Source organism: Gavia stellata, chromosome Z, assembly GCF_030936135.1.
Source record: "Gavia stellata isolate bGavSte3 chromosome Z, bGavSte3.hap2, whole genome shotgun sequence".
NCBI lineage: Eukaryota > Metazoa > Chordata > Aves > Gaviiformes > Gaviidae > Gavia > Gavia stellata.
The window spans coordinates 35,410,045-35,554,223 of NC_082637.1; the positions used below are offsets into that span (position 1 = coordinate 35,410,045).

The following is a 144,179-nucleotide window of genomic DNA, read 5'->3' on the forward strand; positions in this document are numbered from 1 at the left end:
TGCAAATATAAATTTAATTCCTAAGTTACCTCCAGCAATTATTCCGCACTCATCTGATTGTCTGTCCTGCTCCCTCTTAAGAGAAGCTTCTTCACCCCTTACTAAACGAGTGGACTTCCACTTCCATTGTTTCTGTTTAATTATAGGGGCAACTGGTATAGCTGAGGGCTGGTTCTCTGGTTTAGCCATAGTGTCTGTTGGTATGTTTTCGGATCCAGAGACCCTTTCTTCTTGAGGGTGCTAAATAGTATTGAGCAGTGTTTGGTAGATACTGGCCAGGGCCGAGCACAGTGCTTTAAGTTGTGCCTCTTTGGAATAGCTGGGGCATCTTTTTTTCAAACATTCTACCACTTCATCGGATCCTGCGCTTGTTCAGGAGTGAAGTTCCAGACCAATGGAGGGGAAAAGCTTTCTAGGTACCTGCCCATATTCTCCCACATATCTTGCCACCCACAACCACACTGCTGCAGGGCCTGGGTCATATTCCTAAATAGATTGTTAACCTTGGAAAAAACTGAAACAATATTCCTAAGAAATACCAAGAGAAGTATTTTGACTACCCAAGGATGTTGAAGATACTGAAAAGTTATTGTAATAAGGGGGAAAACATCACATAATATAGTGAAGGTGCCATTCTGTATTTCCTCTACAAAAAAACCTCTCAGAGGAAGAAGTATAATTGATTGTCTCCATGAGATGGTACCGAAGTACAGTAATGGCTTCAGTACAGAGCCCAAATACCAGATTAAACTCAAGGCCAGTGTTTTAATAATTAATCTCCCAGGAAAAACATCGCTAAGCTTTACAGAGCACAACAAACTGCAAAGCCAACACCAATCTTTAACACGTACAGCAAAAAAAAGAACATGACACAGATCAGATAAATTAATATCTAGAACAGATGAATCAATAGAGTGACCAGCAACTGTTAACAGATGTAACTCCCTTCTAATATGCTCTGGTCAAATCTGTTATTATCTCAAACCCTTCATGTCCCACACTGGGTACCAAAAAGGACTGTGGTTTAACCCTGGCCAACAGCTAAACACCACATAGAAACTCGCTCACTTCCCCCTCCTGCAGTGGGAGAGGGGAAGAATTGAAAGGGTAAAAGTGAGAAACAAATTTGTGGGTTGAGATAACAACAGTTTAATAATTAAAAGGAAATAATAATGATAATTTTTAAAAATTGGAAGGAGAAGAGCAAAGAAATAGCAAAAAGAGAGGAAAATAACCCCAAGAAAGACAAGTGATGCAAACGAAAGCAATTGCTTGCTGCGAACAGACCGGTGCCCAACCAGTCCCCCAGCAGAGGTCCTCCTGCAAACCTCCTGCCCAGTTTTATTGCAGAGCATGCCTCTTTCATAGTCACTGTCCTTAAAAGCAAATGGCTTCTCCCTTCATTTGGTATAGAAAGCATGTTGAAGTTGTGAGGCAAACTTAGCTGGGTATAGCATAACTATGATATCATGTGTGATGTATCACGTATGCCCTAGGCATAATCTGTAAAATAGAACAAAGCTCTTACCACTGTCTTCTTTTGCAACTGTAAGATGCATAAAACAATATGCAAGATCATTACTAATGTCCCTGTGGTCTTTTGTGGTCCACTGAGAATTATGTTTTTTCTGTTTCTCCTGGAGAATCAGTATGCAAAAGCAAATGCTTTGGATGCAAAAGCACTTCTCAACACTTTGCTGACAATGATTTTTTAACTAGCTACCCCACCAGTTTATATAGGAAAGATATATTTTAAATGCACACATGAAATTTAATTTATGTTCCAGACCTACAATTTAAAGGGCCAAGTATAACAGAGCAGATGGATAGAGGAATGGAATGAAGAGGACTTAATATGAACATGAGTTGCAAAAGGCCAAATACATTATGACATATAAAACTCTCCTTAGGAATATAAATGTCACAACATTCACATGACATATGAGTGAACATGGCTTTCTTCCCTCAGAACACAGTAGAGGATGAAAATGAATGTCACTGAAAGCAAAAAAGTACAAGAAAAATCTGTCTGTTCCTTAAAGGGAGGTAACTGGAGGGGCCTTGAATAACACAGTTTAGAATGAAACACATCTGGTCTTTACAAAAATGTGTAATGAACGCTGAAAAAAAAATTGTCTGTTCTTGACACTACTGTACATCACCCATCTTGAAAGCTGTACACTATAGAATAAGTTATGTAGAATTATTTTAGCACTCTGTCAGTATGTAGTCATCTAAGATTCATTATTTCCCTCATGGGGATGTTATGATGTTGTATTAGCTCCCACCTACAAATTTTCTTAAAAATATGTAGCAAAAATATGTCACAGTAATAGAAAGTATTATTTTAAAATGAGTTAGAATTTTGTGTACCACAGAAGTCTACTCCAAAGAATTTTTATCATCTCTATTTCTTATTACTGTGAAGCCAGGATGTATTTTACAATAGACAAGTCAATCTATATCATAATAATTAAATAAATATTCATTGTATCCACAGAATCACAGAATCACAGAATCATTAACAAGACCTGTAAGATCATCAAGTCCAACCATCAACTAACACCACCATGCCCATTAAACCATGTCTGACAATGCCTCGTCCACACATTCCTTGAACACCTCCAATGACGGTGACTCCACCACTTCCCTGGGCAGTTTATTCCAGTGTCTCACCACGCTCTCAGTGAAGAAATTTTTCCTAATATCCAGCCTGAACCTCCCCTGGCACAACTTGAGGCCATTTCCTCTTGTCCTGTCGCTAGTTACTTGGGAGAAGAGACCAACACCCACCTCTCTGCAACCCCCTTTCAGGTAGTTGTAGAGAGTGATAAGGTCTCTCCTCAGTCTCCTCTTCTTCAGGCTGAACAACCCCAGTTCCCTCAGCCGCTCCTCATAAGACTTGTGCTCCAGACCCCTCACCAGCTCTGTTGCTCTTCTCTGGACACGCTCCAGCACCTCCATGTCCTTCTTGTAGGGAGGGGCCCAAAACTGAACACAGCATTCGAGGTGCAGCCTCACCAGTGCCCAGTAGAGGGGCACGATCACTTCCGTGGTCCTGCTGGCCACATTATTTCTGATACAGGCCAGGATGCCGTTGGCCTTCTTGGCCACCTGGGCACACTGCTGGCTCATCTTCAGCCAGCTGTCAACCAGCACCCCCAGGTCCTTTTCTGCAGGGGAGCTTTCCAGCCACTCGTCCCCAGGCCTGTAGCGTTGCATGGGGTTGTTGTGACCCAAGTGCAAGACCCGGCACTTGGCCTTGTTGAACCTCATACAATTGGCCTCGGCCCATCCATCCAGCCTGTCCAGATCCCTCTGCAGAGCCTTCCGACCCTCAAGCAGTTCAACACTCCCTCCCACCTTGGTGTCATCTGCAAAGTTGCTGAGGGAGCACTCGATCCCCTCATCCAGATCATCAATAAAGATATTAAACAAGACCGGCCCCAAAACTGAGCCCTGGGGGACTCCGCTTGTGACCGGCCGCTGACTGGGTATCACTCCATTCACCACGACTCTCTGGGCTTGGCTGTCCAGCCGGTTTTTTACCCAGCAAAGAGTGCACCTCTCTAAGCCATGATTTGCCAGCTTCTCCAGGAGAAAACTGTGGGAGACAGTGTCTAAGGCTTTACTGAAGTCCGGGTAGACAACATCCACAGCCTTTCCCTCATCCACTAGGTGGGCCACCTGGTCATAGGAGGAGATCAGGTTGGTCAAGCAGGACCTGCCTTTCATGAACCTGTGCTGGCTGGGCCTGATCCCTTGGTTGTCCTGCACGTGCCCTGTGAGCACCCTCAAGATGAACCTCTCCATAATCTTCCCCAGCACCGAGGTCAGGCTGACAGGCCTGTAGTTCCCTGGATCCTCCTTCCAGCCCTTCTCGTAGATGGGCATCACGTTGGCAAGCCTCCAGTCGTCTGGGACCCCCCCTGTCAACCAGGACTGTTGATAAATGATGGAGAGCGGCTTGGCAAGCTCCTCCGCCAGCTCCCTCAGCACCCTTGGGTGGATGCCATCAGGCCCCATAGGCTTGTGAGCGTCCAGGTGGCATAGCAGGTGGTTAACCGCTTCCTCCTGGAATATGGCGAGTTTATTTTGCTCTCCATCCTTGTCTTCCAGCTCAGGGAGTTGAATACCCTGAGGATACCTGGTGTGGCTGTTAAAGACTGAGGCAAAGAAGGCATTAAGTACCTCAGCCTTTTCCTCATCCTTGGTGACAACGTTCCCCCCTGCATCCACTAAAAGGTGGAGATTCTCCTTGGCTCTCTTTTTGTTGTTAATGTATTTATAAAAGCATTTTGTGTTATACCTTATGACCATGAGGGTGTTACGCCAAATTACATTTTATTTATTACTATCGTATTTTCTTTCATTCTCTGGCTTTCAATGCAGAAAGGTCTAACAGAAAAAAAACCAAGATATTCTTTTACTGGGGAATTTTTATTAGACAGTTTAGAATTATGATATACGGACATTTTATAATACTAGGGATTTTTAATTTGGAAATACAACATTGACTTTTCCAGCAAACTGAATCACATTTTACAGCTTGATAGTTCTAAGAAAGTGACTGATCATTTCCAAATTTTATTGCATATCTTACTAAATAGAACTGCTGTGTTAATTTGAAGAAGGAATATACAAATATTCTGTCTTAGTGGATTCTTACAGTTTTAGTGAGATATTATACAGTAAACCAGTTCTTTCCAATTAAAAGGTAAACTGTGGCTTTACTGTAAGAAACATAAGTAGAGCAATGCAAGAGTAGTTCTTAGATAGCTTTTTTCCCTGAAACAGCCTAAATCTTGGCTCCTGACAAGGTGTAAGAGAGAGAGATTCTTGACCCAGGCCTCTTCCCAGCCCAGCATACCTCTGTGATCTGCCTACTCTCTGCACAGAAAGAAAACTATTCTTCTGCAAGAACTGCATTTGCTGCCCTTGCTATTAATTAAAGAACCTTACTGTTCAGATTAAGACTTTGTAGCAGAATGAGTGCCTGACCATACTTGGGTAGGCATATCAGGACTACGTGAGGACATACACTGCCATGAGAACTGTACAATCTAGCTGTCACGTTGGACATGGGCTAACAGTTTCAATACATACCCAAAGCTAGTACAGATCTCTTGTCTTTATTTTTATTGTGATTTGTACTGTCCAGAGCAAAGATTTTGGAAGTGGTTTTACTCATGCTGTGTTGGCATTTATTTCGCAATCTCAGACTAATTCAGAGGTAGCAGCCACGTTGCTAACTCTAGTTAATATTGGGCTGGGATGGGAAAGACTAATTTTAAGGTTTGGATTTTGACCAGAGATAATCAGGACATGGAATTTATCTATCACCAGAATCTGCAAAATATCAAAATATTTTTCTTATATCTGAAAGTATAAACACTCCTAACATTTTATTCTTCTCTAATCTTACAATTACACTTTTTCCTGAACTGAGGGCACAGAGTCTGGTGCAGCAAAAAGATTTATTTCAACGACTCTTTCAAATCACTTTATGAAGGGATTTTAATAAGGCTTATGATTTTTAAGTGGCTATCTTATGCACTGTTACAGGGCATTTATTAGCAAAATGCATAAAACTAATAAATTCAGAATTAATCAGGCTAAAAAAAGAATACAGGTTATTGCTAAAAGTGTATGCTTTATTAAGGAAATAGCATTAATAAACAAGTGCCACAGAAGCAAAAATAGCAATTACTCCAAGACTGTAATTTGTAGAGGAAGTATTTCAAGTTTCCATACGTAAGTCAGCCTAGTCTATTTTGAACATACTCTTATTGCAATGGGGTGATTCCACAATCACAATTTTCAGTACCAAGTGAAATTCATCACCATACAAAAATAATGCACCTTCTGATTATATGTCACTGTAGAACAACAAATGCTTCCTACCGATATTATACTTGAACAATATCAAGAGATTAAAAACTGTGCAGGAATATCAGCAAATTACTCCAATGTGAAGGTTGTAAAATGCAAACTTAGTACAATTTTTTTGTGACAGTTAAAGGTACATCAGAGCATGAAACTTATGAAAGTTTCATATAATTTCAAATTTGTTTTAAAAATTATAATAAAGAAAACTCTGAAGCCAACTGTTAACGTCCATTTCTCCTTGAACTAGTCAAAAGGAGTTTTCTTGTGTTACACAAGCATACGTCTTCACTGAGGTTAAAGGAATTGCATACATTTCACTTACAGTGAGTTAGTATTTAAGAGATGACACATTCTAATCACGTTTTCCCAATTACAAAGAATGTGTTATAATTCAAAAGACAAAAAGCATTGTTTTCAATGGAACATTACTCTTAAAGCAACCACTAACAGCTAATGGACAAAGAAATAAAATAAAAAGAGGTGTACAAAGCTATGTTCAAAGTATTAAAATACTGAAAGATTTATACTTTACGTGATTGTACTTTTATACATTTTTATACTTACCTATTCTGTTCAACAACTTCCTAGCCTCTACTGAAGTTTCTTCCATTTATATGCCTTTCTTTCTCGTATTCAGGGATTTATTCCCTTTAGTTTCAAAGTGCCCCGAATTCACAATTCCTGTTTTGGGGACTGTTGAAAAGCAAGACATCTTAGAAAAAAACAAAGATGAGAGAAAAAATGACCAAATTAAAAGAAAAATACACAGGCAACCTATTAATGAAGAACTACAATAATTCTGTGCAAGTTTCACTACTGAATTTCTCAGCTAAAGTCCCTCTCCAAAATAAACCCAGAATAAGCTCTAAAAAGATAATTCTATAGTATTTTCCTGACTCCATGCTCCTCTTCTCCTCAAAAAATTGCTCAGAATAGAATAAAAATCAATACTGTAACATCTGCATTGAAATGGTACGGGCATCTGAAAGTGAAATTGTATGCCACCCAGAGAGAATGACCTAGGCAACAATCCTCCAGTCAATTCATAACTAATTTGCTGAAGCAACTGTTTTTTAACAGTTACTGTCCATGATTGTACATGATCTATTTGCAATGAGAAAGGAATGTGGGAGGTGGAGGCATGTTAAAACTTCACCTGCAGGATTAGAGGTAGCAAGGAACAGAAGAGGAAGGGACTCCAGACACCTACTAGCCCCAGGCCAGTGCTTAACAAACTCCAGAAAACTGACAGAAAGGCCAAGGCCCTTAAGAAATAAGACACTTTCACAGTGCTGTGTAGAACAGCAGAAAATATAGCATATGGAGAACAAAAAAATCCTCACTTCAACTTTAAAGACAGTATGACATGATCCACGAAATTTATGGGATCCACAAGGGAGACTGATGCCAGGCATTTAAGTTGAAGGTCACCTGCCAGATGTGCCAGGTGCACCTGAAGCTACACAGCTTGAGACCTTACACATAATTAGACAGTGGCTGCAAGACCCAAGGTACAAGAGGGCATCCTACTGTGAGACAACATGATCACACGGTTAACTCACCACCCAAACTGACATGATGGCAGGAAACTGTACAGAGACCTCTTCCTTCTCAACATATGCCAGGGTAACTAAACTACTAAAAACTTGTGAGACTTGTAGGGCTCTGCTTGTAGGGCTGTCACACCTGCAAAACTGGAGACCACTGTGACTCTGAAAAGCACAGAATTGAATTGCATTAAACACCGTGTCCCTCATCCTGACTGTAAGAGCAGCACAAAGGATTCACAATACCTAGGAGAGTCCCTGTCAAAGCACATCCATTTTACACGCACCTTGATCTGCTACAATGGCATGCAAACACCTAACAAGGACCTGAAACTCTTCATACAAAACCCATTGTACAACATGGACTAGAATAGGCCCTGTTCACAAGTTTTTCACCCTCAGACTCTGTATGATGAAACCACATAAGCAGAGACTCAGACGGCCTCATCCAGAGGCCCATCTATTTACTACAATTTTTAAAGGATGCTGTGGCCCTCCAACAAAGCAAGCCCTCCCCAGCTGCCCTCTGATGACAAGGCAGGCCCTCCGTCTACCCTCTGAGGCAATAAGAGACACAAACAACGAAGAGGCAAAGCTAAGAACCTAGATTATAAGTAAACTGTGCTGTTCACAGGACAAAAAAGAAGATGCTCCACTGCATGACGGACATGAACTGGAGGGTCAGTCCACCTACTTTCTTATATTCTCTTTCCTGCTATCTTCTTCTTCTATGTATTTGAAATTGCTAGAAACCAAAGGATATATAGATGCAAACAGCCAAGAATACCTTGACCTAACTCTCAGCTCAAATCTCTTACCCTAATCATTCTTTAACCTTAATCATCCCACTATTATTGAGAACTAGCAAAATCCTCTGTAGCACTTAGATTCTTGTTATGGTTTAACCATGGTAGGCAGCTAAGCACCACACAGCTGCTAGCTCATCCCCACCCCCTGCAGTGGGATGGGGGAGAGAATCATAAGGGTAGAAGTGCAAAAACTCATGGCTTGAGATAGAGACAGTTTAATAATTAAGAAAAAAAGGTTAAAAAAATAGAAAAAGAGAGAAAAAAGAAAAGTGAGAAAAACAAGTGATGCAAAATGAAACAATTGCTCACCACCAACTGACCGACGCCCAGCCAGTCCCTGAGCAACGGCAGCCCCCACTAACATCTACCCGCCTCCAGTTTTATTGCTGTGCACAAAGTCATATGGTATGGGATATCCCTTTGGTCATTTGGGGTCAGCTGTCCCGGCTGTGTCCCCTCCCAATGTCTTGTGCACCCCCAGCTTACTTGCTGGTGGGGCAGTGTGAGAAGCAGAAAAGTTCTTAATGTTGCATAACCACTGCTCAGCAATAACTAGAAAATCCCTGTGTTATCAACACTGCTTTCATCACAAATCTAAAACATAGCCCCATGCAAACTACTGTGAAGAAATTTAACTCTAACCCAGCCAAAACCAGTACAGTCCTTAATCAGCAGAATCTAATTTCTGTCCCCTTATCTGAGTCTGTGTAAATGTATACAATGAAATAAATTTGAGCACACTATGGTTTAAACTCAGTTAATAACACCAGATACTTCTTTTAGTCCCATAAAAGGGACCTGGTTACAGGCATCTTCATTACAGAGTTATGCAGTCCTGTTTTCAGGGGATCAAGAACTGGAAAAAATTACTCATCCTGGTTCATTACATGGTGGCCAAGAAATAAAAACAAGCAAAAGAGTGTCATATTATGACAACAGAATTATTATTGCCAACACTTTCTTATAGTGTTTTCAGACTCCAGACTGCCTTGCTGAGGCAGTTCAGAACAGCACCCCAGCATGCTGATTTCCAGAAAGTCTCTGTGTTTTTTCCCCTGTAATGATGCCATGTAGCCACTTCCTTCCTTACATGCAAATGTTTGAGGTGACTCTATTTAAGCCCAGTTTTGCTGATTATGTGTTCCTTTTTTTTCACATCACCCCAGGCCCTTTGCTTGCCAACCTTGTCCATCACTCCCTCACAGGGCTGCTGGTAACTCTCCCTTCCCCATCGTTGCTGGTTTAGAGCCCTTCTTGTCAAGTCAGACAATTTGAGTTGACTGCTCTGCTCAGGAACAGAACAGCAGCAGAATCCAGCCAGTGTGGCTCATCCAGTAGAGGCCACCCTCCTTCTGCACTACCTGAAGTATGCTGTCACTAGCACCACCACCAGTGGGGACCAGCTGCCACCACCTCATGTAACAGTTGGCAGTACTAAAGAGGGCAAAGAAGAGAGAGAAACCATGATCAGATCCTGGGTTTTAGCAGACATTCAGAGTCTTGATGCCATTCTCCTCTTTCAGTGAGAGGTGGCAGGAGGGGATGAAATGTTTGGTTTGCTTTTACTTCCACATTTGATTGTCTAATAATGGAAGCAAAGAGGTCTGGCATTCCAAATACCACATACACGAGATCGTGTGCTGTAGCTAGGTGAAAATCAAATATCTTTATGTAACAGAGACGACGCTCTTCAGAGGTATATATAGGGAAACGAAGAAGACGGGACGTCTGGCCAGTACTTGCTGACATTTGCTATATTAGTGTCTGCTGCTGTTCAAGAAGGCTCTAGAAGTGATCGCAGTCACTGCTGCTGTGTCCAGGGACAACACATAACTTCCTGACACCCTTTCTCATTGCAGGGTTTCAAAGGCACTGGACTAAGTAGTCTCTAAAAGATGTGAAAGAATGAAGAAGAACTATTTAAAAACAATACTAAGTTCCTCTTTGGTGAAGTGACTGCTGAAAGTTTTGACAGAAAGACCTCCTAGTTCTCATGCTCACAAAGCAACCACATTGCTTTGCTGGGCTTTTCTGTGCAGTATCCATTCTCTGAATGCCATGTTTTGCTGTTACTGGGTGAAGTATCCTATAGATAGTCACTGCCTTGACCCCACAAATTTGAGTCATGTTGGTGCTGCATGAACTGCAAAATCTGGAGGCCTTATCACATTTGGATATCTGCTTCAGATACCTGCTTTGGATAAAATCCTCATGATGGGGCAAGATGTGCAACATCCTCACTGCTCCTTTCTTCTACTGAGCACTCCTGCTGAAGTGAGCACTAGCAACTGAGCATGTTCTATGATCATATTCGAAGATTATTTCTTTTACATTTTTTCAATCTATAGATGTCAGGAAACAAAGTACCAATTCAGACTGCAAATCTCTTGTAAACTTCCAAAGCCCTAAGGAGCTTAGTCTTCCATGTAGACTTCTTTGCATACAATACATCCGCACTTAAAAGAGAAAAGGAACATTGTTAGGGAAAAAAAAAAAAAAAGAAAAAGCAATATCCATGCTAATAAACAAGACAATCAACATACAAAAAGCCCAAATATTAACCACTGTTGAGATACTGAACCAGCATTTGTAGTGTATGGTCTTAGGAAAATATATTAATTGCAGTAAACAGTTAAAAAGAGGACTGGAACAATAAAAAATTAGCTTGCTCCCTTCCTTCCTTCCTTCCTCCTTCCTTCCTTCCTTCTTTCCCTCCTTCATTTCTTCCTTTCCTCCCTTCTTCCTTCCTTTCTTTCTTCTTTCCTGCCTCTCTCCCTCCTCCCCTCCCTCTCTTTCTTCCTCCCTTCCTTTCTTCTCTCTCACCCTTGTTTCCCTTCTTCCTTTCCTTCCTTTCCTTCCTTCCTGCTTTCCTGTAGTATAGCAGCTCCCACAGGCAACAAACCCTGTGTGCAAACTCATACTTGATTAGAAGATCAATAGGTGTTTAACTTCTGTGAGTGAACAGCACAGAAAATAAAGACTGAAAAAAAGCAAAAACGATGTTACACTCAGTAGCACCAGTCCATAAGGACCTCTTAATAGGAAGCAAAGCTTCAGAAAAAAGTCATGAAATAACGTTTCACATTATTTCACAACCTCTATCAGCAACAATTTCACCTATGCCCTTACACTTAAGGATAAGAAGGTATACATATGATCCAAGTTTTTGATTATTTTTTGAATTTGCTTGTCAACATTTGACCTAAAAAACCCAAATACTTTCAAGTCAGACTTTCTCTGTTAGAACCTTTTTCCAATTATTAACAACCTGGGTTTTTTTTCCCTAAGATTTCTATTAAGAATAGAAATGATTTAAATAAATTATGCTTATATCTAGGTCTACATTTAGTAACAGTGTAAGATAAACTATTTCCATTATATAAAATTCATTCTTTATATAAAAAATAGTCAAAAATTATTTTATGCGTAAGCAAGGTCATAAAATTTTAAGCTTTGTGACGCCACGGTAGACCAACTAATGAAGGCTATTTGGCTTTCCTTTTAACTTTCTACATAATTGCTCTTATTTTTCCATTGCAGAATATCTTTATTGTGTAAAACATTATCATTTATTCACTTACAGTTTGTACAAAAGTAGAACTTTAACATCTTTAGCTGATGATCTCCATATGATATGAGACAAACACAGTATGTCCTTTATTCACATAGCAACTCATGATATATTCTCACAGAGTGATTCTGTATTACTTTGTGTCACTTGATCGGTCACTCAGCAAATTGGGGTTGCTAATGTCATCAGCAGAGACCTTTCATTGCTGTTCACCAACTCCAACTTCATTGCCAAAATTCTTATCTATCTCCTTTCATTGTTTATCAACAGTTTGCAGAACTCTTTTTTTTTTTTCTTTCTTTTTTCCTTTTTTTTTAATCTTTGGGACAACTGCAATTTGAATCAGTTTCTCTAAGTTGGCAAGAATAATTTTTAAACAAAGCAGAGCTATATTTCTTCAGCATCGTGGCCTTCTGTAGGATTTTTTTTATTTGACAAGTGTCAGTTAAGACCAATCACTTATTTTTGTCTTTAACCCATGCTCCACCACATGTAGCTCTGTGGGTCTGTTTTCCACAGATGTGTGCCCATGGCTACATCCTATTTGGAATGCTTTTGACAATGGACATTTTTTTGTTGGAAAACTACTGTCTCCTTGAGGTGGAAACATTTCATGAAAACACATCAATTCCAACATAGCTTTTGACAAGAAGCTTTCCTGACCAAAATTTTTACAGTCAGAGAGACTTGAATTGAGAAAGTGATGGCTTTGTATGATTGCAGACTTTTAAAATTTTTCAGCTTCTCAAAAGCAGCCAATAATTCTGGCACCTCACAGAATCATTCCTGTAACAATCTCAGAACGAGATGCACATTTGAATGGATGTCTTCCACCATCAGTCACAGACAAAGCAGTCTAGAGTTGGAGAACGTATTTAACTTATTGCCAACCAACACAAACCTTCAATCACCAACTCAGGAAGTGTGAAAAGCAAAACATGAACATAAACATTTACACAAACACGTAAATACCTATCTCCTCCTCATTTATAATACTTTCCACATTTGCACTGCAGATTATGCCTCCAGCTTAAGTGACAGGCAGCTAAGGCAGTGAGGCTGTGTGCCTGATGGGTCCTTTTACCCTTGGTCAGGGTCTCATGCCCCTTTGATTCCTCACGAGTGTCGTTCCCCCAGCATGGATCATCCACAGGCCTGTTGGGGATGTCTTGCCCAGGCATAGGTCACCCATGGACACTGTCCCTCAGGGATGACCTGTTGAAAAGTTAGTTAGTATTGATGCTGTCTGTGCATCTTTTTTTCCTATTCAAAGTTTATCTTTAAATTTCAGCCACAGGGCCATGATATGTCTTCATGTACTAAATTAAGGATCCTGTGTAGCTAATTTTGGGTTGTTGTCACCATCCAATTAAATGGTTCCATGAAAAAATGGCTAATAAAAGTTGTTTAGTTTACCTTTACAAGGCATGTTTTCTTTACCAGAACATTGTTACAGGTTTTTCTGATTCCTTTCTTCATGAAATCTGGCAATAGTACAAAAAAAAAAAAAAGGTTAAAAAACAACAGTTTTTTTTTAATACTGTGTTTTTAGCCCATATTATCCAGTCCCTAAATCCCTCTTATTTCATCCATGTATAGTCAACAGCTTTTTTTAATACAAAGCTGTGCTCCCAGAACTTTACATAGTTAAGACAATGCTACCTTCCTCCATGACATAATCTTGATGATACAAATTTCATTAAAATGCAATTGCTCCTAGCTTTCATAACCAACCATGTGTCAGTGATCTGCTTTGTTGTATAGCATTTTGTCTATCTTTGGATCAGCCCTGTTGTCAGGGAATAACTTATTTTATTCTAGACATTTGGGTGAAAAAGCCTGATATCAGCTTGGAAGATGTACTCAAATAACATACTTGCAGATGAAGAACAAAAGCTGATGTATCTAGTAATTTGGCCAGTTTTAAGCAAAGATATTTCACCTTCAATTTTTATCCACCATTCTTTTTTTTTTTAATAAGAGTGTGCGATATAAAGGTATTTTCTTTCATGGTAATAGTTCATACAGACTACATCATAATTTGGTACATATTGGCAAGCTACTAGATTGCATTGTTATAAAATACCATTTCCAATCATTTATCTTAGTAGATGAGCTAGGTAGAGGTTTTAGGAGCATTTGGGTGGCTTTTAAACCTTTCTGTCTGCTGCATCTGCTGCTGGAGGTGCCTCTGTCGACACATGAGATGCAGCAGAACGGAAGGCTCACCTCCTTTTCATCCACAATAGTACCCTCATGATAATTTAAACTGCTCTTGATTTCACTTCATGTTTGGGGTGGGAATTTTCTAGTAGAACAGTGGCGAAAGTTGTCAGGAATGTCAATGTCTTCAGGCAACCGAGAAATAAAAGTCAAAACACATACTCTGCATTGGTAGCACTTATTCTAATTTACAAGTATGTTCTGACCCATTACAGAATCACAGAATCACTACAGTTGGAAAAGACCTGTAAGATCATCAAGGCCAACCATCAACTAACACCACCATGCCCATTAAACCGTGTCCGACAATGCCTCGTCCACACATTCCTTGAATACCTTCAGGGATGGTGACTCCACCACTTCCCCGGGCAGCCTGTTCCAATGCTTCACCACTCTCTCAGTAAAGAAATTTTTCCTAATATCCAGCCTGAACCTCCCCTGGCACAACTTGAGGCCATTTCCTCTTGTCTTGTTGCTAGTCACTTGGGAGAAAAGACCAACGCCCACCTCTCTGCAACCCCCTTTCAGGTAATTGTAGAGAGCGATAACGTTCAGGCTGAACAATCCCAGTTCCCTCAGCTGCTCCTCATAAGACTTGTGCTCCAGACCCCTCACCAGCTTTGTCGCCCTTCTCTGGACACGCTCCAGCACCTCCATGTCCTTCTTGTAGGGAGGGGCCCAAAACTGAACACAGCATTCGAGGTGCGGCCTCACCAGTGACGAGTACAGCGGCATGATCACCTCCCTACTCCTGCTGGCCACACTATTTCTGATACAGGCCAGGATGCTGTTGGCCTTCTTGGCCACCTGGGCACACTGCTGGCTCATCTTCAGCCAGCTGTCAACCAGCACCCCCAGGTCCTTTTCTGCAGGGGAGCTTTCCAGCCACTCGTCCCCAGGCCTGTAGCATTGCATGGAGTTGTGGCCAAAGTGCAGAACCCGGCACTTGGCCTTGTTGAACCTCATACAATTGGCCTCGGCCCATCCATCCAGCCTGTCCAGATCCCTCTGCAGAGCCTTCCGACCCTCAAGCAGTTCAACACTCCCTCCCACCTTGGTGTCATCTGCAAAGTTGCTGAGGGAGCACTCGATGCCCTCATCCAGATCATCAATAAAGATATGAAACAAGACCGGCCCCAAAACTGAGCCCTGGGGGACTCCGCTTGTGACCGGCTGCTGAACTGGATTTCACCCCATTCACCACAACTCTCTGGGCTTGGCCGTCCAGCCAGTTTTTTACTCAGCAAAGAGTGCACCTGTCTAAGCCACAAATCGCCAGCTTCTCCAGGATAATACTATGGGAGACAGTGTCTAAGGCTTTACTGAAGTCCAGGTGGACAACATCCACAGCCTTTCCCTCATCCACTAGGTGGGTCACCTGGTAGGAGATCAGGTTGGTCAAGCAGGACCTGCCTTTCATGAACCCGTGCTGGCTGGGCCTGATCCCTTTGTTGTCCTGCACGTGCCCTGTGAGCACCCTCAAGATGAACCTCTCCATAATCTTCCCCAGCACCGAGGTCAGGCTGACAGGCCTGTAGTTCCCTGGATCATCCTTCTGGCCCTTCTTGTAAATGGGCATCACGTTGGCAAGCCTCCAGTCATCTGGGACCCCCCCTGTCAACCAGGACTGTTGATAAATGATGGAGAGCGGCTTGGCAAGCTCCTCCGCCAGCTCCCTCAGCACCCTTGGGTGGATGCCATCAGGCCCCATAGGCTTGTGAGCGTCCAGGTGGCATAGCAGGTGGTTAACCGCTTCCTCCTGGAATATGGCGAGTTTATTTTGCTCTCCATCCTTGTCTTCCAGTTCAGGGAGCTGGATTCCCTGAGGATACCTGGTGTGGCTGTTAAAAACTGAGGGAAAGAAGGCATTAAGTACCTCAGCCTTTTCCTCATCCTTGGTGATGATGTTCCCTCCCACATCCAGGAAAGGATGGAGATTCTCCTTGGCTCTCTTTTTGTTGTTGATGTATTTATAGAAACATTGTGAGATTCCCCTTCTTTTTAAATAAAAGATATATTAAAAATTAATGTCCCTTTTCCAGAAGAATACAAACAGCTTGGCAAACCATCAACAGAATCAGCAACATCCTAGATCCAAGCCCTCAGCAAGGAGCAAAACTCCCCAGACAGCAATCCAGGACAGCAGATGGAGCACTTTTTCCCCAACTAGAGGAAGAGTCCTGATACCATCACATACACCCCTCTTGGTGCTATTGCATGGTTTGGGCTCAGCTAGGTCTGGTGCTTTTCCAGGCTAAGCTTTCTGTCACTCATCTACTATTAAGTTCAGTGCCCTGATAACAGATGAAAGGAAAAGATCATTCTGGTCAGTATACAGTTGTCATCAACTGGTGTCATCACCAATTGACACCAAGCTGGTGTCAACATCAAGGTTTTGGCTTTTATGATCACTGAACTTTTGAGGATCAAGGACTGCTGGGAAGGGATGTAACAGCTCTGGCAAAGTGGGGCAAGAGCACTTTTGTCAAGAGGCAGGCCAACCTGGTCAGAAGAGCTTTAAACTAGGAAAATGGAGGAGTGAGATTGCAAACCACAGTCAAGTAAAGAGATAAACAGTAGAAAGGGGTGGAAATAAAAGGGTACAAAGCAATGGTAACTAGAGGCCTAAGGAATGATGAAACAGCATGGAAGGGACCAACCTCGAGTACAAGCCCACAAATGTATGCAGCCTGGGAAACAAGCAGGAGTGACTGGAGCTCTAGCCACGCAGCTGGGGTTTTGTTTGAAAAACTGATAGGACAGCTAGCAAAACTGCATTGAGTGATGGACAGATGCAAGATCTTCAAGGGAGACAGGATAAGGGGAGAGGATGCCCTTACTGTGAAGGAGCAGCTTAGTTACATGGGGCTTCTCTCTGAGATAGGCAAGAGATGGGGTGAAAGCTCATAGGGCCAGGTCAGAGGATCATGCCAGTAAAGGTGACACCATCATGGGATTTTGTCCACCCAACCAGGGTGAGGAAGTGGACAAAGCTTCTTCAAACCATAGGAGAAAGTCTGTGTGTCACAAATCCCAGTTCTGATGGGGGACTGTAACCTCCCTGACATCTGCTGGCAGGGCAGTGCAGTGAGCTTCAAGTAGTCAAGACTTCTGGAAGGTATTGGGGGTCACGTCATGATCTGGGGTGACATACAGCTGGATCTACTGTTCATTAAGAAGGGAGAAGAGGTGGTGCATGTGATAATCAGTGGCTGGCTTGTCTTTAGCGAGCATGATACAGCAGAATGGTTATGAAACAGGATCTAAACCAATTTAGTCTTCCCGAAAACCATGACAGTGCCAGAACAAATAGCGCAAAGGTATGTGTTAGTCCATCGAGGCAGCTGACTTTTTTAGTCTGAAAAATTGCCAAGTGATTACATAATTAGAATAATGTGCTCAGGTCATGGTTTTCAAGATCTCCTAGGATCCACATAGGATTTAGAAGAGTGAAATAAAAAAAGAAGTTCAGCCTGAAAAAAGGATTTCTTTACATGTAACAGTCAAATGAAAAGTCTGTCATCTGCCTGGTACTGAAATGGCAGGCCTTCTTTCTTGCTCTGCATGTGTGCATGTTGTGTGTTGGATTTTTAATAATTGCTATTTTAACAGCAGGGATTACTCCCTTGAGATCACATCAGAATCACATGATATGGATTTTCATTTTCTTTTATTACATTTAAAGCTTTGTCTAAATGAACTGAACTGTGTTGACCACTATGTATGAGATGTAAATAATCCATCTCCTTTTTTGCAACAGAAATAGGATTGTAGAAGAATATTTTGGGCCAAAGACACTGTGGAAGTGCATGCAGATGATTTTAAGGGATAAAACAGTATAGATGGTGAAAAGAAAAAAAAACCTAAGTGTTTATAGCTCAGTACTAAGTTAATGTTAATTCATAATCAGTAAAAAAATTATTTAGTTAACTGCATCAAAACAAATATGCAAGCTATTTACTGATCCCTCACTTGACTTGGCAGGGTACTTGCCCATACAGAAATCACTATCTACTGTAACTACATAAGATGAAACACATCATTACAGTGGGTTTGAAATAGATATTATTAAAATAACAATTCATAAGACATATAAAATAGTAAAAAACTTGAAAATACAATTATTTATGCTTACATATGAATACATTATATCCCTATATGAAACACAGAACTATTTGCACTAAAGTGTTAAAAATGTTAAGAATCATAGAATCATAGAATGGTTTGGGTTGGAAGGGACCTTCAAAGATCATCTAGTTCCAACCCTCCTGCCATGGGAAAGTGCTTTTCCACCTTCCACTAGACCAGGTTACTCAAAGCCCTGTCCAACCTGACCTTGAATACTTCCAGGGATAAAGCATCCACAACTTCCCTGGGCAACCTGTTCCAGTGCCTCACCACCTTCACGGTGAAGAATTTCTTCCTTATGTCTGATCTAAATCTACCCTCTTTCAGCTTAAAGCCATTACCCCTTGTCTTGTCACTTTGATATGGGGACCATATCAAAGGTCTTATGGAAGTCCAGGTAGATGACATCAGTTGCTCTTCCCTTGCCCACTGTTGGAGTCACTTCACTGTAGATGGCCACAAAATTAATGAGGCACAATTTGCCTTTTGTGAAGCCATGTTGGCTGTCTCTGATCACCTTCCCGTCTTCCATATGCTTCAACATAACTTCCAGGAGGATCTGTTCCATGATCTCAGTGGGCACAGAGGTGAGGCTGAATGGTCGGTAGTTCCCAGGGTCCTACTTCTTACGCACTTTAAAAATACTTGTGATGTTTCCCTTTCCTCCAGTCACTGGGGACTTAGCCTGACTACCATGACTTTTTAAATATGTTGGAGAGAGGCTTGGCAATTACATTTGCCAGTTCCTTCAATACCCTGGGCTGCATCTTGTTGGGTCCCATTGAATTGTGTATGTTCAGGTTCTTCAGGTAGTTTTGAACATAATCTTCTCTTACATTGCATGGCACTTCATTCCCCCAGCCCTTGTTTTGAGGTTCAGGGCCTTGGAGATGTGAGAAGAGTGATTGCGAGTGAAAACTGAGGCAAAGAAATTGTTGAGTACATCAGCCTTCTCCATGTCATTGCCACTAGTTTTCCTGTGAACAAGAAGATTTTTTCATTTGTAATGACTAAATATTTATTTATGTTGACACCCAAACAGAAATTCAGGGTAGAATTTAAACTGTTGGACACAATCCTATTCTTCATATTCTCTAAGTACATTTCTCTTCACTGGGCTGACACAGCTTTACTTGCAGGGAGGGTTTGAGTAGACAGTTGCTGCAATGTAAGTACAAACTGATAATGCAGCTAAAGTTGTTTTGGCAAAATCCTACCTCTACAATGATTTCAACTAAATGAGCTCAGGAATACAGAAACATTGTTTCAATTTTTAAGTGCCTTTACTGGAAAAAGAATGAAGTCTACACAGTATTTCATAATATCTATAAGTATAACTTTTAACTTCAATTATATTATAATTATAAAAAGCTTTTATTTTCCGTCTGATTTGGAAAATGTATTTCAGTTATGTTTATATTTGTTTAAAAAATACTGGGAGACTTTTGGTTATGACCCTCCAGGTTCACAGCCACGTAATTATTCTTTGTTGACACAAGAAATATATGGAGGTACTTGTAGTGCAAGAATTGTTGATTTGCATAAATGTGTCAGTCTTGGCCTCTTCTGATGTCTTTTTGTCTCAGGCCATTTTCAAACTGACTTTTGTCTTTCCGTTTCACAGCAGCTCCCATAAGAAATTAAATGTACTTTTCCTTTTTGTATTGTTGACAAGGAATCCATTTGCTTGCTTCTATAAAAGATTATGTCATTGAGTAGAATAAGCATAGTTCATCATTTTGTTCCCCATTGATCTCATGATCTTGAAGTATACTTGGGCACAATGACAAATCACACATGGTAAGATTAGAAGACAAAATATTGATAGTAATCCCTTGCAAGTACTCAGTTTTCTTGATGAAGAATAATCTAATTACACCTCAACTGAAAATTAAACTTTTTATTATTGTTGTTCTTGGTACTACTATTATTATAATTATTATAATATTCTATGTCTTTTCCAGTATGATTATTAGACTGGAAACAATAATGGAATTACTCTTCTCTTAATTTTTCTTATTTCTTTGAGCAATGAGTATGTTTGAAAGCTGATCATGCCATTCATACATTTGATATCTTCTAAAGCTAACATATGAGCCCTGAATACATTGTAAAAATGGCCCCAAGTTTTAGTTAATGGTTGGTTTCATCCATTATTTTGATTCTTGCCTAAAATATACATAGCTCTGTTGTCTGTAATATATTGTATTACACTTTAGAGCTTTATTTAAATGCTGCTTTGGAATAACAGAGCAAAACCAAGCTGCTAATTGAAAAAAGTTTGAGGTCTGAATGCTCAATATCTCTAAAAATCAGACCTTCAGTGTTGTTCAGGGAAAAGAGTGGTATAATTTATGGTGTGAAATTAAAGTAGATGCAGATAACAAGCAACCTGTTATAACAGTTTAGCCAGGCTCATTTCTATTACTTGGAAAACAGTGCTCATTTTCCACCCATGAGACGACTTCAGTATCGATGATGATTGCTACAGAGACCTCTTTTATGGGAAGTCAGATTTTATCATAGGGCATAAAACAAAGATCTTTGTTTCAAATGCCCTTTCATAAAAATAAACAGTTTGCACTGCTTAACTTACTTTTTAATGAAAAAGTCTGTTTCACATGTTTTCTTTCTGGTGTTCTGCAATAAGAGATGAGATAAACTTTTCCATGAGATAAACTCATGACTGGTGTCAATGACTGCCCATATCTGTCTTAATACCTGTAAGAATTCCAATCTCGTACTCCAGCCATCACATGACCCAAAAAACTCTAGATGTTTAATATCTACAGTGAATACGTATAATTTCTTCCAGTGTTCAAGAGTGTGTGACATTTATACAAAATAAGGGCATAAAAAAAGCAGTGGGGCAATCAGCAGTTCTAATTTTAAAACTCTTATATTTCATGATGGAAAATGAGACAGAGGTTAAAACCATTGTCGAAAGCTCCAATAGCTTCTCTCCAAAACAAATAATTTCTAAAAGCTTTAAACCAAGATAATGTGTATTTACCAACAATTTTAGCTTGCATTGGACCCTGCTGCTGCTTAGCATTAGTCTGAATCAATTTATAAAGAATCTATACATGTTAGAGGAAAAAACCATTTTTTTTCTTGTCTTAGTTTAGATCAGGGAAAAGTCTTACTTAGTTTCAAAATTTATTCTTCTCCTGTTAAGTGGAAATAATCACACAACTTATTTTATCCTTTTCCTTCTTATCTTCTGCAGTTTGATAGTGAGGTATTTAAATGTTTATAGATTCCAGTGGTTTCTCTAAATAACTTCCCTCTTTTTCAGGTCTCATCTCTGGGAGATAAGAGTGCCTAGGAGAAGGTATCACATGCATAGTAGATGGGAAAGCTGAATGCAGGGAAGCCTGTGCTGCTGACAGCTGCTAAGCTGACACCCTTGTAATAGCCAACACATCTGAGCTTTTGCTTACACTTGGATTCGAAAATAGATATGGCTTAGATGTCTGCTTGTTCAGTTTCCTGAACGTTTGCATCAAAAACTGTGAAATAGGATCTGCATGCATTAATTTATTGTTCAGATTTGTTTTCCAGCTACACAGGCCTTGAGCAACATGCTTGCTGAAGAACACAAAGCAGGACATTATATGGGGGACTGAATAGAAATAGTAATTTTTCTCTTCTTGCTCCCGCTAGGACCTGTAGAGGACCAGTTTGGTCTCTCACTTAAATTACATTTACCTCAGGGGTCTCAGACTGCACCACCATTAACCTCTTAATGTTGACTTTATCATAATGATTTAATAAGGTATACCCCACTATACTCTTCACACTTATTTTAAATGTTCTTATAAGATTTTGCTACCCTAACTACAATTTTTTTTTCATTTGCACATATTGTTCACATCAATCACTGTCCCTATTTTTAAAGAATATAAATATTCATTCTACTGTTTGAGTTTATTTTCTTTTTATTCATTGTAATTTTTCTACTATTACAACGTGGTTTAGGTGAAAATCAGATAATGATATATATTTAATTTCTTTAAGATGCATAGTCACAATTCCTGACATTTAATTATTGAGAATTAAGTGGATTTTGCACAATGATAATTAATTGCATTGGTAAAGACAATCCTTGCTGGAACTATTTGTTAAGATTTTATTAATTTGATCAGGGACATATGAATCTAATCTTACTTCATCTTGTATAAAACAGAAATAACTTTCCTAGAATCTCACAGCTGTGTAAAATATGAATTTGTCATATCATTGCTGCCCAAAGGAACTTAGGCATGCTGAAAAGAACATTCTGAAGAATACTTTAATGATGTAAGTCCAATGAATGACACTGCTTTTTTCCCAGGCATTACTTTTATATCATGAATAGAAGATGATAAAAGTGTTGCTTACACCAAAAGTCTGGGAAAAAGACTAAAGTAGTCACTCTTTTTTCTTTTAACTCAGACATTTCTAATTTTTAATAAGTTTCATGTGACTTTTTGAATAAAACTGAGAAATGTTCAAAGGAATTTCTCTATGGCTAGAAGTATGTATATTTTCTTATCTTGGTTTAAGTAAAGCAGCTCTACCTTTATTAATGTTTCTAACTCAATACAGGAATTCATTATAGAAAATTGGGGTTTTTTCCCAACAGGGAAGCCTCTTGCAGTTGGACCATTTCCAGATAAAGACCTGGTCCATCCCGTATAAAGACACCCACACAGAAGAGAGTAGCCCTAGTGTACAAACTGAACAACTGTAACACTGAAGACTCATCCTACAAGCCTAACAACTGCCTGATCTTTGAAAACTCTTGTACCACTTTCTCCATGAGTAAGTGGCTGTCATCCTCCAGCATTCAGGACAGAGAGCCTTTCTGGGCCTTACAACTCATAGTTTAGGTCCATCACAAATTATTACCAGTGTTTGCTATTTAGTAACACTTGGGAAAGCTTGGCAAACCCTCTAAAATGACTAACCTAGTCTGGAATCCATGAGTTGAAATACCAGTGTACGTTCTGGCTTTAGACTGTTCCCTGTATCTAAAATAATGCAGTACAAACTGCAGACATGTATTACTTATGACCATTTCCTTCTGTGTATTTGATGTTTTAAAGCATGTCTTTTTAAGTTTGCATTGTAGCTATTATCAGTCATTATCATAAAAATAAATTACTTTGTAGAGAAAAAAACATTTAACAGATTGTCATCTATTGCTATTATACATCACTGTATTCTTCGAAGAATACTTTTTCGGGACCTTGTAAAGCATATTTCACAGAATCTCAGAATGACTGAGGTTGGAAGAGAACTCTGCGGTCTTCTGGTCCAAACCCTTTGCTCAAGCAGGGTCACCTGGAGCTAAATGTCCATCAACATGTCCAGGTAGCTTTTGAATATCTCCAAAGATGGAGAGTTCACAATGTCTCTGGGCAGCCTTGTTTAGTGCTCAGCCACCCTCACTGTAACAAAGTGATGTTCAGAGGGAACCTCTTGTGTTTCTGTCTGTACCCATTGCCTCTTGTCCTGTCACTGGGCACCACTGAAAACAGCCTGGTTCTGTCTTCTTTATACCATCTCTTCCCTTCCCAAGCTATGTATGTATATTGACAAGATCCCGCCAAGCCTTCTCTTCTCTAGGCTGAGCAGCCCCAGCCTTCTCAGCCTTTCTTTTTAGGAGGAATGCTCCAGCCCCTTCAACACCTTCATTGCCCTTCATTGGACTCTCTCCAGTATGTCCATGTCTGCCTTGTATTGAGGAGCCCAGAACTGGACACTGTACTCCAGGTGTGGCCTCATTAGTGCTGGATAAAGGGGAAGGATCACCTCCTTCGACCTGCTGGCAATACTTTGTTTAATGCATCCTAGGATCCCATTAGCCTTCTTTGTGGCAAGGGCACGTTGCTGGTTCATATTCAATCTGGTGTCCACCAGGACCCCTAGGTCCTTTTCTTCCAAGCTGCTTTCCAGCTTGGTTGCCATATTTACTAGGACACCTCATTTAATCATTGATTTGCCAATGATATCTCAAACTACCACATTGCGGTTATGATGCAAATCTTACATATACCGCCATACTGCCTGTTAATAAAGGGACGAAATATTTTACCTTCTGCAAAAATGCTAAGACTACATCTAGGTTTGCAGCCTCCCAAAGCATATCATAACTGTAGCATGGTTTTACTAAAAGTAAGATACTAATTGATCTTCATGAATAATTGCTTTTATTGCAGAGAAGCTTACTATAGCTAATGTTAAAGACATAATTTAATAGAAGAAAAAACATTTTAAATATCTTAAAGAGTCACTTTGTATGGTCATTGTAGGGTCTAATGGAAATTCAAAAATTTTTACACATATGAAAGGGTGTCAAATGTACAGTGTAAATAAATGTCAGTAGGATTTGTTGAATAGAACTATTAGTCAGCAGCTCAATGTTCAATTCATGTCAGCTAATATTAGTCTTCTACACCCAAATTAGTGGCTCTTTTTTGAGGAAATGGTGGGAAATAGGTGTTGTTAAAACATGATTAATCTGATCTGTTTTATACATTCATTTTAGAATGAGATACATTGCATTCTGAAAGTACCTGTTTCTTTCTGTTGACTGTAAAATGAGCCTACAGTGACTAATTCAGATGTTGACATCCACAGCTAGATGTTATAAATCCTAGCCCTGGTGCCTGATCTATATTGGCCATCATGTTGAGCCTTAGCAGGTATTTCTGTTCTCTCAATTCAACCATTAAAAGCAAAAACAGTCTGAAGAAATAGATAGTCTTAGCAAAACACACAAAATCAAAAGACTGGGATGCTTTCAAATGGAAAATTGCCTTTCTTTCTGCCCTATAATACAGGGACTCCAAAATTCAAGCATGCTAGTAGCTCTCAATTGTCAGAGCCTTCTTGCAGAAATTGCTGATCACTGATACACAGCTACAATTGCCTTTTAGTACCAGCTGAGCTTCCAGACTAATGTTGAAATACATCTACGAGAGTTCATTGCAATTTGAAGGGATCAGGGCAATGAAGCGGAGGTGCTCTGAACGAAATCTGTACCACTTCAGCAATCCTATTTCCAGGAGATCTCACTGAAAGGGTCTATGTGAAGTGGAAGAGAAAGCCATCCATACATATGACTTTCCCTCTCCCCCCCGCAGCTCCCTAGATACTCAATGGCATGGTTTTGGATGTATGGATAACAGGCCCTATTCTTTGTCACATTGATTAAATTGTTTCTGACCTCTCTAAATTCCTGTTCCTTCAATAAACCTCTTTTCTGTAAGTTGATACAAAATATGGTTATCAATCCTCTTTTTCTTTCTCCAGTAACAGTAAAAAATACATACATAACTTACTTTTTTTTAGTTTCACTTTTTCTGACCACATTTATTTATAAAGGCATATGTAAAAATAATGTGTTTGGTGAAATATTGTGAAAAAGCCTTATCAAAGTCCATCTGATGATCCCGTCTTAATATTTATTGAGTTAACAATCTAAATTCATTACATTATTCCTGCATGTGAGTAGTCTATTGTATTGACTCTTGCTGCCAAAATGACGTCACTGCATTCAGAGCACTCTCTGGCTACAGAAGTCCAAGATAACTCGCTCCTTTGGAAATGTCCCAGTGAGCACAACTGCAAAGCACGTTACTTTTTATTTCTGAAAAGTTGTACCTTTTTTTTCTCTGAGTGTCATATCTTGCCATAACAACTATTAATTGCAAATATATAAAAAATTAAGAGTGCTATATTTAGTTTTAAAAGAAACTGTTTTGTTTAAAATTTTGGCTTCAAGACTAATTTACAGCCTCTTTGACAAGTCTGTCTTTCCTAATGAGAATAGCCATTCTTGGATATGTGAGGACACACAGAGATGGGGCAAGAATTGTTAGGTATTTCTAAATTATATGTTTTATTGCTTTTTATAGAAATAACAAACAGTGTTTAAATACATTGCCCATGTATGGCTTTATACTGGACCATGGTAATGCTTTGTTCTGTAGGAGGAAAAACTCCAGCTTTCCTCAGACTCAACAAACAGTTTTCCCTGTTTTGCAAATTCATTATAGATTTATTATATCTGCTGTAGATGGTCAGTGATAGACTTGAGTCTTGCTTAAACTCTAATTCAGCTTTTACATTACTGAACAGCTTTTCAAATATTGGAATAACGTCACTAAATGTGATGTACGCTCTCAAACATTCAGGTATTTCTAAACTGAATATTACTTTTTCTCTAATTGTCATAATGCTATTCTCAGTGGTACACTCTTTTATAAATATTGTGTTTCTCTATCAGTAGGGCTTAATGAAATACGTTTGTCTAAATTATCTCAGTAGTTGTTACTATTTATTCTGAGGAAAACAGTCAATAATACTTAATGCAGGTTGAGAACCAAACCCTCTTGTATTGCACATGGACACATTTTGTATTGTTTGCAACACCTGCTTTACAATTAACCGTTTCACAGGGTGACAGTTATGGAGATTTTTCTCTGTAATATGAACATATGAATTTTTCATTGGAGTGATAGTCAAACGCTACATGGTCTTTGCTAATTTCATGTCAATATTTTTTCATCCTTTGCATTGATTTCTCTGTCCTATCAAAAAAAAAACCCTAGTTTTCTTCCCTTGAAAAAGCTTTCCCTCCCTATTTCCCTCCTTACTGACCATGTTTCATTCAGTACTGGGAATGACCATGTCACCTATTTTTTTGTGCCCACAGGGTCAGACATAATTTTCCTTTTTTGAATGCATTCTGCTTTTCCTTAGGCTGTCATTCAGACTTGGCAGGATCACCTATACCCCACACATTATATATTTTCATTGATTTTCTTCGAATTTTCCTAGCTGCAATGTCCACTAAAAAGATTAGTAATAGCTAGTCTGCTATTCAGCTGAAGCTACGCCCTTTTAGCATGACAAGTATTGTCCTGTGTTAGTGTTTTTTCTGTTTCTATAAATCTACAGTTTCTTATCTTATGTTAAGTTTGATATTGTTCTCTGTTTCCTACAGTATTTGACACCATCATTTCCTAGGCAAGGCTTCTAAATGCAATAATAATAAAAATTAGTTGATCAATTTAACAATGAGCCCAGTGTCACCCACACCCTGCCTTAAAAATACAATATGAAATGTGATTGATGCACTTGCAAACTTATTGGAGGAAGCAACATAGATTAAACAGTGAACTGAGAGAGGAACTTTCATCTGGAAAAATAAAGACATAGTACCTCCAAAATGCTGTAATGCAATCAAAAAGTCCTAGGAAGTGTAAAGAAACTGAACATTAGAAAGCAATTTTATTCTTCTCTTTCGCTAGTAGAAATGTCGTCTTTGTTTACTAGATTAAATTTTTGGGGAGGCCGTCTTACATTTCTTGCATTTGACAATATTTGTTTAGAGATGAGGTCATTGTTTTCCCTGCATTTAAGTCTATTCCTAGATGAACAGGATATGTTATTTATATATGCTGAAAAATCATGTGAAATACATGTAAGTAGCTCAGTTCATTGAAACAGGATGTTGCTGGTGCTAAGAACTTTGCAAGATTCAACAACAAATAGGTATTGTTATTAAAAACAAGACTGAAAATTCTGCAAGGGATCATTTCTGCTTGAGATGCCAGCAGGATGGAAGTGTGATGCTGGTGAAATAGCATGCAAAAAAAAAATGAGGATGACTAGGCTGGTCAACCTCATATCAATCCCAGGAAAGAAGAATATGGAAAGCTTAATAAAGTATCCAGTTAAAAGAATGTGGAATAGAATTATTGGAAGTCCGTATCAATACAATAATCTTAAAAAGAGGATATTTTTCGTCTTCCAAAATCTATCACAAGCATATCAGCAAGTTCATTTGAAAAATGCAGATACAGATAAGCAACAAACTATGGCTAAATGTCCTCTGACAGAGGACGTATGTCTGACACAAAATCAATGACAGAAAGATTATTACCTAAAAAGATCAACTTACTCTGAAAAAATGAGAATGCATTTACAGTAATCACCCTTCTTAGGAATATTTCATTCAGCAAGTAGTTCAACGTTGTCTAAAGTTACATATGTCTGCCCTCATTAGACACATATTTGCCCTACATGCTTGTTTGATCCTCTTGAGTTCTTTGTTCAGTCATGTTCTTCAGAAGTTACCACAGAGCCTTCTAGTCAATACATAATACTACAAAGTTTTAAAGGATATCTATGACATACCAGTAAATCTTCCTGCATATTGGAGTCATTAGTGCTCATGTCATTTAGAAGTAGTCTGTGATCCTTGCCTGAAATGCGCACATACAATTTTGCCCATTAGTAGTGGAATCAGATTTCATAGTTGATTTTTTCTGCGAAGTGAGATCCCCTAGGGTTCAGCTTTAATGAGTCCTGTCTCATTTTTAAATCTTCATTCATTCAATTAAGGGTTTCTGAGCAACAAGGGACAGTTTCACCATCAAAAAGATTTCATCATGTTGTCTTTTATTAACTGCCTACAGAACAGAATGTGAGTCAGCATTTCTTTCTGGTTTGCTCAGGGAGATTTGCTTTTGAAATACAACCAAAGTAGAACCCTAAAGCCACCTAGACAATGCTAAGAAATGGCATAAGTGTGTAGAGATTTTAAAACTGTATTCCTAGCTTGTTAGATTTTAATGAATAGTGTTTCTACTATGTTGCAGTAGCTAATATGTTTTTATGAAAGAAACCATTTTTTTCAGGCTAATAAGAGAGTTCATAATATACCGTAGGCGATAGTATGAATATCCTCTATAGATCATCAGGTACATCAAGGGTTTAGATCTGATCTGTGACCTTGCTGCTAACAAGTGTTAGTGAGATTTTTCAGGACTGCTCAGTAATGAAATTCACAAGGGCTTTAGCTAGAGTTATGGGCCTTAGTACTCCTCAACATCAACTCTTAACATATATCAACTTCAGTCACAACTGGAATGAAACACTGCCCTGTTTTCAGAACAAATGGCTCAGTAGCAGCACCATAAAACAGCCTGCATCTTGAAATGAAGGGAACTGTCCTATTTGACTGAAAATACTGAGACACATTAAATGGGTATAATACAGTTGTTCAGACTAGTGTTGATCAAGGATTCTGTCATTTTGTTCCAAAAAAGTGTCACTGGAACTTTGATATTCATGAATAACAAATACGAACTTCAGTTTCAAAATGGATCTGCAGATATTTCTCCCAATAAGTAAAAACTTGGCACTGTGCAGTGACAAAGGATAGTCTTAAAGGACAGACTGCCACTGTTATGTCAGTAAAATTATCACTTGCAGCAGCGTCCCTTGCTTTTCCTCATACATTTTGACTAAGTTGTGAGACCTGATCTCAGGTAGCTGCAAAAATGCAAAATAATGCTTTTTATGGTGATATATAGTTTTTAAAAACAGTAACTAGCACCTCTTTTTCCTCTAATCAGGAAGCGTTTCACTTGTATCTTTTAGTCTTGATTTCCAATGCACCAGCATCAACTTCGAACTTAGCAGCTGAAACACTTCCAAAGCTATTGGCATGACAAAAAGTATCCCAAAGTTTACTTAACACCGGAAGATCTTCGCCCATTTAACCCATAAAAGTTAAAAAGCTACAAAGCTTGGCAGGGGGGATTTAACATTCTGTTTCTTAGAGCAAGTCATTTGTGGCTGCATATTAGGAATTTCTGTCAGTCATGATGGAACTGGTCTACAGTCCAGCAAAGTCAAAAGACTGCTATTAATTTCAGTCAGAATGCTTCAGAAAAGCATTGACCCTGAAGACACGCAGCTATTAGTTAGTTGCGTCTTCTCTATAAACAGCTAAGTGGTTTCCATGCATCGAGCTTATGTTTTCCACCTACTTTGCAAATATGCCGGTAATTACTTTTTAAAGATAATTTACAAAGCAATAATATATTAGCTTGGTACAATAATTCTCCACAAAGTATTTTTATCGGTGAAACTTAAGATATTGATCATTATTACCAAGTGCACTAATTATTTGCTCCAGACTAGAGGTTATATGCCTATCAATGGAATAACACAGATTTCAGAAAAAATTAATCTTCTGCCAGTATTTTTTACATTTTGAAGGCCTGGAACAAAATGCCACATGACAGTAAGCATAAGCCAGCAGGTCTTTTATCTTATAACATTGGAAGATTGTTTTTCAAGCAAACAACGAAAACCATTTCAGCAAAGAGGAAAATGCAGACACAGTTTCTTGAAGCACAGAGGACCTGATTCTCACTAAATATAAATCACTATAGCTTCTTGGACATCAATGGCCACATCCTGAAAAGTATAATTTGCTGGAGCTATGACAGTTTACTCCAAACAATGATATGGCGTCTTGTGCCTTCAATTTCATGGTGCTTTATAATGGATAAAATGTGTTAGACAAACACTATCTTCGTCCTTGAAGATGATTCGATCTGAAAGGGCAGGAAAGAGGATAATATAAATCAACAGAATCAGCTAGCTTATTTTGGGTTTGTTTTACTTCAGGTTTGTTTGGCTTATGGCTTTTTTGTTGTTGACTTTTACATCAGTAGCAAAACTCCCATTTACTGCAGTAGCTCGGGATCTTGCACAAAAGATATCTACAATAAAAACAAAGCATATAATGCTAGCCCTCTTGATAAGCAGCTCCTCAGAGTGGGGGCAGAGGAGAAAGAATTTCTTGAACACTGCATTGGCAAGTGGATAGAGGAGAGCATGGGCTAGGGTGGCAGATGCACGGCACTGTTGGTGATGGACACCCTAATTCCTGTAAACTCAATCTCTGTGTGCAGAGACCCTGCCCCAGGCCTCATCAACAGCTATTCTGGGTTCAACAACCATATGCAAGTATGTTAGACAATGCCCTATATTAAAGTTCGAAGTTTTACATTGCGCAGCTGCCATTGCAGTGTACCAATCAAAACAATATCTTCACTGTATATGCTCAGAACACAAAGCCAGCTTTAATATCAAGTTTGTCCCTAGGTCTATAACATACCTCAGTTCTTTCATCTTAGGTTGCTGAAAAAGTCAGATTTCATCAACAGTCACTTGTAAGTAAAATTCATTACTCCAGGCTTATTGTATGTATCACTCTGTAAATTCAGGAGGAAAAAACCCCCACTTTTTCTACTTTCTGGAAGCTCTATCTGATCTTGCACCTTTGTCAGTCAACTGTTTCTCTGAAATACTGCTCTCAAATCTTACATATACCTTCAAGAGGCAATGGTGATGTGTGTTATTTTAGAGTTATTTCAAACTCTCAGACAAGTGCTACTTATTTTCATTTTATGCCTATCTGCAACACTCTTCCAAGTCTCACTCATTTCTCTGTAGGCAGTCATTTGTCACCTCTATTGCATCACTTTGAAACTGCAGATCTCTCTCTAGGCACTAGACTGTGTTTGGTGAAAGTAATAAAGACTCCAATCACTTTTGTAAGTTTCCCTGCTGAAGGTAAACTCTTGAACTACAGACATAGACTAAATTTTATGTAATTTGCTTTGCAGAAGGCACTGCAGGGCAATTTCATCTTTCAGCCATACTTAAGCTCATCAATATCATCCCAGAAGAAGAAACATGAGAGAATACAGAGAACATTGTTCAGAAATTATTAGCAGTATTATAACATGCATTTAAGTACAGTGGCTAAAACTTTTGTTTAGTTGAATGGAACAGTATTTAACACATTTTATGAAGTAGTTATGACTGAAATTACTTACTCTGCTTTAAGCTGTTTACAGCCTATGTGAGACCAATTATGAAAATTCGGGACTTCAAGAAGAGCAATATCAATTAGTCTAAAATATGATTTGACTTGTTTTAATACTTTTTTTTTATATCAGGTTATCCAAAACTTCAAAGAAAAATCTTGTCCTTTGTCTTATTTATTTTTCCTATATATTAATTTATAGTTGGCCCTGCTTTCAAGAGGACTAATATAAATCTTCTCCCAATGAAAACAGAATTAGCCTTATTTGCAAAAAACAGAAGTGGTTGTAGTAATCTGAGAAAAACATCATTCAGTCTGCTGGATGAAGATGAGAATGTTTTGCCCATAAGACAGATGACTGGTTAATGCTATTTTAATTCTCATTAATGCAGATTTAAATCTTACAGTAGAATACAGTACAATATCTACATGATTTCCTAGAAAAATTAATACTATTGCTCTATGTATGAGATGTATCTTTGCAACTATGGGTCTTTCAAAATCTGACACAACAAAGGGAAGAAATGAGGAGGAGACTAAATAATTTAAGAGTGTGTAGAAATCTCAGGTATAATCCAAACCATGCAAAAAATTCTTTTTATTTCTATTCTTCAGAATGGTATTTCCAATTCTGTAAGGCTGCACTAAGTGAAGTTTTGTGTTGACCACTGGTTTGACTTTCAATTCTCTAACAAAGAGGGAGCGAATATAGACTAGGACAATACATAATAGAACTATCTGGGAATCACTGTAGTTTCTTGTAACAGTAAATATTACTTTTGTGGTGTTCTAGTCGGCAAATAAGCCTACTCAAGGTTAATCTACTCAAATGAATCAAGTCTTCATTGCAAATTGCCAAGCTCCCTCAGGCTCCCTGTAATTCTATCTGTTATTAAAACCAATGGAGCTATGTCGATTTACATTATCTGAGACTGGCACACTGCCTTTACCACTGGAGCAAATTGGTTATTTAACAGACCATTAACATGTAAAAGTTTATAGTTGCACTCACCAATTCTAGTTAGAAGTAATCTGCTAAAACCTGAAGCTTGTGCAGCTAGGAGAAATGAGACTTTTATGTGCTCCTTATGATTATGTACTTTTACAGTTTGGATGATAAATATCAGTAAGACCACCTTGTATCAGTTTCACTGCATGTGCTAATCTGAGTAAAAGGTTTCCAGCAATAAGTTTCCCATTGGTTGTGCTTCCAATTATAAACAGAAATTTATCTGCTTTACATCAATTAATGTCAGTGTTGTTTGTTGCCCTGTCATTTCATATTTTGTTTATAAATTCATACTCTTCTGCATCCACATATTCTGCTAATGAAACTCCAGCACCATTTCCTGAAATCTGGATAATTGGTGTAATCTCTGCCCCTGTCTACCACTGCCTTGAGACAGTAGCTTTGACTGCTTATTGCATATTTTATGCTTGGAGAACAATAACATGATAGGCTGTTCTTTTATTTTTTTTTTTCCCCACTGCTTTTCAGGAAAAAAAATATTAGGGGAATTTTGCTCTCCTTTACATTACCCTTGCTTTGTGCTATTAGGATGCACCAGCTAAAATTAGAAGAAATAGCCTAAATCTCAAAATGTAATGTACTTATTCAAATGTTCAGAAGTGAACAAGCCTACGGCAACTGAAGAAGTGCAAAGAGGTGGTTTACCTGAATAGACAACCTTGTTCCAGTATATATTCTCAATGATTTTGGCTGATAAGGATCTGTTTCCTGGCACTGACCTTCAATGATTCTTTAAGGTACTGTTTCACAGGAATAAAAATACGTGAAGCAATATCATTGCAATCATATGTCTTTTCATGTGTTCAGCAACAGAGCTTATGAATGAATACTATGTTCTCATACTCTAAACAGATGTGTGTATTCCAGCTCCCAACTTTCTGCCTACTTTGAAAATGTACTAAAAAGCCTTTCTCAGTAGGCTGCTGTAGGAAAGATGAGCATTTCATCTCAGCAATATCTTCTATTCCAGATCCAGCCTTATTTCAGAGAGAAAGTGACCTTGGTTAACTGGCCATGTGTGGTATTCAGTTCTGTCCTTCAGTGCTCCCTAGTTTGCTGGTCTCAGACATTTATGACAAGAAATTCTGAGCTGATCCAAGACGAAAGCATGTAAGTGCACACAACAGTAGACTCTTCAGAAGTCTGTTTATATTTTACAGTAAAATCTATGAACCTAAGCAACTGGAGAGGAGAGGGGGTGAGGATGTTACAAATTATTTAGTGTAAAGTCTGGGCTGCACTTGACCAAGTGATGATTGGAGACTTCCAAGAAAGGAGAGGTTGAAAGCTTATGGTATCTCATAGCAGGAGAAAGATTTCTTGTCTGCCTTGAAAACTTAACTTTCACAACTGGTGTAGTATCAAACAGTCAGGGAAGGGGAGCAAACTCTGCCAGAGGTGTTTTCAGAGATCTTGGAGGGATGCTGCCAAGCTTTGTCTCGGTCTCAGACTAATACCCCGTGTTGGTGATCCACGTGGGCAACAATGGTGCTGTCAAGGGACACTTGGACTAAGCAAAAAGGTACTACAAAATTCTGGAGGCAAACATGACTTCCAGAGCTGAGATTTGACAGCTGCCAGCAGAAGCCTGGGTAGTGTTCACCTACATCCTACAGATGAAAAGGAAAGACTTGAGTAGAAAAAGGCACAACTTGTAAATTAACAACTGGCTGAAGGTCTGGTGTTACAGGAAGCACTTTGGCTTTTATGGTCATGAGTCCCTCTCTGATGGGATCTACTTGACAAAGTGGAGTAAGAGCATCTTTGTTAACACGCATGCCAGCCTAGCAAGAAGGATTTTAAACTAGGTACCAGACAGGCTGATATAGCTGTTTGCAATTAACTGAAGAAGCAGAGGTCATAGGTGATATAAGCAGAGTGTGGGAGCAAGGCAGTTTTTGAAAAGAATAGAACAAGTTGAAAGGAGAATCACCTCAAGTGCCTGAACGCAAATGAACACAACCTTGGAAACAAGCAAGAGGAGTCAGAGCTCCACATGTGGTCACAGAGCTATGCCACCACTAAAATGACTGAGACACTCCACAGTCATGGAGTTCTCTGATGGTGGGATACAGGCTGTTCAGAAAAGACAGGCAGGGATGACAAGGAGGAGAGGGTTGCCCTGTATGTGAAGGAGGAGGTCAAATGTATGCTTTTTAATGGGATGGATTACAGGCTATGTGGAAGCTTGTGACTCAGGCCCAGGCCAGTAATGGTGACATCATGGTGGGAGCATATCCACCCAAACAGGGTGAAGAAGTGGGCAAAGCCTTCTTCAAACCACTGGAGGAAGCCTCCAAGTCAAAAATCCTGGTTGCCACGGGGGACTTTAACTTCCCTAACATCTGCTGGCAAGGCAGCATGGTCAAGAAAATTCCTGTATAAGACTTCTGGATATCAAGAGATTATCAAGGATACAGGCCAACCAGGGCTGGCACAAAATTGGATCTGTTATTCACTAATAAGGAAGAACTGGTTGTGAATGTGATAACCAATTGTTGTAGTAACCATGAAACAGTGGAGTTAGAGATCCTGAGGAGAGAGGGGGATGAAAGCAGCAGAGAACAAGACCCTGGATTTGAGGAAACTGGTATGGAGAGTCCCATTGAAGGCAGCACTGAAGGACAAAGAAAATCTGGCAGGTCTTGGGGACAGCATCCTTCAGTCACAAGAGCCATCCCTCTTGATGGAAGAAGGAATAGGCACAGCAAGAGACCAACATGGCAAAACTCACAACAGTTGTGGTGAAAAAGGAATGTGTATGGGAGGTAGAAACAGGGACTAGCAACAAAAGAGAAATGTAGAAGAAGCACTGCCTAGGCATGCTGGGGTTGTGTTAGGAAAACCAAAGCTCACCAAAGTTGAAACCTTGAAAGTGACACCAGCGGCAAGAGGAAGAGCTTCTACTCTCAAACGGTAAAAGGCTGAACATGGAAAATGTGTTCATGCTCTGATGGGTAACAAGCGGGGTACCACAGGGCCTGTCCTCAACTTGTACTGCTTGACATTTCTACCAGTGACCCAGAGCAGCAGACAGAAGGCAAGTACCTCAAAGCTGACACCAAAGGGCTGGCAGTTACCACACTTGGAGCCAGGCTGCAGTCCAGTGGGACCTGGACACGGGGAGGAAGGGTCTGACGGGACCCCATGAAATTCAGCAAGGATGAGGCCAAGCCCTGCCCTGGGAAGGCAGAGCCTTGCAAGGGTGCAGGCTGGGGCCAGCAAGGCCAGGGAGCAGTTCTGGGGGATGGCCACAGACTGTCCTATCTGCCCAGTGCTCGTCAGATCCCCGCATTAGAATACGTTCAGAGGTTCACCAAGATGGTGAGGCTGGAGCCCTTGCCTCACAAGGAGAGGCTGCAGGAATGGAACTGTTCCAGCCAGGAGAAAGGACGGCTTTGAGGGCACCCAACAGCAGCCTGCCAATGTTGGTTTCCAGAAATACAGGACAGGTTCTGGCCTAGAGTAAGGAAATAAAATTAGCCACCTCAAGGACAGCCCGGCAGTGAAACTGCGGCATGGAGAGGTTATGCCATCTCCAGCCTTTGAGTTTTCTAAGATCTAGCTGGATACAGACCTGAGCAACCTGTTCTGAATTCAGTGTCAACCCTGCTTTGAGCAGGAGGCTAGACTGACGAGACCAGGCCCCTTCCAGCCCGAGCAATCCTCTCATTCTGTGATTTTGCTCTCTTGGACCTTGGCACCTAAGGTCTAGACAGCTACTTCTGCTTCTTTTGTAATTCTTCTTAAATACATTCCAGTTCAAATCACCAGTAATATTAAACTCAACAATTTGGGGAAAAAAAAAAAAAGTCAAATTTTATGTATTGAAACATCTTCTTGACTACCTATAATGTCTCCGTATAAATGGGTGTCACTAGTACAAAATCTAACAGGATATTAGAAGAGCAGGAAAAAACAAGTAAGGGTTTTTAAGAAATACAGATGAGGAAAAGACCTGAAGAATAGACAATTTAATCAGAAAAGGGCAACAGAAGTAGGGATGAAGGCCTGATTTTAATCATGCTTGGTACTGTGCTTTATAAACCATTACAAAATTGGATGAGTTTGTGGGTGATAGAGAACCAATGCACTGAGTGCATGTGGCTAGCTGAGCGCTGCACCCACATGTGATATTATACTGGCATTGACCTGAGGCAAGTCATACCCTGTTCAGAAATAAAACTAGGTCTGCAGGATTGAGTAGGGGCAACAAAGAGTGGCCAGAAAGGCCTAGGAGTGCCATAAACTGAAAGAAGACATTGTTCAGGACCCCTATAGGGATAAGTAGTAAGAAACAACCCAAAGCCCCAAGATAGGTGCTTGCAACACAGAGAAAAAACTCTACAGCATAAAAACAGAGCTGTCAAAATAGAAAATGAAGAGTGGTATACTAGAAAGAATGAAACAGAAAGAGCAGATCTAGAAGAAGACTGGAAAAAACAATACTTTTAAAGTGAGTAGGCTGGCATTAAGGCAGAAAGAAATAAAAGAAGCGCCTCTGATCCAAAAAAACCATAATCACAGGATCCAATACCACTACTGTATGCTGACAGCTTCTTCCTAATGGTGTAGATGCATGTGACAAGGAAGTCCTTCATTTTGGGCTGGTACACATTTATCAATGGACACTAACCAACATGAAGTGTGGGAAAACTTGGCTTGTACTATGAGCAGCTAGACTTCATTTTTCCATCTTGGTTCATGCACATCAAGAGATATTTCTTCAAAAGTATCAAATGAAAAATTGGAAGCTGAGAAAAAAAAAAAAAGGAAATAAGCTTTAAAATATTTGGGCTGTCAAACTCAGGACCTTGATATTTACTCAAAAATGCATTTGAGTCATTTGAAAACGTGCTGTTATTACTGTTACCACCTATCTGTGCTATCAATCTCTGTGCACCTATCAAAAAGCCCTGCTCCTTTGGAAACTCAAAAGTTGTATTGTTTATGAATATATTTTTTCATTATTTCTCAAACAGTTTTGTCATTAAACTTGTTATTTTTTAAGATGTGAGATATTGTCAATTGGTTCCAAAGTTTGCCTAGTTCATTTCACATAAAATTCTAGATTTCTTTAGCTTACTGAAGTAAAATGGAATGATCTTATAGTTAAAACTGTAAAATCCATTTAAATGTGTTCTTTTCTGAAATTTCTTTCCTTTCTTCCCAAAACTTAAATTTATGTAATTCTTTGCTTTTTCAGAAAAATGCTTTTCAAAGAAACGTCTTATCAGAAATCATATTAAAATTAATGATCCAAGTGGTTGTAGCCATGCTATCTCCTGTAAAAGATACTGCCAGGCTTACTGTGAAACTGGTACCATAATCAAGATATTTAATGTAATTTATGGCTTAAAATGTGATACTTTTCCCACAGTCATAAACATCTTGTTTGGGGATTGTTAAAGCACAAATCTTTAAATTCACAACTTTAACCAATTTGGTTTGTGTGATCTCACATACTCTTTGTTTATTTCACTTACCTAACCATGCAACATTACACTGTGCTGGCATACAGAAATAGGTAAACATTGCTATTGAGGGATGCCCAAGCACAGCTCAAGAGCAAGCACAATGCAGAGTCCCCAATTCTCCCCCTGGGTACCACAGACCAGCCATCAGGCTTAATGCACAGTGACACCCTCGCAATGATGGAGACAGAAGGTTGAAAGATGAAGGTATCAGGGACTAGAAAGGGCTGGCTGCTCCTCATGGGAAGGGAGCCAGGAGCTGAGAGTGAATGCCAACCAGCCTGGGCACAGACACAGTTGCGGAGCAGCTGAAACACAGCTCAGGCAGAGGCAGCAGGGACAGCCTCGGATAAAAGGCAGCTCCCCAGGAAAGGAGGGGAGCCCAAGATTCTGGCTTCTCATCAGTGATGGAGCTGACCTTCAACTTGTCCTACTGAGCACCTTAATGCATGCCACTGAGCCCCTTAACTCATCCCATTGAGAACTCCATGAGATCTGTACCCAGGGTGCTGACAGAACATGGGATCCTACTCAGATTTTTCACAAACACTTCAGAGATTCTGCCAGCTTTACTGGAGGAGCTGGTCTTCCATTTTTGCCTTCTAATGTCCTTAGGAGAAGCTCTGCAACTTCAATTGAACTTTTTTTTTTGAGGGAAGAGGAGAAGGACTGATTAAAATGACCTTGTTTCTTTAACTTTAAATGTGAAAGCCTCATTTAGTCAGGAAAAAAGAAAAATGTCTTTTCATATTTTCCAGGATATACATCACAGGTTATGACACATCTCAAGAAATACTGACATTTTCAAGCTGAGGTAAAGGTCTTGCAGTACTATATGATCCAGCGGCAAACTCTAGCATACCTACCATCTCAGGTAATTCCTTTTCATGAAAAATGCAAGTTTACTTTTAAAAATGATTGACAGAATTATCTTTTTTCCAGTACCCTGCACTTTCAATAAACCTCATTCTATTCATGTGTAGCTATAGAGCAAAACAAAAGTGAGCTGTCTGTGTTAACAATAATAACAAACTCTTTATAAAACACTAGAACTGTATATCATGTTCAGTGAAGTGAATAGAAATGTCAATTTTATATATAAATATCTGAAATTATATTTCCCAGTTCAAATGAAAAGATGACAATAGCTTCTCAGACTCATTTTAATATTTTAAAAAGCACTTTCCTTGAATTTTATTATATAATACATATAGTTTCATTCTGGAAAATTATATTTTCACATTTTCACATCTAGACACAGGTAAGTATTAAGTGTGCTCTGGTAATTTGCTTTTCACAAAGAAAGTTCCCATGTAGCATTTGGATTCATATGTGAACACAAATTTTCTGAACATTTATGTTTGTACTGAGGTGTTTAGCTATAGGACACAGAAGGTCAGTTCTGACTCATCTTCAAAGCCCCCACTTATCATATAAGTGATATTTAGCTCTGCTTTTTTGATAAAAGCAGCATTATTTTCTTCTACTGGGAAGGAAAAAGAAATTCAAAACAATTCAAATCTGTAAACTGAAGGCCCTCTGTAAACTGAGGGCCTGGCTTATTTTGTGAAAATATTAACTAATGATGACAACAAAAGAGGAAAAGAAAAGAACCAAACAACACTAAAAAATAAAAAAAAGAAGCTAAGGCATTTAAGACCTAGCCATGATCCACAGGTGATGTAAATCATGGATCAGTTTACACCAGCTGAAAATGAGGCTGTTGGTTTCCAGACCCTCATGGTTAAGACTGTGATGATGAAGGTTACCACAGTTGCACCTTCATTTCAGATGCTCATTTGCCCACTGCCAAATTCATCCGCTTGACCACTCCAATATACAGTTCACAAACACTTGCAGTGTGGTGTCATCACACCAGAAGTGATACACAAATAGCAGTAATAACACTAAACTACTTCCCATGCAACTTAGGCAAAGTTGACAAAATCTTATTTTTCTAGGGGTCTACGTGTCTTGAGATTGGGGAATAAAAACCTTCGTGAACTACGGTAGCTCTTAAAGTACATCATAGTTTAAAGAATTTGTAAATATTGGGAACTCAGTAAATACTATTGGGTAACTCCCAGAGAACTGATGGTTGACTGTATAGCTAACAGCATGAGGTAAGACAGAACGAGCACATCAGCTTTCATCACCACTCAAGCACAAATAGAAATGGCTATATTTTCATAACACCCCCCAGTAGGTTAGGCTATAGGCCACAGCTAAACCTCGTGTCGCTGCGTAGAGTCCTGTTCTCAGCATCAAGAACTAACGTTAACACATGAAATATTGTGCAAAGTGTATGCGAATGTCCAGCATATTAACTAACTCTCTTTTCAGTGCTTTTAGCCCATACAGATAATTAGTGAGCTAAGGGGTTCACACACCAACTTTTTTCTCATTACCTTGCTTATATAGACAAGCCCTTTCTGAACAGAGCCACAGAAACACAGATGTTGTGCATTTGGATAATCTCCAAAGTCAAATCTTTCCAGGCACAATAGGGGAGCCGGAGTCTCTAAAGGCAAGAATATCAAAATAAAGATTATAAAAGGGATTGCATACCGCCAAACTGTTCAGCAAGATTTCCAGCAGGAAACCCAGGGGAGCATCTGGGTGCAGAGAATAGAAATGATCCTTAGCTGTGCAGCTCGAATAGTCTGCTGAACAAAATTCATAGGTGCTGGCTACACAGAGGCTTACAAAAGGCTTACAAAAGTTCTACATCATGTCCACCATTATAAGGGGAAGTTTTATGATGCCAGGCAACCCCAGTCAGTATATGTTTGCTCTTTTTTACTGGGTTTTTGTCTAAGGAGCAGGATTTATCCCTTCTAAGCTTATTATGAATTTGCTGTATTTGCTAAATATTCATAGCTAAAACCTGTATGCTGCTTCTTTGATCTGGGAGTTCTTTTCAGATAAAATCTCAAAAGATTTTTTACTAGCTCTGGTTTACTTTCTGATGTGATAACAGTGAATTTGTGTCCCATGTGTCGCAATAGACATGTTCAAAGAGAAAATGTTTAAGCTTGGAAAGAAGCAGGGTACAGAATAAGCTAGTAAAGAAGAGAAAATAGGCTCAAATGGCGAATAAAACAAAAGCCAGAAAAGGAAAGAGTTTCATTTAAAGATTATAAAATATTTCTGTCTGCAAATGGAGAATGAATTAAAGATATAGAGAAATGTACTTAAAGCCAAGGTCCTACACTGAAGCAAGCTATAAAATGTCTGGCTATAAAAGCCACAGATGGCAAGGTTCACTGCTGTGGTCCATGGCAGGTTGGCAAGAATAAACGCACAAAGAAAAGTATTTCTGTGGCCTGTCTGAATTGGGTGCACTTTCACATTTTGACTTGCATATAGAGAAGCAGAAGGAGTAGGTAATCCATTTTCTGCTCGATGTCAGTTACACTGTGGTTGAACCTTTTCCCAGAAAACTTGTTAATGTGTTGTCTTGGTGCCAGTGAAGATGTTTCTTGACAAAATAGCCTCACCCCACTGAAAGCCATCCTTATTGATAGATCAGAAAGAGAGTAAGAGCTTGAATAAGGCCAGTTATACTCAGTGGAAATTGTCCTTGCAAAGAACTGAGAAGCATTTTGTTAATTTCAGAGACCGTTTTTCTCTATTTCTTTGTTTCATTACACTTCATAGCATCTGCTTAGAATTTAGCATTTCAGGATACTACAATATGATCATTGTCTTTTTATTTGATTATCAAAATAAATAGTTAAACTGAAAGCTGTAAGTTTAAGATTGGAGTGTTTCAATTTCAAATAACATATCTTTGTCGCTTACTTTCGGCCTGATCTCGAAAATGCCATTTGAAGAATTTTTATTTTTTTTTAAATGCTTGTGAAATGTGAGTTTCCCCAGTGTTCTTTGTCTGTTTTCAAGTGAGCCTTTCTTTGCAAGTAATTAAAAAAAAAAAACCTTCACAGTTGTTCTGTTTTGAATTCAAGTATTTGTCTCTGACCTTTGCTAAAACTTGTAAAATCACAAGGAGATAAGCATGAAAGAAATCATGTGCTGTTCAAGTACTTAAAGTCCAGGGAAATGCACTGAAGTAGAAAGGGGATTAATAGAAGAAGGAGGGTGAGGCCAAGCCATACTGTGTTGGTAGAAGAAGGATTAGTAAGCAGACTGAACCAGGAGAGAAAGTAGCAGTGCTTATTTCATGTTAGACACAGCCATAAGACGTGCAGAGATAGAACAGGATCTCATCAGAGAAGAGGTACCAGAGAGAACAGGTACAATGCATGAAGCATTGCAGCTTCACTTGCTGGTAGAGCTGCCTTTAGCGAACAGCAAGGGAACACAGAGGGAAACTGCTGAGTAGAGATCGAGATACACTACTTAAATGCAGAAAAGGAAGGGAGGGTTTAAAAACCTGGTGCCCTAGACAGGTTTTAGCATTTTGTTGTAGTGAAGTAAATCTGGCTGGCAGATGTACAACGTGAATGAACATGTGGGAAGCACTCAGAAGACAATGAGCAAATATAGCTCTAGGTAGTTACTAGCTTTTGTGCAGATAATGAGCGAAGAGAAGAACATTAGTGTCTTCATTTAGAGTTGTTCACTTTTCCAGTTAGAAAAGTGAACCTTCGAACTGTAGGGCTCAGAGGCACTTTCTGAGGTGGAGGGGGTAGCCTGGAGGTTTGTATCATTTGTTTTTATTCTTTCTCTCTCTCTCTCTCTTTCTCTCTCTCTGTCTTTAGAGGGAACTGGGTGTCCCATCGCAGGAGAGGAGAAGTCAGTGTGCATGGACCGCAGGCTCTTAGAAGGAGCCAGCTCTGCTGGATCCGCCGTCATGCAGCTCCCCGTGCTGCTGCTCCTTTCCCTGCCACCGCTTCTTAGCATGTTCGGCCAAGCTGGAGCTCAGTTCCCTCGCCAGTGCGCTACCGTGGAGTCCCTGAGGAGTGGCATGTGTTGCCCAGACTATTTCCCTGTGTTTGGGCCAGGTACTGACCGATGTGGTGTGTCTACGGGGAGGGGCCGTTGTGTACAGGTGACTGTCGATTCGCGACCCCACGGCCCACAGTACATCCATGATGGCCGGGATGACCGTGAGCAATGGCCCATACGCTTCTTCAACCAAACCTGCCGGTGCAACGGTAACTTCTCTGGTTACAACTGTGGGTCATGTCGCCCCGGCTGGAGTGGACCTACCTGTAGCCAACAAATCAATATAGGTAAGAGCATCAGAAATATGATATGAAAATTGCCTGGTGGCAGTGCTTGCTTCTAAAAGTACTTAGCGTATTTCTTTTCTTTAAAATACAAAATACCCCTGATATTATTTAGCAAATGTATGTTGCCATAGGGATTATTAAGGCAGCTGCTAGATGAGTTGTTCAGCTTGTGTACCAAGCAGCTGCATTTACTACCCAATAAAAGGAAGAAACAAAACCTGTAGTCAGTGCAAGATTAGGACCAAGTCCATTAAAGAATAGAATATCTAAGTTGAAAAATTGTATTCTTGGAACTATTTAAGAGTAAAACAATGTACATAGACATGTATGTGTGTTTGTGAGTATGTCTGGGAATAATACATATCTAGATATCATGTTTAATACCTTGTTTAATACTTTAAGTGTGACAGCAGCTCTTTTGATTCAAAATCCATTAATACATTTCTAAACTATGTACCTTGCCTTGTAAATTTTTACTTACCTAGTTGCTGTCAATGTCCTTAAAAGCCTTAAGTCATGACTATGAGCTGTTCAGATGAATCAGAACAGGGACTGGTGGGCCTTTCTGAGAATTCTCCAGTTTCAGTTTAGTCCAGAGTATCAGTAAACAGGTGTCTAAAAGTTTTTGAAGCGGTTATGAAATCCTTGTGAGACTGGAAATATGTTGAATATTTTAGATAAATTGAAAAAGACAAGCAGGCTTGGGGACAGATCCTTGTTCTCAAGTCAAAACTATCTGAATGAACAAGATTTCAGTCCTTATTAGTGAAGGTTTAAAGGTGTTATTGAAATCCTGCAAAATCTATAATCCCCCAAATGAGTGATGGGTTCTGTTGACATGAGAAACAACAGGTCTCAAGCACAAATGTGCAGTGCCTCTTGCGGAAACAGAAGTTGGCACTGCCGTTATTTTCACCAGATAGGAAACATTCCATGAACATGAGCAAGGGTTAACAAAGGACTGCTTACCAATTCAAAATCTTAAAAATAAAATTCCTTAAAAACAACTTCTAGAGGACTGTGGGAAAGACATTAGGATTTTATTCATCCTTTGAGCTCCAAGAAGCAAAACAGAAAGCACAAAGCATGACTCATGAATTGGATCTCCTAAGCCAGGTTGCACCCTCAGATGGTCTGGCCTGTTCTCATTAACAATGATGGTAACTCTGAAAAATAACCAAGAAATAAATGTTAACACACACAAACTTAGCAAAGTAAATCTGGAGATAGGCAAAAAGCAGCTTTAGCTGATTTTCTAGGGTATACAAGAGTGCTTTTTACTTTTTTCACTTATTAAATCCTTTACTACTCAGTAAAATGCTAGGCAAATCAGATTTATAATGCATGACAACATGAGTTTAAATAGGGGAAATTAGCTTTTTATTATGATTTAACTTTCCACAGGGAGGTCATCTCTTTTGTTGACCCATAGAGCTGGCCCCAGATACTCAGACTTTAGAATTAATTGTTGGATTACTGTTGGCATATCCATATAAAATAGCTGTAAAATGCAGTTTGGTGCCTTTATATCTTCTAAATTCTGCCTAAATTTAATAATAGTCCCAATTTTTTGTTGTGGTTCAGGACCATATTTTGAAAAATGAAAAAGTTAAGATGTCTCTGTATATCAAAATTAGATAGATATTTTTAGTGAGCTACTTAACAACAAAAAACCCTTCAGTGACAAGGGCTAGCGTCTCAGTTCAGTTCTGTAAAACAGAAAAGCATGTTTCAGGATACAGAGTCCTTGGATGAAACTCATGCTTCATAACAGCATTTCTATAAACTTCAATGAAGCCAAAATATCCCCCACTGAATCGAATTTATATAGTGAAATATAATTCACTTTTATTCGTGATATTGATTCATGCTGAAGACCTGTTGCTTCTCATATCAACATAGTCTATCACTCATTTGGACGATTATGGATTTTTCAGTATTTTTTATAATGAAAATGAGTGCAAGTTGAGAATAGCTGTGAGGACTTCTACCTGTGTCTTAGTCTGAACTTAGCCTGAAATCTTCTCAGTCCAGGTAAAAGAGTGCTGGGCTGGGACCGAGGTGATGTGAGCTCTGTTCCTCTTGTTGATATACTGGTATTTCAACAAGTCCATTTTCTTCCTTGTTTCACTGTCTATATGTGGACGATGATATTTTTAAATAGTCTTGAGATATACTGCTAAAAAGGACTAATATAAGGCTGTTGTTGATAATAGCAAGTAAAGACATTAAAGAGAGATGTTGTACTGTGTGAAATTCACAATTCATAATTCACCGGTGAATCTGCCATTTTTCCTACAAAGGGTAGGAAATAATAATGATAATAAATAACATTTTCTATTTATGCTCAGCCCTCTCTTAATTGCCCCAATAAAAAAAGGATGAATGCTTGAAGAAAAAGGGACTTACCCAGAATTATTAGGAGCAAAATAAATTAGTCCTGTGAGATCAGACTTGAGTGTCTATTACTTTGGTAACTTGCTTCTTCTGTATCCTCACAGTCAGGAGGAATCTTTTGGATCTGAGCGCAGAAGAAAGGAGGCGTTTTGTGAATGCGTTACACCAAGCCAAGGTGACAATCCATCCTGACATTGTTATTGCCACACGAAGACGTGAGGAAATATTTGGACCAGACGGCAACACACCACAGTTCGAGAATATCTCCATTTATAACTACTTTGTGTGGTCTCATTATTATTCTGTCAGGAAGACCTTCCTTGGTGCAGGGCAGCAGAGTTTTGGAGGAATTGATTTCTCTCATGAGGGACCAGCTTTTGTCACATGGCATAGGTACCACCTACTGCAGCTTGAAAGAGACATGCAGGTAAAGTTAGCATTAATGTTGAACCATGTGTTCATGTTATGTTTTGTACAGTTAGAGAACTTCTGCCCATATTCCAATAGGCAAAAATGATAGTAGCTCTTTCTATGTGTTGAAATAATTCTGCTTCAATTTCAGTAACTCATTAGGGATACTAAACAGATTACATGTAGATTTTAGACTGTCATTGTTATAGAGCTGCTAAAAATAGTATTTCAATCAGAGTAATGGAAAATATAAAGGTTGCATAAAAATCTCCTGTAAAAATAGATACAAACTCTAGATATATCTGTAGAAGACAGTTTATTGGACCAACAAAAGTTATTGCCAGTGTTATTTTTAATATCAAGCCCTTGACTACGTTAGACTAACCAAAGCAGCAGAAATTCTGAAGAAAAGTATTAGAGAAATAGCTTGGGGCTTCAAAATCACATTTTGTTTGTATAATTAGTGTAACTGGTTAGAGAAATCAGTGGGTTTTTATAGTCTGTTCGATAAATCAGTAATTGTCTTGTTTTCCTTTCCTTGTCTGGCCCTATCCATAAAAGGAATATATTATTTTATGGACCATGATCCTTCTTAAAGAAGAGGGAATTAAGTTTTCAAGATCAGGATTAAATAGTCTTTGAAATCACTTCAAGTGTTTCCACTAGCTTCAATGGCTCTGCATCAGGCTGAGGCACAAACTCCCTTCAGAAACTCCCATTTGACATCAGTGGCATTTCATTATGTGGAAGCCCTGAGGAGATCTAGATCTTGGTGATTAAATATATATTCCTACTTATGTTAGTAAACTTGATCATTAGTTAAGCTAATTTGGCTGGCTAACACATCCTGGTATATAAATATTGGAAGCCAGGACACACTCCAGAACCGTTCAACTCCAACCCGTACTAGAAACAAACAATGGCAACTTGAAGGGCTGGTATCCTTTTCTTTACTTTTCCATCTGCTCAATCATTCCACAGTTAGCATCATTACTCTATGTGCTACAAATGCTACTGTTGTTGACAGGCCATTAAAAATATTTGGAAAAATGCAGTATCAGTATGAAGTAATGTTTCTTACTACTCGTGATACAGTTTCATGGAACAGGTACTGTCTTATTAATAAGGAAGATCCATGACTCCATTTAGTAGTCCAACTATCTGTTCTGCTGAACAACGGCATCAGTGTGAAAAACTACCGAAAGCTTTTATATAGATTTCATAGATCTTCCATAGATTTCCTCTCCTCCTTGAGGCAGGACTCTGACTCTTACTAAGAAGTTTTTAACTGCTTTTAACATCCTTCTATCAGTAAATATTACAGGTCTCTGAGGCACACATGTATTAACACCGTATTTATATGGTTTAGAACATGCTGCAGGACCCCACTTTTGGACTGCCCTACTGGAACTTTGCAACAGGACAAAACACCTGTGATATCTGCTCGGATGACTTGATGGGAGCTAGAAGCAATTTTGATGTCTCTCTTATCAGCCAGAACTCAATCTTCTCTCAGTGGCGAGTGCTATGTGAAAATATAGAAGACTATGAAACTTTGGGAACCATCTGTAACAGTAAGTATGTCTACTGGCAGGTATTTGGAGAGAAAATCCTTTTAATTATAAATAAATGTAATACTTTACATTGCAACGACTTTTCCCAGTCAAAAAGTCTTAAAGTGGTTTTTTGATATTCTTGATCCAAGTTTCATCAGTCTTCTGAGATAGTACATACTTATCTTGCACTGGTGCACTAAGCAGTTCAAAATGTGATCAGGAGCTTGTAGCAGAGGAAGAGCTAAATGCTTTGACTTTCCTTCTTATGCAGTATCTATTAATCTTCTGTGCCATAAATAATTAAATCTGTCAGTGTCATTTCTTAACTGAAGCTTAAGTTTTCTTCTGACTACTCCACTTATCACCTTCATGGCATTCTGCTCCTAAAAGGAAAATTTCTAACAAATCCGGATGTTAACTATGTGGAGCGTGTTTTGAATGTGAAGAATATTGAATCCTAACACATCTACCTCAGCTACAAGAGCTAAAAAATCCCAGAAAGATTCTTGTATATTCCTCACCTTCAAGCCACAACTCAGCATCTTCACGGAGATAGGGGAAAAAAATAGGGAAAAACAACAATACTGGGTTAGTCACCTACATAATCAACTATAATCCTTTCCCCAGCTACTCTATCAGGACATCCTCAAAACTTTCATCCTAGGTCTCATCAAGAAATCACATTAAAAAACTATAGGAGGCTTTCCCAAAGCACTTACAGAACCACAAATTTCAGTAAGAGACTTCCAGATGCTTTTTTAAAACCTGGTGCAAAGGATCCAGCACACAGGACCCCACAAAGATTCAGATTCTTTGCCTGACATGAGCAACTGACCCATTCATTCAGTTTAAGTGTCATTTGCAAGGGATTTTTTTTTCCCCACGGTTCAGTCATTAGAAGGATGCACCAGTATTGTTTTCTCTCTTCTCTGCACCCCTAGGCACTGAGGGTGGTCCCATCCGAAGAAATCCTGCTGGAAATGTTGCACGGCCTATGGTACAGCGTCTCCCAGAGCCCGAGGATGTTGCTCAGTGTTTGGAAGTTGGTGTATTTGACACTCCTCCTTTCTATTCCAATTCGACAGACAGTTTTCGTAATACAGTAGAAGGTAAACATGGCAAATGAAAGGACCTGGAACAACGTCAAATAAGTCAAGGGAGTAGGCTTGCCATTTTTCCTGTTGGAAGTATGAGTTTGGAGACAGTCTTTTGGACACTAAGAACACATTGTTCTTAACATTAAGTATTAGCTTAGTATTAAGTGGAAATAAGTTCTGGGTAAATTACTTTATAGCTTATGTCAGTTCTTTAAATGTGTAAAAGCCTCAAAAGTCTGTCACTGGCGTACTAAATAGAAACTAGCTGAGATCAGGACCTTGCAACCTAGTAATAGGTGCCATTGCTGAAAACAGACAGCCCTTGCCTGTGGATTGATGCAGCTGCATCCTTAAACAAGGCAAACAGGTGCTCATAGCAGTTACTCTTGTATCTGAATTTAAACAAACAAAAGAAAGCAAAAGAAATTGTAAGCCTTGGTAGTACTTAATGAAATGGTATTGAAGTAGTAATTGACGTCTGGGTACAGGATTTACTGCTAGATATGTTAGTCCTTCTTTCTGGGCCATATAGCTCTGTTCTTCTCTAAGCTCTACACATTTAAAATTAAATTTTCAGTCACTGGCATCTGAACACCCACCCTGCAACACAGAAACCAGCCTAAAGATTTATCCATGCTGTTCAGCCAGTACACTGGCAGCTGCTTCTGCACTTTAGTAATCCAGAGTTTTTAACAGGAAAGACTATGATTCATGAGAAAAGATTACCAAGTGACAGTTCAGATCTCTGCTAGACCTCCCGTAGATCCTCTGGCTCTTTTGAAGAGGTAAGAGGCATAACTCCTACAACAGGGAGGATCTTCTCCATTTTCTTTCTCTTGGAGAACAAAACCAAGAATCTGCACGAACCTTTTAAGTACATATGAAAGTTTTGGATGCTTACCACATTTGACAACTGGGCTGTCAGTATCTAGGTATCTGAACATGGCTTTAGCCACTTAACTGTACGGACTCCTCTCTGGAAAGTTTGGCCAGAGCTCAAAAACAGGAGAAGTCTTCATGATGCTTCAGATCCTGACATCTGACATGAGGGTTACGAGGTGCTGGACAGTAACAGAGTTACGTAGGGTATCCTCACTGAAAATACAGAGCATGTGAAACTTTCTGAGATGTGTTCACAGTAAGCATGGAAATTATGTGTGGAAACATAACAGCTGGCTCATTAGGATAGATGGCAACATATACACACTTAAGTCAGCAGTTAGAAAACACATGCAACTATTTCAATTATGCTGAAAGATACGTAGGTCCCAAATATACCTTTATTTTTATGCTATGATGTGGTTTATTTTGGCCATTTTTGCACCAGATCCCGACAGCCTTGCATTCCACATTCTCAGCATTCATTTGTAAAGGTTATTTTAATCTGAATATCATGCAAGCTAGGGACATTTCTCAAATGCCAGTAGGTAGAGAATTAGGTACCCATTTATGCTACACAAGGCAACACAACAACATGACAGCCTTTCAGAGAAAAAAGTATCCAGCTGGGACTGCAGCTTCCAAACAAAATCTTCACTGGGATTTTTTGTCTTGTTTGTTTGCGTATTCAGGGTACAGTGATCCTTCAGGGAAATATGACCCAGCAGTTCGAAGTCTTCACAACTTGGCTCATCTGTTTTTGAATGGGACAGGAGGGCAAACTCACTTATCACCAAATGATCCCATTTTTGTCCTCCTCCACACATTTACAGATGCTGTTTTTGATGAGTGGCTAAGAAGGTATTCTGCAGGTAAGACGTGTTCTTAGACAGCAGCAGGGTGGGTGAATGTCAGTCTTTGTAGTTACAGGAGCTCAGATACTTCTTGTGGGACAGCAAGATGCCCCTAAGCTTAGGAGAGAGGACTGGTATTTTAACAGTTAGTATAGCTAACAAAGACAGAGTAATAATAAGCAAGCTCCCTTCCTCGACCCACTGACATCCATTTTCAAATCACTGTCTGTGAAGGGACTTGGCCAGAGATACCAGGCACAATTCAAGAAAACAAAATTTGCAAATACCATGTCTCCGTAGAGCAAAGACAGTGTAACTATGGGAGGTCCAAATACTTCATGGACATTCCGTTGTTGTGTGGAGTAAATATCTATGTTTCCTCTTCTCAAACAAGATCAGATGCCATGCACATCCTCACAATTCATTTTGACTACCTTGTGATTTACTACCAGAATTCCATAACCACTTCCATATGCTTTCAAAGGGTAGTCACTGTTGCTGCCCTTGCTTCTTTAAATCTGAAAAGAAGAGAGAAAAGGTATAAGGGAGGAAGTAAAGGAGAGGGAGGAAGGACAGGAGAAAGGAACTGCAAGGAAGGAAGAAAAAAAGAAATAAAGAAGGAAGGAGATTGGCATCAGTAATCTGGGGGGATAATTCTTTATTAACTCTAATGTCTGTGCATTAGTCTGCACAAAGCAGTGACTGTATTCATCTTAGGACAATCCAGCCCCCTCTTCCTTCTTCTACAGAAGACAGCTGCTGTTGCACAACTGAGACTTCTTTGTGCAGTTTCCACAACCTGCCTCATGTATTTTTCCCACATCAACTATCAGAGAGCAGTTGTATCCTCTTGTGGTACTTACATGACCTATCACAAGCTTCTGCATCATCTTACCACAATAGATTTGGTTTTTTCTTTTTTTTTTTTTTTGCTTCAGCTGACTTTCTCCTGATTCGCCATAACATTGCAAAAAAGATTCCGCTGGAGTTCATATCAGCTGCCCTTCTGAAATGCATGAGAGAGCTCTTCATCACTGTTACAATCAGATAAAGCCAGATTGTAGCAAAAAGGTTTTCCAAGTCCTCCATATATACCTCTTTCTCCTTTTCCATGCAAGAAGAAATGAAAAACCCAACACAGGCCAAAAGTTTTACAATTTACTGGTGGTTTCTCTTAAAAAACAGAAAAGAACTCTGCTTTTGGACAGAGCAGAGTCCTCCATTCTGCATCTGTCACACTGGAAAACCAATCCTTCTAGATTAACTTAGGTTAGGAACAAAAAAAATGAGGTACACAAAATCCTGAGTCACTGATGGAAACAAAATGAAGAAGCGCAAATTATTTTGATTTTATTTACAGAAGTGTGATTTGACTTTCAAATTTAGATATCTCAACATATCCACTGGAGAATGCCCCTATTGGACATAACCGACAGTACAATATGGTGCCTTTCTGGCCTCCAGTTACCAATAATGAGATGTTTGTTACTGCGCCAGAAAACCTGGGATACAGCTATGAAGTCGAGTGGCCAGGTAAACTGTCCAACCTAGATGTTTCCTCTTTTTTTCTCATCATGTCTTTCTCCCTTTAAGTTCATGCATCATATAATAAAGTTGGTTCAAATTTCACAAACAATATTTGATGCCTTTGTAAGGGTCTATTTCTCTTTTCATGCCTGGCTTTCCACGTCAGTTGTGTTTGGGATTTCGTGCAGCTAAATAGCTACTGATTATAGATTGTTCCTGCATGAAGCTCCCACTATCCACTTCAATTTTTGGAGAAGTTCTCATCTGGATCTAAATCTTGCAGGTGGTCCTTATTAAATCACTACAGAGAATGCAAATGACTCACAAACCAGATAGCAGAAGAAAGGACTAGGACTGTTTTTAGAGTGTAACAGGAGAGACTAATATTTTCTCACATTTTGGAACAAATATTATCAACCAAAATTTAAACTAGTTCTACTTCACGATTCATTGAATAATGACAAATACTGAGCTTTGGTCTGTCCCTCTGACGTTTATTCATATACTTGACATTTATTTTTAATAACTTTCCCTTTTGCTTTCCTTCCTGCAGGGCGGGCTCTCCGTGTCACAGAGATGATAACTATTGCAATAGTGACTGCACTGGTTCTTGTTGCAATTATATTCGCTGCTGCTGCGTGTATCGTACGTGTCAAGAAAAATAAGGATGAGTTGCATCAGCCTCTTCTTACTGACCAGTACCAGCACTACTCAGATGATTACGATGGCATATCAACACCAAGCCAGTCTGTCGTTTGAAGAGATGGCACTTTTTGGCTTCTGACTGAAACTGTTTATTTTGCTGTATTTTATAAAGGTGGTCATCCATCTGCTTCCAAATAAAGAGCATAAACTGTCAGCTGTCTTTTTATGTTTGCTTCAGGCTTCACCTCCTCTTTCATCACACCTAGGCATCAGTAAGTCACCTTTGCAATGCTAATTCTGTACTGATTTTAATAGAATTCCACTAACTCTTCAGGGCTCACCTGCAAGCCTTTTTCATGCATATTTCTGTTAAATCTGGTAAAATTTAGTTAACTTGCCGACAGACGATGCCATCTGACTTCACCTAGCCGTTATACCCAGAATTCTTTTATGAGGTACTTCTGTGAAAAGGTCTAGTCTAGAATGGGACAGAAACAGAATCCAAAATACAAGTAGACACCTTGGCTAGGTGAGTGGAAATGTGTTTCAAAATAGCCAGCATGCCAGGCAGGGAGCTACAAGGGAATTCTGAGAGGAACAGTGTGTTTGAAATCCAGTTATATTCACAGAACATAGTTTTGATCTTACTGCTGCTTTTAGGTGGATCTGTGAAAACAGATTCACCACCGAGAAGCCACTCCAGCATTTGGACACTTCAGTTGTATGTTCAAACACAGCTGCCTGAAGGGGACATCCATTTGAAAGGACAGCTGGCAGCAGCCTTCATTCTATTTTTATTTTGATTTTTCACTCTCTCGCTCCCTTTCTCTCTCCCACTATTTCCATGGCAGGGCATTCTCCCCAGCAATGAGAGACCTTGCTTCAATTCTCTCCTGCAGGAATGTGAACCTGCGCCTCATGTACTTTGAGAGAAGACCCTAGGCATCAGGCTGTAGAATAGACTTGGAAAAATAGCCATATGCAACTGCTGTTGGATTTATCCAACATGAGCCAGTAGGACAGTAACAAACTGACACCTGCCTTTACACCCTGAGATAGGGCTTGAGGAATCTGGCATCAAGCCTCACCTCCTCTCTCTCATCATAATTAGGTACCAATAAATCATCTGATTGTCTTCCTGTGATGACTTACTGAATCTGAATTAGCAGTCAGTAGCTGACATACAGAGATGTTCCTGGGTTCAGACTACTGAATCCCACATCATGTACTCAAGCCTCTAATTGTCAGACTATGAAGTCAAGCTGTCTTGTCTCTCTTTCTGTCTGACCTCAGCTTCAACAGAAATGGCAAGTAATTTGGATTGAGCTCCTTCAGTCTGAGGCAGCTCTCCCAGACATTAAGTTACTAGGCAAAAGCAAGAGTCATTTATCTCCTCCTTCCAGCCATGCCTTTTATGTGCTGTGTTAACCTCAGTGGTTTCAGTAAGTACCAGGTGTGCTCAAAGCTCACTTACTCAGTTGCAAGGAGATACATAATTTATACATTGAGAATGATGTAAATAGGAAGACAAGTACTCTTGGCTAGGCAAGTGGAAGATGACTTATCTTCTTAACCCATCTTACCACGCATGGGGCATGGGCAACAACAAAAATTTCCACACATAACTGATATTTAGATAGAAAACTTTCACCTGTGGCACCCATGGCACAAAAGTAAATTAGACAAAAGTCTTCTGGGTTGTACTTTTGGTTTTACTTACAGTCTAGACAGTTAGTACTTCAGGTACAGAAGCAGCAGCTTGGATTTCAACTTAAATGCCTGTTCTGCCATTCTTGCTTGTACTGAGTAGCAACTTAACAAGTCATCCACTGTAGTGATTTCAGTGGATTAAAGCAGGGTGATCCAATGTACTTTGGATTGGGGTCAAGAAACCTGGATTTATTCTTAGGTCTGTTACTGACCTGCTGAATGTTCTTAGCTAGCATATTTTTACCCCTGTGACTTATTTGACTCATTTATAAAATGAAGATAACAGAGCTTAATTTGTAAAGTGTTTTTACTTCAGTGGATGAAAAGAAGCATGCAGAAGCTTGATAGCAGAAGGAAAATGGCATGGCAAAATCAGATCTCATGAAGATGACGTTAGCCATTAAAGCCATTCAATCCTTAAAGCAAAAGCATACACTTGTGTTTTGAGCAGGCCGTAAGTCTTGTGGGTTAGCGTATGAGGAGACCTGCCTGCTAATTACAGTTGCCACACATAAATGAAGGAAGCAAGGTAGAATTTTGTAACAGACTTAAAAAGAAAAGGAACAGCAAGTGCAGGAATTAGAGGGGGAAGGGAAGCGGAGAACTGTGTGTGTGACCCATTCTTCGTAAGAGTCTCACAAGTCCTCCTTTCTTTGGTCACTATTTGTAGTACTCGAAACTATGTCTGGGTGTGGAGAAAACGTTCCTGCCATTCACTGAAGCTGCTTGGTGTTTGTTCCCGAGCTAATCTGATGGGGAAAAACTGTTTTAGGTTTGAAATCTGAAATGGCCAGCATATGAGAAAATTAAGAAAAATAAATAAGCACCAGAAAATTGAGTGTGTGATAACTATAGGCTTTCACTTATTATATGGAGGCAAGAGCAAGTAGCAGAAGTCACAAGAAGTAGAGAGGATGTGAAAAGCTGGAAAAAAGTACTAACTGAGAAGTCCTATGTACAGCAATTATGAAGCATGTGATGTCCCTTCTCCCCATGACTTTTGCTCCCTGTTCTTCTCATGAAGGTTTATTCATATATGGGTTGTATAAGGCAGCTGTAAAGGATATCTGAAAATGATGAGAAAACAGAGCTAAGTTCATGTTGAACTGATGACCATGCCAAAAGGAACTGTGATATACAGGTAGCAAAGGGTTGGCACCATTAACGAAAAACTGAAAGAAGCCTCAGGTTTGGATATGAGCAGAGATCTGTAAAGTGTTGTCAGACAGAAACTCTCACATAAATTAGAACTGTGTAATTTATGTAAAATTTGGAGATCACTGAATAGATATTGATAATGATGCTAAGGGAACCAAAATCCATAAATGTAGTTGGTGACAAACCCTTTTTCCACAAATAGTTCTTGGCCTAATAAAATCTCATATGGTTATTGTTTTGACTTAGATTGCAGTGACTGTATCACCAAAAAAAGGCCTCTTAGGTGTGCCCTACAACTGCAGTTCTCAATGATTTTTTATGCTTATTTGCCTTCTTGGTTCTCTAACAGTTACTAAGCTTGGATTTTGAAATTTATTTCTCTTATAAAAAGCAAATTAGTAGACAGTAAGTAGTGAATTCAAATAATGAAACAGTAATTCAGATTGTCTCCAGACAATATTAAATGAATAGAGGTTTTGAGAATATGCAAGAGAGAAAAGGTCAGGAATTTTAGAAATAAAAAGCAAACTGTCAAAGCTGCATTTGATCTTGGAAAGGAAATATTGAAAAGGTTCTTTGACCATGTAAATAAAAATGCAATAAATGCAGAGTCAAGATTAGCATGATCCACATGCATTTTTCTGTGTCAGTGATAGTCAACCTCCATTTTCAGCAGGATGAACTATGCTGGTCTTGTACAGAAAGAAGCTTGTGGCATGAGAGACAGAAATTGCCTTAGAAGACAGAAACTAAACAATGTATCTGCATCAAGACAGCAGGTAATTTCCATCCAAGAACCTAAAAATTACATATGAAACTGTAAGTCCATCTGTAAGGTGTTTGAATAATTTTATCAGGTCAGCCAAAGTATTGCACAATTGAGAGCAGCAATGTTTTATAGGGAAGGGAAAGTAAAAATATTCTGTGTAACTACAAGCTTACTAATTTAGACTCAATAGTCTCCAAAACAAACCATGAAAACACAACTGGCATCAAATATGGCACAGATTTATCAAAGCTGGACCATGCTAGCTAGCTTAATAGCTTTCTTTGATAAGATAATTCAAAGATTTTATTTAGGAATTATATTGAGGCTGAAGCCTTTGATAAAGTGCTATGTGTTTAAGTCTGAAAAGTTAGGAATTGGAATAGGATCTGCAGACTGGCAAGAGAGTTAACTAAAGGAGAGGTGATGATACAGTATTGAAAGAAGTACAAGGAGTAGCCCTGTAGCCCTTCACTAGCAGAATTACAAAGACTGAATCAGCCTTATTTAGTTCTTTCAAGAGAGATGTTGATGCACAAAACTGCACTGTGTGGATAGTCATTACCCCTAGGACAGTACTGGAAGAGAACATACACAGGAATAAGGATAACCTGCAGAAATACCTTGTGGAATTTAGGATTTGAAGAAAGGTGAGAGGAAGTGAAACAGCACAGTAATGATATGTCCCTTCTTCCCCTACATTCCAGTAACATGAATTTCTATTCCCACATACAAAATTTTCCAGTAAGGAACAAAAAAGCATTGCAAACAAGCTTATAACAGAAAAACTTATGCCACCAATGTGATACTAGTGTGAAAACAGCAAAGGCAACTGGTCATATGACATAGCATAGTTTGTTCAATAAATGTACTATATATCCTGGAAGTTTAAAAGATTCTGTAAGTTGGCTGCCTGCAATAAAGGCAGCATCTGGGGAAGAATTTCCCTTACAAACTGGTATTTCTACATGAAAGAAAAGATTTTCAAAGGCAGATTGAAGAACTTAGTGGAACCTGATGGGCAATTAGGCTGTCCAGTTAACTTCCTCTTAATGGTGGGTAGTAAAATCATAACTTGCATGAACACCTGCTTTGGACACAAAGTTGAACTATTTTTCTAACTTACAGAAACATTTCTAACCCCAGAAGCTTCACCCTTCCTGTATGTGGAAGGGCTAAAAAACACTAGTTAATAATGTCTTTATGTTGACATGGAATTGGAATGACTCCTACAATGAGATTTATTGCTGAAGTGTATTCAGTTTTTCATCCTAATATTTTTTATTGTCCAAAAAATGCCTTCCAGCTCAACATTTGACTACCAAAAGAATAATTTTTCAAGGAAGCCTAACTAAAACTGAGACATTTATCTTCAAAATATTAATTTGAAGTAAAATGTATGGATCTCCTCTCTCAAAACTGAATTTTAACTTGAAATCTCACTTAACCTCTAATGTAGAATGAAAGTGTTAGCTTTAGCAGATGCTTTGTTTGGGTGCTGTTTTATGGTAAAGAGAAATGGCATTCACAATATTTACTTCTTGCTGCTCGTTGGAGGGAATTAAAATAGCACAATTCCAACTAAAATAAACCTTGGATTGATTTCTGTGTAGATCTTTAAAAATAGAGCACAGTGTGCATTGTTTTTTGTCATCCTGCCAATCCCACCCTTAATGCCCAGAGGTATCTAAGGTAAGCCGCTGACAATTACAATTATGTGCATCTCTTTTCCCCCTTCACCCCTCAAATGCTGAGGGAAAAGGAGGGGATCTAAACTGTAATTTTACAGTAAGTTAGGTTTGCATGCACATAGACACTGACTTTAAGACGTTTGGCAATCAGCCAAGTATCGATTTGGATTTTATAACTAGTAAGAGATCTTCAAGGAATAGGACTGGTATCTTGCTAAAGTCAGTGCCCCTGATCAGTACAACAGAGACCCATGGTCCTTTGCTTGAAACGAAGGAAGCTGCAAAGGAAGACAAGCAATGCTGCAGAATTAAACATCCTTAATTTGAGGCTGAACTGGTGAGAGGATGACTTCCTAAAAGGATTTTAAGCTGTCCACAGAACCTGTCTGTTTACTACTGGTGTTAAGTTTTATTTTGCTTCAGTTCAGAAAGGTTGAGAGAAAACTACTGATGTAGACAAAAGGCCTTGTGCTGAAGAAAATTTTTCCAAAGAAAAAATCTCAAGGGAGAAGAGAGGAGGGGGAGAAAATATTTGTTTAGAAGCTGAAAGTTGCATTGTAGCTGAAATGGTCTCAGGCTATTAAACTTTAAGTTTGCAAGAAAAACAGACTTTTTTGCCAGACTACCAGATAATATATCAGAAAAAAAAGTAGCTCCAGACAATATCATTACATCTAAGGCCTCAAAGAGGAATTTTGTCTCTATGTAACACCTTCTACAAACCAATACATAGGAATGATTTTCAGTATGAGCAGCATGGTTAAAGACAAAGAATGAAATAAAATTAAATAGTATCAAGTGACTGAATTATTATGTCATGCACAAATCAAAAGTGAAGATGCTGGTTTCAGTTGGACTTTGGATGACAGGGATTATCTGTACTTATTATGTATTCATTTATATGGCAAAAAAAAGTCACTCTCGCTAACACCTACTAAGCAACCGGATTTAATATGAATATAATGCAAAAGTCTCATGTTTAAAATAAGCTGAAATTTCCATTTTACATCTCCTTAGGAACCGTGTTCTTACTTACACCATGGCTTCAAGATTGCTCGCAGTAAAATTCCCCTGCGCTGTGCCCAGACCCAAGCAGGGAGTACACAATGAAGGGCCTTCAGCCGCAAACAGGGTTTGTCGCTTGCCACAAGGTGGCACTTCACCAAACAATTCAAGTTGCTTTCTAACATGGAATAGAAACCTTCTCTACTTAACCAAACAGTTACTTCAAGTTCTAAAGGCAATTTTCTAAAAAGGTATTTTAATTTGTGTCCCTCAACTTCCTATTCCAAGAGAAGTCTAGCTTCTTTTTCTTTGGGACGCTATTTAAATTGTTGCAGGCTCATTATCTTGAAAAGAAACCCTTAACAGAAACGATACATGTCTAACTGTCTCGTATCTGCAATTATTGGTTCGCAACAGAAAGTAAATGCTGTCCATTGGGGAAGGTAAATTTTTTTTTTTCTGTTTTTTTTTTTTTAACAGGGTCAGAGAAGTGATTGTCATACCCTCTTTTTTTATCCCTGCATCTACAAGTGAGAAGAAAACGAGGGCCTACCAAACACTGATACTGTTGCATATTAGCAATTTATGATCTGAATTTGTCCTTTTAGCACTGCTAATGTTTTTCTTCTGGCAGTCTTGGAAAATAAATCAGCAGCGGCAGCAGCAGGGCTTGCAAAAAGAGCATCACTTCTTCAAGTGAATAAGAATTCAGAAAAGTGATTCTGATAACAATCAAGCTGGCATAAAAGTGGTCAGATACAATTTTTTCAGCTGGACACCATCATTCAATGGCAGTCCCTGGCCTGGATTTTTACCTCACTTTGGTTTGGGCACAGGTGCTGGTGGTAATCTAGAGCAACTCCAACGCTCTGGAGTGCGTCTGTTCCCTGAGGCTCCCTGCGGGCCACCATGCACCTCTTGCCACTGCGCCTTTCCCCTGTCGTATTCTCTGTAAGGGTGAGCAAGAGACTGCAGTCTTGCCAGAAGAGACCTGTTCACCTATTCTTGAAAAACTGTATGGTAATTGTTAATCAATGATAATTTGGAAACAGGCTAAAATTAGGCCATGAACTACAGAAAAGAGGCTGAAAACAGTATTTCACTGATGGTGTTTCCTTTTTTGAGTAACTTTTCCACATGTTCTGTTATCAGTCTGAGGCTTGTTATAATTACCTTTAATGTGCTCTTTAAAATGTCTTTTCTAGGAGTGGACATTTGGGGTCAGAGAGGAGAGTACTTCACATTTCACCTTCATCACAGACAGCAAGTGCTGTTTTTGCACAAAATTACCTCAGAACTATTTCTGATCTAGAGGCAAATAGCCATAAATGTTAATTACGGGTGTTACCCTTCAGATGTTAGTGAAGTGGCAGGAAAGATAAAGTCTGTCCTCTTAGCTATGGAAGATGACATGAGGTAAAATGAGGGACAATGAAGGATAATGACATGGAAAGAAAAGTTCAAACATTATTCTTGGTAATCAACCAATAGTGGCCATCTGGCACGAATGCTGTGAAGCTTGACATTTCAGGGTCATGTCCTGTATCATCCTCAGGGGTTGCATTTTACATCCCATGGAGCAGGAGCCTCAGATCTGACATTTGCTTGAGTCATGTGAGGCTGTAGGAGCTCCCCAGGCCTGACTGGTTTGTGTCCCGTGGTTCACCCTCTTTTACTGTGAAAAGACCCCTCTTATTCTGCCTCCTTTCTCAGACCTCATTCAGATATGGCCCAGCAGTGCCAAGACTAATGGGTCAGACCACAGGAAAAGGGAGAGTTTGATTTTCAAATATGTCATCAGCCTGCGGGTTGGAGAACTGCTGTGATACTAGTATTGGAGAGATGGGCAGGTCAGGAGAACTCCATAAACAGGGGAGAGAGGAAGACAGTAATTATTGCTGGTTCATTCAAGGGAAAGTTATCTTTGTGCATAACGTCAGTTCACTATCTGAGTTTTCAAAGGACTTGTGATGGTTGGCATCATGCCTTGCTGAAAGCAGGCCCTCTGCATGTGGCTGAACTTCACTTATTTGAGGGGAAACTTTGTCTTATGGAAAAGTATTTTCATCCAAAATTTTGACTTGAAAATTTCCATTAAAGTAGGATAATTGAGTATGTGCTGATAAATGAAAAAAAGGAAAACAAAAAAAAAAAAAAGAGAAAAAAGAAGAAAATTAAGAAAGATTGAGAGATGGGAGACCATAAAGGGAAATGCAATCTAAAATGTAAATGAGTTTTGCTTGCTTTAATCAAGTTTTGGGAAGATGTTTAAAAAAGGAGTAACGAGTATTCCATAGTGGAAGTATTTGCCTGTATTTAAAGAGCTGTAGTTTCCCTCCTGCATGGTTCTTTCTGTTCAAGCAGCTCTTGCCCTATCACTCTAGCACATCCTTCTTTTCAGGATAGCAAGCAATCTTGTTATTGTTTGACATCCATGTGTTTTGTGCAAAAAACAATGTGCTATGCCTCCTACCAATTTTATCAAAAGCTCCAAACCCGAAGTGAAACAGCCTCTTTTAATCGCCCCTTTCCGCGGGCAATAGCCTGTTCTAAAATCCCAGGCAGAATACAGCGCAGCGCTGGGTGTTCATGGGTCTTCCCTAGGATCTGGATGTAGCAGTCCGGGCAGCTCTTGTTCCCAGGGCTGCCTTCAGGGTCGAGGCTTGGGACTCCCCAGCCGCCCAGCAGCTACGCGGGCTGCGCGGCCGCGGAGGGACCGAGGGTCCCCGAGCCCCGGGCCGGTGCCCTGTCCCCGGCGTGCCGCCAGATGGCGGCATTTCCGGGCGCTGCTGCGGCTGGGGGTGCGCGCGGGGCCCCGCGGAACGGCTGCGCTGCCTGTGCTTTGCGCCCTCGCCTTTGCCGGCGCCAGGGCAGCCCTCCAGCCCTTTCCGCGCTGTGTTTCACCTCCGGCTTTTATCAAGCAGATTAACTTCAGCTCCTGCGTTCAGGCACTTCCAGGCACGGCTTCTGGTTTCTCAATTGGCTTGCGTTGCGATTCCAGCCCAGAGAAGCGAATGGAGTCCAGCAGCTCTCAAATAAAATCGCGTTTCTGTCCTAGGTGTGCACCGTCTGGAAGAAGAGAGGGAAATTTTTAACGTCTACCACCAGGTGTTGGTGACGTTGAGTTTTCACTTGGAGGGCTACGCTGCTGATAGTCCCTGAGAGATGGGTACATTATAGATGATAGGTGTAGACATGACTCCTTTGAAGTCCGGCGAATGAGACCAAGATACCAGGGAAAGGGCAAGATCGTGACTGCATTCGGATCACAGCTTTGCTTCCTTCATAGGAACAAGGGTCTGAAACGATATCTGTGACACCACAAAACTAGTCAATATGAGGTATTGTATTTCCTTCTGGACTTCTACTTAATTCAGCGAAAAGGGTTTGTAGACCAAAGACTGGATCTTAAAAATAAAACAGAATTCCAGAATAACACTTTGTGGCCTAAAAAGCCAAAAGCTTGGGTGACTATTTACTTGACAACACCAGGTATTTTTAAGTGAAGAGATACTTCCCTAAAGGTTCAGGGTTTCGAATGAATTTATAATTATATAAGGGAAATGCCATTACTGTCTAAGCCAAAAGACTTTCCGTATATCTAAACAGCACAGAGTCAGGCTGTATAACCTTGACATCTCTCTACCCCAGGCTATTCGTTGGCATAGACCGTGCTTCTGGACCTCTTTTCATGAAGCACAGAGGGTAACTTCCTTGCAAAGCAGAAAGATAACATAAATTCTTAAATCTGTTCCAGGGTTAGAATTTGGGCTGACACATTCTTCAACCATAGCTAGGCATGGTGTTCTTCCATCTAAAACTGGTGCTTTCAAACATCACCTTGCTAGACACAGGTTATCAGAAGAACAAGCATAAGGTAGAGCAGATCAGCTAGGGGAAAGGCTGGTGCCAGGAGATACTCCAAGAACTGCAGATAGAGTTCATGAAGACAAGAAAAGTAGGCTTGAGATATCTGACTGTATTTGAGATTTCACAGACCCACCCAGAACCACCTGGCAAGTTTTGTATCTCTGGTTGCGATTAACCATAGCCTGAAATCAAACCTCAATGTGATCACCTGATTTCTGGCTTAGTTGCCTCATCAGCCTGCAATCTGGCTCTTCTCCTGAGGCAGGCAGAGTTTAATTAGGATCAAGAAACACCAGGAGAGGTGGTTTAGGCTACAGTCCCTGCTAGGTAACGACTGCCATCAGAGGCTATTAATCTTCTTACTTCCCTAACTAAAGCAAGCTATGGATTAACCAATTCAAAGTCAGTAGGAGGGGATCAGCTGGAGTCAGAAAGTTAGGCTTTGTAGAGGCTGCCCAGATAAGTTTAATGCTCAGAGTGGCTTGTGTTAACCACATAATTCTAGGTCTAGGCCATGCAAGCACCACCAGCTAAGGTAAAGCAGTGGCGATGGTATCACAGTGCATGTATATGTAATTCCAGATTACTACTGATAGGTTAAGTCCAGCAGGGTCAGACCTGCTTAGGGTATGGGGGTGGACACTGGTAGAGGGCTGCAAAAAATGAGGATTACTTGCCTGAGCTGTACATCTGCAACCAGTGCTGTAACTCGAGACTTTACTCAGACTTGAGTAACTGTGTACAGTATTGTAACTGGTTTGGAAGGCTTCCTCCAGGTCTTACCTCAGTTTATAGAAAGTTGATGGGCTAAAGCAATGATAGCATTGGGATAAATATTCATGCTGGTAGGGAAGACCAGCAGTAAGAATTACTTTTTTGAAGAGAAGAGTTTTCAAGACTAGGTCTGTGCTTAACGAGGGTGATGGGAAAGGGTAGGTGGCTAAGGTCATCAAGAGGCATTTAAATGTAGGTCACTGTGGTCCTGGCTGGGGTTGCTGAGTATATGTTAAAGTGGATGCCTTAAGGGACGCTTTGTAGGAAAGTGCGTGCTAGGGTACAGATAAAGTCTGGAACAGATTTGCTAATCTGGATTAAGGTTGTCTGTCTAAAGAGAAAATATTAAAACAAATCAATATTGAAAGAAATAAATCAAATTATAAAAGCTGTAGGGACTGCCGGGAGTCACTGGTTTATTATGAGATTAGGGCTCAAACCAGCAACGATTGATCTGCTGGTTTAGCAGCCAGAATTTGGATTAGCAGAATTTGGTTTAGCAGCTGAAAACATCCCACATGCTAAACCTACATTTTGGGTGTGTTTGGGTTCAGAGCAAATGAAGCTGCTAGGCCCATGTACAAAATGGCAAACAGAATGGCTGAGGTTGGTTTAGAGCTGACTATTGGGGCTAGGGATTAATCAAGGACCAAGTTTCAGACTTGGCCAAGTTTTCGGCGAAGCCACTGAGGCGAAGGGCTCCGGAGCGGAGGATCGCGACGGGGGACCCTTCCTAGGGTGGCAAACCGCGAAGGCAAAAGCACAGGGAGAGAGAGGGCGCCCCAGCCCGCTCCTCACACCCCTCCGAGCCGGCAGCGCGAGCTCCTGACTAGCGGCAGCTCCGACTTAGCATGGGCGGGGACTAGAGCGGTGGCGTTCCAACGCCCTCGCGTACAAGAGCAGCCCCCAGGGAGCGCGAGCGACCCGGAGTGCGGCGAACAGGGTGTGGCGCGGCAGTTCGTGCAGGGAAGGCGTGCAGGCAGGGCTCCGTCCTCCCCGCCTGGCTCTAGAGGCTCTCTTGACGAGTGGTCACCGGCCTCCCAGAAGAGGCCCAGCGATGGTCTCCACTCGGCCGAAAGCCATCGCCAGAAGGAATGTGGCGACCCAGACGGAGCTCCCGCCCAGGCACGTGGCTGTCCAGGCCTCTGGCTGCCAGGAGTGCCTGAGCCTGGTGCTGGTGCTGGAGGCCGGGAGACACAACGCCTGTGTGCGGTGTGACCAGGTGAACGATCTGCTCAGCCTGGGGGCAGAGCTGAAAGAGGAAGTGGAGAGTCTGAGGAGTATCAGGGAGTGCGAGAGGGAGATAGACTGGTGGAGCCATGCCCTACCGTCCCTGAGGCAAAGGCAGCAGATGGAGGCTCCACGAGAAGCAGAGGATCCCTTACCCTCTTGCCGCCAGGCAGAAGGAGGGGACCTAAGAGGCGAAGGGGAATGGAAACAGGTCCCTGCTCGGGGCAGCAGGCGAATCCCCTCCCAGCCTGCCTCACCTTCCCAGCTGCCCTTAAACAACAGATATGGGGCTCTGGAACTTGAGGGCCAGGATAACGAGGATATGGATGAAAGTCCATCTGCGGGGCTGCCTAGGACAAGACAGTCTGCCCCACGCATCACAACCACCTCTACTAAAACAAAAAGGAGGGTAATTGTTGTAGGCGTTTCCCTCCTGAGGGGAACAGAGGGCCCAATATGCCAGCCTGACCCAACCCACAGGGAACTCTGCTGCATCCCTGGGGCCCGGGTGAGAGAGGTCACAAGGAAACTCCCCAGTCTGGTATAGCTCACTGATTACTACCCGCTGTTGGTTTTGCAGGTTGGCAGTGATGAGATTGAGCAAAGAAGCCTGAAGGGGATCAAGAAGGACTTTAAAGCACTGGGGAGACTGGTTGAGGGATCGGGAGCACAGATGGTGTTTTCCTCTATCCCTTCAGTGGCGGGGAGGAATGCTGATAGGAATAGGAAAGCGAACCTGGTCAACGCGTGGCTCAGAGACTGGTGCCATCGGAGGAATTTTGGATTCTTTGACCATGGGGCGGTCTACACGGCACTGGGTCTGCTGAGTGCAGACGGTGTTCAGCTATCCTCAAGGGGGAAAAGGATCCTTGCTCCTAAGTTGGCAAGCCTCATCAAGAGGGCTTTAAACTAGATTTGAAGGGGGAAGGGGATGAAGCCAGGGTACCTAGAGACGAGCCTAGGGCTGGCGTGCCTTTGTTGGGGGCAAGATCAATAGCCCAGCTCAAGTGCATCTATTCCAATGCACGCAGCATGGGCAGCAAACAGGAGGAGCTGGAAGCCATCGTGCAGCGGGACACTTATGACGTGGTCGCCATCACAGAAACATGGTGGGACGACTCGCATGGCTGGAGTGCTGCGATGGGTGGCTATAAACTCTTCAGGAGGGATAGGCAAGGAAGGAGAGGTGGTGGGGTGGCTCTGTATGTCAAGGAGTGCTTTGATTGTATAGAGCTCGATGATTGTGATGACAGGGTTGAATGCTTATGGGTAAGGATGAGGGGGAAGGCCAACAAGGCGGATATCCTGCTGGGGGTCTGTTATAGACCACCCAACCAGGGCGTAGAGGCCGATGAAGCGTTCTACAAGTGACTGGCAGAAGTCTCGCAATCGCAAGCCCTTGTTCTTGTGGGGGACTTCAACTTACCGGATGTCTGCTGGAAGTATAACACAGCTGAGAGGAAACAGTCCCGGAGGTTCCTGGAGTGTGTGGAAGATAACTTCCTGACGCAGCTGGTAAGCGAGCCTACCAGGGGAGGTGCCCTGCTTGACCTGCTGTTTACGAAGAGTGAGGGTCTGGTGGGAGAAGTGATGGTCAGAGGCTGTCTTGGGTTTAGCGACCATGAAATGATAGAGTTTTCAATTTTTAGCCAAGTAAGGAGGGGGGTCAGCAAAACTGCTACTATGGACTTCCGGAGGGCAGACTTTGGCCTGTTCAGGACACTGGTCGAGAGGGTCCCTTGGGAGACGATCCTGAAGGGCAAAGGGGCCCAGGAAGGCTGGATGTTCTTCAAGAAGGAAATCTTGAAGGCGCAGGAGCCCGCAGTCCCCATGTGCCATAAGAAGAGCCAGCGGGGAAGATGACCGGCCTGGCTGAACAAGGAGCTTTTGCTGAGACTCGGGGAAAAAAAGAGAATTTACCACCTCTGGAAGAAGGGGCAGGCAAGTGAAGAAGAATACAAGGACCTCGTTAGGTCATGCAGAGAGGGAATTAGGAAGGCAAAAGCCCAGCTAGAGCTCAACCTGGCCACGGTCGTGAGGGACAACAAAAAATATTTCTATAAATACATTAACAACAAAAAGAAAGCCAAGGAGAATCTCCATCCTTTACTGGATGTGGGAGGGAACATTGTCACCAAGGATGAGGAAAAGGGTGAGGTACTCAATGTCTTCTTTGCCTCAGTCTTTAATAGTCAGACCAGGTATCCTCAGGGTATCCATCTCCCTGAGTTGGAAGACAAGGATGGAGAGCAAAATAGGCTCCCCATGATCCAGGAGGAAGCAGTTAATGACCTGCTATGCCACCTGGACACTCACAAGTCTATGGGCCTGATGGCATCCACCCAAGGGTGCTGAGGGAGCTGGCGGAGGAGCTTGCCAAGCCGCTCTCCATCATTTATCAACAGTCCTGGTTAACAGGGGAGGTCCCGGATGACTGGAGGCTTGCCAACATGATGCCCATCTACAAGAAGGGCTGGAAGGAGGATCCAGGGAACTACAGGCCTGTCAGCCTGACCTCGGTGCCGGGGAAGATTATGGAGAGGTTCATCTTGAGGGCGCTCACGGGACACGTGCAGGATAACCAAGGGATCAGGCCCAGCCAGCACAGGTTCATGAAAGGCAGGTTCTGCTTGACCAACCTGATCTCCTTCTATGACCAGGTGACCAGCCTAGTGGATGAGGGAAAGGCTGTCGATGTTGTCTACCTGGACTTCAGCAAAGCCTTTGACACTGTTCCCCACAATATTCTCCTGGAGAAGCTGGCGACTCGTGGTTTAGACAGGTACACTCTTTGCTGGGTTAAAAACTGTCTGGATGGCCGAGCCCAGAGAGTTGTGGTGAATGGGGTGAAATCCAGTTGGTGGCCGGTCACAAGCGGAGTCCCCCAGGGCTCAGTTTTGGGACCGGTCTTGTTTAATATATTTATTGATGATCTGGATGAGGGGATAGAGTGCACCCTCAGCAAGTTTGCAGATGACACCAAGTTGGGCGGGAGTGTTGATCTGCTTGAGGGTAGGAAGGCTCTGCAGGGGGATCTGGACAAGCTGGATCAATGGGCCAAGGCCAATTGGATGAAGTTCAATAAGGCCAAGTGCCGGGTTCTACACTTTGGCCACAACAACCTCAGGCAACGCTACAGGCTTGGGGACGAGTGGCTGGAAAGCTCCCCCGCAGAAAAGGACCTGGGGGTGTTGATTGACAGCCAGCTGAAGATGAGCCAGCAGTGTGCCCAGGTGGCCAAGAAGGCCAACGGTATCCTGGCTTGTATCAGAAATAGTGTGGCCAGCAGGAGTAGGGAGGTGATCGTGCCTCTGTACTCGGCTCTGGTGAGGCCGCACCTCAAATACTGTGTTCAGTTTTGGGCCCCTCCCTACAACAAGGACATGGAGGTGCTGGAGCGTGTCCAGAGAAGGGCGACGAAGCTGGTGAGGGGTCTGGAACACAAGTCTTATGAGGAGTGGCTGAGGGAACTGGGGTTGTTCAGTCTGGAGAAGAGGAGGCTGAGGGGAGATCTTATCGCTCTCTACAACTACCTGAAAGGAGGTTGCAGAGAGGTGGGTGTTGGTCTCTTCTCCCAAGTGACTAGTGACAGGACTAGAGGATATGGCCTCAAGTTGCGCCAGGGGAGATTCAGACTGGATATTAGGAAAAATTTCTTTACAGAGAGAGTGGTATCACAATGGAACAGGCTGCCCAGGGAGGTGGTAGAGTCACCCTCCCTGGAGGTATTCAAGGAGCATGTAGATATGGCATTGTGGGATGTAGCTTGATGGGCATGGTGCTGTGTGGTGTGGGTGGGTTGTTTTGGTGTGGGTTGTGGTGTGTTTTGTGGTTTGTGGGTGGGGTTTTTTTGTTTGTTTTTTGTTTGTGTGGGTTTTTTGGTTTTTTTTTTATGGTTGGACTTGATGATCTTGCAGGTCTTTTCCAACCTTAGTGATTCTGTGATTCTGTGATTCTGTAACAGGCAAAATTACGTTGATGGGATCATTGGGACAGACCTACGGACTATCCTGGTTGAACTTGCTGGTTGGATGGTGGCACAGAGTCACTGTGCTGAGACTGAAATGAGGTTGCCAACTGCTGCATGCTTATTGCAGTTGGAATAGGTCTCCACTTCACATGAAACCAAAGAGCATCACTGACAGGGAAGAGTATTATTGTAATCCTTAATGGACACTGGTGTTTGCCATTAGTTTGTTTATACTCAACAAGGGTATAAACTGAAACTCTTCAGCTGAAAATTGCATGTAAACAAGTTGGAAATATGCTAGAGTTTTGGTGTGCTTTACCTATCCAGACAGGAAATAAATCAGCCTAGGATGTTTTTTTACCCCCTGATCCCTACCCATAAGTGTTAGTGAAGTTACTGTTAAAAGCTGACAACAGGAAGACTATTGATTCCATCTTAAATATCTTCCCAGTAGAACTGGGAGTGATGGAAAGCAATTCAAGCCACTTAAAATAATGAGCTATTTCCTCTCCTTCCAGCACTTAAAATAATTGTCTTGGGGGAGGGTGAGGAGTCGTTCCTGGCAATAATAGAACAGCTTCTCTTCATTACATTCCTTTCAAAGATATCACAGTTGTCTGTACTAAATGACTCTTCTACACCTGGTGGCTTTGATAACACTGTTCACTTCCAGTAATAAATAGGATCAGCCTTCAGAAACACTTTCATTGACATCTATGTTGTGACCCTATGTTTTCTATCAGTGCAAGGCTAAACACAGACCTTATCGTGTTTGTGACAGGTCTTGAGCCTGCCTGCATAGCTGCTACTGTAGTGAATAAACATCTGCTGGTTTGTGGCATGTGCTGGGTTTGTCTGGGATAGAGTTAATTTTCTTCATAGTAGCTAGTATGGGGCTATGTTTTGGATTTGTGCTGAAAACAGTGTTGATACGCAGGGATGTTTTAGTTACTGCTGAGCAGTGCTTACACAGAGTCAAGGCCTTTTCTGCTTCTCACACCATCCCACCAGTGAGTAGGCTGGGGGTGCACGGGAAGTTGGGAGGGGACACAGCTGGGACAGCTGACCGCAACTGACCAAAGGGATATTCCATACCATATGACATCATGCTCAGTATATAAACAGGGGGAAAGCTGGCCAGGGGACCACTGCTTGGGGACAGGCTAAGCATCGGTCGGAGGGTGGTGAGCAATTGTTTTCATTTGCATCACTTGCCTTTCTTGTTTGTTGTTGTTGTTGTTATTTTCCTTTTCATTACAATTTTTATTATTATTATCATTATTATTATTATTTTATTTCATTTCACTTACTAAACTGTTCTTCTCTCAACCCATGAGTTTTCTCACTTTTACTTTTCCGATTCTCTCCCCCATCCCACTGGGGCAGGGGGAGAGTGAGCGAGCGGCTGTGTGGTGCTTAGTTGCCAGCTGGGTTTAAACCATGACATCCCTTTATCTAATAAGCAAAGACTGGGTGACATCAAGTGGTGTGCAAAGGAAAAAAGGAGAGAGGTTGCACGAGGACTCTCTTTAATAAAATGTTGGAAGTTAATCAACAGCAAGATAAAAGGTAGGACAGCAATCATGACATCCTTTGCACGCACTTCCTGACCTCTTCCACTGTCTGCCTGGGGAGGATGAGAAGCCTTGTGCTTTAAATAATGAGTGTGGTATCTTCTTTAGGAGATCCCAGAAGATTTGTGCCAGGTCTGGGTTTGGATTGCTATCATCTCCCTGGGAGACTCTTATTTATTTGCAAAACTCAGAGCTGGTAGAAGAGCTAGTAACATTCTCTTAACAAGAGTATTGATGTCCTAGTTCAGAAGACAGAACCCTTCTGCTATTGTCTCAAAATTTCTGAGGAATGAAGGTTTGTCTTAGCCGCAAGCCACACCAGTTAATACACATTAACTGCAAATTATCCTGTAATCCTGCAAATCCGGGAGACTATTTTAGTTTACTACCAAGACGAATCTATTTAATTCCTGAAGTAAACTTATATAATATCATAATCCAGAGGATTTAATCAAAAAAGAATCCAATATAGTGTCTCAAAAATGAAACAGCTTCACTCACGTGCATCCCTAATGTAAGGGCGAAAAATCCTTTGTACTTGAATTTAAAATAATTTTTTTGAATAGAAATTTTTGGAGACAGCCTGGAAAGTAACCACACCTTTAGAAGCTGTACAAATTCTGGTGCTGTCAAAAGCTTTTTGTCCCTTTTGAGTCTTCCTTCCACACGCTGCCGCTCAACCCTCCCACAATGGATGGACACAGGAATGTTTTTGTTGAAAATTTCACCTGGAAAACAGTTTCTTGCTGATGGCCAAGAATACACAAATACTCTTTTTTTTAGTGAAATTAAACATTAAACAGAACAAACTCTCAAACTTTTCAGCTATTTTCAGCCATGGCCCTGCAAGAGTAATCAAAGGTTCTGAGGGTGGAAGATCAATGACGAATGTGGAGATCTGTTGAACTGCACTGCATGGAGGCACTCCAGAGGAAGGGTTGAGTGGCAGAAGGAAGTAGTGTTGCAAATGATCAGCAGTTTCCTGGGGTAGGGGGAAAAGTAATGAGAAGCAAGGGGACAATACGTAAATTATGGGGCACAAAAGATTTTACATGGATCTTTGCATGATGGAAAACAATCCTTAAAGTATTTAGACAGTCTTAATGGGTGTCTCAGTGTCAAGCTACATTCCTGTGGTTTCTCTGCACTAGGATTTTTACTGCTTGGTCCCCAATAGTTCGTTCATATGAAAAGAACTGAAGAGTACCCTCCCCAGAGACTGAGTTGATGGACACTGGAAAAAATACCCCTTAGCTCCTGTTGAGACTGTGTAATCTCTGATGATGTAGTTTTGTCCTTTATAACTGTGATTCTTTTTCTTTGAGTAACTTTTGCCTTGAATATCTGACCAGCTTCTACTGTTAGGAATATAGCTAGCCTCAATCTTATTTTGAGGTCTAGAAATGAGCATTATGCTGGTGATAAATATATCATTAAGAAGACCAATCCTATCTTTCACGTCTTAACATGACAAATGTCTGGAATACCTTAAATCTATGCTGCTGGAACAACAAAAATAGGAATAAGCAGTTTGTTCCCTGTGCTTCTGCTGAAACTGAAAATATGCACCTTCACATTACTCAATTTTATGTGATAAAAAAGTTTCAAAACCCTGAATGTCTTCATGCCAGAGAGTAGTAAAACATCACAACTGGCTTACAAAACCACAAAGTTTTCTCTGTCCGGCTAAGCTGAACGAAAAGAAATTTGAATGGCTTTGCAAGTCATGTGTTCCTTATGAATCAGTCTAATAAAGAGAATGTTACACTACTCTCTGTTTATTGGTTAGATTGGCACAACTGTATGTGCTACTACTGTGGCTCTTCTTTGCATTAATGATCCCCCTTCACATGCTTGCTTTTTTCATATCTTGCTCCGGGCAGGATTTAACTATTTTCCTACCATTTTCCAAGTAAACAGACTTCATTTCAATGTAATATGAAAAGATGTTTCCATTCAGGTCTCTCAGGTGGAAAGTAGGGTCTGGTTTCTACAGCTTACCCAGGAAGTTGGACCTAGCTGGCCTCTGCTTGAACCTAACTCTGTTTAGCTCCTTTGGCATTTCTCAGCAGTATTAGAATGGCCGTGCTCCCCGGAGTACTTTACTAAGCATATGAGCTTCTTCTAGCCATTCTTGAAGCCCTGAGTAGCTTCATGTTGTCTGCAGTCCAGTTCAGTGCCTAGCAGTAATGATAGCCCTTTCTTAAAATACAGCCTTTCTTCATCTCTGTCCATCTTAGACAAATATCCATAAATTAATATGCAAACACATTTGGTAAAAATCACTAGTTCTTAAGAAAACTGATTGGTTCAACTTCTCGGTAATCGACTGTATCTCAGAGACATAAATTCAGCCTTTTATTCTTAATACTTCAAACCACAAATCTGAAAGACACAGAATGGTTTTTATTTCTATAAATCTATTACAAACTCTAAACTGTTGCACAGTACTGAAACAATCAGATCACCAGATGTCTGTCCTTTTCAAATAGGAAGGCTGAAACCTGGAATAATACTGGCATCACTAAAAGAGCAGGCAAGCTGCAAGGGGTAATATGATGGGTCTTCTGAGCTGGCCACAGAAAGTCAGTCATGGCACTGACATGCCCTTTTGGCCTGCTGAGCACAATCCACCTGCAACAACCTTGGGCAAGTTTATGTAGCTTGACATCTAGTAAAATGGTAGATTTCCATGACAACTACTGAAATAAGAAAAGTTTTGAGGTTGTTTTTTTCTCCTTGTTTAACAGAGGAGAGGTAGAAGAGATGTGAAAACTCAGACAAGATGTATAAGAAACAATCCAACACTTTTCACCAGGCAGAAGAAAATGGGGGAAGGACCAGGAAAAAAAAAACAAACAAAAACCAACAAACTAACAAGTCCATTTTTTTACGTTTGGATATGTGCATTATTTTTTCCTCTCAGAAGGTGTTGTTTCTCTTCTAGTACCTCTCTGCTTTCCGGGTAAAATGTGTATAATATACCCACAAATCTTGTAGACCTCACTGTTACTGAAATGGGTACCTTACTTATGCTCAGCTGGATTTCTCCACCCTGAACATCTACACCCCTCAATGACTTATGCTCCCCCATGTAACATGCTCCTTCAATGGGCAGAGGGACTTTGCTCTATGCCCTTAGAAGCAAGTGCAGTGAGAAGGCACATACACCATTAAGCCGGTCACTGACTGCTAGGACAGACCCTGATGTTTGCTTTCAACATGTCCAAATGTGGAGTCAGGTGCCAGATCTGAAAGCAGAAAACTACTCTGTCCTTCATTTTTACTGAGCCCACCATGCTGACCTTCAGGAAGTAAAGGAAAGGAACATGTACTGTACCCTGCAAAAGGAAAAAAAAACCCAAACTTGGAAGTCAGGTGTAGATTAAGGTCTGGGAGAGACTGAGTGGAAAGGAAGCAGGCAGGTGGAAGATGAGGGGGGAGAAGTGTTGTCAGATTAAAAGTGAAGGAGATTCTGAAGAAAACAGGTGCTGAAGACTGATCTGGAAATGAACTCAGTTTAAGCAAAGAGAGTTGGAAAATTAAGGGCTTGCTGGTCTTACGTGATGGTTCTTAATGGTTGGGAGGTATAATGGGGAAAACAACAGCTGGCTGAGCTGTAAGGGGAGGGGGATAAAGAAGGAGAAATGGGATATTGTTGGACTTGGACTAGGACTTGATTGGCAGAAAGGAAATTAGACATTCAGCAGGACTAACAGAGCAAGAAGAGTAAGACTGAAATGAGAAAGCTGAGAAGAGGGCAGGAATTGAAAGATGTGGGTGAGAGAAATGATGTTGATTCAGGAAGCAGTTGAATGGGAAGAGGTAATATGTGGGTGAAAATGAAGCCTGTGATCACATAATTAAAGGTAATGTTGAGAGTATACAGCAAGACAATTTGAGTTGAGCTGCACAGAGTTATACCTACTCTTGCAACACTTTCCAAACTTCTGAGTGCTTAATTTCTGGGACTGCTACTGGAGTGGATACATACTGTTTGCAGGAGGAGCTAACCTTTTTAGCAAGGAATAAGGTATCAGGGCTAAATCTTAACTGAAAATTCATACTGCCTAGTGACTGCCCTTTAATTGCAATTGTTATAGCAGAAAATGTACATTTTCTCCAAAAACTTGAAGTAGGATGTAAAGACATTGAGTTCCAGTGTTAGAGTTCAGGTAGTTTGAATGTTTTCATCATATGTAACAAGGGTCTACCATTTTGTCATGTATGTTAGTCTTAGAGACAGTGAGTAAGAGAAGCTCAAAGGATTCATTTGCAAGAGTACGTTTATCCCATGACCTACCTTCCCAAGTCTTTTTACAGAGAAATATTTCTTATATACATAGTAGGAAGAGATGAAATTGCACTGTCGGCCATAATAATGTAGAAAGTCGATAATGTAAAAATGAAAGTTAAATGAGAGCAGCTGTTCTTCACAATGTGTTAAAGCACAGGACTGCACATGGCCAAGACTCAACTGCGTAAGGCTGCATTTGAGTTTGCAATGTTGCTGACACAACTCTGACAAGAATGCAGTTCTGAAAAAGACTGAGAAGGTGGAAGGGTAGCATGTTCCTAAGTGCTTAGGACAAGTTCTCCAATACCTTTTCTGTTTTGTTTATTTGGGGTTTTAGAGTAAGCAGTAAACAAAAAAGTGTATGGTTTCTGAGACTACCCTACTGTACTGCCAGCCAATTCACCTGTTCCTCATCTTTGCAAGTTTCTAAGGAAATTTCTGAGAAACCTGCTGGATTTTATTGCTTCAGTATAGCTTACTAGAAGGACTGGAAGTTGTAATCATAAAAACTGAGCAAAAACTGTTGCTGTATGCAAGAGTATTTTTGGCACTTGGGTGGGATACGCTTGATACTTTCATGAGGATACAGGAGGATTATGTGAGGAAAGACCTTGGTGTTCTGGGCCTCACAAAGATGGTTGAGTTTTCAGTAGCAGGGAAACTCCTTCCCTTTGTGGACAGCGATAGACAAATTAGGTTATGTTTTGGAAGGAAAGCACCAGAAACTGAAGTAGTGATAACCTCTGACAATAATAAGATACTTCATTATTCTACATCCAGATGAGCAAGAACTATCATAATTAGAATAAGGCTCCTTCGAAACCCGTCTTTCTTACGGAAGATTTATTTATGTCCTTAGGTTTTACTAAGCAATTTGAAAAGTTTCTAACTGAGAGGCCAAGTTTCATTTACTCTACCGATAGGGACATGATACATACAGGCTTGAAGTGATTTTTCTGAAGGCCTCAGAATGCCTCAATACTGAACTAAGGTCTCCCGAATGCTAATTCAGTATTATTTCACTGTTTGTGCTATGCTGATGCATCCAGGTTTTCTCCTGAGGTTTTTTTTTCCCCTCTTCAGGACAAGAAGTGATCCTCATGTAACAATTCTACACCAGTATGGCACAGACTAAAAATTGTCCCCACATATTTTCTCTAGCTAGTGTGTTAGACATCTTTCACCTGATCTGCCCACTGTGGATGCTGGATGAAGTTTTCTCAACTCACCGCACAGACTGGGATTTTTAACAGAATAAAACTACTGGTCCTTGTATGTATGCCCAACTCTGTCAGCAGTAAAAATGAAAATGGCTCCAGCAAAGTGATGATGTCTGGAAATGGTGTTGCAATAAAATAATAACACTCAATTTCACAGCAAAAGCAATTCCCATACTCAAGGTTTGCGTTATGATGCATTTGTGATATTAGAGGGAAAGACAATCTAAGGATTTAGAAATTCCCCTAGGCAACTCTCACATTTCCTCCTGTAACATGTCAAAACAGCAAAGGATGAGCATGATTCATAGGATATTGTTATTCTGCTGCTTCTTATGTGTCAGATCTGACTGATTCTAGAAGTTTAGTTTACTTTCTGCTGTAGATGTGATGTAACCCAATGTTTGGCCTGATGTGGGGGTTTTAGCACAACTCTAGGGGAAACTGGATGGTTGGAGGTTTTTTGTCCCAGGAAAAAAGGCTTCAGTCTAGACTGTTGCATTGACTAGAGTGCTCTTGTTTATTTTATTTGTAAAACTGATACACGTTATGAATTTCACAGCAGCTAAAGGACTCTTCTGATGGTGCAATAGGAACACAGTTCATTGAAGTAGTTTTTCAATCAGTGGCTTACAAACCTTGGGAGATCTGTGGACTGTTTCTTTGTTAGGCTTGTTTTGCTAAGGAGACTAAAAATTACTGTCAGTAGATTTAAAGCTATTGTACAGCAACATATCTTTCTGCAGGAAAATATTATGAAGTTTGCAATTGGGAAAAAAGGTTAAACAACTGGATTTGGAGGTTGCTGAGGTGGCTGCATGCTCTTGGGTGGTGCCCAGAACTCTACACACAGACTCCAGTGTTGCTTACAGACTTGTATACATCAGTATAGTTATCACTGTAACTCTGAGACAAATGCTTACCACAACCTTTAAGGCTTAATACTAAGCTTGACCCATAGCTGCAGTTCATTTTTCCATGTATTTTTAAGGTAAAGGGTGGGCTGTATAACCGGTATTTACAATCTTTGCCCAGTGCAGTAATGGCTAATGAAATCATTTATGTACAAGGGCAAAGCAGCAGAGAAAGAATAATAATGCTTTAGATATGCTTCTGTGTTCTCTACATGCAATGATTAATGCCTCTGAAGTCAGTAGGGTGCATTAGTACAAGTTGCTGTGAACACACAGAAAAACTGGGCCTTCTCTGTATGCCTTCAGTTCTGATTCTTCTGGTTCCTTGTACAAGTCTGTGAAACAGCAAGTGCAACAGTCTAATCCACTGCCTTTAAACAAAGCCAAGAAAATACTCAGCTGTGTTCCTAAATGCTGTTCCTGTGTTCTTTTTTCTGCTCTCTTCTCCCAACCCATGGCCAGGAGCTCAGGAAAGGTGATTAATCACTTTTAGAAGGTATTGTTGAGACAATGTGTCAAAACCAACAGAAGTAAAATGCCCTGTTCCTTTCTCCACCCCGCTGTTGATGTTCCACTGTTCAGGGGCGTTTGGGCACAGGACAATGTATCACAGCGGTATTCCTGCTGCTGCTCAGGCAACAGTTTGTTTGTGCAAGGTACCCTTGATAGACATTTCAGACTTTCACAGTTCTTTATCTTACAGCCGGATACAGTCTTAAATTTGGGGAAAGCCTGTTTTGGGGTGAACTACCTACACACTGAATTGCCCCAGACGAAAGTTCTGACTTTGGTTGTTATGACCCAAACTTCTCCTGCTCTATAGGCATGCACCAGGCTTTATTTTGTTAGTGGATTTGAGTAATAGTCACCTTGATGATGATTATTAATGGCTTCCGATAGTCTACCTGACTTTACTCATCTGCAGTAGTTCTTCAGTTCTAGAGTATCTTCATTCCTCTTAAGGGACCTATTTAACAAGTTCAGCATTATCCTGCCCGAGTAGGAGTCACACAACGTGACACAGAAGCATGACCAATGAACATCCAGCTAAAACAGCCTCACCTTCCTCTGGGTGTTGGTTTGAATAAACAAATAACGATTGCTTCCTAGAAGCTTCTGACTCGCATTAGTGAGGTAACCAGTTGAAAGCAGGAAAGGCAGGACTCCAGTCTACCACACCCTGTGTTGTCATGTACCTGGAACTCTTTTAATGTTCCTGCAGCCTTTAAAGACAAGACGAAGGTCCCACTTCTGAAGCCCATACTTCCAAGGGAAGGTCCACTTACAGCAATTCCTTATGTAAGACTTATTTACTTCAGTGAGACTATGTGATTTCTTCAGGACCCAGATAACTAAAACCTCATCTTTTATGCATTATTTGTCAGATCCCCCAGCTCCTTGGAATAAGCAATGCAAATAATATTTTTGACTCATTATATACGGTATTGCCTTTGTCCAACAGTTAAGAAGTATACTTTATTATTGGGAATAGTTTCCTCATTAAAAAAGGCTATTTTATTACATCATGAAAAATACCCCTCACAAAACTGGCTGTCCTCCAGGAAATTTATTTTTTTAAGCCTTTACTCATCCACAGTCTGATATGACATAACTCCAGGTTAAATATCAACCAAACTTTTTGCTGTACTGTAGGAATCTGTCTGACACCGTCAACAGATTAAGGAGATAGAAAACTTTTATGGACCTAGATACCTGCTGGCTACATTCTAAGATATTCTTACAGCATAATTTTTATAAAGGGCAACTAGTGATGACAACATCTGAGCACCAGCTCAGTATGGCTAAGCATTTTATGTTGGCCAAAGGTCGAGATATGTCCGATTGCACACACAGTTAAGTGAAACCTTGAGCAGTCTCTGGATTGGGCTAATGTATACAATATCATTGAGTCAAATCATCTTGGACCGCACTCTAGCTGAGGGAGGGCCTGACTGTATGCGCCCCCTCTGCATCTGGATTCAGGAAAATTCCTACACTGCAGGACCATATTAGAGCTACTTTTGACCTCTAAGACATCTTAAAGACTTTATTTAACAGAAATTGAAAAGAGATGTATTATAAAGAGACACATTATTATTAATATCAATTATATAAATGATATATCAATGATATGAATAAAATCAATGATATAAAGCTGCTGTGTCTCATCCCTTAAGTATAACATCCCTATACATAAATTTGCTTTTGTTTTGCTGTTCCTTTCCATTTTGAATTCTAGCATTCCTCAATAAGGACCTTCTTTCATGGAAAGCAAAAGAAAGCATAAACAGAAAACAAGACTTTTCCTCCTCAAGCTGCCCATTGTTGTCCTGTTTAATGACTTTTGTTCTTTTATCTCCAATGTGATTAGCCTCAGCAGTCATTGAAGAGCTAAATCTGCAAAGAGCTACCCTTAAGATAAGGATCCTACCTTACAGGCTGGGAAGTAGTTACCTAGTTAAACTACATGTCCAAAGTTCATAAAATCAAGCTGACAATATGATCTTTGGAAAATGCAGGTGTGTTGCATGACAGCACTATGGTTTTGTTTACACTATTTTCACCCTTCTGGACAAAGACAGTACCGTGTTCCAAACCTCATAGGTTTAAAGCATCAAGAAAAACTACACAGTGGAATCATTTTAGGATCACCAGTTTACTTTCAAAATGTTTAGTGTAACATCCACTCTGCAATGTCTTATGTAAAATCATGGTTTGACCTAAGGCAAGTCTAAGGCAGTGCTCAGCAGAGTCATGTGAAGAAACTTCTATTCCTTGGCTCTTGCACCCAGTAGGAGATGCAGATGAGATGGTGTGACAACAGAGAGCCTATCCACCAAGAGGCTGAATAGCCTCATTTCTTGTCTACATAAGCATCCACACTTCGCTGGACTGAATTATCACAACTTCTGGCTACAGAAAGAATGAAGTGGTTGATAGGAGGATTTAACAAGGTGTTAAAATCACTGAATATGTCTATCTGGACTTAAAAAAAAAAAAAGCTAGCAAAGACTGATCTAAATGTCATTATTTAGAGATTCAAAGCAAGTAAGAAATTCAAAAAGCTCTGAATCTCACCCAAAGAGTGCACAGAACCAGGCAGAAGAGAACAGGCCAACACAGGAGGACTACAGAGATCCTGTTCGCCACTGTAGGGCGAAAATTCATGTGGCCAAAGCTTGATTAGAGTTCAAGCTGGCCAGCACTGTGAAGGACAACAAAAAGGGCTTTTTAAAATCTGTTAACAGCAAAAGGAGGACCAGAGATAACATTGGTCCGTTACTTGATGAGGTCGGTCACCTCTCAAATAGGGACGTAGACAGAGCAGAGACGTTTAATGCCTTTTTCACCTCTGTCTTTAACAGTGATGAAGGGCCCTGGGACCCTCAGAGCCCTGTGTTGGAAGACCGTGACTAGGGGAATGATAAACCCCCAGCCGACTCTGAACTTGTTCGAGACTTGCTGCTCCAGCTGGGTGTGTATAAATCTATGGGGCCCAATGGGATTCATCACAGGGTACTGAAAGAGCTGGCCAATGTCATTGCAGAACCTCTCCATTATTTTTCAACAGTTTTGGGAGTCTGAAGAGGTCCCAGTTAACTAAAAGCATGTCAGATGTTGTCCCAGTTTTCAAGAAAGGTAAGAAGGAAGACCCTGGTAATTACAGGCCTGTCAGTCTCACTTCAGTGCCTGGTAAAATTATGGAGAAGGTTATTCTGGGAGTTATTGAAAAACACTTGGGAGACAATGCAGTCATTGGTCATAGCCAGCATGGGTTCATGAGGGGAAAATCCTGCTTACCTAACTTAATTTCCTTTTATGACAAGGCCACCCATCTAGTGGACCAAGGGAAGCCAGTAGATGTGGGTTTTTTTGATTTTAGCAAAGCTTTTGATACTATCTTTCACAGTATCCTTCTGGAAAAAATGTCCAGCATACAGCTAGAAAAGTCCGTAACACATTGGGTGAGCAGTTAGCTGATAGGTCAGGCTCAAACAGTTACAGTAAATGGGGTTACATCAGACTGGCGGCCAGTCATCAGTGGGGTTCCCCAGGGCTCAATTTTATGGCCAGTGCTCTTTAATGCTCTTATAAATCTGGATGCAGGAATCAAATGTACATTAAGTAAGCTTGCCGATGATACTAAACTAGGAGCAGCTGTGGACTCCCTCAAGGGTAGGGAGGCCTTACAGAGAGATCTGGGCAATCACCAACTGTATGAAATTTAACAAGAGCAAGTGCTGGATTCTTCAGCAGGGACAGGGTAATCCTGGTTATACTTACAAAGTGGGGGACAAGAGGCTGGAGAGAAGCACCAAGGAAAGAGGTCTGGGGGTTTGGATTGATGGCAAGTTGAATATGAGTCAACAGTGTGCCCTGGCAGCCAAAAGGACCAACCGTGTCTTAGGGTGCATCAAGCACAGCATAGCCTGTCGAGGCAGGTGATTGTTCCACTCTACACTGCGCTGGTGCGGTCCCACCTCCAGTACTCTGTGCAGTTTTGGGTGCCTCAATATAAGGAGTACATCCATCAAACTGTTAGAGTGGGTCCAGAGGAGGGCGACCAAGATGGTGAAAAGTCTTGAGGGCAAGACTTAGGAGGAGTGGCTGAGGTCACTTGGTTTGCTCAGCTTGGAGAAGTGAAGGCTGAGGGGTGACCTCATCGCTGTCTGTAACTTCCCCAAGGAGGGCAGCAGAGGGGGAGGTGCTGATCTCCTCTCTCTGGTGACAAGAGATAGGACACGAGGAAACGGAATGAAGCTGTGTCAGGGGAAGTTCAGATTGGACATTGGGAAAAGGTTCTTCACTGAGACGGTGGTGGGTCACTGGAACAGGGTCACTGGAACAGGCTCTCTAGGGAAGTGGTCATGGCACCAAGCGTGTCAGAGTTCAAGGAACATCTGGATGATGCTCTTAGTCATATGGTTTAGTTTTAGGTAATCCTGCAAGGAGCAGAGAGTTGCACTCGATGATCCTTATGGGTCCCTTCCAACTTGAGATATTCTATGATTCTAAAATGAAGATAGAGGATCTGTCCCACAGGACAAAATACAATTTACATACTGTTTGATGTACATGGTTTTGTTTACTTAAAGAGAAACCTATTTACTTGAAACGCAGATTAGTCTACCAAATCTGGTAATGCTGAAGATTTAACAGGGTGGCTTTAACACAGGCATATCTTTTTATCTGTGTAATTCAAGAGTAACCCCATTGGCTTGCATCCTGTTATACTGATGCAAAGCCTGTGGGAGATGAGAATCAGGCCATCAGATAGTAAAGCATAAATTCGTGAATGCATAGGATACATTATATAGTTTAGTTTCTGAATATTGTTTATCTGGAACAACAGAAAGAACTTATTTTCATTATTTTCAGATTATTTACAGTAGGGTTCTGGGAACTTTTTTATCAATAGGAACACTTTTTTTAAACCAACATGAAACTTTGGATTATTTCTTCTTACTTCTTCATTTTAAAAAGCTTGATAATTCAGGTAACCTGAAATCTTAAAAAAAATTAATCTTTCAGATCTTCTTTTTAAAAAGTCTCTTTGAAAAGAAAGTTTCAACATAGTTGAATCATGACCTTTTTTATAAGGTGCTTCTTGTAGAACAAAGAACCCTCCTTTTATAGTTCAGTATTGTAGCAACAGTAATATAAACTTAAAATTTTTATTTAACGTGATGTTCATAGTTCTCATAGGAAGAACTTCAACATGATCCTTGATAATTTACAGAATGGCACAAATCAATATTAATTTGAGGTTATATAGAAGCTGTTCTCCAAATATCCACAGATTAAAATAGATCTGTAGGACACATTTGGGACTGGTGGCAGCAAGAAGGATTCTGATTTTTTGTGTGTGGCTGCTTTTGGCTTTCTTTTCTGACAAGAATATTGATGTTTTTTCTGTCATCTGAACTAAACAGTCCCAGCAAATATGAGAGACATAAATGTCTTTGCATATGTCTCAAGCAAAGTAATTCCAGATGGTCTGATTATATTGATGCAATAAGGGTCCTGGACTAAAATCAATGCACCTATAAGATTGTCACATACGTTTGTGGGATTTTTGCTTGACTGTACTAAACCCTTGCAAAGTTCTCTGATCAATAACTCTTAAAGTACTGATGAAATTATTTCACAGACAACATCCGGTTTGCTGTAACAATATTTTGTTTTCCCAAGCTCATGACACCACTTTTTGTGATTCTAGTTGCTATAAAGGACCTGGTACCCAAACAGAGTAGCTGACCTCACTCTCTAAACCCCCCAACATGTGTCAGCTGCAGCTCCACGAATGGGGCTATTCATACCCCAAGTTTAATGCCTAAAAGGTTTTTCAGTGCCGTGACAGGTGTATGCAGCAACACCCTGGCCCAAGGAGCAACAGGGCGCTTCCAGCACTGCTATCTGCATGGCCAGTGTGTGCCTCGCTATCAGCGTTAGGACAACGGACTTAGCTAGCGAACTTTGCTTTTTAAAGAGGAAGAAGGGAGTACAATAACAATAATAATAACGAGGCGGGGTGGGGGGGGCGGGGTCGGGGGGAGGAGAGCACACAGAATCAGCCTGCCTGCAGTAAACCTGTTTGACGAGTGGGAATAACATTCACACTATAACTATACTCCTATCCCTGTTAGAAAGTGATCTAGGGTCACAGAGCTCTGGAGACTCTTTTATTTTACTCTTTTTTCCACTTTTTCTTGTCTCTTTTTCTCTTTTCTTTTTCCTCTCCTCTCCTTTTCTTCTCCCTTCCCTCTCCCTTTCCTCCCCCTTTCCGCTCCCCTTTCCCCGAAGGAACACGCTGGTCCCGAGCCCTGCCCGGGAGCTCGTGGGCGGGGGGCGCACTCCCAGCCGTGCGGAGGCGCCCCGCCGCCGTGCCGCGCCTCTTCTCCAGGCATTACGGTAGGAGGGCGCGCCGCGCCTCTTCCACCTGCCAGCGGTCTTTAAAGTTGCAGCCGGCCGAGACGCACCATGACTCGGATCCCGGTGCCCGGGGCGGGCGGGCGTGCGTGCAGCAGCTGCCGCCGCCGCCGCCGCCGCCGCCGCCGGGGCGCATCGCGGTCTCGCAGCCGAGGCAGGGCCGGGGCGCGCCCCGCCTCGCCTTGGCTTAGGGGGTGTTTTTCTCCGTCGCCCGCGCCTGCCTGCTTTTGTTTTTCCACCCGGTGGCAAAGGAGGGCCGGGGAAGGGCGGGCGGGGGGCTGGTTCGCCCAGGAAATCCCCATGTCTGCGGCAGGTCACCTGCGCGGCTCGGCCGCCGGCCCCGGCGCTGCCGCGGATTACCGCGCCTCCGCGCCCCTGCAGGGGCCGGGAGGCCGCGGGTAGGGCCGCCGTCGCCGCCGGCCCCTCCAGGGCACGCCATGGAGCCCGGCGCCCCGCCAGACCTCCGCGACGTCGAGCAAAAGCTGGGGCGCAAAGTGCCCGAGAGCCTGGCGCGGCCGTTGCGCGGGGAGGAGCTCCCGGGACGCCCCGCCGCCGCCGCGCCCGTCCGCGGCCCCGCCGCGGCCCCCCGCCGCCGCCGCGCCGCTGCCCTGGCCAGGCTGGAGACGAAACTTCACCTCCTGAGGCAGGAGATGGTGAGTAGCCGGGCGCCGGCCGAGGGGCCTTGCGGCAGCGCTCGGGGCGTCCGCAGCCCTCCCGCGCTGCCACCTCCCTCTCGGCGGCACCGGCCTCCCCTGAGCACCGCTCCCCGCAGGGTCGGCAGGGCCGGCTTTCACCCCGCCGTGCGACCCGGCCCCGCTGCGGGAAGGTGGTGCTGCCCGCCCCCGGGAGCAGCCCCCGCCCCGCGTCCCTCCGGTCCGGCCACGCCGCCACCGCTGCGGGCCGGTGCCGCCGGGGCGGCCGAAGGGGGGCTGCAACCGCTGCCGCTGCCCGGCTGAGGAGGAGGTTGTTCAGCCGAGCGGCGTGAAGGGCGTGTAACTTGTCGGCTCTTTTTCGCGCAGAGTGGCAGTTCGCCAGTGACTCGCTGTCGGCTTCTGTTCCTCTGTCAGCTCGTTAAAAGTGCTGAAAGCTGGTTTGTCAATAAACAAAATAATGCACTAATCTCTCTCTGTTGTAAATGCATTTTCTGCATCGCACCTGTTTCCTGCTGATGACTACTCCCTAAAAAGACACTGGATGTTTTTGGCCTGAAAATTTGGCCTGATACTCAGTAATTCAATTTCTGGATGTTGGTCTTCAGAGACTTACTTAGTTCCAGACAGGTTGTGCAGAAGATGCACAGTGGGCCTTGAATAAACAACTATTTATAATTTGGCTGAGAGGGTTTTTTTTGCCAGGGGTCTGTGATGGGACTGTGCTGTATTTAGCTCAGAACTTCTAATTTGTTTAGCATCTTAATGCAGGTGCTTGTCCTACTTTGTATGACACCATCTCAATAAATCTATTTTTTGATGGTGCCATAAAATGGGCTTCATTTTTTTTTTAAGGCAAACAAAAAACCCACTCTTTAAAAGCAAGTGAGCAAGCAGCTAGTGAACACTCAGCAGAGATGATTCTGACGATGCAAAGTACTTCAGACGTGCAGGCATAGTTGGCTTCGATTTTTTATTAAAGTGTAGCTGTTACGTGAGGTCCTAAAAGACTCTTCTTGGTAGCAGTTCTTTCCATAGCTCTTGCCACTAAGCTTATCTGAAAACAGTATGGAATTTGATCTTGTTGGGATGGGGATTTTGCTGGCAACTTGTTGACATGGCTTTATGTAACTATGTTGGAACTCAGCTGTTGACAGCAAACAAAGCAATCTCATCCTATGTGAACAAGTATAATGCCATACTATCAGTCCCTGTGCAACCTTACATATATATATATATATGAGCAAAAGGTGGGTGGGTTTGTAAGAGTTCTTAAAGAATAAGCTTGCTAGGGGAAAAGGGAAATCAAGAATGGATGTTCTGAGACTTAATAGCCAAGATGATGACCTCAATCTTGAGAAGTAACTTATAAATCACACTTCCTGTTGTATGGCTTCATATGGTTTAAGAGATCCTCACAAATCAAACTATCAATGTATTTTAGTGTAATGATCACTAAGTTCCACGTTGTCAGCATATCTCCTGTTTATTTTTGAATTTTAAGCTGTCATTAGGGTTGTAGAGTGACCTGCAGGTAGCTTATAATGTAAAACTGTTAGGGATGTCAGACTGCAAAGGAACAAATGGCATGACTGTCTAGAAATGTCATGACAGGTAGGCCTATGAAGGGGAGGGAAAAATGAGTGACTTGCCCTCATTACCTTTTCCTTTTGAGCTGATCTCTTCACCTACTTTACACTTGCAAGTTTCATGTCACAAGCTTTTGCCTTTTCTTCCTTCTGCCACCCAGTTTCCTGCTTTTTCCTCTCCACCCTCAGCATGAGTGTGTTTTAGTCCCAACATCCTTGACCTCTCCTGTTCTTTGTCACTTCAATGACTGACTTTCGCATCTGGGGAGTTCTGTTACACACCTCTTCCTGTTTGACTTGTAGTCTGCGTATGCCCATTAAACCACCAATATAATGACTGTTCATAAAAGGTGAAGTATTGGTATTTCGTCTCCATCTTTCTCATGCTCTCAGCTGTCTTCTGTAATCCAGAGCATGAAAGTGAACTATCTTCTGGGGTTTTCCCCTACTCTCTTTAGTGACTTAAGGATTTTCCTCTATGCTTAAGGTTTCTTCAGGTTCTTAATCTGTCACTTTCCCTTCTGCAGTTTTCTTTATGACGTTGTACAGATCTGATCAATTTAAGAACAATATCAGATAAAAATAACAGTGTTTCTTTCTATGTTTCTTTCTTTTTTTTTCCCTGCACATCATTCCTAAAACAGAGCCAAAATTTCTATCTAGCTTCCGATTTCACACCTCTTTGTAGCATATTATTCCTTGGCTTCACTGCAAGGCTTAAGAGGCCTTGAACATGTAGAAAAGTAGTTTATAGCTGCTGCAGTAGTAAACAGATGCAAAACATGGAAAAGATCAGAACTTTAGAAAACCAAGTATCGTCCATCAAGCTATCATTTTCTAGTCGCGCTATGATGGCAGCTTCTGCAGTCCACTCACTGAACTTGGGATAGAAACATCTGTGCTTTTTTTGCTTGCTTGCTTCAGACTTGAGACAATTTTTTTGTAAGCATTTACAAAACAAGGTTATTCAGGCTTTTCTTTTTTAGTCACATATAAAAAAACTTGACACTGGTTACTGTGCTGACATCTTGATCTTTGATGCTGAGCAGTACTGTCTCATTATCTTCTTGTATTCTTGTTTTTGTTAATGAAGATATTTTGGACAGATGTGACTATTTTCTGGGGGTTTTTTTAGACTTGGCTTTATACTAATTGTGCAATTATGCAGCTCAACTTCTGTCCTTTGCCGCAGCTATTGTTTGTTACAGTGACTGTGCCTGTGCTGACAAATTTCAAGTAAATCTGACAAACAAAGCGATTTTATAGATACTGCTTTAGTATGTTTTGACTTATCATTGTGTTTAAATTATGGTGATCCTAAATCTCTTGACTGTGCTAAGGATGTATTTTACTGTTAACTATGTTTTCTCATCACTTTCCAGCTCATAGCTACTATAAAATACCTCTGTGTTCCCCCGACATCCTATTGTTTGGCCCCTGACAGTAAAGAACAGGGAAGCATACCTGAACTTGTTTGTAATGTTTGGGAGTAGACACCAAGCCTTAGCTCAGGCAGTGTAAAATACTTCCAGTGACCAGAGTAGATTAAAATGTACAGTACTGGAAGCAGGTGAAAGTTTTCGTTCATTTAAAACTAGAGGGCCATTTCCTTTCCTGTCAACGCACACTTTGTCCTACCAAAGAAATTGATCTTCTGTTCTTCCATCCATCTTGTATATGAGAAGCCAGTGCAGAACAAAGTAGCGGTATCTGTTGGACTGGGTACTTCTGAGGAAGAGAGAAATGGTGGAAGCTTTGAGAACTCTCTCTCGTCAAGTTGCTGTGTTCTTGGGCTGGAAGAGCATGAATTAAATGGTGGAAGTGATTACCTCTCCTGTGTCATCTGCTGCAGGGGAATGTTAAGACATAAGCATATTATCGTGTCAATATTTGATTTAGAAATGCCAGTTTTGACTGTGAGTTAAAGTGCCTGACAGATCAGTGGGGTGTGTGTGTGGCAATTGTACATCTGCTGGCTAAAGGCCTTGAGGCTTGTATCTTGCTTTCTCAGATCCTTTTGCCCTTCCCAGTGTATAGTTTTTTTCCCCTCAAGACTGATTTTGCTGGTAGTCACTGGAATCACACACAAAGCACCATGGAGTATCTTTCTTGAAATACGGACCTGCTTGGCCAGGCCTCCTTCCCCTTCTTTACCTTCAGTTTTCCCCACCAAGGCCACGATGGAGACTGTGTTGGAGCCTGAAAATCTTTGAGGTATAAGGCCGTCAAGTAACAGGAGAAGCAAGACGTAATTGCTGGTGTGGGTCAAAATGCTGTGCTCTGGTCAGCCTAGGATATGACGAGTACCTCCTACTACTGATGTGCCCTTGATTCAGTATGAAATTTGTCGCAATGTTAATGGTAAACTCTTTCCTCCTGTGGTATTTTAGGTGGAATCTTCCATTGGGGAATTTAACCCTTTATGGCTGCAGCCCTGTTTCTGGTGTATCATGCTCCTGAGGTCACTATTAAATACATAGGACTTCACCAGCTACATGCTGCAGTAAATAATCAGTGAGCTTCGTTCTGCAGCTCCTTGTGAAGGGAGATCCTCCATCTTCTTTGTAGCATCCCTTTAAGTATTGGAATACTGTGATGAGGTCCCTCCTGAGACTTCAGTTCTCCAGGGAGAAAAGATACCGCTTCAGAAGCCTCATTTCTCCTTCACAAGTTCTGGGGTTAGTCAAAGGGAGGTTTTCCTTAACACCTGAAGAAAAAGAATGCGGGTTTTTTTTCTTTTCATTCAAAAGTTTCCCAAATCAACTTTTTATCGCCTCTTTGAAAGCTAAAAAAGTTAAACAGAGTATAGTCTGCATTACATGCAATAAAAAAAAAGGCATGCCTTGCATAAAAACATTTCAGGCAGAAAAGGTAAATTGTATCTTGGAAGTGAGGGGTAAATGGCAGTGCTGGGACTTTCAGATGAGATTCCTTCCAGTGAACACTGTTGAGGATCAAATATGGTTAATGAGTCTGGAGACCGAATTGGGTATTCTGAGTGCAGCAGTTTTTATGGTGAAGGTGTAAAGAAGTGGAAACAATCCTATTGCCAAGAAGCTGAGCCTGTCAGATTTAGGCTACAGCTGTTTGAGATTGAGGCATTTTCCTATGCTCTCTCATTAGTTAAGTTTTCGCCCCCTTTGCTTTCCTAGTTCTATTTTAGTATAACTATTTTTAAAAGGCAAATTAACATGGAGCCCTGAAAAAATGTAGTGGAACTAAAAGTACTTTTTACTGATTGGAATTAAGGTAAATATGATCATTACAATGCCAGTCCTCCTCCTCTCCCTCTCCCTCTCCCCTCCCTTTTCCTTTCCTCTTTCTTTCCTTTCCTCTTTCTTTCCTTTCCTCTTTCTTTCCTTTCCTCTTTCTTTCCTTTCCTCTTTCTTTCCTTTCCTCTTTCTTTCCTTTCCTCTTTCTTTCCTTTCCTCTTTCTTTCCTTTCCTCTTTCTTTCCTTTCCTCTCCTCTTTCCTTTCCTCTCCTCTTTCCTTTCCTCTCCTCTTTCCTTTCCTCTCCTCTTTCCTTTCCTCTCCTCTTTCCTTTCCTCTCCTCTTTCCTTTCCTCTCCTCTTTCCTTTCCTCTCCTCTTTCCTTTCCTCTCCTCTTTCCTTTCCTCTCCTCTTTCCTTTCCTCTCCTCTTTCCTTTCCTCTCCTCTTTCCTTTCCTCTCCTCTTTCCTTTCCTCTCCTCTTTCCTTTCCTCTCCTCTTTCCTTTCCTCTCCTCTTTCCTTTCCTCTCCTCTTTCCTTTCCTCTCCTCTTTCCTTTCCTTTCCTCTTTCCTTTCCTCTTTCCTTTCCGTTTCGCTTTAACATACCTTACTATGTTAATGAAGGTGCAGGTTGGAGGGCAGAGCTGCTGAACTCTATTCTACCAGCTCTTAAGAGTTTGAACAACATGAGATTTCCTTAGCTTTATTAGATTCACAGTTGTGGGGGGTCTGCCTTTATTAGTTTCTTTAAAGGACCTTTTTAAAAAAGTCATCACCTGTGACTTGAAACATCTCTTTAACACATGCTGTAGGTACAGGCTGCTACATTCACTGTTTTGTATGATAACATCAGTTGACTTAATTGAAGCCAAGATCTGGTTCAGTGTGTCTAGTCAGCAGTGCAGTGTGTATCAGATGCTGGTTTTCTATTAGATTAATTGGAATTTTTGTTTAAAAACTTGGTTGAAGATAAAATCTTAAATATAAAATTACTAGTGGCTAAGCCTCAAGCCTGTGTAGGAGGGTTTGATTAACCTTGGTTTCTTAGTGAGCAGTTACTCAGTGAATCCCTAAAATGATGCTCTTAGAAGTAGAACGAAGGCATAAAAAAATAGAAATGAACTTGTTTCCCCGAGTCCTTGTGAAGTTCACTGAAAAAGCTGGTAATCTTGGATCTTTCTAACAAGTTCTCTCCCTCATACCCTCCAATTTGCATGACGTGGTAGAGGAGTTTGTAATTTTTACATATAATGCAGATTGGGCAGTGATACCAGGGCACTCGGGTTAAAAAGGATTTGTAGATTGATCCTTGGGGAAAATAATCACATCTAGCAAGAAAAAATTGCAACCTAAATTATAGTACCGGAACTTTGCCAAGTTTTTCATCTTTTCAGACCATCTTTGGAAGGATGAGGTGAGCAAGGTTATTTAAATTATTGCATATTTAAGCATATGTTTTGACTGGCACATCTTACCCAGTGCTTGGCAACAGGATTTGAATTGTGGAACGTCTCCATGTTGTACTCAGTCAGTGCTTATGACTGTTTCATTCAGCTATAGCAGCTGCTGAACGGTTTAAGTCCCCAGGAAGTACAGATGAATATGTGCTTACATTATTAGCTGCTGCTTGACCAAGAGTCTGTGAAACATTGCTGATACCTTACCTAGAAGGCACCAGTGTGAAATACTTAAGTATAAGTGCTTCTGTCTCATGTGTGGATCATCACAGAAGTGTTGGGGATACTTCACTCAAGACTTCCAGTTAGACTGCCCATGTACAGATGAGACTTTTGCCAGCCTTTATTTCAAAGAATATATATTATCATTTCATGATGTTTCTTTCCTGATTACTCTGTTTCAAGGGCAGAGGAAGCATTTTGGCTTTGAAAATGCTTTTTATAGTCTGTTTGCTGACAATTTGAAATGAAAAGACGTGAAGACTAAACCCCTTCTGTACAGAGCTCTGCAGTTTAAGTGATTTATAATAGCTTTTAGCAAATAGATTACAAACTTTCTGATGAAATCAGCAGAACAGCATGATTTTCATAGAATAGCCCGGGCTAGAAGGGACCTCGAAAGATCATCTGGTTCAACTTTTCATAGGAAAGGGAGCCTGGATGAGATTATCTGTCACCTGTTCAATCACAACTTGAAAACCTCCAGCAACGGGAACTCCACCACATCCCTGGGGAGGTTGTTCTAGTAATTGATTGTCCTCACTGTAAAAAATTTATTTCTTATATCAAGATGAAACCTCTCCTGGTGCAACTTGTACTTGTTGTCCCTTGTTTTCTCCATGTGGCTCTTTGTGAAGGGAGATTCTCCATCTTCTTTGTAGCATCCCTTTAAGTATTGGAATACTGTGCTGAGGTCCCTCCTGAGACTTCTGTTCTCCAGGGAGAAAAGACCTAACTCCTTCAGTCTTTCCTCATAAGGCAGGTTCTCCAGCCCTTTGATCATCATCATTTTGTGTGGATACTTTGTTTTGTGTGGATACTTACGGCTAACAATAATTAAAAAGTACCTTTTGTGTGTGAGCAGGAAAAACTTCAAAAGCACAATACCAAATACATATATTGAGCAAAGGTGATGGCCAAAAAGTGCATTTCTACCCTTCGATACTTTTTTTTTCCCTAACAGGAAATAGTTAAAGAAAAAGAATATGTTTTCAATTCATTTTTTAAGGGTTACAAGATTCTTTGTCTGTCCTCTGCCTTCAAGCTCAAAGCCTAGTATAACTTTCCACAGTGGACTTGTTTATTTCCTATGTGTTTCATTTCTGTCCATGTCCTGGAAGAGAGGCTGGACACTGGAATCTGGAGCAAATGAGGATGAGGTTACAGGAACAAAAAGGCAGAGGAACTGAGCTGTTGAAAAGCAATTGGAATTTAATTAAAGTGAGAGCAATTTCTCTCTTGGATTTTCACCTCCATTTATAACCATGGAAGTTGGGCATGTCACATGTAAGCAGTTCCAAAAGATGGTTCATCATGCGTATGACATAGCTTTCTGACAAGCCTGCAAAACCCAGAAATTATGGGCAATCTCATAATAGAAGTAGAACTTTTTCGTTATGAAGGCAGACTCGTAGCCTTTGTTTTTCAGCCCTCACTCTCGTAAGTGGGGCTGATAGTTATAAGCATTCAACCATGGTGGATTACTTTTTGCCTTCATGCCAGTTGTTCTCTGTGTTGAATTTTGGCTTTAACCACCCACTTATCCTTACTGGTGTGGAATGGGAGCTGGTATCTAATAGGACAACTGGAGCCTGAGATGGCATCAATGTATCATTTAGTTTCTTAATTTGAGAAGTCTGTAACTATTTGGATAGCAATGCTAAGGCCACCTCAGATCAGAGGATCTGTCGCCTACACAGTCTGTAGTGTTCTGTGTAGATATTTTTAAATTCTTACTGAAACACAGGTAACAGGCAGTCCTTGAAACTTTAGCATGGTTTTTGTGAATGCAAACTTTCTGTATTGGAGATATATAGGAAAGTGATGACTATAAGCAGTGATGACTCAGGAGCAGCTTGACCAAATATTGCTCTAAAATAACTGCAACAAAAATGGCTTTTTGCAGGCTTGTCAGAAAGCTATGTCATTAGTTACAATGCTGAAGAAACTGTTAATTGCAGCTGCTAAAAGCAACTAAAGAAGGAGGCAGGAGAAACTTCAATTTGGACTGAAGTGTGAGGGTGTCCATCAACACAGCAATTCTGAAGAGCAAGATTACCCAATTTTGGCTGATCAGTTTACTGAATGCTTGGGGGGGGGGGGGGGGGACGGACACAAAACCAAACTTCTGTAAGACTTTCATATGTCTGGTTTACTTGTTAGGAAAGTCTGGATGTATTTTGGTCACTTAAGCTGTTCTGTGCTGCTACCCTGTGGTCTTGTACATACTGTAGTTGTTTTCAAGCACAGTTTTGAGATATCTTCCTTGTCATTGGATAACTTCCATTAATGCCAAAAGGGAATCACAGTAGGAAGAATTTAAACCTGTGAAACTTTGTCTTTTCAGCCACTTAAGAAAAACATTAACTTTTTTGTTGCAGACGGCCTATCCCAAGTTGTTCAAGGACTGGAGGAGGATTGGAGAGAGAACTGGATAGGAGTGACTGCTACAGAGTTTGTGGAAGAGGTTGAAATATTTGTTCTGAAATACATGGCTGGAGGAGGAGATTAATAATTAAAATAATGAAGTTTCTTTAATGTAGAAAATAAAACATTCCTGCACATCTGTACTTTGCAGTTAAGGATATGACTGTGAGGGGCTCTTGCTTTATCAGCTGAATGGCTACAAACCAGATCTAGCTGGGAAACCTTCATTGCCTGCAGTCACCATAGTAACGCTGATTATGAAGTAGTAGGCCTTGCCTCGAGGGTAAGTTGCTTTCTGAGCTTGATTTTATTGTGCCATTATGCACAGAGCCATGTGAGTATACAAATTGGCCTTGGTATCCCTAGAGCCAAGTATGCTCTTATTTTGAGTCTATAGCAAGCTGTAGCTGTGCTAGGAGTAGAACCTAGAATGACAGAGACAATATTTTTGTATGCATCCATTGAAACAGTTGCATTGTAATCCACATGGTATTGCTATTTGTTTTCCTGTAGTAGATAGGTGTCTGACTAGCATACTTATTTCAGTAGTTTTTGAATTCGCAGCTATGTAGTGGCTTCCGTCAAATTAAAACATCGCTAAGGACTGTGCCTGTAACATGTCTAGACTCTGTTTTGTAAAATAGCCAGTATTGGAGAATGTAGTTTGGAGAAAGATTTTAACTATACTTATTGAAGTAATCTTCCTTCTTTTTCATGGCTTTTAACATGCTTTCTCTTTGTCATCAGTCATTTATAGTGTCAATGGATGTCTTCCCATGTCTGTCTTTGTCTCTAGTGAGAGCTGGGTTGTGTCCAAAGTGACCAATGGGCTCGGTAGGTACATTCTGAGATGTTCTCGTCACCGAGCTCTGAAAAGCTGTTCAGCCACGTACCTGAGCAGTTTGGAAGCTTCAGGAGATGCTTGACTGTGTCGGGGAAGTGTTCATGATAACCAGCTGGAGAAGGACTTGGGGGTGCTGGTTGATGAGAAGGTCAACATGAGCCAGCAGTGTGCACTTGCAGTCCAGAAAGCCAGCCATGTCCTGGGCTGCATCAAAAGAAGCATGACCAGCAGGTCGATGGAGGTGATTCTGCCCTTCTACTCCGCTCTTGTGAGATTCCACCTGGAGTACTGCATCCAGCTCTAGGGCTCCCAACATAAGAAGGACATGGACCTGTTGGAGCGAGCCACAAAGATGATCAGAGGGCTGGAGCACCTCTTCTATGAGGACAGGCTGAGAGAGTTGGGGTTGTTCAGCCTGGAGAAGAGAAGGCTCTGGGGAGACCTTCTAGCAGCCTTCCAGTACCTGAAGGGGGCCTAGAAGAAAGCTGGAGAGGCACTTTTTATAAGGGCATGTAGTGATAGGAGAAGGGGTAATGGCTTTAAGCTGAAAGAGGGTAGATTTAGATTAGATATAAGGAAGAAATTCTTCACCGTGAAGGTGGAACAGGTTGCCCAGGGAAGCTGTGGATGCCTTATCCCTGGAAGTATTCAAGGTCAGGTTGGACAGGGCTTTGAGTAACCTGGTCTAGTGGAAGGTGTCCCTGCCCATGGCAGGAGGGTTGGAACTAGATGATCTTTGAAGGTCCCTTCCAACCCAAACCATTCTATGAGAAACATGACAACTTCGAGAAGTCATTCAAGGAGTCATTGTAAACTCCAGCTTTAGACGATTGTTCTAGTCTTCTCAAAACTATACAGTTATGAGAGGAGTGACCATGAAGCCAGAGTGATAATTTTTAGAGGACTTTTCCTGATTTGTGACTGCAAGTGCATGTTGCCTTCACAGGGCCGCTTCAACCACTGTAACTGTTAGTGGGCTATCCATATGTCATAGGAAAATTGTGCCGTACGTACCCTGAAATATTTTAGTCCCAAGTGGTGGCCTGTGGCAGGTTCCTAGTTATTACAGGGTTTGTAGAAGAAAACTGTAAATCCTGCAACAGTAGAGGGGAACACCTCTTTGCAAGAGAAGAGCAGTACTACTAGCACACCAAAGCAACAGTAATTTTCTTCAACTTCAAATGCCCATGGAATTTACGTACTCTTTCATTAGCGCATAGCACTAGTTGCTGTGACTGGAGCAATGGAGTGGAGGCACTGTTGGTGTTTTCCCCATAGGCAGATGAGGTAGCGCACAGTGACTATCAATTCATATACCTGGTTATGCTTTCACCAGTGCAGAGCAGCAGTCCTCCTGTTTCAGAGGAAAAAGAAACGTAACCCAAGCAACAATATGAGATTTAAGCTTTTGTCATTTCTATCCTTAAGTTTTATTAATTTGTACTCTGTTGATGTTCAATGACAAAATTACTTCAGAAGAGCCCTAACCAGCCTTTTTCAAATACAACCGTACATCTGTATTCCAAATCTGTTGTGTCCCAGATTTCCTTGGCTAGTTCTCTCACTTCCCAGGTCACTCTTGATTATTGGCAAAGGCCATGTTTGTCTTTTCCTAGCCATCTGATGCAAGTCTTGCACCTTATTTCTGCTCCCAACTAGCTTAGTAGCTAGTATTTGCTCAGTAGAAGGAGAAATGGGAAATGTAACCAATTACCTTGATTCCTTCCTGCTCTACTCATACCTCTGGTAACTGCATTGATAGTTATGATTAATATTCTTTGCTGAACTAGGATCAAGCCACACTGCCCCAGTAGTCTGCTCTGTAGAAATCTTTGCTAAGAGCAGGTTTAGGTGTTCAAAAAGCAATGACATGAGCTAGTGCGGTGTAGGAGAAGATGAGGTCTGCACCATATGGTGTGGATGACGGTTATTGGTCAGAGGAGGGATCAAATAATATGCAAAGACTAGTACCTAGAGTGCCTGGTTTTGCCCTGAAGTTTATAGTTCATCACTGATTACTGCTTCTACCTTCTCATGAGATGTCCTTGGCTAGAAGTATAGGATTTCTGTTTATTTAATTTTTAATATATGCTTTCACTTTATCACCTGGATAATCATACCTTGTGACCTCCAGTATGTATTACTGCAGTGTGTTCTGTAGGAGCCAAAGAGGCTCTTGACTTTTTGAGCCAAAAGGGCTCAAAAGCTGCAGCTAGTATAGCCTGCAGCAGCCTGCTTGGCTAGTTGTGCTGGCCAAATTCAGCTTGCTAAAAATGGTACTAGCCTCTTGTTTGCTTTTAGCTTTTCAAACTGGAGATCCCAGATGCAGGTTGGCTGCTAGCTGTTTGATACCTTCTTAGTGGGTGAGAAATAACTAAAGTAGTTAACTATTTATAGATATCTGGAAGTTTAGAAGGGTGGTTATGGTTGAAAGACTCAAAACAGGCAACTTTGCTTCATTTTGTCTGAAAGATCTCAAATTTTCTAGTACATTCAGATGGGCACAAAGCCTGTGTATGAACCATATTTTAGCAGGATGGTGATTACACCAATGGGGAGATTTGTATTAAGTTTTTCATTTAAAAGAAAAAATGAGGCTGAATCTGAGACACGCAACTTCAAATAGTGCACAGATTAAGGAAAAAAACCCCTAACTTTATTTGATAAGACATTGACTCATTTTTATTCAATAAGTTTGAAAAGATTTAACACAGAAATATGATGTTCATAAATTTTCCGTAGGGAAAAAAATCAGTGATTAGTGTATCACTTTCTAACTCTACTAAAGCAGTTGTAAGAGAACAGGTGATCACTTATAATTACAAGGCTGTCTTGAAGTTCCTCTTTATTCTTATTCAGATAAACCTTCAGTAAATAGGACAGGAGTTTGCCATTAATAAAGATTTGGTTGTTAGATTAAAAATAGGCTTTTGACAGGACCTACCCCATCTTCAGGGCCACAGAATTATTACAAACAGAATCCCATTTTGAGTTCTGGAGAGATTCAAACAAATTTTTGAATTTTTTTTTAATCTTTTGTGTCTCTCCAGTGGTATTGCGAAAGCAGACTTGAATTTCAAGAAAGTTCAGATTTGTCTCCAGTAGTAATATTGTCATGTCTCAGTTCTGACTTAATGAAACAAGTTGAGGATTTTTGTTGATTTTTTTTTCCTTTTAAAAATAATAATGAGGTGAGGATCACTGTTGTGTCAGTAAAAGCAACATTTTCAAACTTGGGATATGCCTGTAAGCAAAACCCATGATCTTCTTTCACTTTTATTTTAGTTCTATGCTTTTGAGCATATTTACACAGTGCCAGTATTAAAACTAATTAATTTCAAATGGATGAGCAGGTCTGAAGTGCTCAGGAACCAAACCTAATTCAGAAATGAATAGATATTTTATCCAGTTTTGGACTGTATTTTTAAGAGCATGTTTTGGTCAAGACAAGCATAAATAAGGCAGAGAGTGAAACCCAATGAAAAAAAAAATCTAGATATGCTGTTGAGCCCCAGTGCTGTCTCATGTGGTTGGGGAAGACACATACAGTCCTGTGTTGTGGCTGGTGTCCAGAACACATTATAATGATGCTGTGATCGTCCATCTGCTGTAACACTTTCTGACACCCACAGCCAATTGTTACCGCTTCATATTGACCTGAATGTTTGCAGTGGTATTATCTTGTCTGTCAACGTGTGTGGGTCCATAGTATGGATTTTTCTGGACATTTTCACCTCTGTCATAGCAGATACATTTCTAAGGTCAGATGCTGCTTTTATGACAGCAGTATGGGGTATTTGGAAACATTCAGTAAAAACTTCCAGAAGTATTAGAAGCTTTTTGCTCTTCTCAAACCCCTACATTTCCTCACTGCTCCCTTTCATGTTCATTCAACTACGCTTAAAATAATCAGGACCTTCCTTTTATATTCATTCATCCATCTGAGGCTGGATGTTTCTCTCTCTGAATTCTATGGTGCTTCCATATTTAAAGAGCTGATTTAGCATTTATTTTTTTGGGGCAGAAGGTGACGAAATAGGGACTTAACTAACTAATCTTTTTTTTTTTTTTCTGCTAATTGGTCTGATGTATGGCACGTTTCCCTCTGATAACCATTGTCATATCTACTTAGTAGGTATTTAAATTGTTTCTTCTTTTTCACAGTAAAATAAAAAGATGGCCAAAAAACCTAAAATAAACAAAAAAAGATTTTCCCCCTGAGAATTTTGTGTTACACTTAAGCGTACAAGATACCTCAAATGGTATAATACTAAAAAAAAAAAAAAAATGTGTCCTACTGAGTGAATGATTCATCCAAATCATTGAGATTTTACTAGGTATTAATGCAAATGGCAGGCTGGCCACAGATACTTCACAGAAAAGGTTCATGCGCATTCCAGGGAGGTGGAAAAAGGCCTTGAGATCCACTTTTTTATTGCAGAGATAATGTAATTAAAGAATTGCACAACTTGGTGATATGTTTTTACCTGTCAATTCTGAAGGGGATCAGTTAGTATGTATAAAATTAACATATTAAAACAGGGTTTTGTAAGAGAAATGTAAATCACCAATACTGTAATTTCCAATACCAGATGATGGTCATACTAGCATAATATTTTGTTCATATATTTGCAAGAAATGTCCTTGAAACCTGTCCATTAAATTATTTACACTCATTGCTTACTGAGCTAACTTGTTTCCTTATGAAATTGCTCTGCCTCCTGATTATTCTGGTGGTGGCGCACGTCTGACCTGCCCACTTCCTTGCTTTAGCTAATGGGTGTTTGGTAAGCTCTGCTTACCAGGAGAATCCTCTTCTGGCTGATATCAAATCATACTGTCTCTCTTTCTCCTTAAAAAACACTGTTCACAAATGTGGTGGGTTGACCTTGACTGGACGCCAGGTGCCACCAAACCACTCTACCACTCCCCATCTCAGCAGGACACGGGGAGAAAATAAGATGAAAAAAAAACCCCTCCTGGATTAAGATAAAGGCTGTTTAATACAGCAAAAGCAAAGGCCGTGCATGGAAGCAAAGGAAAACAAAAGATTTATTCTCTACTTGCCATCAGCAGGCGACGTCCAGCCACTTCCCAAGAAGCAGGACTTCAGTACGCGTAGTGGTTGCTCTGGAAGACAAAATCATGAATAACAAATGCCCCCCCTTTCTCCTTCTTCTGTTAGCTTTTATTGCTGAGCAGACATCGTATGGTATGGAATATCCCTTTGGTCAGTTTGGGTCAGCTGTCCTGGCTATGTCCCCTCCCAAGATCTTGCCCACCCCCAGCCTTCTGGTGAGGGGGGAATGTTGGAGAGAGCCTTGATGCTGTGTGAGCACTGCTCAGCAGCAGCAAAAACACTGGTGTGTTATCAACACCTGTCTAGCTACCAATACAAAGCGCAGCTCTATGAGGGCTGCTGTGGGGAAAATAAACTCCATCTCAGCCAGACCCAATACAACAAAGCTATGTTACGTTGCTGCCAAATTTTACAGAAGGACCTGTACAAATACTTATTGTAAGCATTTGCTGCAGGATTGCACTGGAACTGCAACAGGTTGAGACAAGATCATGACTAGGCCAGAGCTTCTTTTTAAACTAGCAAGGTCAAGGGCAGACAGAAACTGAAGACTTAGTGACTGCTCACTTTCTGAGCATCTGGGACTTCAGTGATTGTAATGAATGCTGCCTAAAAATCTCCTGTTAGGGTTTTAACAATTTTGGAGTCTTTGAGAGAAGCAAGAGCATAAATAATCTCTTTTGCAAATGAAGGCAAAAAGTAAGTGATCAAAACTGCTTCTGTAACCTGACACAGTGTTTTTATTGTGACTCATTATGGAAGTACAGCTGAGAAGGGTCAGTGTAACTTGCTCAATTTCAGAAATAAACTAGATCAGCAAACTGCAACTACAAATGAATGATGGGTCCCATAAATTTAGCTTTCATATATGTAGCTTTTGTATGTGCTCTGTCATTGCCTGAAGATTACCACAAGCCTAAAAAACATGAGGAAAGAAATGGGAAAATGTTCCAGCAATACACTATAATACAAGTCCGTGCTGAAAGAAACCAGACATGCAAAAAGCTGTTGATCTACATCTATCACTGTTGACTGAAATTTAATCTGCCTAAATCAGTGTGATGTAAATCACAGTCAGACACGCATGGCATAGTGATGAACATTGGTGCACCTACCTCAACTCACTGACAGTCTCATCTCTACCAGACTTTGGTCACCACCGCCATTGTTTATGCATATGAAGTAATTGACGAAATGAGAGAGCACACATACAGTATCAGAATGATTGGGTTAGCTTGAATTATTGTAGTGCCTGAATTAATCCAAGCTAGTTGACTTTGCAGTGGAGTGAACATGGAGCATTAGTACAAGCAGTTACATTTCCACCTGTGCGTAGATGATCCCTTCCAGCTAAGGATAATAAACTGTGTTCTTGTGCTCTGTTGTGTGAAAGCTCCCTGGCTTTTTGATAGGTGATGCTGAAGATTGCATTCAAATTCAGAAGTCAGTCTAGGCATTCTGCTTTTTCATCTTGATCCTGAAATACCATTGCCCAAAGTGGCTTAATTATATGAAGAAACCAGTGCAAACACCCTGAATCAGTAAGGCAATTTTGAAGTAGGCAAGAGGTTTAAAGTCATGCACATGCATCTGTACTGATTAAAGTAGGACGGAGCTCACACACAGCCTATTAATCATCCTCTGTGTTTAAGGAGCAGACATTTATCCCTTAGCTGTCATTTGTGGTTTTATTTTACACATGTGAAATGGAAAAAAAAGCATTTCTTTTACTTACTGGCGTTGAGAAGCTATTGTAATATCATCCTGAGCTTGCTAACCTTCAAGTGGCATGCTTCTTGCTTTATGATGGCTACTTAATAAACAAAACCTGTTGTCTGTGTGACCACAGTCATCCCTGTTGTAAATGTGTTTGCTCAGTGACTCCAACTGAATAATGCTTACATTCACATATTCTGAATTTTGGACTTTGAATAGGTTGCTTATGGTCTTTTTATCTTATTATGTATATTCTCTCCCAGAATTGGTTGATGAGGTTTTATTGATGATTTTTATATCCTTTTATATCTGCTTACTAAATTTGTACCTTCATAAGAAATAATTCAACATTGCCAACCAATGTTTATTTTATTTTTCACACTCTCACCTTTCTCCTTGGGAATTAATATTCTTAGTTACTTTAAAAATTGTTACTCAGTGTTTGTAGTGGATAAAGTAACACCAGGAGAAAGTGGAATGAGGTTAGCTTTTATGAAGAAAGAGCCTTCTCAGAATTCAAAACAAATTATTGTTTGGACATTGATTGTTAGATTTTTTAATTATTTTTTGTTACATCTCAAATTAATTCCTGGAATTCATTATTCCATGGAAAACAGAGGTAACCTGCCTTTAAAAAAAGAAAGGGGTGGTAGGCATAGCTGGATAAGCATAAAGCTGTTTATCCTGAATGACACATGAAGTAGAAGAAATTGAATGGGAAAGTGGAAAGCTGTCTCTCACAAACCCTAGAAAAATGAAAACAGCAGTAGCATTAATACTTCTAAACCGTAGTGGTCATGCACACCTGTTTGGCATGGGAAGATTCTACTGGTTTGAAATTCTGTTTGTAAAATGGGCGATAGAGATGGGTATGACAGTGTTTAACAACAGGTGGAATTGGCTCCAGTGCCCATTTCATCTAACCTATTCACCTGCTAATTATCTTCTGCAAGACTGCTCACATGCTAAACTTCTGAGTGGCTTTCAGTGGGTTACTGTATTTTGCTACTGTTTCCATCCAACTTCCATTTATTGTGGAATATCTGTCAAAATTATACTGCTTTAGAACACAGATTCCATAGTAGCCAACCCTAGAACAGTGTTTGAGTCCTGCTGGAGAGCCTGTGCAAGCAGAGCTTCCTAGCTGAGTGACTTAAATAGCTCCCTGAATCCATTAACCTTTGAGATTTTGTGTCTTGTAGTGACTTATTTCACTGTGTTCTGGCTAAAAGATTTGTCTTGAAGGAAATACCTTGTTATTCAGGCTCACTCCTTCTCTTTTTCTTTCCTTTTTTCAATTTCTTTCTTTCCTTTTACTAGTGGGCTCTTTACAGCACACAACATAATGGTGTTGAGGAAAAAATGAAACTAAAAATAAACTTAGGTGTATCTTTTTCTTGGACCACATTTTGTGGTTACCATTAATATCCCTGCAGACTTCCTATGGTTAAATAAGCAGCAGCAGCAGCATGTGACCCCAGGAATCTAAAAGAAAGTAATATGCAGAAAGGAACTAGAGTTGCTGACAGCTTTGACAGATTAAAAGGATATATTGAACAGAATTGTTAACTTCATCATTTTTGGAAGGGAAGGGGACCCACTGTGTTTGGAGCCGGCTGGAAGCTCTGTCCGCAGAACATGCAGCAGGAAAACCCAAGTCCATTCTGCCCGTAGTCATGTGTAAGTGCAACTTTGATCCAAAAGCAAAGTGACCAGGCTAGGGACAGCTAATGCACTATTTTGGGTGACTGCCAGGAAGCGATAATTGTCTTTGTTAACAGCCCTGGTCATTAAGAATTTTATTCTAAAACCAATAATGTAGTCAAGTCCTCTTTTAAAAACACTGTCTATATAAAAATAACATTATTTTTATATATCTGTGTATACATATACGTACACAGATGTCCATATGTTTGTATATATATAAATTCTCTTGAATAAATTATGACAATGTTGCACATGTTTTTATGGAAGAGCATAAGCAAGGCTAGTTGTGTAAGGAAGGAATATCTTGTTAGAACCACGAGTATGAGAGGGAGGGAGTCACAGACAGGTGTTTAGGTGAGTTATCCCTTCCAGACTGAAGATCTGGTTGTTTCTGAATGCTGATCTGTTCTGTCCACCTATGCTACCAGACTGCGTTACTTGAAAGATGCTCACTGTCACTTTAATTTCATTATTTTCTCTTGCCATGACTAGCTGTTTAATGTTAAACATTTATGATCCTTCCTGGGGATCTGTACTATTGTGGTTACACAAACTAAGCAAAAAGAAATAAAAGGTAGCCTGTAACTAGGATTTGTTTTTTGCTCTCTTGTCAAAATTCCTTTCCTCTGTACACCACAATTTTGTGCTGAGGACTGATACATACTCACACACACCTTCTCTATGGTGGTGCTGTTCTTTACCTTTAACTCAAAGAGCAGCTGTAGAAACTGTTTTGAAATACCTGTATTAGCTATGATACACTCTGTTTAGATTATTTCTGAAATGCAGCTGTTACCGTGCATAACAAATGGAGCTCTCAAACATGATGAGATTTTACTGTGTTTAGTCCCTTTAGTTGAACTGACTTATTTACTCCAACAGTTACATGGGTTGCAGCTGCATGAGTGCGAACTAATGGGTTTGTCTGGGCTAAAGCAGTTAAGAGGCAAAAAATGTCACAGTGACATTTTTGTGTTATCAAGCAGATGATGAAGTAAATCATATTAAAGAAAGATGACACTTGGTGGACTACTTTTTAATGTTTGCTTTAGGAAAAGCACACTCTTGATACGGGAGACCTGGGATGACATGGTAGCTTGGAGGAGGAGGACTCAAGTATGCAGGAATGCAAAGAATTACTCCCAGTAAGGCTGTTCCACAGAAATGCTGAAGCTTTGGGTGTATTTAGAGCAAAAAATTATTTCCTGTGAACTGAATCTGAAATGCATGAGATGTCTACTTTATCTACAAGGGACTGTTTCATTAGAGGCGTATTGGTGCTAGCTCTGTTAAACATTTCCTTAATCAGTCTTTTGGGAAATTTGCTGTCTCCCAGCTTGCTTATATTCAGCAGGTTGCTGAAGTCTGTAGTTGCATTTGAGAAGTCGGTTAATTTACTGCTTTCATGGCAGCCTGGTTGCTGAGCAAATGGTTTATAGTGATTTATGGGTAGGAGTAGAGGAACTGGCTTGAGCAGGAGGGCTTTGAAATGGTCAATTTGTTTTCAGAACCTCACATCTGAAACAATGATAGATGGGTCATATTGTTAAAACTGTGAACAGTAAAGCTATTTTGCATAGTACTAGGTTAGCTATGTTAAATCCTGTGGTATTGGATTGAGGATAATTCAGAAGTCATTCTGGGGACTGGGGAAGGAGACTGGGAATATATATGAGAGTTACATAGATGGTATGTTACTAGCAAAGCTTGAAATATCTTTGCGCTGGGTTGACCCTGGCCAGCAGCCACCAGCTGCTCACTCACTTCCCTAACCCCCCTCCAGTGGGATGGGGGAGAGAATTGGAAGAACAAAAATGAGAAAAACTCACAGGTTGTAATGAAGACAGTTTAATAAGTGAAGGAAAGAAAGGAAAAAAACAAGTGATGCAAAGTCAGTCACTCCCACCAGTAGACTGATGCCCAGCCAGTCCCCAGGCAACAGCTACATTGGGAAGACCATACCCATGGGTTTTATTGCTGAGCACAACATTATATGGCAGGGAATATCCCTTTGGTCAGTTCTGGTCAACTGTCCCAGCTCTGTCCTCTCCTAACATCTTTGCCAGTCCAAGCCTACTCGCTGAGGGTGCAGAGTGAAAAACAGAAAAGGCCTTGATGCTGTGCAATCACTGTTCAGCAACAGCTGAAACACTAGCATGCTATCAACACTGTTTTAGTCACAGACACAGAACACAGCACCATACTGGCTGCTATGAAGCATCCCAGCCAGAGCCAGTACAGTCTTCTGCAGTACCTAACAGAATAAAAATACATTAAAATAACTTTTTGAATAACTGTACCAGGTCAGTGTAATTTAGGATATCGAGAAGATGGCATTTGAGTATGGAAAGAACCATGTCCAGATTGTACTCTTGGCAAAACAAGATACAGTCTTTGTTTTGTGAGAATACTGATTCCATTCCAGTTCGTTGTGCATGAACAATACAGGTACTATATTTCTGTATAGTAATTGTGGACTTGGAGAATAGCATAAAATATCTAATGTCTGGCATAACAGATCTCACTTCTTTTGTTGCTTATTTGAAGACGTTCAATTTTTTGATATACTGTATTGTCTTTTTTGAATTAAGAATCTGAAGATGTTAGTGCCCTATGGAAGAAAAGCATGTAATATATGTGTATATATCAGACATTATGGCACACATTTTTGTAGAGAAATACACTCAATTTATATACAAGTGAAAGTATTTTCCAAATGCATGTATTAAAGCAGTGACATATCTGCATGTAGTATGCTTGATTAGTACAATTAAAGGATGTAAGAACACGTGATAAAATAGGACACAAATTACATGCTAGACATGACACCCCATGAGTTAATCTGAAATTGCTGGCGTCTTTTTTCCAGTGGTTTTAAGCATGCATGCCCTGTGTTGGCACTGTGGCAAAAGTTTGTCTAGGTGGAGGTCTTACTCTGGAAGTGATGAGACTGGAAGCATGTCTGCTGTGATGTCAAACATTTAGTAGTGCTGAGGTGCTGTTGGAAAGGGCTGGAGAGTTGATTAGGTCACAAACTAGCATTATCTTCTCACAGTATAGATGGAAGTAGCTTCTGGCTCTCCACACTTGGTATCATGGTCAAACCCAGAATCATCTTCAGTTTGTCAGACTACCTTTTGATTATTTTCACTTGTTTCATGTGATGAATAGGAGGAGGTCACATAGATTTTTTTGCCAATGCTTGTGATGTTTCAGAAGAAAAGAAAGAACCCTTAGGCCATACCTTTATGTGTCATCTCATTGTGGAAATTTGAGTAAAACAGTGGCTTACAAAATTTGTCTGTTAAGGAAAACATGAAGTCAGTTAACTTAAATATATCTGTGAAATAGCAGCACTGTAATATTCCACTGTGCTTTACCACTAACACTTCTGTATGTATGCATCAACCACGACAACTAAGTTGGAAAGGAGGACTGTGCTTAATGTGTGTATTTTATTCAGATATTTTTTGCAAATTGTTGCTCTTTATGTTAATCTATAATAAGTAGTTGACTGTGAACTCATCACCTTCATCTAATATGGGTTTAAATAATTTGAAATTTTTGGTTCCAATAAGTACAATATTTCAATTCTCGGACATTTATACAGCAGCTTGCAACATAAACTCACGTGTAGTGTGAATAAAAGTTAAAAGTCCACAAGCCTTCTTCCAAATGATGCACCTCGGTTACCCAAGTAGCCATCATAAGCATAATTGGGGGTGAATGCTTAGCTGCCTGGATCTGCTAAGTAGCTTAGAGTAATTGTAAATGGAAACGGGTTTGTGTCTTGTTTCTCTGGATAACGAAAAGCTATCCCCAAGAGTTACCATAGCAGCTGTGTTTCTCATCTAAATAGCATTGTACTAGTCCATGTACAAGTCCTGTCATTGACTAGCATTCCTGTTAATGGACTACTTATGTAGGCTGATCAAGTTCCCATTTGAACTTCATTGAAAGAATACTTTTACGTTTTTTTTTTTTAACTAATTATTTAAATAGATTTGTCCTAGATGTGGAAGGTGAGGTTTTTGTGTGGTGTTTTTTTTTAACCCATTCATTGCCTCCAGCCTGCTATTTAAAGTTTGGTTTTGAAGATGAGTAATTTTTTAATCACTTTTGCCTTGTAGGTTAATCTCCGAGCCACTGATGTGAAGCTTATGCGCCAGCTACTCATCATCAATGAAAGTATTGAATCAATCAAGTGGATGATTGAAGAGAAGTCCATTGCCAGCAGAGGTAGCAGTTTGAGTGGCAGCCTGTGCAGCTTGCTGGAAAGTCAGGAGACATCCCTCCACGGCAGCTGTAACAGTCTACAGGAGTGTAGTGATGGACTGGATGGAATATCAGTGGGGAGTTATTTGGACACCTTAGTGGATGATGTCCCTGGTCACCAAACCCCCTCAGACATGGACCAGTTCAGTGATTCTTCTATCATGGAGGACTCACAACCTCTGCATAAGCATCCCAAAATTGATTCTGATGACTATTACTGTTTTGGTTAATAAAAACAAGTTCCAGTGGGAACAAATGCACTTGTACTTATCCTTTTTCTTTGCTGCTATTTTATTTCATGTGCAAAACCCGTAAACTTCTCTTGGAAAGAAAATGTAGTATGATATTTTGATTTCACTTCATAACTTTTCTGTTGCTTCTAATACATTTTCTCCTTGGTGGGTTGGGCTTTTCTCCTCCTCACCTTTTCTTTTTCTTAATTTATTGTCGCAATTTTTATTTTTTTGTTTTAATTTTTTACAATTCTATATTTACAGGTCTTTAAAAGCCATGAAGGAAAAGCTTTATCTTTAAAATGAGACATCAGGGAATAAAAGCAACAATTTTGTGTTTGTTGGCAATAAAATATCTTCTCCTAAAGATATGATGGGGTAAATTTTCTTGACTACCATGTTTGGCCTTTCCAAAAACACTGTTCTTATTGAGCCTTAAATCTGAATCTTGAAAATACCTCTACAAAATATTTTTCCTTTTGTAAGCAATGATATTTGATTCTGTTAAGCTGTCTACACTTGGAATATAAAGTATCCTAAACTTTTCCGTGTGGGGTTTGTTTCTTCTTGAATGTTCTCACTCTTGTCTAATTATGATTTTAAATTCTGGGTTTCATTGGTATCTTGAAGTGATGCATTACAATACTGGAAGCTCTGCATAAGAGTATATTTCATTTTTGTGCTTAATACCTTTCATTTTCATTGAACATGCTGTTTTATAGGCACAGTCTATATCTGTAAAAAAATGAAAGAGGCATCCCACATTAAAAATACCCAATTCTAATGGTTTGGATACTGGGCCAAAATTCCTCAGCAGAGTTACTGTAAAAATGTAATTTAAAGTCTTGACAATTTTTACCTTGAAATTTTGAGGGATTTAGAGGGCACTGGTGAAACATTTTACAGGAGGCAACATGCTGGATTGCATGTCCTGATTTGCTTTTGTATGCACACCCTATTCCTTAACAAGTTTACTTTGTTTTTACCAAATATTATTACTAAGAGAAAGTGTTGCCCTCCTGTCTTTTTGTTTCCTGTTTTACAAATAGGAGTTTACTTATCTTTTTTGTACCTGCTGGTGTAGCTGAGAGCTACGGCTAGTCATTCATATCGGAAGCATCTGAGAAGAAAAACAGGAACAAACTGCTATGTGAAAAGTCTCTGGCTTTGAAACTCCCCTGGCCCATGCTTTTGTGCAGAAGATTAAGAGGCAGATTCTTCTTTTGATTGCTTCAGAATCATAAAGAAATAAGATTTTATCTTTCTACAGTAAAGAAAAAATAAGAATAAAAGAAATAGAATTGAACTGGACACTTTAACAGATTAATGAATGTGTATTTCCAGCTTATGGATAGTGAAAGAGATGTTGATACTTACATATCATCTAAAAGTGTCCTGTCTTGCCATGTCTGTATTCGTACTGCCAGTAAAGCATGACATTCCTTCACCGAAGAAACTAATATTTGCCAAGTATAATACAGGCTCCCTATTTAAAATACCTTTTACACATTCTGAAGGAATAAAGCTAGTATATGCAGCAATCAACGTATGTTGATTTGGTTCATTTTTGAGATAAAATAATAGTCCAAGAAGGTTCTGCTCTTCCAAGGCATGTTTCTATGGACCTGTCTTGTCCAGCTTTGATCAACATCAAATGTGAAGAAAAGGTAAAAACTCAAGAAATTGAAAGTGGCAATTTGTGGTTTGTGGTTAGCTCCATTACTTCTCAATACAGTAGATGTCTGTGTCCCTCAAAATAAAAAAACAAGATAAGTGTATTTTGCTTCGGACATCATGATTTATTCAGATAGAATGAGAGTGAAGAAATGTGTGGTTACCAAGAATGAGGCTTCTCAGTTCAACTTCTGAAATCAACCCAGTATTGCAGACAGCCTGAGGGAAAATAGAGGCAAGCCCTCAAATGACAATGCTGTGCTGACTGAATATTTTTAGGCTTTTTAATTTCTTCCCCAGCTTATGACTGCTGGACATAATTTGAAAAAAAAAATTTTGAAGAAAATATCTTGGAAAAATTATTTCTCAGTGTACCATTAAATAGAACATCAACTGTGACTTCAAAATATTTAAATTATTTTAATCTAAGAAACAGAACTAACTCTCTGGTGTAGAACTGTGACTCTCTTGAAAGTTTTTCTATCTTTATTGCTTCGTGTGGAAGTTAAACATCAGGTTGTATACTCCTTCTGAATGTAATGAATATGCAATACATAGAGCCTTTTCTTCTCCAACTGAGATTCTGGGCAGTAGGCCAAGACACACATAAAATTTTTCTACTATGAAGGAAATTCAAAAATATTTTTAACATACCTTCTCAAATATCCCTTAGAATTATGCTGAAATTGCTTCAAGGAAAATACAGGCTGTAGCTGTCACCCACCCACTCACAGCTGTAATACTGGATAAAGATTAATTATATCAGTGATAGATTTATCATGCTATGATTAAAAAGTTTTTTTAAATGGGAATCAAAGAAGGCAGAAAAAAGCCTACTACTAGAAGTGGTGAAAAAAACCTGTATGTGATTAGAAGCTTTTATTCCTGTATATCTCTTGACTGGAAATGGAGAAAGAGTACAAATGACAAAACAGAGAGGCCAGGAGACTGTTAGAAGGAAACAAGAATTTCCAGGTGTTGTGTTTCTCATATCCAGGAACACAAACACCTTGGTTCTTATTTTTGAAGCATAAAAACGTCAAAGATTTAGGTTGGACTTAGATTCCTTAATTGCATTAATAGGACTCCATAGCCAAAAGACAGTAATTTACTCTGACTCCCCGCTTAAGTCAGACCATGAAATTTGATTATCTCCTAAAAGGAATCCAGTAACTTACAATTGAACAACTACTTCACTATTTTGACAATGAAAAATGTTCAATGGTCCTTAAAAAAATATTCCTATAGGGTAATTAATTTTGCTTTTAAACAGTTTACATATTTCTTCCAGCGTCCTCTTGACTCGGTTGACCTTAGTCTTGCAAAACCTTTGTCCAGTAAAAACGGACCTGGATGCCACCTTCTAGCATTTTGCAGAGCTGGGTTCTTTTTTCCCTTGGGTTTCCTTGTAAATTCATTTTCTGATTTACAGAACTAAAAAACCAATATTCAGTAGTATAGGGCAGAGTATCTGAAAGCACTTTACAATGCTATGTCTGTTTCAAATGGTGTGCTGGTTTTGGCTGGGATGGGGTTAACTTTCTTCATAGCAGCTAGTATGGGGCTGTGTTTTGGATTGTATGGGGCTGTGTTTTGGATTTGGGCTGGAAACAATGTTGATAAAGCAGGAATGTTTTAGTTACTGCTGAGCAGGGCTCACACAGCACCAAGGCCTTTTCTGCTCCTCACCCCACCCCACCAGCGAGTGGGCTGGGGGTGCATGGGAAGTTGGGAGGGAACACAGCCGGGACAGCTGACCCCAACTGACCAAAGGGATATTCCATACCATATGACATCATGCTCAGTATATAAAGCCGGGGGAGGAAGAAGAAAGGTGGGGACATTCGGAGTAATGGCGTTTGTCTTCCCGAGCAACCGCTACGCGTGATAGAGCCCTGCTTCCCTGCAGATAGCTGAACACCTGCCTGCCGACGGGAAGTGGTGAATTAATTCCTTCTTTCGCTTTGCTTCTCCGCGCAGTGTTCTTTTGCTCTACCTATTAAACTGTTTTTATCTCAGCCCACGAGTTTTCTCACTTTTACTCTTCTGGTTCTCTCCCCCACCCCACCTGGGGGGAGTGAGTGAGCGGCTGTGTGGTGCTTAGTTGCCAGCTGGGCTTAAACCACGACAGTCCTTTTTGGCGCCCAACGTGGGGCTCGAAGGGTTTGAGATAATAACAGATTCAACAGAACTTCTATCTTTTAAAAGTTATAGGTCAACATTAGTCTGTTTAATTTGCACCATGATCTTCTTTTTGCTATATCTGTTAAAGATTGGCCTGCGCTTTTTCAGTATGCTCTGCTCTGCAGTAATTAGTGACATTTTGCCTGGAAGATTTGTTTTCAAAACGCTGACCTTGAGCTGGATAATCTGGTGTTTGGTCTCTGGGCTGAAGCCATTACTGTATTTTGGGTACCATCTCGTGGAGATACTTAACAATTATACTCCTTCGTCTGAGAGGTTTTTTTTGGAGGAAATACAGAACAGCACCCTTGCTTCCTTCTTCTGTGATGTTGTCTCCCTCATGACAATGACCTCTCAGTACCTTGAACATCCTTGGGCAGTTAAAATACTTCTATTGATATTCCTTAGACATATTGCTTCAGTTTTCTCTAAGGTTAACAAGCAATTTAGGAATATGACCCAGGTTCCACGAGAGTACGGTCATGGGTGGCACGGCATGTGGGAGAATATGGGCAGGTATCTAGAGAACTTCTCACCTCCAATGATCTGGACTTTCACCCCTGAACAATTACAGGATCCTGATGAAGTGGTAGAATGTTTGAAAAAAAAATGCCAGGGCTACTCCAGAGAGGCACAACTTACCGCGCTGTGCTGGGCCCTCGCCAGCATCTACCAAACACTGCTTGATACTATGCAGCACCCTCAGGGAGAAGAGAGGGGAAATAAATCAGGCACTGTATCCGTCGCCCCTATAACTAAAAAGAAACAGTGGAAGCGGAAATCAGCTCGTTTAGTAAGGGATGAAGAAGTTTCTCCTAAGAGGGAAAAAGAATCAGAAGAGGCAGCCTCTTCTGCAGCAGAGCAGCCACAGGAACAGGACGAAGATACTGAGATAATCAATGAAACGGAAACCACCCGCTCCCTATCCCTAAGTGAGCTACGAGACATGCGAAAAGATTTCAGCCGTCAACCAGGTGAGCTAATTCTCAGCTGGTTACTTCGTTGCTGGGATATTGGGGCCAGTAGTCAGGAATTGGAGGGTAAAGAAGCCCGGCAGCTGGGATCGCTTGCTAAGGACAAGGCCATTGACAAAGGTATTGGAAAAAAGGCAGGAGTCCTCAGTCTTTGGCAGCGACTCCTATCAAGTGTGAAGGACAGGTATCCCTTCAAGGAAGAACTTGCAAACTCTCGAAGGAAATGGACCAACATCGAGGGGGGCATCCAGTATCTAAGGGAATTAGCCGTGTTGGAGGTAATCTATAATGACCACGCATGCAAAGACCCGGATGAAATCCAATGCACACGGTCCATGTGGCGCAAGTTTGTACGGAATGCAGCAACGTCTTACACCCACACCCTGGCGATAATGAACTGGACAGACATTGAGGCACCAACTATAGATGAACTGGCCAGGCAACTCCGAGAATACGAAGATAACCTTGCTCCCTCCATGTGTGCTTGTGTCTCGGCTGTGGACAGACACAGACTGACTCAAAACATGTTTGAGCAAGCTGAGAAGGGTAGGTTTTCCTCATCCACTCCAACCAGAGCCTCGGCTATTAAGAGTCAACTTTTCCCTGTTCAGGCGAAAGGGTACCGGTGGCGCACACCACGTGCAACCCTGTGGTTCTTCCTGCGTGACCAGGGGGAGGACATGAGGAAGTGGGATGGTCAACCTACCTGGAGACTAGAAGCTCGGGTGCAGGAATTGCAAGGAAAAACAACAGCTAAAAAGCATCCGTCCAGAAAAATGACTGCTCCAGTGTCTGTTGGACAAAGTAGAAGGGCTGACGGTACTTTTGATCCTGATGAAGGGACTTCTGTTATGCACGTACAAAAAACAAGTAATGAAGACTCAGACCAGGAGTAGAGGGGCCCTGCCTTCGGCCAGGCGGAGGAAAGGGACAACCGAGTTTACTGGACTGTGTGGATTCGATGGCCTGGCACATCAGCCCCACAGGAGTATAAAGCTCTAGTGGACACCGGTGCACAGTGTACTCTAATTCCATCAGATTACAAGGGGGCGGAATCCATCTGTATTTCTGGAGTGACAGGGGGATCCCAAGAACTGTCTGTGTTGGAGGCTGAAGTAAGCCTAACTGGGAATGAGTGGCAAAAGCACCCTATTGTGACTGGTCCAGAGGCTCCATGCATCCTTGGCATAGACTATCTCAGGAGAGGGTACTTCAGAGACCCAAAAGGGTATCGATGGGCTTTTGGTATAGCTGCTTTGAGTACGGAGGAAATTAAACAGCTGTCTAGCTTGCCTGGTCTCTCAGAGGATCCTTCTGTGGTGGGGTTGCTGCAAGTTAAAGAACAGCAGGTGCCAATTGCTACCATGACAGTGCATCGGCGACAATATCGCACCAATCGAGACTCCCTGGTTCCCATCCACAACTTGATCCGTCAACTGGAAAGTCAAGGAGTGATCAGTAAGACTCATTCACCCTTTAATAGTCCCATATGGCCCGTGCAAAAATCTAACGGAGAGTGGCGGTTAACAGTGGACTATCGAGGCCTGAACGAAGTCACACCGCCGCTGAGTGCTGCCGTACCAGACATGCTAGAACTTCAGTATGAACTGGAGTCAAAGGCTGCCAAATGGTATGCAACAATAGATATCGCCAATGCGTTTTTCTCGATCCCTCTGGCAGCAGAGTGCAGGCCACAGTTTGCTTTCACATGGAGGGGTATCCAGTACACCTGGAATCGACTGCCCCAGGGGTGGAAACATAGTCCTACCATTTGTCATGGGTTGATACAGAGTGCACTGGAACAAGGCGAAGCTCCTGAACACCTGCAGTATATTGATGACATCATTGTGTGGGGCAACACAGCGGAGGAAGTGTTTGAGAAGGGGAGAAGAATAATCCAGATTCTCCTGAAAGCTGGTTTTGCTATAAAACAAAGTAAGGTCAAAGGGCCTGCACAGGAAATTCAGTTTTTAGGAATAAAATGGCAGGATGGGCGTCGTCATATCCCAATGGATGTGATCAATAAAATAACAGCCATGTCTCCACCAACTAACAAAAAGGAAACACAAGCTTTCTTAGGTGTTGTGGGTTTCTGGAGAATGCATATTCCAAGTTATAGTCTGATCGTAAGCCCTCTCTATCGAGTGACCCGGAAGAAGAACGACTTTGAATGGGGCCCTGAACAGCAGCAAGCCTTTGAACAAATTAAACAGGAGATAGTTCGTGCAGTAGCGCTTGGGCCAGTCCGGACAGGACAAGATGTGAAAAATGTACTTTACACCTCAGCCGGGGATAACGGCCCCACCTGGAGCCTCTGGCAGAAAGCACCTGGGGAGACTCGAGGTCGACCTCTAGGGTTTTGGAGCCGGGGATATAGGGGATCTGAAGCCAGTTACACTCCAACTGAAAAAGAAATATTAGCAGCATATGAAGGAATTCGAGCTGCTTCGGAAGTCGTTGGTACTGAAGCACAGCTCCTTTTGGCCCCTCGATTGCCTGTGCTGGGCTGGATGTTCAAAGGGAAGATCCCCTCTACGCATCACGCAACTGATGCTACATGGAGTAAGTGGGTTGCACTGATAACGCAACGAGCTCGGATGGGAAACCCCGACCGCCCGGGAATCCTGGAAGTGATCATGGACTGGCCAGAGGGCCGAAACTTCGGACTGTCACCAGAGGAGGTGACTCGTGCTGAAGAGGCCCCTCTGTATAATGAATTATCAGAGACTGAGAAGCAATATGCCCTGTTTACAGATGGATCCTGTCGTATTGTGGGAAAACATCGAAGGTGGAAAGCTGCTGTGTGGAGTCCTACGCGACAAGTTGCAGAAACTGCTGAAGGACAAGGTGAATCAAGTCAGTTTGCAGAGGTGAAAGCCATTCAGCTGGCTTTAGATATTGCTGAACGAGGGAAATGGCCAGTACTTTATCTCTATACGGACTCATGGATGGTGGCAAATGCCCTATGGGGGTGGCTACAGCAATGGAAGCAGAGCAACTGGCAGCGCAGAGGTAAGCCCATCTGGGCTGCTGAATTATGGCAAGATATTGCTGCTCGGGTAGAGAACCTGGTTGTAAAAGTACGTCATGTAGATGCTCACATACCCAAGAGTCGTGCCACTGAAGAACATCGAAACAATGAGCGGGTGGACCAAGCTGCTAGAATTGAAGTGGCTCAGGTGGATCTGGATTGGGAACATAAGGGTGAGCTATTTATAGCTCGATGGGCCCATGACACATCAGGACATTTAGGAAGGGATGCAACATACAAATGGGCTCGTGATCGAGGGGTGGACTTGACTATTGATGCCATTGCACAGGTTATCCATGAATGTGAAACATGTGCCATAATCAAACAAGCTAAGCGGCTGAAGCCTTTTTGGTATAGAGGACGATGGTTGAAATATCAATACGGGGAAGCCTGGCAGGTTGATTATATCACACTACCACGAACCCGCCACGGGAAGCAGCATGTGCTTACAATGGTGGAAGCAACTACCGGATGGATGGAAACATACCCCGTGACCCATGCCACTGCCCGGAACACTATCTTGGGCCTTGAAAAGCAAATTTTATGGCGACACGGCACCCCTGAAAGAATTGAATCAGACAACGGGACTCATTTCCGAAACAACCTCATTAACACCTGGGCCAAGGAGCATGGCATTGACTGGGTGTATCACATCCCCTACCATGCACCAGCCTCCGGGAAAATTGAACGATACAACGCAATATTAAAAACTACACTGAAAGCAATGGGTGCTGGGACATTTAAGCATTGGGATACACATTTAGCAGAAGCCACTTGGCTAGTTAACACTAGAGGCTCTGCCAGTCGACCTGGCCCTGCCCAATCAAAACCCCTGCACACTGTGGAAGGAGATAAGATTCCCGTAGTACATATAAGGAACTTGCTGGGAAAAACAGTCTGGGTTATTCCTTCCTCAGGAAAAGGTAAACCTATTCGCGGGGTTGTTTTTGCTCAAGGACCTGGGTGCACTTGGTGGGTAATGCAGAAGAATGGGGAAGTCCAGTGTGTACCTCAAGGTAATTTAATTCTGGGTGAAACTAATCCATGATTTGAGTTATATGTTACAGGAACTACTATAGCAGGAACCACCTGAACCAATTGAGGACAAGCCTTACAAGAAGCAGTGCAAGTGCAGCAGTGACCCGACCTGAGCTAGCTGTGGTGCCCAATAACTCCATGCAATACAACACCTCTTCTCTCCTGAGTGACCACCATAACAGATGGAGCCCAAAGTTATGGACTACATGAACTCAATGGACATTTATGGACATTTTACAAATATTTCACCGGGGTGGTCCATAGACTAAGGGAAGGATATCTGTGTACTATATCAAAGGATGGGAAGGGCGATGATAGGGAATGAGAACGTTTTGGATGGTGTGAGACCTGAGCATGATGTAAATGGTATGGAATAAGGGGTGGAGAATGTGCTGGTTTTGGCTGGGATGGGGTTAACTTTCTTCATAGCAGCTAGTATGGGGCTGTGTTTTGGATTGTATGGGGCTGTGTTTTGGATTTGGGCTGGAAACAATGTTGATAAAGCAGGAATGTTTTAGTTACTGCTGAGCAGGGCTCACACAGCACCAAGGCCTTTTCTGCTCCTCACCCCACCCCACCAGCGAGTGGGCTGGGGGTGCATGGGAAGTTGGGAGGGAACACAGCCGGGACAGCTGACCCCAACTGACCAAAGGGATATTCCATACCATATGACATCATGCTCAGTATATAAAGCCGGGGGAGGAAGAAGAAAGGTGGGGACATTCGGAGTAATGGCGTTTGTCTTCCCGAGCAACCGCTACGCGTGATAGAGCCCTGCTTCCCTGCAGATAGCTGAACACCTGCCTGCCGACGGGAAGTGGTGAATTAATTCCTTCTTTCGCTTTGCTTCTCCGCGCAGTGTTCTTTTGCTCTACCTATTAAACTGTTTTTATCTCAGCCCACGAGTTTTCTCACTTTTACTCTTCTGGTTCTCTCCCCCACCCCACCTGGGGGGAGTGAGTGAGCGGCTGTGTGGTGCTTAGTTGCCAGCTGGGCTTAAACCACGACAAATGGATAAAAGCAACATTCATTTATTTTCTGTCATTTTCTATCATCTTGGCTATTCTGTCACTCGGCTTGCTTCCAGGCATGACAAACAATTTCAAGACAGTTTGTGAAATCACAGACAATGAGCAACACCCAGTCCATTCTTATTTCCACACTGCTGAAGTTTTGTCTTTGAAAGACATTCCACTATGTAAGCTGTGTAATTCAGAGACAATAAGGGACAGTGAAAAAAGAGAGATTCAGTATGCTTTCTGTTTTAAAATACCTCTTTCCTGTTAATAATAGGAACCAGCTAGTAAATGGATGTGCTCTGGTTCACAAACAAACTATTGAAGGAGAAAGAAAAAAGCTCAAACTTTCACATCTGAAAAACGTGGTGCTTTAAAGATTCTGCCAAGGCAGTCTAGCTGTGAAGTTCTGTTGCACTTTCAAAAGAGCAATTAAAATTCTTTGAAATCTCTCTGCCACCTGCCAGGTCTAGTATTGATCTCAAGGTTGCATGACTGTTCGTGTCTCCGCAAATGCTATGAGAGGCTGAAGAACCAAGCAGGAGCTCTTGGATCCGTCAGGAGGCCAGAAACATTGTACTAGGGCACTGAAGGCAGAACAACATCTCTGCCTTTGGAAGGTGCACCACCATTATTCTGCGAATTGAAACTGGATGATAAAAAAAGGAAGAAATCTGGTGTATCTTATTGAAATGAGCCCTGACTTTTGAAGAGTGGTAAAATGCTGGAAGTACTGTCAAAATGTTTGAAAGTTTGAAATTTCAAAAATCTTTCTCTGCATTTCCCTTTGAAAAAGAGAGCTGGTTAGTCAAGGTGGGTGCAGTCTGAAATAATGTCTGGTTATACCAGCTGCATCTCATATAACCCTGTATAATCCACTGAGAAACTGTGGGGTTTTTGTTTAGTAATCTTAAGCAGCTACTAAGCTGTCTAAAAAGCTTGTGCTAGTATTTTTCACATTGCCAACACTTCTTCTGAAGCAAGCCTAAAAGATGTGTCTTTGATATAAAGAATTAACATATACCCATATAAACATAGGATCAACAGAAAGCATCCATTACCTTATAGCAAAGGAGGCTTTGTTTCACTTTGAATGTGCTCTGTTACAGCAAGTTTGTCTTTTTCAGAATAGCTATGAATTTACTATAGAAATAGTATAGAGCATACTGCCCTGAAACAAATAGAAGTTTTCCCTTACATAAATTAACCTTTCCATTGGTCAGAGATTAAATTTCCCTAGTAAGTATATGTAAAGTGAAAATAAAACAATTTCTTTTTATTCCCCCATGGAATTTTCTATGCTATGGCATACCACTAATAAGATAAACAATCTTCATAAAGTCTTTTTAAAAGCATGCTTTTCCAGAAAACATGTCTGGTCTTCAGGACTGACATTTCCCTATAGTCTTGCTTGGTTTTGTTGTCTCAGTCCCAAAAGAAACATGTTTGAAAAGATATGTCTTTTCGTTGCTGTTAGGGGACCACATAATACAAAAGTCTGAGAATAAATATTGGAAACACAGTTTATCGATTTTATATTTTTTTTCCAAAAAAAATGGCTGCAGAAAAGACACTGGTATTCCTGAGCAATTATTTTTTTTTTACCTCATTTTTATCTGACATCCATATGGAGACAAAGCAGCAGACTGAGCCCAAAGGTCTGAAATCAATGCTTTTACCTGTGGACTGTAGAGCACACTAATCCTCAGTGCAAACTTGTCAGCATTGCTGGGTCCAAAATTTTATAGCTAACAGCTATAACATTATAATACATTAAAACCCTTTCATATGATCACTGTATTGATCACTTTCTGAAAACCTGTGAGACTACTGAAACCTATCTAATTTAGAAAGGATACTATTTTGATGTTTTGAAGGAAAATGTTATTGTTAGAACAGCGTAAATTTTGGTCTCTGAATTATGAACTCAAAGGACAAAGAAAAAAAGACCTTTTGTTAGGTCTATGTTGTAGTAGGCTGTGTTTCTCTTCAATGTTGTTGGAGACAATGTTTGTCTTCAATGTTTGTTATACCACTTCAAATTAAAATCAGTTTACTTTTTTTCAGATTGTATTATGTGAAGTTTTGTCACAACTGTTCAAAGTTGTAAAAGCAAACAGTTGTAGTCCCTTATTTAAAAGAATGTACTAAAATACTGATTGAAAAAACAGATTTTAAGCTTTAGAAATTCTACTTGTAAACTAACTATTTATTGTTGAGCAATACGGCTATTGCTACTAATTTCATTTTAAAGAAAAAAAATCCAATTTTTGACTCTTAAGTTCTTTTTTATTTGCATTCCAAGTCAAATTCCAAGAAGCAACACTACAAAAAGAGAACAAAAAATGTTATATATGAGAGTATTTGTAGAAAATTACTTGGTTAATTCTTTGTTCAAGTTTTACTGACAGAAATGTGCCCATCATCTTACTGGGTGAGTGTCTAAACAATAACATATGACTTACCTGGCAAATCAGAATAAAGCAATACAGCATAAAGTACTACTTGTAATAAAGTGATTGTGATGCCTTTTTATGAAAAAGCCCCAAAAACATCTCTCTAGGAAGGGAAGGAAGAGAAATAATAACACAGTAGTTATCGATGCACCCAGTCCTGTGTGCATCCAAATGATAGTGGATCTCAATATGTTAAGGACAGATCTGACTCTATGACCAAGCGTGCAGGAGGCAGCCTAAATATTTTACACATAGAAAACAAATCTGAATGCCTTCTCTGCATTTTCCATTGGAAGCCGTTTTCTGAACTCTACCTAAAAGTGTTTGTTAAAACAAGGAAAAAAAAAATTATGAGCCTAGCATTTAGTAGCTTGGCTTCCTAGATTGCTAGTTCTAGCCCTAACACAGTGATTTCTAGGGACTCCTCAAATGTTTGAAGACAAAGTGCTACAGTTGTCTTAAAGTAGTACATGAATATAAAAAACTATTTAACAGGAGTATTTAGTATTTATTTTTCTGCTATTTTTGATAGCCATGTCTTACTCATAGTTGGTACTGTTTTTTCTAAAAGGCAGTTTTTTTCTGTGAATATGAGAGGACTCTCCCAATATTTATATATTTTGAAATCAAATTCTTTAGGCAAAGTTATTAACTGCCCAGTTGATATCACAAATGATCAAATTAGGGAGAATCTATTCACCTTTTTTTAATCTCTGAGAATTTTGATTGCTCAGAAGACCATGTCTTTCCCTCAGCAATACAGTGCCCTTTGTTTCCTGACAAGTGGACAAGTGGCTATCACACAGTTTGCACAGTCAAGTGATCCTAAAAATATTTTGATGATGGGGGATGAGAAGGGTAATTAAAATGCTCCTCACTTTTTGCACAGAGAGGCTGTGTTTGGAACAGTGACATAATCCTTAGGACAAATATGCCTTTCATTGTGTCACCCCACCTCCCCATTGCCTGAAGTAATGTAAATATTTGCTTCAGTACGTGAAGCTACCCAAAGTCATTGCTGGGTCACTTTCTTTGTGGTATTCAACATGCTGATATCAGCACAGAGATTTCCAAAATGAGTCATAGTACTGTATGGGAAGCTATGTGAAGTTGTTTTAAACTTCACATAGAACAGATTGCTTCTTCAGAACACCATCATCAGGAAAGGTAGAGTTGAGAAAGGCTTTTAAATAATAATTATATTTTTTTTTAAATTAGTGTAAGCCTAGGGATTGCAGTCTTATAATTTCATTTGTCATACTGTAGCTTAAATTACTTTGGCAACTGAAGAAAGCTGACGGTGAGTTTCAGGTTGTAACAGGAAAACTATGATTTATTGATGAGCCTTTAGGCAGAAGCATAAGTAAAAGAGAAAGATATGACCAAAATTGTTATGAAAATACTATCATGGTACTTTTTGCTCTGAAATGAATTCTAATTCAGAATATACCCTTGGATTTGCTGAAGGGCAATCTATTATCTTTTTTCTTTTTTTTTTTTTTTTTTTTTTTCCGGGGAGGGGGGGGATGGGGGGGAGCGGGGAGAGACAACATAAGCTGTCCAGGGAGTATAGTTTCTTCATGAACTGGGACATACAGATGAGGGAGTGAGTGAATATGGAGCGAATAATTTGAATAAATAAAGTAGTCCACTGATCCTAGTGAAGTATGCACTAGCAGTGGTCCTGGAAACCAATTAATATCTCAATGGATTACCAAAGGTAAGCCTGACAAAGGACAGGGAATTTGATACAGTATTTGTGGAGACTTCCTTATGGGTAAAGGTTTGGTGGCTATGGGGTTTGGGTGGGTTTTTTTTTTTTTGTTTTTTGGGGGGTTTTTTGTTGGTTGTGTTTTTTTCTTACTGAATGGTAAGGTAAAAACCTTACATTCCTACAAATCTATCGTTTAGGAAATCAAATACCTTCCCTTTTTCTGTCTGTATTTTCAAGTGCTTGGCTATCAGAGCCAATAAGAGGAGCTCCTCAAAAAGTTTCAGATTAGAAAGGCATTCGCTGAATAATGCTAATGTGTAACACCATGACTGCAGTTGGACTTTCTGTTAAAATACTGACATTTCTGTACCTTTAAATAAGAATACATGAAATAATGTAATATATTTGAATTTCCTCAGTAGAAAATCAACTTGAAGCAGATTTACTGAGGAATTCATTCTTGTACCAAGGTTTCCTTACATTTCTGCACAATGTGAATTCTTTAATTTTTGTAACTCTCTTTTCCATAATAGAATAAATTATAGAGCTTTTTTCCCTTTGTCATTTGGGCTAACAAAATTCTAGCAAGACTGTTAAGATCTTTTATTTCATAAAGATGTAAGAATCATTTAGAAAGACAGAGAAATTTGCTGTGCTTTTTCTCAAGGAGTTCAAAAATTGTATAGGACTTAGAAGGCAACATCCATGTCCTCAGATACTTTGCCATGGCAATTAGGGCAATAAAAAGTACAAGTTTACTTTACTCCACATTTCTAAGTGGATGTTAATTTTGATATTATGACAGGAATATTTAAAGCCTGAATTGCCAGTTTTGCTATGTCATCAGGCTGATGAGCCACTGACAATGTAAACATGATATATTGCCATGGTTTAAGACTAAGCGACATATGATCTAGCTTGGGAAATGCTTTCAATGAGGCATCCTAGGAATGGCTGATCTGTGCTAACAATCCCAAGTTGATTCTTATGCTTTTATGCAGATGAATATTAATCAGATAGGACCTGAGGTGGTATCTGGAATGTACAGTATGCAGAAGACTGTGCCATTACAGTCTGTCATGAACAATGCGCAATTCATTCAATTTATTAATGCTCTGTTTCCCCTTCAGGCAAATGATTTCACCAGTGTATGATAATAAAGGCCTTCAGTCAGACACTTTTGACAAACTTGACATGTTATTGGACAGAAGCCATGTTCTCAGATATAAACTCGCGGCTTGCTTTGCTGGGTTTTCTCACAACCATGCCTAGAAAAGGAACACACATTTCCACCACTGCCAGATTATTTGATGCAAAACTTCAGAGGCTGTTGGCATTCATAAGATATTGAAGAGAACTGTTTAGCAAGAAAGATTAAGAGTTGGAGAGAGGGGAAAAGAGATTATAACACAGCCAATCACAAGGGATGCTCATATCGTGTTGGTTCCAGACAGCATCACAAGGGATGCTCATATCGTGTTGGTTCCAGACAGCAGTTGAGAACCAAGAGCGCAAAGCAGGATCAGTCATGAAAGACAGGAACCAGCAAAAGAATTGCATCTCATTTGTCCAGTCTATCTCCTTTCCACCATTGCAGATCTCATGGCTATGTACACTTGTAGGGCAATCACAAGCCATCATTCCTTTTCACTGGCTGTTTCTACATGTATAGGGGATAATTTAATGAACCCCTTAAAATGCTACAGCTTGCTTGCCTTTTCTATCTCTTGTCCCAAACCACTTTCCTTTTTCACCTTGGGAAGAGCCTGGAAGAAACCCTAAGCTGTACCTTTTAACACTCAGGGAAGGAGTCCTGGCAGAGAGAGAACTGGCCACTACTCAACCCACCTTCCCTTCTCAGAACTGCACTGCCGACTTTGCCAGCTTCTGATTTGTGTTAACCAGTGCAGTAAACAGAGCTTTATTAGCCAAAAAGTAGTGGTGAGGGGACAAAGTTTATAGGTTTGGTAACTCCTTAATTCAGCGACAGTCTATATTCTGTTTATGTTTCAGCAGCTTGTAGGCACCCAATACAAAATAGGGCTTTATTATGTCAAAACATCACAATAGCAAGTAAGAAAGACTAGGCTTGGCCATGAAGAAATTAAAAAAAAAAAAAAAAAAAAAAGAAGAATTATCTGTGTTCTTGATATGGCGCAATAAGGTACAAAGGTTTGTCAATTCTCCCTGATAATGAGGGAAATTCAAAGTATGGTTTGGAATAAAGCCCAGAGTACCTGAAGTCACATAACTTTATCAAGGACTAACTTCTCCTATTGACAAAATACTGTTCTCTGCTGTAGGTATCTCATTTTCTAACATGGTTTATGACTTTCATCCTCTAAGGGAAAAAAGTGATGTACTGTGTAAATCTTGATGTTTTCTAAGTATTTTATCCTTTATGTGTAGAATTTTTTTTTTTTTTTGAGATGAACAAGTCTTAGTCATTTCTTGGACAGCCTCATTTTGGAAATTAAACAGGTGTTTGTTGTGTATACAGGCTCATTGTCCTTTTGGTGTTTAAAATTATTTTAAATGAATGACTCATATTTTTTTGGAGCATCTTGTTTTCATAATACTAAAGCATGGACATTGGTTTCTCTCTTGTAGCTTTGTTTGAAGTTAGAATAATAGCACCACCTTCCCTTTCAGCTTCAATTTCTTTACAGCTGAGCATGCTAATCATGGACAGTGATAGAGGACTTCCTTTCAAACTTCTGGAATAATGCTGTTGGGATATTTTGGCCTTTTTGAAAAAACAACCAACATGAGTAACATTTTGCAACTCTTAAAAATCAATCATCACTTGTTCTTTAATTTCATTTTAGAAGTGCTTCCCAGGAGGAGGATTTGCTACAGTAATAAGCTCATTCATTAAGATTCAAATATGAGAAAATCAAGTCCAGAAAGAAATTGGCTCTCTTGACATAGGAGGCAAAGTGGAAAGGGGTTACTCTAGGCCCCAGCATAATCTTCTTAAAGAACAAGGCAAAGGACTATTTTCTCTGCTTTACCTACTTCCCCCTAGCTATCCTGGCAGTTCAGTGGGCTGAAGAAACTTTTCATGGGAAAGCTCTGACAGACTTTCCAAATAAACATTACAAAGCTGATTTGTAGCCAGTCTCTGGCAAACCAGTTTCCTACTACTGTTCTGCAAGCGTAGGCGTCCATTTCAGAAAGGTACTTAAGTATGTGGTTAAGTTAAAGTGAGTAATCTCATTGACTTCAATGGGACTATTCATGTCCTTAAATGCCTGGCTGAATCAGGAACTAAGTCTTCCTGGTTATCCTTTCAGCCTGCACAGAGCCAGCTCTGTGCAGACACTGAATCTTTCCAAATGAAACTTTGCCAAACTATCTTCAGTTGGTATCCACAGTTCATTGTTTTCACTGCCTTTAAAATGCCCCTGTAATCATCACATTACTGGAAGATAGTTCAACTTTCAGTTGTTTCCTTCTTAATCTTTACAGACATCATCATGTAGCAATAATCTCTGACAATGCTGTCATTGAAATTGTGACCATACCAGGGCTCAGTCAAAAAGTAGGGTGTTTATTAGTCAGAGTATGAATTACGTTTTCTTTTTTAAGAGCCAGTACTTGTTTAAAGGGGCATGATAATCTAGGCCAACTTTTCAGGCAGTCTTTCTAAAAAAATGGAAAATATGCATCGGGCCATGAGTAGGGGAAAATGCTAATCATTCAGCCATAGATAAATTGGCACTACTTTATGTTATGGCACCTGTTTAAGATGTTTAAAATTCCTAATTTCTTTGTGAGCATGCTAGATATCTTCAAATTAGCCCATGAAAAAATGAACTATCAATGGCTTTCTTTTTCTTTTTTTTTTTTTTTAAAAGAATAAGGGAAGATATTTCATCATACTGAGTACAGACTGCACTTCTCAGTTCTTTTACTGAAGAGCAGACCTACACATTGCTAGTATGTACTCCTGTGAATTGTGTGCTAACATACACTTACATGTGTTATTAAAATCCAGAAAAGTGAGAGCAGAAGGAAGAATAAATCTACTTGTATTTCTCTATAGCTGCTCTGTATGGATACTGCTGCTAGGTCCCTATTATATTTTTACTGATATCCTCATTCCATGAAATGTAAACTGGTAGTGACTTAGGCCTTTAGACAAAGGCCTTTTTGGCTTTTTGCTAACGCTTCTTTTACTGCTGGCATTCCATTGTTTTCTATCTACACAAAACAAACAACAAAAGCCTCTTCTTTTTTATTGTCTCCCAAGGAGCTATGGGAGAAAGACCTAAAGAGCCTATAAAGTTGTGAGACTGTCAGAGACAAAGGGAGAGAAATGCAGCAGAAGATATCCTTCTACATAGGTATATACAAGAGAGGCAGTATCGCTGTGGAGGACTGTATGTGTCTTGTGATCAAGTTCAGACGCGTTATTGAACTTTTCATACAGTGTCTCTGGAGCTGGGGATGGATTAACAAAAAGAGATTCCTTTTTTCTCTTAAAATGAGAAGAAGTTAAATGTGTCCTAGCTATCTTCATCTTCTCTCACAGACCCCATAAGCAGAAATTAGGTAGACTTAGTAGTTCTAGGGATGAGAAAGCAGACATGTATAGAAATAGCTGGCATTTAATATGAAAATATGAGAAGAAGATCTTAGCCTGAACTACATCCTTCGAAAATGCTTGAGAACTGGCCCTTCTTCTACCAACAGCTACACACTTGTTCCGATTTATTTATCCAAATAGTGCTGGGGACTTCAATAGAATGACTTGTGTGTGACAATAAATGGCATACAGCATACCAAAGCTTAGTCCCACTTAGTGTGACCAGTGTAATTTATGGTTTTCTCTCTGTTATGCTATCTTCTCCTTGCATATGTGCGTTGTGACCTCTAAAAATCATAGACCTGGCAAGGGAAATCATACCTTAATCTGAGAGCATAAGCACCTAGTTCGTGTAAATCCAGAAGGTGTTGGTAGACTTGGAGCTGCCAGTATTCTTACAAAAAAGAAAGGAGACCCAAATCCTCATTTTACAGATCAAATCCATTTCTGTTAGGCATCGGTTGTTTTATTTTAAATGGAAAACAATCTTGCAAGGAAAGTTCCAAGCTATTTAATCTTCATTTCTTTAATATAATACATATTTTAATTTAAAAGGTCATTCATGCTTGCCAGAATCTGCATCTATTTTGTTTTCAGTGGAAATGCAAGATTGTTTAGGGAATGCTCATTTGATTCACTGTGAAGCTCAAGGACATTCAGACAAATGGTCGGCTGGATCACATTTAATGGATTATACCAAATAGAATGCAAGAACCAAGAAACCTGTATAATAGGCTGTGGAATTAAATAAGTATTGACCAATGCAGAAGGAATCAATGGCTGTTGAAAAAAGAATGATTATAGTAGATTGCTTCCCCAGGGTATAAGCATATAAGCACAAGCGAATGTTTGAGCTTTTGAAGCTTTGTTCTGTTTAGGCACTGGAGACCAACAATAAAAAAAACCTTGGATTTATTATCTGATCTGATTGTTGCTTTCACTGAGAAGGAGAAGCAGTACAGGGAAAGTTATTCTTATCAAAATATGGTAATATCTCTATGGCAAAATATACGGGTGGCATAAATCCTTTCAGAATTGTCTAAATGTTTACAAGGGCCTGATCTAGTCTGACAAGAGCTGGGATGTCTGTAATCATATTAGGACAAAAACATCAATCTATACTCACTTCAGTCTGAAAAGGTATGCAGTAAAATGGCTCTGGGGGATTCCATGCTGATTACACAGGAAAGGCTTCCAGATCATTGTGGAAGAACACAGAAATATTTTGGGCCAGCATCTCACAGAAGTGTAGGACTAAATCATAAACAGTATTGGCATAGCTAGACAAAACACAATTTGCTTGGCCAAAAAACTGAAAATAGAACTATCATACCCTCTTGTCAAAAAATATGGCATAGCAGTGTCCTTGACATTTTTCTACTGCTTCTACTCTATCTGCTACATAGATATTTCTATGTGTGAGGTTCATATTTATGTTTTCTCTATGGAAAGTATGTAGCCTGGTGCTTTCAAAAGAGTATGCAGCTACAGTCAATTATTTTTCAATGTGAATCTCCTATATGGTTGATTGACTTCCTCTGTCAACAGAAATAGATGAATATTGATGTTCTTTCCAATATTATGAGTTACAGTTTAACTACTTCTGTTGAATTCAGTGACAGTTTACCTTTGACTTGAATAAGTTGTCCTAAAATAAAGATGAATATCTTAAAATTGTATTGTGTAAAACTCAGCAAATAAGTCCAAATTTAGGAATGCAAGAAAGTGGTCCAGCTTCCCAAAGCACTGAGCAGCAATGCTAAACTACATGCTCATCACTGTTACACTTTCTATTTAGCAGAAAGTATTGCCAACATCTTAACAGAAAGGTACCAACATCTTAAATTCTCTGTGTCTGGAAATGTGTAGCAAATGCACAAACAATGTGCACATAGTGAAGTCCTTGAATTCTATAAAGCAGGCCAAAATGCCTGTCCTTCCCAGTTAGCTTGAAAATTTTGGCTCAATTGTGTTCATTAGGAGTCCTACCGATATGACTCTGGCTACATATTTAACTCTGGCTAGTTGCATGACTCATACCCAGATTGAAGATCTTTCCACCAAGAAAGATTAATTTTACCAGCCCTAAGTCCCTAGTGGTGAAGCCAAGTTCAGAATGCCCATTAACTTCATATTAATCAATTAACTCTGCACATGACTGAATAGCTTCATTAATGATTTAACTCCGTCAAATTCAAAATTGACTTGGACTTTATGAGCGTCAGTTAAGCTGTGGATATGGCTTGGATAAATGGATCTGCACAGGAAGTATTTACAGCTTAAATGACTTCTATGGTAGAGATCTATTTTTGTATCCTGGCTTGTTTTATAGTCATTTTTGCTGAGAAATGCCAACTTTGCCACATTAAAGCTATTTATAAATCCAGCCCTAATTCAGTTAATAGTTTAAGTTGAGCTGAAAGAAGAATTATTTTGGAGATCTCAAGAAAGTTCATTTTGACTTTTTGTGAACATGCTGTTTCAAGTCTCCAAGCCAGCCTTAGAAAAGGGACCAAAGCCCCATCTTCCGAAAGAATAAGAAGGAAGTTCTTCCAACAGACTTTTTCTTCTTGAAGCCCATTGTTCACCGTATCATTCAGATCTGAAGATCCTGATTCATATCCATTCAACCCCTGATTTTAATTCCTTTGCCTCTAGATACTTCCCTGTTGAGTGACATGGTTTATGGATTAAACTAATCCCCTGGGAACTGACACATCTGAGTTTTGGTTCTGCTGTCAATAAATATATATGTATTTTGTACAAAGTGGAACCACATCATCAAGAGAAACTGAAGGACTCATACAGAATACCTCCTCACCTGCTTCTAAGGGCATTCTTCTGCGAAGGAGCTAACCTCTCTCCTTATGTCTCCTCTAAAACAATCTGAAAAGGAAGTAAAATTAAAACAATATTTCAAGCTGGATAAGATGTTTAATTTGACCTAAAACTTTTTTTTTTTTCAGTTTGACCTCTGTACTGACCATTTCATTTTTGAGAGAGATTTGAAGTAAGATTAAAGAGGTCATCACACAAAGAAGACAACACAGAAGGTTTTTTCAAGCATATGGACATTATGAGATGTACAGCCAGATCTTCAATGCATCCTATTTATCTTCTTCCTTGATGATAACAGTCCTGAAGTGTTTGAAGAATGTAATCATATCCCCTCCTAGTAACAATTTAGCCAAACCAAGGTATTTATTTCACCTGAGCTTTCCTCATAAATTAATCCCTACAACCACATGTTTATTTCTGTTGTTCTCTGAACTCCCTCCAGCTTGCTGAATTTTTTTGGCATAGAGGTGCTTGTAACCATAAGCAGTATCTGTGGTGCAGTCTCCTTTATAGTACACAGACTGGAGCGATCTTCTTGCTAGTCCACGGTAGTGTGCCTCAACACGTACAGCCTAAATTTACACTGGCATTTTTTGTTGCTCTGTTCCTTTGCAAGCTCCCTTATAATTTGCTATCTGGTGTCACCCTGAGGAATTTTGGCTGAATCCCTCTGCTGCTAAATATCTGTGTTTCGGGTTATTTTTCCCCTAGATGCAGTAGCCTGCATATTTTCCATATTGGACTTAATTTTCTTATTTCCTGTCTAAGTTTCTAACCTTTCTCAGCTCTCTTCTGGCTTTAGTGTTTTTATTTTACCACAGCAAACCTTATAATATGTAAATCTCATTCACGTTCCATCTCTCATTCTTTTTAGTTCATCAATGAGAAAGTTAGAGACAAAATTTAAGGTGGATCTCTTTTGTGTCCACCACCCTCTCTCTGTTAATGGCTATTTTGCCATTTAATTAACATTTTTACTAAAACCCCTAGCAAAATCTGAATATGTGCTATCAGACATCTTTTTCTTGCCCAACTTCTTTACTGTGGTAGCTGGTAAAATGAGAATTCAGATTAGTAAAATTACTTTGGAACTTAGAGGCATAGCTGTCAATGCACTCCACCTTGAGAATTTATATGGAAGTATTATTTTTGCATATCAGAACCTCAGAATTTCAAATTTAATTAACTTGTCATTATTACTGTCCTAATGCAAATGCAGGAGTAGGGCACAAAAGTCTGAAGCTATGACTAACAGGAAATCTAGGTTTGCCATGCTTGGACCCTAACCACTACATCATATTAATGAACTGAAATTTAAATCATTGGAGAGAATGGATGATATGATTTCATTAAAATAAAGTAATGAAACAGTTGAAAAAGATGTCCTGGAAAATGCAAGAATGAAGAAACTTCAATTCCTATTATAGAGAATTGCTCCCAATGAGTTAAAAGCTATGTAATGATATGTAGAAAGAAAAGTAATGTTACAGAAAGGTTTAATTTGCCCATAGGAACGTTAATTCCAAGGCTTGCTTCAAAGTATTTACTCTGTAATCACTGTGTTTCTCAAAAAGGAGGCTGGGCAATGCAAAATCACCACTCTCTGAGCTATTTTGAGCAAGCATCAAAAGAGGTTTAATGACAGTACTTGCAAAGACTTTGTAGATGAATAATAACCGTGGAAAGACTTGTTATTTCTTATGGAATGAGAGATGGTTGATACGGCTTTACTTGGAATGTGGGAAGGCATCAGTTTTATTAACTACAGGTCTGGATTTCACTTTCTTGTTAATGGAGGACCACTGATGAGATGGGTTACTATGATCTGAAGAGGAAATAATATTTTATTTGACACTCTATTACAAATAGGATGGAGAAATGTGCCCCAAAATGTTTTAGAGGATTACTTAATCAGCAAAGAACATACCAAATTATTATCATCGGGATATAGAAAGAAAGGGTGATGCTTTAAAGTTAAAATTTTGAAGCATAGATTTATTGGATAAAGGAGTTTGGTTTGGTTTGGTTTTTAAAGAAAATAAATAAATAAATAAATAAAGCCTTGGAAGCTTAAAGTGGTACCTCTGCAAACTGTAGTTCTGAAACCTTTCCTTAACTGCTACAGTGGAATTTGATCTGAGGTGCCATGGATAGTGCCAAAAAACCTGTAACATGTCAAAAAGGACTTCAGGAAAACGAAGACTTCTTTCTTTGAAAGACATTAGTCACAGGCAGTTAGATGTTAGTATGTTGTTAGTACATACACACTACATACATACATTGTTGAAGGTATTCCACACCTTCATGTTTAGTGGAAAAGTCTGAGTTCTCACTTATTGCGCATCAAATTGCTGTATACTATTGTATCCTGGCATCTCACATGTTCTCTTTTTTCAAGAGATACTTTAGGAATTCCATTCCAAAAGCAGTCTAGAAGCAGAGTTTTTCAAAATCCACCAATCCTGCAAAACCTTATGGAGACATAGACACATCGCAGCAAGTCCCTGGAATCTTGTTTGGTTCCTTTGCTGGACACCACTGGTTCAGGCTGCAACTGTGGCACATAGCTGGGAACAAGGTGGCTTTGTAGTCTGCTCCAGAAAACAGGTAAATGAAGCCCTGCTGTTTGCTGAGCAGCAATTTGCAGAACCAAAGCATTTCAGGTTCAAAAAATGAGTGTTTTCCAACAGAACTCTTGAAGAGAAAATATTTGACCAGACCTAATAATAAATAACATTAAAACATACTTTGATGCATTTGATTCTCAAACGAGTCAGAGTAGGGCAAGTTCAATAACCATATAGAAAATCTCAAGAGATGTAGACATTGGTTCAGGAATTCTGCAGTGAAAGGTTCATACCTATTTTTCTTTAATTCAGAGCTATATCACTCAATGTGATTTTACTGAGTTCTTTACTGTTCTTGAGAAATGGTTTGCATGCTGTGCTGCATGTCATAGATTTTAGAGTGTTTACTATAGAATCTAAAAATAATGATTCTTTTGTCAAAACGTGTTAGATGCTTTTTCAAATATCCCAGAGCCATGGTCTTTTTCCCAAGGAATTAAATCGGAGTAATTTACAGTCCTGCTAATATCTTCTAAAGGATGGTCCTGGAGCTTGAATGCTTTTGTAACCAGCTCTGTCCTTAATTATTTTTCAGACCTTGGACAAGTAGTTCCATCTCCAGAGCTTCAATGTGGTGATCCATGTGTAAGAGTGCATATCTATAAAGCACTAGGAGGTAAAACTCAAAAAGCACTCTTTGTCATATTTCCATGCGGATTTTCTCATTGCTTTTTCTCTTCTTGGCTTCAAAAAACCACTTGTGCTTGTTTCAGTGTTGTTCCATGTGTGCAGTAAGGCATTACCTCTTGGAGGATGCAACATACTAGTGCATTTAGGAAGAGGCTTTTGTCTGATAGGCAGAGGAAGGAATCTCTTAGTCCCGTACAGCATCACAGTGCAAGCACAACTGCTGGCATATTCTTTAACCCCCCCTTCCCACCCAGGAGGCAAGATGAGGTTTGTTTTGTTCTGCTTTCTTTTTCAAAGGAAAGGGAAGTGCAAACTGTTTTTCGTGGTGTTTCAACTATGACAGCGCAGTGTGTACCATTTCAGGCCCAGTGCTTTGTGCTTTCAATTCCTGTGTTTCTCTTTAGCATGCAGAGAGAAAACATTTTTAAGGGAAAAATTGCACCAGGTATGCTTACTGACGTGCAGCGTTTCATTTTTCCCATTTGTTTGAATAGCAACATGAGGCCTGGTTGGGCAGTTTTCATTTCCACCTCGAGGGAGTGGCCCTTATATATTCAGTAAAGCTCTGATATGAACACTGTTGTGTCTTCCTTTCTGTGGCTCACATGAGACTGGAGTTGCAGAAATATTTATAGCCTGCTTGAGAGGAAAGTGCTACAGAGTAATACTGTGGTTCTATATAGACTTAAGATCTTATTTTTTAATACCTAAAACAGTGCTGCAGAGTGGGATATCTTCACTGTACAGGGGGTCAGACCAAGAATGTCTTTGGCTCAGTTCACATATTCTGATTTTAAAAACATACCATACAGTCAGTATAGCCTCCTATTGAATGGACAAATCCAGTCAAAAAGATAAATGGGAAATTTTCATCCAAGGAGGGCATGCTTTACTAAAAGGTCCACCTTTTTTAAAAAAAGTGTCCTTTGATTTAAAAAGAAGCTTGAGAAACACATCTCAAATATGGTGTGAGAACAGAGAGCAGTTGGAGAATATTAGGAGGAGGAGGAAAATGCTCTTACCCTTTATAGCATCAGTGAGGCTATTACTGTGTCTGACAGACATATTTAAAAGTGATATATAAAACTGGAAAAGGTCTACTGAGATGGTCTGAAGTCTGAATAATGAACGACATAGGGTAAGATTTAAGACCCTTCTACTATGGAAGATTTAAGGTATCAATCCATCAAATAAGCCAACAGGAGGTTAGCCCGTGACTTGATCTCATTTTCGAAGTATCTACATAGGAGAGATTTATGGATTTTAGCAGAAAAAAAACATAAAGAGATCAAGAGAAGGAAGCTGGTGGAGGTGAATGCAAACTAAAAATAAAGCACTGTATTAACAGTGGAGTGGTTTCCATGCCACCTGAAACTATTAAATCAATACAAGCTGTCTTTTCAAAAGATACACTATAATTCAAACAGAAACTATGATTTTAGTGCAAAACCACCAGTGTTATGCAGTTGCTCAGACCTAATTTCTCCTATGTGGACTGGGAAAGTTTCAGATTGTACTTCAAACCTCAGCCTGTTCCACTGCCTGTGGCTGAGATTTCTTCTTTTTTTGGTGTGAGATAACTCAGGAGACAGAATGCCACAGGCCAAAAGTCCCACACATTTTTGACATGCACAGTGCTGTTTCTGATGTCTACAAGCTAACACTGAAGGTATGACACAGACACTGGGTGCTTTGCTTCTTGCATGTTATCTAGTAGGCATATCCTCATTTTATAAGAGACTGGTCAAGCTATAAGAAATTATTATAGGTACTAAGACATCCCATGGACTTTGCTCTCTTGAACTGGAGACAACCTTAAGAATTAGCTTTCAAGTCATTCAAGCTTTTATACCCCAAAGCAGAGATCATGGAGGTGAAATTGTGGAAAAGCTGCTCTGAACTTTGAAAAACGTGATTTACATAGTAGCAGCAGCGTTGTATCCCAGGGTCTGTGCCCTTCCCAAACTGCTATTCAGTTCCACAGCAATGGGTAGCATCTTGTTATGTCTTAACCTTTTGAACAGCCTTAGGCTCCTGAGGGGCTTCCAGGAGGATTTGTCATTAGTGCTTCCTTCACAATTAAGACATTTCTGATATTAAACAACCCTCCACTATTGTTATAAGAATAGCTGCTATATCACCTGTTAGAGATTTTCTGTTTATCAGTAGAGAGCCTAGAGATCATAAAGTATAAGTCTCAAGTGTTAGGAAGACTAAGATGCTACTCTCTAATAGCTTTCTTCAGCTACTGCTGTCGTGGACATTTTGTACAAATACAGATCATTTAGACAACTAATCTTGAAAAAACAATTTTACACATAATTTTTTTTTATCTGTTTCCAGATGGTCTTTCTAAATTACTCAGTTGAAAGAGAAAAAAAAAAATGTTCTAAAAGACAATATTCCATATCCAAGACATAGAAAAAAATTCATTGTATTTCTTCCTTTATAAAATATTTATTATCTAAAAGTTTCTGTTCCTAAGCTTCTTTTTGCATGTTGATATTACAAGATTTTATCTTTGTAACAGTTTGGACTAGAAGACAGTAGAATGTTCCAAACAAGTAAGAATAACTGAATTGCTGTTAAAATGTGTTGGTTTTAAGTCCATAGATAATTTTAATTATATGGTGGACAGTGAAGAAATGAATAACGTATATAGAGAATTAATACTGTATTTCTATTTGACTGTGGCTTCAGATGTGCTTGGTGTTGGCTTAGTATTCCAAATCAGTAATAAAGATGTTAAAAAATAATAAACTATAATACTTAATTCCCTATTCATTTGTTCCTTATTAATGAACCCTTGCTTGTAAATTGCTTTGATACATGCAGCTGAAGGCACAGTTATTCAAGTCAGTAGACCAGATCTTTACCTACAAACAAGAAAAACATAGAGAGCAGAAAGGAAGGACTGCCAGATAACAGTGGTCTCATGAGGCTGCTATCACAGCTGTTTATCAGGGAGCATTAGGAAGACCTTTCCTTCAATTAGTAAAGTACAATTATCAAAAGCTGGCATCCTAGTGGCTGGTGAAGGAGCTAAATAAATCAGGTGTATTGCATTCCAAGGTCCTAGACAGGGGGTTTTCAATCTTATGAAAACCATAATTTTATGCAAGGTTACTTTAGACAGAGGAGTGGACATAAAGGTACTTACTGCGGTTCTGTTTCTTGTTTCAAGGTTTATCTTTTCTCTGTGTTTCTCCTAATTGGTTTGATGTCACATTTACTTTGTCTTTCTCTCCATTAAAAAAAAAAAAAGTCTTATGCAGAGCAAGATGATAAACAATACAGAAATAATTCTTCATTTTAACAGCTCCTTTGGCTTCCATAGTGACAAATGTTTCTGTTTCCTGCCAACACATTGGCAAGGAACAACAAAAATTTTGCTGCCAATTTGTTCCAAGTTTAATCAACATACTTAGGATCAGATAAAAAATTTCTTTAAAGGCCATCTTATGGAAGCCATTCATCTTAACTCAGTGGAGAATCAAAAGTTATTTACTGATATAAAAGCTTTTCCTTGATAGCCATCTAATAAAGGAACAAGGGCAACTCCATTTCTTGTACCATTTATCAGTTACCTGTCTACAAGGCTTTCTTCAACAATAGCTTTTGAATAGAAGAATGGAAGCAGCCATACTCTCATAAACAGTTTCTTCCCTGGTCTACGTTCTACTGGCAGCAACAGGTATAGTTGTTAGATGATCTTTACAAATGTGCATCGTGGTTTCATTTTATGCTAGATCAAAACTAAAAACAAAGCCTCATCTTAATAAATGATACTGTTGTCATTCAATAGTATGAATTTAGGTGTTTCTTCCCTTCTTTTCCACATTGAAATGATTCATGAATGTTAAGTCTGTCACCATGAGAATTCATGGGGAGCAAAGTACTGTAGGCATCTAGATGAGGTCAACATTACACTCATATCTGTGGTTCAGTTTACCTTAGGTTTCTCATGGTATGTGCCTAGGTGACATGAGGACTTTAAAGTCAGCCTTAGATTGAGATAATGCTACATATCTCATCCCTCCCTACCCCAAAATAAGAAAAAAGAAAGACCCTGCAAGTATCCTGAATGCTGTGCACTTTGCAATAAAAACAGAGACATATAACAGTAATTTTAGAAGACAAGCTCTTCATTTCCTGAGGAAATGGAAGCCTTCCCTGATGTAACTTAAAGAAAGTGATAAATAACTTTGTTCTGAATCTTTCTGAAAAACAATATTTGGGTTTTTCAGAATGTACACAATACAACCCAATGGCGAGAAAGTTCCAATCTTCGTCCCCATGTTGCTGTACTTCAGTTAAAGAGTTACTAGTCACTTGTAAAACAGGACATGGCTATTAGAGTAATGTGATTTTCATTAGCAGGGAATAGTCATATAAGTCTTAGTTTTTGGTATAGTCTTGGGGTTGTTAAAATATATAATAAATGGTATCTAACCTTATTACTTGCTCCTCGCGTTACTTTTTTTCTTGCACCCTATTGTTCTACCATCCTTACTGTATTTGTGAATCACTAAGGCTTTTTAATGTAGAAAGCATTATGCTGTGAAATGGCATAACTTTGGTTAAAGGTACTACTGTTGATCCATGTCAGAGTCAGATGATATCTAAACACATTTCAGTTTACAGCATCTATGTAGTAAAGGCCATTTAGACTTGATAGGTGTTTTACCTGACATTTTTTGGTTTTACGTGCAAGAAGCAGAAAAAATCTGAAATCATTATTATTTAAAAAGTCATGAAACATACCACCAGAATGGTCACTGTGTGTTTACCTACCTCAATGCAAACTACAGCAACCCTGAACAGAAATGGGACTGTTTATGCCCCAAGGAAGAATGCTTAGGAATGGAGAGAATATAGAAGACAGAACATGCTGCTAAGTGAGTGTCCTTCCCTCCTTTCCCTCCTTTCCTCTCTTTCTTCCTTCCTCCCTCATCTGCCTCCCACCGCTGCTCACTCCCTTGTATTGGTTTGCTGTAGCTATTTAAATCAAGAGGAGAGAGAAACTGCAGACGTTCAGGCTTTGTGGTTACTTTATTACAGGTTGCAACAAAATCTTGGATGCCCACCTGTGTGTTAATCCTCACTTCCAAAACTCACACATGATAACCTGAAGAGCACAGATTTGTTCTCCATGAGTAGCTGTAACTATTTTCTCTCTTCTGGTTTGTACATCTGTTTGTGTCTATAATTCTCAGGGATTAGCCTAAGCCTAGGGTAGCAAGTCGTTTTAATTAAAAATAGATTGAGTAGACCAATGAACTGTAACACAAAATCCTTGTGAACTAAAAGCGATACTGAACCTGAATGATGTTTTTCCTGTGCAACTTCTAAACAGGAATGGATTTGCTCTTATCACTGATCTTTGGTTTTAAAGCACATGGATTGCATCTTTATTGTATTTTACATTTTATAATTCATTCCTAAAACTCAAAATGTTTTGATCATCTTCTGGAAGGCTGAATATTTGAATCCTCATATGTCACTTATCTGCCATCTGTATAATTGTGTTTATTTGTCCAACCCTTGAAATGGCAAATAAGATATAGGTTTCTAATGTTGCACAAGGGTAGGTCTATTGTATAAGCATAACAACTAAAGCACAATATATTGCTATTTATTCAAAGAATTTTACAATGTTAGAAATTCCAGTCATGGTAGATCCTTGAGTCAAAATCTTGAAATACAAAAAATTACAAGACTAACAAGATTCTCTAAGTGACAACAACAGCCACAGGTCTTTTCTGCTTCCTACACATATCTATAGGCATTACATTTCGTAAGACAATCATGTAACAGCCTGAGGAAAGACTTTAAAAGTAAGTAAGAGCTATTCAGCCATCTCAAGGCAAAACAGGGTTGTTTTCCTGTTCACCAAGCTTTTATATAACCTTTTTTCTTACCAGTTTCTGCTGCCTGCAGTTTCTTAAATCATGAGTCCTGGGTCACTAGACTCAGAAATTAAATGAGTAAATGGTAGTATAAAGATGTGGCCCCACAATTCTCCTCTACAGAATGAATAAGAATACCTTGACCTGTACTTCAGCAATCAATCTTAGTCAAATGGTCTGTGTTTAAAAAAGAAATCACAGACTACATTTCAGCTATGATAAAAAATCCTGATTTAGGACATGGATCCTTCTTGTAAATGTAATTTCAGTCTCCAGGAAACATTGGTAGGCTGTTTTTTCCTGCAAAAGATGTCTATTTTCTTTTTGTAGCAATACAGGTTTTGTGAATTCAGACTTGTAACCAGCAAGTTGTATTCCTATCTGATTTTCACTTTTGTAACTGAAGTTTGGTATTTGTCAAATGTCACTTCCATTTTTTCTTCATCTAAAATGGGTAATAGTATGCATGAGGACAATTTTGCTGCTTTTCATGAGAGTCTCTGCCTTTAGCAGGGGAGACCCCGTTACCAGTTAGCTGCATTTTTTGCAGGACATCAAGTAATGTAAGTTACTGCAGCTCTGAGGTAGCAGAACTTGGTACAGCACTTTCATTGTTTCCTCTCATCTGGACAGTAACCAGTGATTAGTGAGTATCAGATTATGTAAATTTTTGAAATCGTTGCTCAACAGCGTATTCATTTAAAAGTATGGCACACCTTGAACTTGAACATAGCCCTCACCTGCTGGTTTAGATATTATAAAATTCACTCTGATGAACTAGAGGTGGGAATGAAGAATGTAATCATGTTTCTGAAAGTAATGGGTAGGAGGAGACCTAGAAAGAACCAAACTGACCAAAGCAACTGAAAATTGATGACAGCCCTAACTGCCAATGCTATAAAGCACTAGCTGTGTTTCAGACACAGTTTTACCTCTTTCTAATCCTGCCAAGAATCATTACCTTATATGCATACTGTGTTTTGTTTCTTTTAATAAATACAATACTTGTGGAATGCAAACTACTCTTTGTCTGTAAATTCCAACAAAACATCTGGCTTTAAAATACTCCAAAATTCCATTTGTTTCCTCAGTAACCTGTGAACTTCCAGGTGGCTCTTGCTGTTGCCACTGCCAATGTCCCATATCAGCCCACCCAGGAAGCCTCTAGACAAGAATGACTGAAATATTCCCTTCAGAATCAAATATATAAACACGAAAAAAATCGTATAAGCTCCTATTAAAACAGTTATTTCTTTCAGAACTCATCATCATACATATGGAGGTAGATCTGCACATAAAAATGACAAGGTTTTAGTTTCCATATTATGATTCAGACTGAGTCTTTAAACTTCATGAAAATTGTTTAGTATTGCTATTAATGTTTTCCAAACTTTTCTGTTTCTCTGGATTTCTCCAGGGTTGGCCACACTGATTTCAAGAGCCAGTGGCAAAGATTATGGGATTCTCATGTTTGTAGTCTTTCTTAGAAGGTGCTGGTGTCTTTACACAGGTAATCCAGATGGATTACTGCTGACACATTAGTACATTGGCACATGGTTGGTACCTTTAATAACATGAAAGGAAGGAAGGTAATTTTTAGACAAGTAGATTTATTTACTTGTTTAAAATGGATTTAGGTATTTGAAGATTCTTACAGGCCCCCAGACAGAGTCTGAGAAGCATCTTGCTATGCATTTCTAAGAGATTTCAGTGAAATTAAGGATCACATTAAAATCAAGGTAATCTTGAACACCTTCATGAAGCTAGGCTGCACACTTTGAAAAATGTCACTATCCACTTAGATACATCTTTGAGTATTTAAGCACCTGGTATGCATGGCCTTTAATTACTGAGTGATAATTGGAGGGAAAGAGTAAAACACCCAAAGTTACCTTCCATTTTGAAACTACTTTTAAATTTACACATAAAGAAGCCCTCCTCCAAGACATAGCTTTGCACCATGCCTGAGTTTCTTCCCTTTGCAGCCCCATGAAGCCCATGCCTACCACTGCACCATGAAATGTTCCAAAAACAGTGACTTCAAGGAACTCTTACATGCACCTCTTGTAAATTTACTTCTCTCTTTTTCTCCCTTATCAATACCTCCACAGCCACACACCATTCCACAAAACATGTGGTAATGCAAATGATATTCAAAAGCACTGAGCAAGTGTTAGGAAGGTAAATCTTCACCAAATACCTCTTTAAGGACTCCTTCAAAGCACCACTGTGTTTAGCTGTTTGGAGGTGCACCCACCTCATAGCTTGACAATGTAACAGAAAAAAAAACTTGTGTCATTAGGATAAATGTGTTGTTTCTTTCTCCATACTCTGCTTTTGGATACCTAACACTCACAGTTCACTGCGGGAAACTGGAAGTCTGAAAAGCACACAGCCTTGGTACTCTTTTCTGTTGAATCACATGGACTGAAACTCTTCTGTATATAAACACTGAAATACCAGAAATGCCGCTGCTGAAGAAGCTTATCCATCCTGGGTTTTACAGTGTCTGTCTGACTGGTTTGTCAAAGAGATTTGCAGATAGAAGGAAAATAGAACAATTTTGATGCCAGGTTTCTCAAAACAGCAGTCAAAGCACTAGGGATGTATGTGAAATAAATCAGACCACGAAAAGTTCCTAACTTTTCATTTTTCACTTTTTCCCCCTTCTCTTTTCCAGTTCTTTGGCACATCTATGTCTCCTGAGCAGACAAAGTTTCAGATTCATGAGTTTACATGAGAGGAAAATCTGAAGTTTTCCACATAGAAAGGAGTCTTTGCAGTCTGCAAATGATGTGTATGTGACATAGTTGGTTTATCCACCACTGTGACTTTGAGAGAAGTCTGAATTTTATGAATAGTTTTTATAATGTAGCATTTGCCAGAGGTCTATAGTTTCCCTAATTATTGAAAGTCTGAAAGAGAGAGGCAAACTTTCAAGATAGCTCAGAAGCTAGTTTAAATCTGTGAAACGAATGTCTCCAGTGTCTAAGAAAGGGGAAAGCATTAGGACGAAATAAAGCAGTAAGCTAAGGAAACTTTCATTTTTGCCACTCAAGGTTGTCTGTCTAAAAAAATTAGCTTAGTCTGTGGTTGCACACAGCAGGGTATTTTGTTATTGCACTGAGCTGAAACCTGAGCTGAATGAGCTGTCTGGGGCTCATGAAACAATAAAATACCCTTCGATTTAAGAAAGAAGGAAGAAGGAGCGGAAATATCATGGCTTCAGAGAACTGATAAGTCACCATGATGTTGTGGGAAAGCGTAGGATGGTTTATTCAGCAGGAGAGGCACTAGCAATGTAAGTCGGGCAGCTGCTGCGGATGGCCTGGCTCTCTGTGCTGCAGCAAAGCGCGCAATAATCATGTTCTTCTGCCTGACAGCTGGTGAGTGAAAGACTTTAGGGTGAACTCAGGTAAAGACATGTGGGAAGCATCTAATCCTCTAATAAATATATTGAGTGAGTTACATGCATCATGACCTTGTAATTTCATATAGCAGTTTGAAAATACATCCTTCTTCTTGTGTGATTCTTTCTAAATTCCACAAGTAATATCCATTAATAAGCACTCTTTTATTAATAGTCACATGCAGAAATGTTTTCTCTAATTCTTTTCCTATGTACTTGTCTATTCTGGGCTTAAGGAACGCAAACACCATTAAGTGAACTTCTAATTATTGCAGTTAAATTTATAGCTACATATATAATTCATCTGCTTAGCATTCATTGTTTAGTGGCACAAAATAATCACTGAAGTCAGGATAAAAGTGACTTAAAAGGGATAAAAATGATGATGTGTTTGAGTCCTGTTTCCATTTTGGGGTGATTAGAATATTCAACTGTCACAGCTGGAAAAATAAAGGTAAAAGACAAAGTTTTACATCTGTTATGAAAGAGCTTTTCTTCTAATATTCTTAAAAAAAAAAAAGTGGGGCATTCCTTGAAAGTAGCCGAATCAGAATCTACGACACAGCAATTACTGTGCTGAAAGAGCACTGATGTGGATGAAATGCTTTGCCTCCATGTGAGACAGTAGTGAAAGGACAAACATAGAAACAAATGTCTGGGTAGAGGCAAGGTCTGAATAAGCTCTAAAGTTTCTCCACCATAAATATCTTTGAAGAAATCTTGATTCTTTGCTCACAAAAGCAATTAATTTTAATGCTGCTTAACATAGATGTTTCTCTCCATTTTATGTTATACATTCTCCTTGTAGAAAGAAACATAAATGTTGGATAAAGATCCTGGTGTAGATCCTGGTGAACCAGAGATTTCTGTGATTTAAAAAAAAAATTCTGTGAAAAATTTTCCATTCATCTGGAGTCCCTTCTCATCCACAGAACCACCAAGTCCAAGCACATTAACCCAATATTAGCACTGTAGGCTCTCTTGACCTAATACAAGGATCTCTAGCACTAAAAAACAATCAGTCTTAATACATGATGCTGTTAAGATACCTCTGATTTTATTGTTAAGAATGAATAGAAAGAGATTATGATATAGACATATTTACAGAAAATTTATAGGTTAAATCCACCACTTATGAAATCAGCCACAACCCAGTTAGCAAATGATAATAGATACTGGTTTAATGTGTTTTGGGATACAACAAGCTGTTGTATTCAGTGATTTCTGCACATATGCACAAAAACTTTCTTGAGTATTTACGTAAATTTGTGAATACTTGTTCTTTTTTTATGGAATAATATAGAGCTTTATTTGTCAGCAAGTTCATTACAGATTATCTCCTCTTAACATTTTGTCTCATTACAGAGTTTTCCACAACAAAGAGTCTGCAAGTAATGATGGCCTCCTACAATGTATTTGACCTTTTATGTGTTCTGTATTTTGACTGTTGATGCTTTCCAGTTCTGTGTGCATCACTGAAGCTATAAACAGAGCCAAAAGGATGTACAGCAGAGCAAATAGCTAAGTGGAATATAGCTAGGTGGAATATATAATCAAAATAAAATATGTTCTTTGAAGGTATCTTGTGTTAAATACTGTAGGGACACCAGAATTGGACAGGCTTAATATTTTGCTTCAGTTTTGTAAACAGGGGAGCTGAAATTATGCTGTGCATGCACATGTGTATCAGCATTACACAGGTGAAAGACAAACTTATGCCAATACACTGTGAAGATTTCAGAACTGTGTTTTATTACACAGCAACCTCTTAGCCAGCAAATTGCAGTAGTGCAGGGGAGCCTTTCAGCCCTACAGGATGCATTTCTTTTTTCCTCAGAGATTTTCTGTATTAGTAGATGACTACTCCATATGGCACAAAACCATCATACCTTGCTGCTGTGTCACTGTGAAGTGCCTACAGTTTTCCTCAGATGGACACAGTCCCCAAGGTATCTACACGAAACTGAGGAAAACAGCAGGCAGTATCAAATCTGGGGAAAAAAATGTTCTCCTTAAAGAAGCTTCAGTAACTTTTGAGAGCTAGGCACTGCCTTATTAACTTGCCCACAAGCTGCTGATACATAAATCATCTTAGTTCTTGGCACACTGAAAAGATCATAACAAGGTAAGATCAACTTATCCTTTGTATTTGTGGATAGGTGTCCTATATTTAGGGTTAGAAGAGGGAGGAGGAAGAGCTGATGGGTCTGAAAACATTCAGAGTTTTGGACAATGACCAGTCCCTTGAAAAAAATTATGAAAGATGAAGCTAGCTGGGAATCTTGGTGGACATATTTGCTACATGAGCACCAGCTGTTTTATATTAGAGTTAGAAGAGATGGAGGGCTTTAAGTGGACTTCAATAATTGCTCTTACTAACTTTTTATAGTGGTATTTACAGCTGTCATTATTAGACGCACCAAAGTTTAATTTTTCCTGGGGAGTCTATTAAAAATAATTTTGTTTTGCTTTCTCAGTCATTTACATTTAACAAAGATGACTAATAAAATAATCTTCCTTCCTCATCACAGAACTAGATTTTCTGTGATCAGATATTCATCAGAATCACCGGCTTCATTGTTTCTGTTTGTTTTTACCAAGGGCCTAACTTAACTGAAAAATGTTTTTAATTACTTTTTAGAAGTTCTGCTAATAG

The 144,179-nt window shown here is 40.2% G+C and overlaps 2 protein-coding genes across 2 annotated transcripts; both read left to right on the forward strand.

The window, feature by feature from the left end:
• The first annotated feature begins 43,174 nt into the window (after window positions 1–43,174).
• On the forward strand, window positions 43,175–53,036 carry TYRP1 (tyrosinase related protein 1). Its single transcript, XM_009818042.2, has 7 exons — window positions 43,175–43,556; window positions 46,058–46,380; window positions 47,734–47,938; window positions 48,862–49,029; window positions 50,589–50,768; window positions 52,137–52,283; window positions 52,831–53,036. Exons 1-7 carry the CDS (start codon window positions 43,175–43,177, stop codon window positions 53,034–53,036), a joined length of 1,611 nt encoding a protein of 536 aa, XP_009816344.2.
• Window positions 53,037–84,465: 31,429 nt separating this feature from the next.
• Window positions 84,466–107,971, forward strand: LURAP1L (leucine rich adaptor protein 1 like). The gene is made up of 2 exons (XM_059834187.1): window positions 84,466–84,681; window positions 107,055–107,971. The coding sequence occupies exons 1-2, from the start codon at window positions 84,466–84,468 to the stop codon at window positions 107,427–107,429; spliced, it is 591 nt and encodes a 196-aa protein (XP_059690170.1). The 3' UTR covers window positions 107,430–107,971.
• The last annotated feature ends 36,208 nt before the right edge of the window (window positions 107,972–144,179 follow it).

Bases quoted from the DNA above. Each gene is read 5' to 3' on its own strand.
- TYRP1 (XM_009818042.2), top strand. From the start codon at position 43,175: ATGCAGCTCCCCGTGCTGCTGCTCCTTTCCCTGCCACCGCTTCTTAGC. The intron at 43,557-46,057 runs GTAAGAGCATCA...GTATCCTCACAG, and splicing joins TAGCCAACAAATCAATATAG to TCAGGAGGAATCTTTTGGAT. The intron at 52,284-52,830 runs GTAAACTGTCCA...TCCTTCCTGCAG, and splicing joins CTATGAAGTCGAGTGGCCAG to GGCGGGCTCTCCGTGTCACA.
- LURAP1L (XM_059834187.1), top strand. From the start codon at position 84,466: ATGGAGCCCGGCGCCCCGCCAGACCTCCGCGACGTCGAGCAAAAGCTG. The intron at 84,682-107,054 runs GTGAGTAGCCGG...TTTGCCTTGTAG, and splicing joins ACCTCCTGAGGCAGGAGATG to GTTAATCTCCGAGCCACTGA.